The 132848-nt window shown below is 41.6% G+C and overlaps 13 protein-coding genes and 2 non-coding genes across 15 annotated transcripts; 8 read left to right on the forward strand and 7 right to left on the reverse strand.

The window, feature by feature from the left end:
• The first annotated feature begins 7439 nt into the window (after positions 1–7439).
• LOC132098427 (zona pellucida sperm-binding protein 4-like) lies at positions 7440–9633 on the forward strand. Its single transcript, XM_059504543.1, has 8 exons — positions 7440–8166; positions 8243–8430; positions 8503–8600; positions 8672–8829; positions 8903–9095; positions 9166–9313; positions 9393–9465; positions 9544–9633. Exons 1-8 carry the CDS (start codon positions 7440–7442, stop codon positions 9618–9620), a joined length of 1662 nt encoding a protein of 553 aa, XP_059360526.1. The 3' UTR covers positions 9621–9633.
• Positions 9634–12145: 2512 nt separating this feature from the next.
• On the reverse strand, positions 12146–14180 carry LOC132098428 (zona pellucida sperm-binding protein 3-like). The gene is made up of 8 exons (XM_059504545.1): positions 13643–14180; positions 13282–13400; positions 13098–13201; positions 12849–13026; positions 12636–12753; positions 12472–12554; positions 12316–12407; positions 12146–12244 (listed from the first exon to the last, which is right to left on the reverse strand). Exons 1-8 carry the CDS (start codon positions 14174–14176, stop codon positions 12165–12167), a joined length of 1308 nt encoding a protein of 435 aa, XP_059360528.1. The 5' UTR covers positions 14177–14180; the 3' UTR covers positions 12146–12164.
• An 18314-nt stretch (positions 14181–32494) lies between these two features.
• On the forward strand, positions 32495–34772 carry LOC132098429 (zona pellucida sperm-binding protein 4-like). The gene is made up of 8 exons (XM_059504546.1): positions 32495–33305; positions 33382–33569; positions 33642–33739; positions 33811–33968; positions 34042–34234; positions 34305–34452; positions 34532–34604; positions 34683–34772. The coding sequence occupies exons 1-8, from the start codon at positions 32495–32497 to the stop codon at positions 34757–34759; spliced, it is 1746 nt and encodes a 581-aa protein (XP_059360529.1). The 3' UTR covers positions 34760–34772.
• A 2623-nt stretch (positions 34773–37395) lies between these two features.
• On the reverse strand, positions 37396–38333 carry LOC132098594 (zona pellucida sperm-binding protein 3-like). Its single transcript, XM_059504654.1, has 5 exons — positions 38325–38333; positions 37989–38218; positions 37776–37893; positions 37612–37694; positions 37396–37549 (listed from the first exon to the last, which is right to left on the reverse strand). The coding sequence occupies exons 1-5, from the start codon at positions 38331–38333 to the stop codon at positions 37411–37413; spliced, it is 579 nt and encodes a 192-aa protein (XP_059360637.1). The 3' UTR covers positions 37396–37410.
• A 4295-nt stretch (positions 38334–42628) lies between these two features.
• On the forward strand, positions 42629–44819 carry LOC132098430 (zona pellucida sperm-binding protein 4-like). The gene is made up of 8 exons (XM_059504547.1): positions 42629–43355; positions 43429–43616; positions 43689–43786; positions 43858–44015; positions 44089–44281; positions 44352–44499; positions 44579–44651; positions 44730–44819. Exons 1-8 carry the CDS (start codon positions 42629–42631, stop codon positions 44804–44806), a joined length of 1662 nt encoding a protein of 553 aa, XP_059360530.1. The 3' UTR covers positions 44807–44819.
• Positions 44820–47335: 2516 nt separating this feature from the next.
• Positions 47336–49367, reverse strand: LOC132098431 (zona pellucida sperm-binding protein 3-like). The gene is made up of 8 exons (XM_059504548.1): positions 48834–49367; positions 48473–48591; positions 48289–48392; positions 48040–48217; positions 47827–47944; positions 47663–47745; positions 47509–47600; positions 47336–47434 (listed from the first exon to the last, which is right to left on the reverse strand). The coding sequence occupies exons 1-8, from the start codon at positions 49365–49367 to the stop codon at positions 47355–47357; spliced, it is 1308 nt and encodes a 435-aa protein (XP_059360531.1). The 3' UTR covers positions 47336–47354.
• Positions 49368–60917: 11550 nt separating this feature from the next.
• LOC132098595 (uncharacterized) lies at positions 60918–61688 on the forward strand. The gene is made up of 2 exons (XM_059504655.1): positions 60918–61593; positions 61681–61688. Exons 1-2 carry the CDS (start codon positions 61008–61010, stop codon positions 61686–61688), a joined length of 594 nt encoding a protein of 197 aa, XP_059360638.1. The 5' UTR covers positions 60918–61007.
• Positions 61689–61854: 166 nt separating this feature from the next.
• LOC132098596 (zona pellucida sperm-binding protein 4-like) lies at positions 61855–63060 on the forward strand. The gene is made up of 7 exons (XM_059504656.1): positions 61855–61874; positions 61935–62027; positions 62099–62256; positions 62330–62522; positions 62593–62740; positions 62820–62892; positions 62971–63060. The coding sequence occupies exons 1-7, from the start codon at positions 61855–61857 to the stop codon at positions 63045–63047; spliced, it is 762 nt and encodes a 253-aa protein (XP_059360639.1). The 3' UTR covers positions 63048–63060.
• A 2513-nt stretch (positions 63061–65573) lies between these two features.
• On the reverse strand, positions 65574–67606 carry LOC132098432 (zona pellucida sperm-binding protein 3-like). Its single transcript, XM_059504549.1, has 8 exons — positions 67072–67606; positions 66711–66829; positions 66527–66630; positions 66278–66455; positions 66065–66182; positions 65901–65983; positions 65744–65835; positions 65574–65672 (listed from the first exon to the last, which is right to left on the reverse strand). The coding sequence occupies exons 1-8, from the start codon at positions 67603–67605 to the stop codon at positions 65593–65595; spliced, it is 1308 nt and encodes a 435-aa protein (XP_059360532.1). The 5' UTR covers position 67606; the 3' UTR covers positions 65574–65592.
• Positions 67607–72110: 4504 nt separating this feature from the next.
• LOC132098597 (zona pellucida sperm-binding protein 4-like) lies at positions 72111–91702 on the forward strand. The gene is made up of 5 exons (XM_059504657.1): positions 72111–72435; positions 90846–91033; positions 91106–91203; positions 91275–91432; positions 91506–91702. The coding sequence occupies exons 1-5, from the start codon at positions 72111–72113 to the stop codon at positions 91700–91702; spliced, it is 966 nt and encodes a 321-aa protein (XP_059360640.1).
• Positions 91703–94756: 3054 nt separating this feature from the next.
• LOC132098433 (zona pellucida sperm-binding protein 3-like) lies at positions 94757–96787 on the reverse strand. Its single transcript, XM_059504550.1, has 8 exons — positions 96254–96787; positions 95893–96011; positions 95709–95812; positions 95460–95637; positions 95247–95364; positions 95083–95165; positions 94927–95018; positions 94757–94855 (listed from the first exon to the last, which is right to left on the reverse strand). The coding sequence occupies exons 1-8, from the start codon at positions 96785–96787 to the stop codon at positions 94776–94778; spliced, it is 1308 nt and encodes a 435-aa protein (XP_059360533.1). The 3' UTR covers positions 94757–94775.
• A 12073-nt stretch (positions 96788–108860) lies between these two features.
• On the reverse strand, positions 108861–108943 carry trnal-cag (transfer RNA leucine (anticodon CAG)). The gene has a single exon. It is a non-coding gene; the product is annotated as a tRNA-Leu (tRNA).
• Positions 108944–109040: 97 nt separating this feature from the next.
• On the forward strand, positions 109041–109114 carry trnam-cau (transfer RNA methionine (anticodon CAU)). The gene has a single exon. It is a non-coding gene; the product is annotated as a tRNA-Met (tRNA).
• Positions 109115–113642: 4528 nt separating this feature from the next.
• Positions 113643–115833, forward strand: LOC132098434 (zona pellucida sperm-binding protein 4-like). Its single transcript, XM_059504551.1, has 8 exons — positions 113643–114369; positions 114443–114630; positions 114703–114800; positions 114872–115029; positions 115103–115295; positions 115366–115513; positions 115593–115665; positions 115744–115833. The coding sequence occupies exons 1-8, from the start codon at positions 113643–113645 to the stop codon at positions 115818–115820; spliced, it is 1662 nt and encodes a 553-aa protein (XP_059360534.1). The 3' UTR covers positions 115821–115833.
• A 2517-nt stretch (positions 115834–118350) lies between these two features.
• Positions 118351–120393, reverse strand: LOC132098436 (zona pellucida sperm-binding protein 3-like). Its single transcript, XM_059504552.1, has 8 exons — positions 119849–120393; positions 119488–119606; positions 119304–119407; positions 119055–119232; positions 118842–118959; positions 118678–118760; positions 118524–118615; positions 118351–118449 (listed from the first exon to the last, which is right to left on the reverse strand). The coding sequence occupies exons 1-8, from the start codon at positions 120380–120382 to the stop codon at positions 118370–118372; spliced, it is 1308 nt and encodes a 435-aa protein (XP_059360535.1). The 5' UTR covers positions 120383–120393; the 3' UTR covers positions 118351–118369.
• Between the last annotated feature and the right edge of the window lie 12455 nt (positions 120394–132848).

Consider the following 132848-nt stretch of genomic DNA (forward strand, 5'->3'; position numbering starts at 1 on the left):
TGAATCTCATCCAGCAACATTGCGTGTAGACCCGTGCCATCCTTTTATATACAATGAAGTGAAAATTCTGCATTCATGCTGGCTAACACTGCATGAAGGCAGTAATAGCATCCCTCTCATATTCATGTAACACATGGCCACGTCCTCCTGAGGTTTTGTGAAGTTTCAAAGGCAATATTGCTGCACTGGCCCGATCCTGCAGATTTGCCTTATACAACGTTCGGAAGATTAGACCCTTCCGATCAGAGCAGGCCACACAACTCCTTGTCCAAGCTCTTTGTTTTCTCCAGACTGGGCTACTGTTATGCTCCCTTGGCGGGTCTTCCGGCACGTACTATCAATCCTCTGCAACTGACCCAGGATGTAGCAGCGAGAGTGGTCTTCAACGAGAAAAAAAGAAAGCCCAAGTCACACCTCTCTTCGTAATTTTGCACTGGCTACCAATAGCTGTTCGCATTAGCTGTAACCCACGCCTCCAGTGGAGACTGCGACATGAACGCAGCGCCTTAGACCGCTCGGCAATCCTGACACACTTGCTTGGCTAGGGATGGCCTGTTGGAGCCACACTTGAATACAAGGACCTAGAAGCTACTTGTTCTCTGTTTGGGCGCGCTTTAGCCCACAAGCCTAGTCTCATAATCTGAAGGTTGTGAGTTCGAGCCTCACACAGGGCAGAGTTGTGCTTTTTTCTGATCACTGAGAGCGCTTAGACCAGGGGTATAAAACTAAATTCCTTTAGGGCCCGAGCACTGTAGAGTGTTGTTCCAACCCTTCTCAAACTCACAAGGCATGTAGTTTTCAAATGAGCCTGAAGGCAATGATTAGTTGGATCAGGTGTGTTCAATCAGGCTTGAATCTAAACTCTGCAGGTCTCCGGCCTTCCAGGGACTGAGTTTGACACCCGTGGCTTAGAAAGAAAGAGTGAGGTTCTCTGTCCCCTTCCGTGTGGGTTTCCCTGTGTCTCTTGGGGGCAAAAGGCCACAGCTCCTCTTCAGGGCAGGTGAAATGATGTTTTGTGGAAAACTGTGAGGTTCCAGGTAAATTTCCTGAATCTCATCCAGCAACATTGCGTGTAGACCCGTGCCATCCTTTTATATACAATGAAGTGAAAATTCTGCATTCATGCTGGCTAACACTGCATGAAGGCAGTAATAGCATCCCTCTCATATTCATGTAACACATGGCCACGTCCTCCTGAGGTTTTGTGAAGTTTCAAAGGCAATATTGCTGCACTGGCCCGATCCTGCAGATTTGCCTTATACAACGTTCGGAAGATTAGACCCTTCCGATCAGAGCAGGCCACACAACTCCTTGTCCAAGCTCTTTGTTTTCTCCAGACTGGGCTACTGTTATGCTCCCTTGGCCGGTCTTCCGGCACGTACTATTAAGCCTCTGCAACTGACCCAGGATGCAGCAGCGAGAGTGGTCTTCAACGAGAAAAAAAGAAAGCCCACGTCACACCTCTCTTCGTAATTTTGCACTGGCTACCAATAGCTGTTCGCATTAGCTGTAACCCACGCCTCCAGGGGAGACTGCGACATGAACGCAGCGCCTTAGACCGCTCGGCAATCCTGACACACTTGCTTGGCTAGGGATGGCCTGTTGGAGCCACACTTGAATGCAAGGACCTAGAAGCTACTTATTCTCTGTTTGGGCGCGCTTTAGCCCACAAGCCTAGTCTCATAATCTGAAGGTTGTGAGTTCGAGCCTCACACAGGGCAGAGTTGTGCTTTTTTCTGATCACTGAGAGCGCTTAGACCAGGGGTATAAAACTAAATTCCTTTAGGGCCCAAGCACTGTAGAGTGTTGTTCCAACCCTTCTCAAACACACAAGGCATGTAGTTTTCAAATGAGCCTGAAGGCAATGATTAGTTGGATCAGGTGTGTTCAATCAGGCTTGAATCTAAACTCTGCAGGTCTCCGGCCTTCCAGGGACTGAGTTTGACACCCGTGGCTTAGAAAGAAAGAGTGAGGTTCTCTGTCCCCTTCCGTGTGGGTTTCCCTGTGTCTCCTGGGGGCAAAAGGCCACAGCTCCTCTTCAGGGCAGGTGAAATGATGTTTTGTGGAAAACTGTGAGGTTCCAGGTTAATTTCCTGAATCTCATCCAGCCACATTGCGTGTAGACCCGTGCCATCCTTTTATATACAATGAAGTGAAAACTCTGCATTCATTCTGGCTAACACTGCATGAAGGCAGTAATAGCATCCCTCTCATATTCATGTAACACATGGCCACGTCCTCCTGAGGTTTTGTTAAGTTTCAAAGGCAATATTGCTGCACTGACCCGATCCTGCAGATTTGCCTTATACAACGTTCGGAAGATTAGACCCTTCCGATCAGAGCAGGCCACACAACTCCTTCTCCAAGCTCTTTGTTTTCTCCAGACTGGGCTACTGTTATGCTCCCTTGGCGGGTCTTCCGGCACATACTATCAAGCCTCTGCAACTGACCCAGGATGCAGCAGCGAGAGTGGTCTTCAACGAGCCAAAGAAAGCCCACGTCACACCTCTCTTCGTAATTTTGCACTGGCTACCAATAGCTGTTCGCATCAGATTCTAGATACTGATGTTTGCCTACAAGATAACCACTGGCTCTGCAGCAATATAACTAAAGTCGCTGGTTCAGTCCTATTCTTGCGTTCTGCAAGTGAACGACGCCTCGTGATGCCATCCCAAAGAGGCACAAAATCACTCTCATGGACCTTTTCCTGGACTGTTCCCAGCTGGTGGATCGGCTTGCCTATCTCAATTCGAGCAGCGGAGGCTTTAACCATTTTCAAAAAGTGTCTAAAAACTCATGCTTGTCTTCAACGCCTGCCCAATGAATACTTGCATTTGCCTAATGCTGTGTTTTGTCAAAGTTAACGCCCTGTTGGCTCAACGTAGCAGAAGACTGAAGTCTCTGTCTGCAGCCAAAGGATACATCTGTCAGAAGTGGGATTCGAACCCACGCCTCGAGGGGAGACTGCGACCTGAGCGCTAGCTGACGAAGGATAGTCTGACAATATTTCAGAAATGTTGAGCAATGTCGAACTGCGCAGCCAATCGCATCGAAGCGCTATGACATTTGGACCAATCGCGTCGAAGCGCCTTAACATTTCCGTTAAGGCATAAGGGACCCAAGTTGGCTTCAAGGCATTACCGCTGACATTTTGAAACCTGCCTTTCAAGTTACCAATTAAACGGGCTTCCGGTTCCACCACCGCAAGCAATGCCATGAGTCACAAAAGGTCACTTACCTTTGATAATGGCATTGAACACCAATAACTGCACCACCTGCACGGGTAATCGGAGTGCCAGCAAACGCCTCAGGAGTGTAGGTAAGGGCAAAGGTGTAGACAAGCTCATCCTTGGTCATCTATAGGAGACTGACGTTGTTACCAAGAGGATTCTCCCCAAACCCCAACCCATTCCAAAAGGCATCTTAGCAAGTCATGCCATAACACTTGGTTACCCGAGTAAGCAGTTATTAAGGGTTTTTCCCCCCACTATAAAAGAACCGTCCCATGGATGTTATAGATTCAGGGAGCCATCGATACCAAAACAAGGGCCCATTTTTAGTAGGGTTCAATAGATCTAGTAACACTTAACCGCTCTTACCATCAACACACTGTTGCAGTCCTGCAGTTCATTCTCAAAGAAGAGCACCTTGGAGCCTGGGACCAAACCGACAACAGGACATCCTCCCAAAGTCAGACCAGATGGCTGGATCAGTTCACCATTGCTAAACAAGTCCTGCTGTACCTCCACATGAACCCGGTTCTCACCGCATTGAATAGCTACACTACTGGGAGTCACAGGTTGCCTCAAATGGAAGTCGACCGCCATCTCACTCGGCACTTCTGGAACAATGGGAAACCTCCAGTCCAAAGGCTTCACTGGTCCCTGCAACACCTGCTTCTCCTGAAGACCAAGAGGCTCTTGTGCAAATCCTCTGTAGTCAAGACTCTGAGACGGAGAAGCCTCCTGCAAAGTGTTTCCGAGCACTAAGGATGGCTGAAGCGAAACAGTCGTTCCGAAGCTTTTCGAGATCCCGAAGCGCAGATGTGTCGAAACACTGATCCGAAGCGTGATTCGAAACACCCATGTCACGTGACTATGACCAAATGAAGCCTCGAAGTGTTTCACTAATTGTTTCATCAGGTGTGGTCCGCCGAATCAGCGTTTGATTGGAACGGTCGGGAACAGACCACACAATCGCACATCTGTATAAAAGTGAAATAAACGCATTTTGACCTCGTGGGTTTTTGTGAGAGGAGTTTGACTTTGAGATAGCGGATTTTTGGTGATATAGTGACATAGTGCGATTTGATTAGTTATAGGCAATTTAGACTTACATTTAAATTTACACAACACATTGACTGAGAGGCTAGAGACAGACAGAGTATACATATAGTGACACATTAATAGATACATAGATATAAATATATATAGACAGCTAGATTAATAGATAGATACATATATAGATAGATTACAGATACATATATAAATACATATATTATAGATAGATACATATATAGATAGATTATAGATACATATATAAATACATATATTATAGATAGATACATATATAGATACATAGATTATAGATACATATCTAGATACATAGATCGATTCATATATAGATAGATAGATTTGGATAGATAGATAAAATGGAAGCTCCCCAGAAGAGATGCCGTACATCTGTGGTGTGGGAGCATTTCCATTTAGAAACCCCAAATAAAGTGAGATGTGTGTATTGTGATCGGCAGCTAGCCTACTGCAACAATACATCATCCATGATGCGCCATTTGAGGAGCACTCATCATGCCATTTTGCAGGTTGCAGAGGATGGCATTCCCCCTGTACCTAGGCCTGCTACTGACACTGCTGGGCCATCTAAGCAAGGTATGCATTGTTTGGGATATAATTATAATTGAAATATAATTACAACCTTTTGGGACACTGTTTATAAAGTTTATAAGTTATATAAAGCACTGATTATAAACAGTGGAAGGTTTCCAAATAATGAACCAGTAGGCTATACTTTTAATAGATGTGCACTAATTGAAGCTGTATTTTTCCAATGTATTTGTCTGAAAGTATGTTTTGTCTTCTCTTTTAAAAGTCAGACAGAGGGAATTGGATGAGGCTCTTATAAACATGGTGGTGAAGGATCTGCAGCCCTTCACCATCGTGGACGATGAGGGATTCAGGGCATTTGTGAACAAGCTTGATCCAAGCTATGTCCTCCCATCCCGGAAGGTGCTTAAAATAATGGTCAGCGAAAAGTACAACAAAGCCAAGGAGAAGACAATGGAGGACCTACAAAAGGCCGAATTTGTTAGCCTTACAGCTGACATGTGGTCCTCCATTAATATGGATGGATATCTTGGTGTGACTTGCCATTACATAACACCAGAGGCAAAAATGGCAACTGTTGTACTGGGTGTAAGGAGGTTTTACCAAACCCACACAGCCCAGCATCTCATGGAGGCTAAAGCCTTGCTAATGGCTGAGTGGGGAATAATCTCCAAAGTTCAGTGCATGGTGACTGACAATGCATCTAACATGATCCTAAGTGCCCAGCTACTCCACCTTCGCCATGTCCCATGTTTTGCTCATACTTTAAATTTGATTGTGAAAAAGGCACTAGATCAAACACCAGTCATCAATGAAATACGCCAGAAGGCCAGAAAGATAGTGGGGTTGTTCAGATCCAGCTGCAAAGCAAAGGACAAGCTTGTGGAGATGCAGAGCTTGATGGGAAGACCAACTCTGAAACTGATACAGGAGGTTGACACGAGATGGAACAGCACATTTGACATGCTACAGCGCTTGTATGACCAACGTGAACCAGTGGCTGCTGCACTTTCCAACTTAAACAATGGTACTGCTCCCCTGACAAGTATTGATTATGACATTATTGAACAATCATTGTCAATACTGCAACCATTCAAACTCGCAACAACAGAGATGTCAGAGGAAAAGAGAGTGTCTGCTTCAAAGCTTATACCACTGTACAGGATGTTGCAGCACAAGCTTGCACAGAAAAAAGGAAATGCAACGCAGGAATCAACTGTTCAATTAGGTAGGCCACAATGACCATACTACCCATGTGATTGGCCATAACTGTCATATTATTGTCATTATTATAAATATGTGTTTCTCCAGTTTTGGCTCATAGGCTCACATCTGCAAGAAGGTCTGCACTCCAAATGTGGAGGTTATGAGAGTTTTAGAGCCTTGGCACTGGCTACACTGCTGGACCCAAGGTTCAAAAATGTGGCATTTGGAAATGCTGCCAAAGCCCAGGAAGCTGAAAAGCATATCACACTGGAGTGTGCTTCACTGATGCGTTCAAACACAAGTTGGTGAGCAGTTTCAGTCTGTGTTATGTTATGTAATCTGAATCATGTAATATAATATATCCTTCATATATGCCGTCAGTTTAGGATTTGTTACTAATTGCTGTTTTCATTTTTATTCAGACCCAGAAATGTCAACATCACACCCATCATCATCATCATCACCATCACCATCAACATCAACACCAGTAGAAACACAGGACAGTTTATGGGAACTTTTTGATACTCGCATCCATCAAACCAAGATGATACACAATGCTACAGCTGATGCCACAGTGGAAGTGAAAAAATACATCAACGATGCGTATTTGCCCAGAACTCATGATCCACTAACTTACTGGAAAGAGAGAGCAGTAATCTTTCCTCATTTGTATGTCCTTGCAAAAAAATATCTTTGTATGCCAGCAACAAGTGTCCCTTGTGAGAGGATTTTTTCAAAGGCTGGAGAAATTATCTGTAAAAAAAGAAGTAGGCTAAGTCCTTCCACAGCAGATAAATTAATATTTTTGAATAAAAATTTCTCAAAAAGTGAGACATTGTGGCTTGATTTCTTTTATTAATATTCATTTTTCATGACCAAAATAACATTATGCACAGTGAGGAGCCTATAGGTTACAAGCTTCACATATTAGAACATTATAATAATAAAAAAACAACACATTTTTTTAATGGCTCGTCAAGGTCGTTTGAGATCAACACCTGCAAGTGACCACTAGGTGTCACCGTTGAGACGGGTGTCGGATTGATTCGAAGCCTCGAAACAATATGGCACATTTGGTTCAACTGTTTCATTGGTTCACGAGGCCTCGATTTTGCCATCACTAGTTTGAGCCTGTATCAGACGAAGATAAAGATTTGGAAAGAATGTTTAGCGTCCGCGTGAACAAGGCTTGAGAGAGTTGTCAGTGAAGATGTGGACGCAGCCTCTGTGTTGCTTTTAAAGCGTTCTTTCAATAAGAATTGAATCTTGAGATCCAATGAGAATCACCCAGTAGTTAATGAAGAGGGAGGGACTATCGTTAATTAGCTGAAATCTGTAGAATACAAAAAGACCAAAGGGCAATATCTCCACTTGGTGTTTAGCTGTTGAACAATGGCTGGAAGTTGGTGTTTGGTTCAGATTTCGTTGGTCTGTGCGTTCTGTCATGCTGTTCCACAGTGGAGTAAGTCGCTTCAGGATGTTCAAGCTCTGATGATGCAGCAAACTGACCAGCAGTTTCAGCTCCAGAAGCCAGTTCAACAGCTAACTAACCAACAGTTTCCGCTTCGGAAGCCAGTTCAACAGCTAACTAAGCCGCAGTTTCCGCTTCAGAAGCCTGTTCAACAGCTAACTAACCAGCAGTTTCCACTTCAGAAACCAGTTCAACAGCTACCTACACCGCAGTTTCCACTTCAGAAGCCAGTTCAACAGCTACCTACACCGCAGTTTCCACTTCAGAAGCCAGTTCAACAGCTACCTACCCCGCAATTTCCACTTCAGAAGCCTGTTCAACAGTTAACTAAGCCGCAGTTTCCGCTTCAGAAGCCTGTTCAACAGCTAACTAACCAGCAGTTTCCGCTTCAGAAGCCAGTTCAACAGCTACCTACCCTGCAATTTCCACTTCAGAAGCCAGTTCAACAGATAACTAAGCCGCAGTTTCCGATTCAGAAGCCAGTTAAACAGCAGTTTCAGAAGCCAGTAGTGCAGGCAGAGCCCCTTGATAAATGTGCTGTAGCTGATTCTGAGCAGATCCAATGTGGTCTACCTGGGATCAGTGGTGCTGAGTGTGAAGCTATCAACTGCTGCTTTAACGGACAGCAGTGTTTCTATGGAAGGGCGGGTAAGTGTTCTCAATCTTATTCCGTTCGTGTCAAACTGATTCTCTGAATTTAATCTGCTCTTGTACCTTGTTCTAGTGACTGTCCAGTGTATTAGAGATGGTCAGTTTGTGGTAGTGGTGTCTAGAGACGTTACTCTGCCTCGACTGAGTCTGGATACGGTTCATCTACTGGGTGGAAATGACCCACCTTGTGCTCCTGTGGGGTCTACACCTTCCTTTGCTATATACCAGTTCCCTGTGACCGCATGTGGCACGAGCGTGATGGTGAGCAGCAGCTACTGGTTTTATTCTGCATTGCTTATGATGGACTGGATGCTGACACGTTCCTATTCACAGGAGGACAGCGGATATGTGGTGTATGAAAACCGAATGACCTCCTCGTATGAAGTGGGGATTGGACCATATGGTTCCATCACAAGGGACAGTCATTTTGAGTAGGTGATCCATGTCTTGGTGTGACCATTAATCCCTGATAAATGCTACAAGCTCGCTGTGTGTCGTCCAGGTTTCTCTTCCAGTGTAGATATTCGGGAACTTCTGTGGAAGCTCTGGTTGTGGAGGTCAACTCTGTTCCTCCACCTCCACCAGTAGCTGCTCCTGGACCTCTCAGGGTGGAGCTCAGACTGGCCAATGGCCAATGTGTCACCAAAGGCTGTGCTGAAGGTAAGGTCTTGTCCTGTGTCTGCCTAAAGCCTTTCAAACTGGAGTCTGGTTAAACCCCAGTGTTGTTCCTCAGGGGATGAGGCCTACACGTCCTATTACAGTGACGCTGATTATCCCATCACAAAAGTCCTGCGAGAGCCTGTGTATGTTGAGGTGCACATTATGGAGAGGACCGACCCCAACATTGTCCTGACGCTGGGACGTTGTTGGACGACTTCAACCCCCAGTCCACTCAGTCTCCCCCAGTGGGACCTTCTGATCGACGGGTGAGTGTACAGCCAATCTTTATCCAGTTGGTCTGCTGGGAGACCCTTTCTAACTTTCTCTTGTTTTCAGATGCCCTTACCAGGACGACCGCTATCTGACCACACTGGTTCCAGTGACTGGATCGTCTGGTCTTCAGTTCCCAACCCACTACAAGCGCTTTGTTGTGAAGATGTTCACATTTGTAGATCCAGCCTCACTGGCTGCTCTGAAGGAAACCGTATGCCCCCCTTTACTTGAACATCTGTATATTTACTACTTGTGGATTCTATGACTTGAGCCTCTTTCTTCCCTGTCAGATCTTCATCCACTGCAGTACAGAGGTGTGCCATCCATCATCTGGCTCTTGTGAGCAAAGCTGCACTAGGAAACGTGAGTTCTTGCTTTCTCTTGACAAGAGGAACGGAGCATTTTAGAAGTGCATTCTCACTTCGAACATTTCTCTTTCAGGAAGAGACACTCGTATCAAGGCTGTCTCTGGGGAGCAGACTGTGGTTTCTAGTGGAGAAGTTACTCTGGTCATGTAAATCTAGTGTTTTTTTTTTTTTTTAATAAACTTTGCAGAACCCTTAGGTGTCTTTGTCTATTGGCATTGTTTTGGTTCAGCAGAATGTGGGATTACATGCCTCTTCCCAGTGTTTTCCCCTCTCACTATTAAACCAAGGTTCCACAACCTTTTGTAAGGTTGTGCATTCCTTAATCCTTCCTCCAGTTGCTAACCTGGGGCCGCACAAGGCTCCCCTTATTCTTTTAATTTGTCTTCCAAACAGTAGTTTGGTTCCCGACATTCACAATATAGAAAGTAGTTATGTGGATTACTTGCGGCTTTTGTTTTAAATACAACTCAAATCGCTGAGCTCAAGTTTTAAGTGGAAATCAATTCTCGACTGTCTTGAAGCAAACACGAAACGGTGTCAATTGTCTGCAACTCAAAGTAGTGATATTAAAAGAATACTTCACCCCAAAATTGTGTCACTAATCCCTTACCCCCGTGTTGTTCCAAACCTGTAAAAACTTCATTCGTCTTCGTAACACAATTTAACCCCTTACTTGTCACCCCCCATTTTCAGCATGGAGACACAAATGACATACCCAAAATTAAAAGGTTGCTGCTTAGGAGTCTTTCTTACTAGATACATAATGTTCCCAAAGCTGACACTTCAAAGTTTACTGTTCATGAATCAGAATTACTCAGACTGTTATAATAGAGATAAGCTCAAACATGTCAATAAAAATATTTAAAACATACTGCAGTGTACTAAATGATGTAGGATATGATTTTAGATACATGATGAAGCTAAAGCCACAAGTCTACTAATACTTCACTTTATTTCAGAATCTGATCTCACAAAGTGTGAATTTTATTAAACCTTTTCTAAGACCATGTCATGTGTATTTTTAGAGAAGGCTCATAAAAGGCTAATAAAATTGATTTGACTCCTGGAATGCGATTATCTCTTGTTTGATTCTATTGTTCTTGCGAAACAAGCCTTTCACAGATCGGCCAGGTATGACACAATAATGATAAATGAGGATTTTCTTTTTTTTATTCCACTACTATTAGCCTTTGTTTTGGGTATTTCAAGGTTTACCAAGCCACATCGCTTCATTTCCAGTATACATTTACCCCACTATTATCAAAAGCCTTACTATAAAAATACAAAACATTTTCTTACAACCTTTGACAATACTACAAAATGCATTATGAAGAAGATCTGCACCTGCTATGTAGCTGCATTAGAGCTAACGTTAGCATCAAGCTACATGAGACTATTTATGAAATTATTAGTACACTTTTACTCAAAACTCACTTTAAACCCTGACTGAGTGTTTGTAATAACCTCCTTTTGGTCGTTTACGGTTGTAAAAATATGCTATTTATAGCCTTTTACGTCGCTGCACAAGTTAGCATTTCAGATGTACATTTTTAATATTGTTATAAAAACGCCCCAAATCTCAAGAAAATCACATACCAACTATTAACTAACGTAATCGTGTGTTTATTATTTGGATATTTCATGGGTACAGAGGTTTCTCTGTGTTGTTGTGGTCAGATATCAACACGGAAGTGTACAGGAAATGCATCATGGGCAGGACAGGGCGGGATATGATGCACCGTTATGATGGACAAGACACGGGCGAATCCGGTCTCTGTCAGCGCGCACACGGAAGACTATACACACAGAGACAGGGCTGGGAGCGGATCATTATCATCAGATCGCGTAAATCAGTGGAAAATGAATAGAAATTATGATTCTGTCTGAAGAAATATGAAGTAAACATCAGTAAATATATCTCTGTGTATATGCAACTTTTGACTATAAACCCTATTTGACACTTTTCAGTGAATCTATGAGAACACAAACCACTGCAGACGTGACTGAATATGAATGCTTGGTGAATTTCATCCACCAGTCCAAACATTAGTTCTCTTTGGGTGTCATTTCGGCAATGATTTCTCAGAATTATAACTGACCTGCTACTGCACAAAAAACCCCTTACGTCAGTACAGGTTCTGCAAGTTTGGCTCCCCAAATACTAAATTGAACTTAAGAGATGCCTGCCATTTTCCTAACACAATGGAAAAACCTATAAATAACCCATCTGAAGGTGGAAAATGTTGATACTGGGAGTGCGCTTTTATTGTACATGGATTTAAAAGCATTAGAGATGTCAACAAGGAGCATTAGGAAACAGATTTAACTGAGCAAACCTATTTGGGGATGCAAGGAGAAAATTAAACTGCTCATTTAAAGTTACCAACACAAAGAAATCAAGTTCACTGCATAAGAGGCACGCAAAATCTGCAGTGCTTCTAGGAAGTGGACGTTCACGCAGAACTCCCAGAATTCCCTTTACAGCATCATGGGCAATGTATTCCACCTTTACAGTCAAAAAGGGAGCTCACAGCAGGTCCCTTTAAAAGGGTTATTAACTTCCCTAACGTGAAAAGGGAGCCTTTCCTTCTGGCAAGAGAATAGGTACAGTAGGACTACCCGCTTCCTCGCTCAAATCAATTGGTTAAACTAGACAAGAAAAACCGAAGCAAGAATAAGTTTGCTCCCCCACATTTATTGAAGACCAGCCAAAGTCTTCTTGTGCTCTTGAACCACTACAGGACCGAGCGAGGCCTTCCCTTCCCACTGAAGGCCTAGAAAAAAAGCAGACACCAGAGTTAAGTGCTTGAAGGGTCAAAAACCAAGCTTAAAAGCACCTTCCTACCTCCAAAAGGAGAAGCAGCAGTTCCACCATCAGGACCACATGTGGAGTCACAGCAACCACAAACCTGGTGGTTCCCATCAGCAGCAAGCCACCTGCAATACGAAAAAAAAATCAGACATGGCACCTTTAATGTATTCGTACGTGGCATGAACATACCCATTGGCAAAGGAACAGGATTTGTGGAGCGCGTCACTAGGTGCAGAAGCAAGAGTGGCCTTCAGAACACACGTTATGTAGATCTGCAAGAGACACCACGGGTAAGGGGTCACAAACCAAAGCAAATGGGAGAGGTCGTTCTCCCCAACACTCGGAATACATACAGAAGGACTGGATCCCCCCTGGAACATGAAGGCCTCCAGCTGGAACCGGATTTTGTCTTCCTGGGATCGAGGCATGAAGCGCGAGCTGGAAGCTGTGACCTTGGCATCCACAAGACATCTAAGGAGTGAAAAGTAGTTGTCGGGGACAAAGTGGTTACAAGGAGCAAACGCGAGAACAACTCAACTCTGCAGCATCTGGTGACATGAACACACCCATGATTCTCAATGAACAAATATCTCGGAAGGGCGTTCACATCAGGTACTTGGGTGGCCACACAGCTGTCCACGAACACACGCAGAGGGACGTGGTTGTATACCTTCACGGATGCCTCAACTTTAATAACATCACCCAGGAAGTAAGAGTTTGAAGGCCTCTCATAGGACCAGTCATCTGCAAGAGGGAAGAACTGCTTAGGCACAGCCTCTTTCAGAAGGCAGGAGGTCTAGAGAAACTGCACAAACCCATCATGAGCTTCAGGGAGAACAGCAAGACTTCTTCACCAGCCTCCGTTGAGGCATAAGGGACCCAAGTTGGCTTCAAGGAATTACCGCTGACATTTTGAAACCTGCCGTTCAAGTTACCAATTAAACGGGCTTCCGGTTCCACCACCGCAAGCAATGCCATGAGTCACAAAAGGTCACTTACCTTTGATAATGGCATTGAACACCAATAACTGCACCACCTGCACGGGTAATCGGAGTGCCAGCAAACGCCTCAGGAGTGTAGGTAAGGGCAAAGGTGTAGACAAGCTCATCCTTGGTCATCTATAGGAGACTGACGTTGTTACCAAGAGGATTCTCCCCAAACCCCAACCCATTCCAAAAGGCATCTTAGCAAGTCATGCCATAACACTTGGTTACCCGAGTAAGCAGTTATTAAGGGTTTTTCCCCCCACTATAAAAGAACCGTCCCATGGATGTTATAGATTCAGGGAGCCATCGATACCAAAACAAGGGCCCATTTTTAGTAGGGTTCAATAGATCTAGTAACACTTAACCGCTCTTACCATCAACACACTGTTGCAGTCCTGCAGTTCATTCTCAAAGAAGAGCACCTTGGAGCCTGGGACCAAACCGACAACAGGACATCCTCCCAAAGTCAGACCAGATGGCTGGATCAGTTCACCATTGCTAAACAAGTCCTGCTGTACCTCCACATGAACCCGGTTCTCACCACATTGAATAGCTACACTACTGGGAGTCACAGGTTGCCTCAAATGGAAGTCCACCGCCATCTCACTCGGCACTTCTGGAACAATGGGGAACCTCCAGTCCAAAGGCTTCACTGGTCCCTGCAACACCTGCTTCTCCTGAAGACCAAGAGGCTCTTGTGCAAATCCTCTGTAGTCAAGACTCTGAGACGGAGAAGCCTTCTGCAAAGTGTTTCCGAGCACTTGAGAAGAAACAGGCACTCTGGAAGCTAGATATGATTGATGCTTCTTGCTTTTTGGACTTTGACTGGATCTCAAACTTCCAAAAGCATTCTTCAGATCAAACACCACAAGCACAACCAGCACTAACACATATTGCAAAAGACCCATCCTGACAAACGTTAACACAATACCCACCAGTCCTCGTCTTTGCCATTAAGTACAGCTTTGAATTTAAGCGGCTCCTCCCCTTTCAGCTTCACTGATTACCTTTGATTCTCCTCTGGACCTGTAATTAACAAATGAGAACGTTCTGGAATGTCACTAGCCAATGGAAGGCTTGATAAGACTTTATTAAAGAGTTTGGTGATTTTACATCTGAGTTAGTTCTGGCTGCATATAAAGTTTTAATAGTTGGTGATTTTAATATCCATGTTGATAATGAAAACGATGCATTGGGATCAGCATTTGTAGACATTCTGAACTCTATTGGTGTTAGACAACACGTTTCAGGACCTACTCATTGTCAAAATCATACTCTAGATTTAATACTGTCACATGGAATTGATGTTGATGGTGTTGAAATTATTCAGCCAAGTGATGATATCTCAGATCATTATTTAGTTCTTTGCAAAATTCATATAGCCAAAATTGTAAATTCTACTTCTTGTTACAAGTATGGAAGAACCATCACTTCTAACACAAAAGACTGCTTTTTAAGTTATCTTCCTGATGTATCCACATTCCTTAGCATATCCAAAACCTCAGAACAACTTGATTATGTAACAGAAACTATGGACTCTCTCTTTTCTAGCACTTTAAATAAAGTTGCTCCTTTACACTTAAGGAAGGTTAAGGAAAACAGTTTGACACCATGGTATAATGAGCATACTCGCACCCTAAAGAGAGCAGCCCGAAAAATGGAGCGCAGCTGGAGGAAAACAAAACTAGAGGTATTTCGTATTGCTTGGCGGGAAAGTAACATATCCTACAGAAAAGCATTAAAAACTGCTAGATCCGATTACTTTTCTTCTCTTTTAGAAGAAAACAAACATAACCCCAGGTATTTATTCAATACAGTGGCTAAATTAACGAAAAATAAAGCCTCAACAAGTGTTGACATTTCCCAACACCACAGCAGTAATGAGTTTATGAACTACTTTACTTCTAAAATCGATACTATTAGAGATAAAATTGCAACCATTCAGCCGTCAGCTACAGTATCACATCAGACAGTGCACTATAGACCCCCTGAGGAACAGTTCCACTCATTCTCTACCATAGGAGAGGAATAATTGTATAAACTTGTTAAATCATCTAAACCAACAACATGTATGTTAGACCCTATACCATCTAAGCTCCTGAAAGAGGTGCTTACAGAAGTCATAGATCCTCTTCTGACTATTATTAATTCCTCATTGTCATTAGGACATGTCCCCAAAACCTTCAAACTGGCTGTTATTAAGCCTCTCATCAAAAAACCACAACTTGACCCCAAGGAACTAGTTAATTATAGACCAATCTCGAATCTCCCTTTTCTGTCCAAGATACTAGAAAAGGTGGTATCCACACAATTATATTCCTTCTTAGAGAAAAATGGTATATGTGAGGATTTCCAGTCAGGATTTAGACCGTATCATGGTACTGAGACTGCTCTTCTTAGAGTTACAAATGATCTGCTCTTATCATCTGATCGTGGGTGTATCTCTCTATTAGTTTTATTGGACCTTAGTGCTGCGTTTGACACAATTGACCACAACATTCTTTTGCATAGACTTGAATACTTTGTTGGCATCAGTGGAAGTGCATTAGCATGGTTTAAATCGTACTTATATGACCGCCATCAGTTCGTAGCAGTGAATGAAGATGTATCCTATCGATCACAAGTGCAGTATGGAGTACCTCAAGGCTCAGTACTAGGGCCGCTACTCATCACGCTTTATATGTTACCCTTGGGAGATATCATCAGGAAACATGGTGTTAGCTTTCACTGTTATGCTGATGATACTCAGCTCTATATTTCTTCGCAGCCCGGTGAAACACACCAATTTGAAAAACTAATGGATTGCATAGTCGATATAAAAAACTGGATGACGAGTAATTTCTTACTGCTAAATTCTGAAAAAACAGAGGTGTTAATTATAGGACCTAAAAACACTGCTTGTAATAACCTAGAACACTGTCTAAGACTTGATGGTTGCTCTGTCAATTCTTCGTCATCAGTTAGGAACCTAGGTGTGCTACTTGATCGCAATCTTTCCTTAGAAAGCCACGTTTCTAGCATTTGTAAAACTGCATTTTTCCATCTCAAAAATATATCTAAATTACGGCCTATGCTCTCAATGTCAAATGCAGAAATGTTAATCCATGCATTTATGACCTCAAGGTTAGATTATTGTAATGCTTTATTGGGTGGTTGTTCTGCACGCTTAGTAAACAAACTACAGCTAGTCCAAAATGCAGCAGCAAGAGTTCTTACTAGAACCAGGAAGTATGACCATATTAGCCCGGTCCTGTCAACACTGCACTGGCTCCCTATCAAGCATCGCATAGATTTTAAAATATTGCTTATTACTTATAAAGCCCTGAATGGTTTAGCACCTCAGTATTTGAATGAGGTCCTTTTACATTATAATCCTCTACGTCCGCTACGTTCTCAAAACTCAGGCAATTTGATAATACCTAGAATATCAAAATCAACTGCAGGCGGCAGATCCTTTTCCTATTTGGCGCCCAAACTCTGGAATAACCTACCTAACATTGTTCGGGAGGCAGACACACTCTTGCAGTTTAAATCTAGATTAAAGACCCATCTCTTTAACCTGGCATACACATAACATACTAATATGATTTTATTATCCAAATCCGTTAAAGGATTTTTTGGCTGCATTAATTAGGTAAACCGGAACCGGAAACACTTCCCATAACAACCTATGTACTTGCTACATCATTAGAAGAATGGCATCTACGCTAATATTTGTCTGTTTCTCTCTTGTTCCGAGGTCACCGTGGCCACCAGATCCAGTCTGTGTCCAGATCAGAGGGTCACTGCAGTCACCCGGATCCAGTACGTATCCAGACCAGATGCTGGATCAGCACCTAGAAAGGACCTCTACATCCCTGAAAGACAGCGGAGACCAGGACAACTAGAGCCCCAGATACAGATCCCCTGTAAAGACCTTGTCTCAGAGGAGCACCAGGACAAGACCACAGGAAACAGATGATTCTTCTGCACAATCTGACTTTGCTGCAGCCTGGAATTGAACTACTGGTTTCGTCTGGTCAGAGGAGAACTGGCCCCCCAACTGAGCCTGGTTTCTCCCAAGGTTTTTTTCTCCATTCTGTCACCGATGGAGTTTCTGTTCCTTGCCGCTGTTGCCTCTGGCTTGCTTAGTTGGCGACACTTCATCTACAGCGATATCGTTGACTTGATTGCAAATAAATGCACAGACACTATTTAACTGAACAGAGATGACATAACTGAATCCAATGATGAACTGCCTTTAACTATCATTTTTGCATTATTGACACTGTTTTCCTAATGAATGTTGTTCAGTTGCTTTGACGCAATGTATTTTGTTTAAAGCGCTATATAAATAAAGGTGACATTGACATTGACATTGACATAAGGATCTGAGATTTTCATCTACACTTATTTACAATTTTTCAGTTAAAGTTTGACAGTGTGTCTATGATAGACAATGAATGTCATTAAAAAAGCCCCTGATATGACTCAAATAATAGAGAATATTCATAAAAATCTCTCTTTTTTTTAAAAGAGTTTTTAGTTTATCATTGGAAAAGATTTGGAAAAATGTAGAATTACATCACTTGCTCCCCAATGAATGGGTGGCATCAGAACGAAAGTACAAAGAGCTGATATAAATATAAAAATAATCCACAAGTAATTCACATCAATTACTGTCTTTTGAAGGGAAAGGCTGTGTGTTTCTAAGAAACAAATCCATCGTTAAGAAATTCAAACTATTCTTTCCGGCCAAAATATGAGTTCATAATCCCAGTTATGGTATCAAGGTGCCATAGAATGCATTGATACAATAATTTAAATGATATCTACATAAAAGGTACGTGGCTTGGGTATGGGCAAAAATTCTCCAGAACGGTTTTACATGTCCATTTACAACCCTGGGATTTGTCCCTAGAATTATTTGGAAGGGTCATGAACAATAATGTCGAGCTCTGCTCTGATTGGCGGTTTCACAGCTCGGATCTCTTCTTTCCAGCGTGAAAGATGGAGAGATTAGGCTTCCAACCTGATATGTTTGAGCCTGTATCGGACGAAGATAAAGATTTGGAAAGAATGTTTAGCGTCCGCGTGAACAAGGCTTGAGAGAGTTGTCAGTGAAGATGTGGATGCAGCCTCTGTGTTGCTTTTAAAGCGTTCTTTCAATAAGAATTGAATCTTGAGATCCAATGAGAATCACCCAGTAGTTAATGAAGAGGGAGGGCCTATCGTTAATTAGCTGAAATCTGTAGAATACAAAAAGACCAAAGGGCAATATCTCCACTTGGTGGTGGGGGGGTTGGAAGTTTGGTGACTGGAGACTTATCCTTTGGAAAGTTTACGCAGGAGGAAAAGTTGAAGAAGCGATGATAAAAGTTCTTCGAGTTGCTGTCACCTAATGAAGAGAAGACAAGGAACTTTATTGGAAGAAATGGGGAAACGTGACAAAGGAGTGAAAACGATGTCGGGTAGGCAAAGCTGTGCTGGAAATGGGCCAGAATGGGCTAACTCGGATGACACTAAGAATGAAGATCATATGGAGTTTAGTCAGGAGAGAGATAGAATAAGAGAGAAACGGGGTGGTGAAAGTGGAAAAGACGGGTCAAAGAAATTCAAAGGGATGATGACTAAAGTGGATGGAAAGGATGATAATTTGAAGATAGATGATGAGTGCAAAGTAATACTTAGATTTGAGGAAGAAAATGGAGTGCTTTGTATGAATCCAGTGAAGTTGACTACGATATTAAAAAACCAAGTGGGAGATGTCAAAATGGCCAAAGTTTTGAGGGATGGAAACCTTTTAATAATATGCAAAAATGAAGATCAAAGAGAAAGGGCCTGTAGAATGAAGGAGATAGGAAGGTTTAAAGTAAGTAGCGTTAGTCGCGTGGAGAAGAGAAACATGTGGAATAGGGGGGTGATTTGGGGGATCCCTGTTGATGTAAATGTGGATGAAATAAAAGCAAACTTAAAAGGAGGGAAAGTGAAAGATGCCCGAAGATTGACCAGCTTTAAGAATGGGGTGAGACAAGTAAGTGAAAGTGTGTTGTTGGAATTTGAGGATGAAATGCTTCCTAACCGAGTATCCCTAGGATATATGATGTATAATGTGAGAGAATACGTTCCTAAACCTTTGAGATGTTTTAAATGCCAGAGGTTTGGTCACACAGCCATGAATTGCAAAGGGAAAAGAAGGTGTGCTAGATGTGGTGAGGACCATGATTATGAGAAATGTAGAAGGGATGTGCAACTGAAATGCTGTAACTGTGGAGGAAATCACAGTGTGGCATATGGGGGATGTGAAGTAATGAAAAGGCAGGTTGAGATTCAGCAGGTCAGAGTGAAAAATAAAATATCATATCATAAATATCATATGTTGGACTGGTGAATCACAGGGATGAAAGAGTAGTAAATGAGACAAGTGAATAATGAATCTGAATAATGATCAACATGAACAGATAAAAGGGGGTAAAGTTCTGGTTGATTTAAGGAAATTAGTCATCTTTATAGCAGGGGTCATCAATGCTACCACTGAGGCAAAGTCAAAAACGGAGCAGTGAACCATCTTAGCCTGAATGATTTGTCCTGGGAAGAGGTGAGGAATGAGTTAAGTGCTCAGGCCAGTCAGGAAGCTTCATCTGTTGGCTGATATTATGGTTCTTATTCTTCAATGGAATGCAAGAAGCTTGGTGGCAAATGGGCAAGAATTTAAGTATTTTATCAGTTCGTTACCAACTACACCTGATGTAATCTGTATACAAGAAACATGGTTATCACAGAAATTAGATTTTAGTATATATAATTATGTTAGTGTAAGGAATGATAGGGAAGATGGTGTAGGGGGTGGGTGTGCTACATTTATCAAGAAGAATATTCCATATCAAGTTATATCAAAAGGAAGGGCGGAAGAGTATATTATTGTTAAAATATGGACTAAGCAAGAGAAGTTTTCTGTGGTAAATTATTATAATCCATGTAGAAGATTAGATGGTAATAAATTAAATCAGATTGTTGAACTAGCAAGTGACCGCATTGTTTTATGTGGAGATTTTAATGCCCATAGTTCATTATGGGGAGGGGGGAGAACTGATTTAAATGGGCTAATAGTAGAACAGTTGTTGGATGAGTTTGATTTGGTATGCATTAATGATGGGAGAAGCACAAGAATAGATGTTCACACGGGTAAAAGTTCAGCACTTGATTTAACACTAGTGTCAAAAGAGGTGGCAGGTATTTGTGAGTGGGAGTTATGGGAGGAATCAACTATGGGTAGTGATCATTTTCCTGTTGTATGTAAGTTAGGTGTGAGAAAGGATGAGAGGGAAGAAGGAAGAGAGGATAAATGGATATTAAATAAGGCTATGTGGGGTAAATTTGAATATCTATGTGAGGAGGCGAGTAGTGAAATTGATTTAAGCCAGGATATAGATGAAATTGAAGAAAAGTTTAAAGAAGTACTGATTAGAGTGGCTAACTTATGTATTCCAAAAAGCAAAGGAAAAATGAATAGGAAACCAGTTCCATGGTGGACGGAAGAGTGTGGGAAAAGCATTAAAGTAAGAAATAAGGCATTTAAAATGCTGAAGAGTAATCTTAACTTCCAAAGATTGATAGAATACAAAAAGGCCCAGGCTCAAGTTAGGAAAGTAGTAAAGAAGGCAAAAAGAGACAGTTGGAGAGAATATTGTAATAAAATAGGTAGAACGACTCCATTAGGAAATGTGTGGGGAATGATAAGGAAAATGAGGGGAATTAGAAAGGACTGGCAGTTTCCAGTTTTAAAAGCAGGTGAAACCATAGCAGTAACAAATAGGGAAAAAGCTGATATCATAGCTAAGGCCTTGGTTGAAATTCATAGTTCTAGTAATCTGTCAGAGGCTGGGAAAAGAGGAAGAGAAGTGGCTAGAGATGCATACCCAGAGGCACTAATAAGAAAGGAAAGTACAGAGGATGCTATGGATTCCCCTTTTACATTAAGTGAAATGAAACGGGCAATAGATAAAGCTAAGGTAACTGCTCCAGGAAAAGATCAGATTAGTTATAGTATGTTGAAACAGTTTGGAATTTTAATGCAAATGAAACTTTTAGGTATATATAATAAGAGCTGGGAAGAAGGGAGATTACCAATAAGTTGGAAAGAGGCTATTATTATACCTATAGCAAAACCAGGTAAGGATTCAACGAATCCAGCAAATTACAGGCCCATTGCCCTTACGTCGCATGTTGGGAAAATTATGGAACGGATGATTGTAGAAAGAATGACATTTTATATAGAAAGTAAATCTCTTTTATCCCCTTATCAAAGTGGGTTTAGGAAAGGACGGGGAACAATGGACCCTGTGGTTTGCTTGGAAACAGAAGTTAGAAAAGCTATGATAAATAAGGAATCGGTTATGGCAGTTTTCTTGGATGTGGAAAAAGCTTATGATATGGTATGGAAAGAGGGGCTAATGATTAAATTAGATAAAATGGGTATTAAGGGAAGAGTTTTTAATTGGGTCAAAAGTTTTCTATCTGAAAGGTATATTCAGGTTAAAATTGGTGCTTCAGTGTCTAATAAATTCAAAGTGGATAATTGCACCCCCGCAGGGTAGTGTGATAAGCCCATTACTTTTCTCTATTATGATTAATGATGTTTTTAGTAAAATAAGGTATGATATTGGGAAATCATTATTTGCTGATGACGCTGCCCTTTGGAAAAATGGTAAGAGCTTTTTGTTAGTTCAAGAGAAGATACAGGAAGCTGTAGGTTTAATTGAAGAATGGTCTTATTCATGGGGTTTTAAATTTTCAGTGGAAAAGACAAAGATGATGGTTTTTACTCAAAAGAGGGATAGGGTGGCTAAGGTGTTATTGTATGGGAATCAAATTGAGCAGGTAAATTACTTTCGGTTTTTAGGGGTAACGTTTGACTCTAAACTAACTCGGACAGAGCAGGTAAGGATAGTAGAGGAAAAGTGTAAGAAGATTTTAAATATAATGAGGTGCTTAACTGGGATAGAGTGGGGTTCTAGTAAGGGAGCCTTAAGAGGGATATATGTGGCTTTAGTAAGACCAGTGATTGAATATGGAAGTATAGTGTTTAGATCTGCATCGAAAACATCATTAAAGAGACTGGAAGTTATACAAAATCAAGCACTACGAATTTGTTGTGGAGCCATAAGGTCCTCTCCAGCTTGTGCATTACAAGTTGAGGTGGGCGAGCTTCCATTAAGTTTAAGATTTGAGCAACTGATGATGAACTATTGGACTAATCTAAAAGGTCATAATGAAAGATGGCATCCTACAGTTAAGTGTCTTATTCCTTGTTGGGAAAGTGGGAAAGCTAAGATAGAATGTTTTGCTTGGGCATCTAGTAAAATAGCAATTGAAATGAAATTGCTGGAGAATAAGTTCAGTCCTACTGTTCCTTTTTCAAGTACGCCACCTTGGTTGTTTTCGCCACTAATTATAGACTTCAATATTCAAGGAGAAATAAAAAGACTTAATGGGAAAGGAAACTGGGTAGAAAAAGTGGAGGACAGAATAAGGTCTATATATAATTCATTTATAGCTGCATTTACGGATGGTTCAAAAGATCCTAAGAGTGGTGTTACTGGTTTTGCATTCACTATTCCAGAATTAAAGATTAATGTTAAGGAAAGAACCTCTGATCATTTGACAGTATTTACTGTGGAAATGTTAGCTATTTTAAGGGTATTACAGTGGGTAGAGGAAAACAAAATTACCAAGGTTCTAATTTGCTCGGATAGTTTATCATCATTAATGTCTCTTCAGTCTTTATCATCTAATAGTAGACTTGATATTGTGTACGAAATTTATGAGACTGTATATAGACTGCAACATATTAATGTAGCAGTCAGATTTTTGTGGATTCCAGCTCATAGGGGGATTGAGGGAAATGAGACAGCAGATATGTTGGCTAAGCAAGCTTTGAAACTCGACAGAATTACAAAAGTGGCACTAAGTAAAGCTGAAGTTAAAGTAAAAATAAAGGAAAATATTATGAAGACATGGCAGAGACAATGGGATGAAGGGAAGAAAGGGCGACATTTGTACAATATTGTGCAAGAAGTAGGGAAAAGGAAATCTATAGATCGATGTACTAGAGAAAGTAGCATTATGTCGAGGTTGAAATTAGGACATACTGGATTAAATAAAACTATGTATTTATTGAAAAAGCACCCTTCAGGTTTGTGTGATTGTGGAGGGGGAGAGGAATCAGCTGAACATGTGATTAGTGAATGTGTTAAATATGGAAATCAAAGGATAAAATTAAAAGAGGAATTACTGAAATTTGGGGAAAATGTGTTGAACCTTAAAAATCTTTTTAAAATTGGAGAGCAGGTAATGGGAGCTTTGTTTAACTTTTTGAAAGAAACTGGTTTAATGAAAAGGATTTAATTGATTGGTGAAGTTATTATAAAGGTAGAAAGGTAAAGTGAGTGTTTTTTTTTTGTTTTTTTTTTGTCGCTTGTGATGCTTACATTTCTGGCCCACACTCCAGCACAGTAGGTGGCGGTTATGCACCTTAAATGTCGGTTGCCACCCGCCAATAAAAAGAAAGAAGAAGAAGAAGTGTCCGGCCTTCCAGGGACTGAGTTTGACACACGTGGCTTAGAAAGAAAGAGTGAGGCTCTCTGTCCCCTTCCGTGTGGGTTTCCCTGTGTCTCCTGGGGCCAAAAGGCCACAGCTCCTCTTCAGGGCAGGTGAAATGATGTTTTGTGGAAAACTGTGAGGTTCCAGGTAAATTTCCTGAATCTCATCCAGCGACATTGCGTGTAGACCCTTGCCATCCTTTTATATACAATGAAGTGAAAATTCTGCATTCATGCTGGCTAACACTGCATGAAGGCAGTAATAGCATCCCTCTCATATTCATGTAACACATGGCCACGTCCTCCTGAGGTTTTGTGAAGTTTCAAAGGCAATATTGCTGCACTGGCCCAATCCTGCAGATTTGCTTTATACAACGTTCGGAAGATTAGACCCTTCCGATCAGAGCAGGCCACACAACTCCTTGTCCAAGCTCTTTGTTTTCTCCAGACTGGGCTACTGTTATGCTCCCTTGGCGGGTCTTCCGGCACGTACTATCAAGCCTCTGCAACTGACCCAGGATGCGGCAGCGAGAGTGGTCTTCAACGAGAAAAAAAGAAAGCCCACGTCACACCTCTCTTCGTAATTTTGCACTGGCTACCAATAGCTGTTCGCATCAGATTCAAGATACTGATGTTTGCCTACAAGATAACCACTGGCTCTGCAGCAATATACCTAAAGTCGCTGGTTCAGTCCTATGCTTGCGTTCTGCAAGTGAACGACGCCTCGTGATGCCATCCCAAAGAGGCACAAAATCACTCTCATGGACCTTTTCCTGGACTGTTCCCAGCTGGTGGTTCGGCTTGCCTATCTCAATTCGAGCAGCGGAGGCTTTAACCATTTTCAAAAAGTGTCTAAAAACTCATGCTTGTCTTCAACGCCTGCCCAATGAATACTTGCATTTGCCTAATGCTGTGTTTTGTCAAAGTTAACGCCATGCTGGCTCAACGTAGCAGAAGACTGAAGTCTCTGTCTGCAGCCAAAGAATACATCTGTCAGAAGTGAGATTCAGACCCACGCCTCCAGGGGAGAGTGAGACCTGAACGCAGCGCCTTAGACCGCTCAGCCATCCTGACACACTTGCTTGGCAAGGGATGGCCTGTTGGAGCCACACCTGAATGCAAGGACCTAGAAGCTACTTATTCTCTGTTTGGGCGCCCTTTAGCCCCAAGCCTCGTTGGCGCAGTGTCAGTCTCATAATCTGAAGGTCGTGAGTGCGAGCCTCACACGGGGCAAAGTGGTGCTTTTTCTGATCACTGAGGGCGCTTAGACCAAGGGAATCAAACTAAATTCCTTTAGGGCCCGAGCCCTGTAGAGTGTTGTTCCAACCCTTCTCAAACACACAAGGCATGTAGTTTTCAAATGAGCCTGAAGGCCATGATTAGTTGGATCAGGTGTGTTCAATCAGGCTTGAATCTAAACTCTGCAGGTCTCCGGCCTTCCAGGGACTGAGTTTGACACTCGTGGCTTAGAAAGAAAAAGTGAGGTTCTCTGTCCCCTTCCGTGTGGGTTTCCCTGTGTCTCCTGGGGGCAAAAGGCCACAGCTCCTCTTCAGGGCAGGTGAAATGATGTTTTGTGGAAAACTGTGAGGTTCCAGGTAAATTTCCTGAATCTCATCCAGCCACATTGCGTGTAGACCCGTGCCATCCTTTTATATACAATGAAGTGAAAATTCTGCATTCATGCTGGCTAACACTGCATGAAGGCAGTAATAGCATCCCTCTCATATTCATGTAACACATGGCCATGTCCTCCTGAGGTTTTGTGAAGTTTCAAAGGCAATATTGCTGCACTGGCCCGATCCTGCAGATTTGCCTTATACAACGTTCGGAAGATTAGACCCTTCCGATCAGAGCAGGCCACACAACTCCTTGTCCAAGCTCTTTGTTTTCTCCAGACTGGGCTACTGTTATGCTCCCTTGGCGGGTCTTCCGGCACGTACTATCAAGCCTCTGCAACTGACCCAGGATGCAGCAGCGAGAGTGGTCTTCAACGAGCCAAAGAAAGCCCACGTCACACCTCTCTTCGTAATGTTGCACTGGCTACCAATAGCTGTTCGCATCAGATTCAAGATACTGATGTTTGCCTACAAGATAACCACTGGCTCTGCAGCAATATACTTAAAGTCGCTGGTTCAGTCCTATGCTTGCGTTCTGCAAGTGAACGACGCCTCGTGATGCCATCCCAAAGAGGCACAAAATCACTCTCATGGACCTTTTCCTGGACTGTTCCCAGCTGGTGGATCGGCTTTAACCATTTTCAAAAAGTGTCTAAAAACTCATGCTTGTCTTCAACGCCTGCCCAATGAATACTTGCATTTGCCTAATGCTGTGTTTTGTCAAAGTTAACGCCCTGTTGGCTCAACGTAGCAGAAGACTGAAGTCTCTGTCTGCAGCCAAAGGATACATCTGTCAGAAGTGGGATTCGAACCCACGCCTCCAGGGGAGACTGCGACCTGAACACTGCACCTTAGACCGCTCAACCATCCTGACACACTTTGCTTGGCTAGGGATGGCCTGTTGGAGCCACACCTGAATGCAAGGACCTAGAAGCTACTTATTCTCTGTTTGGGCGCCCTTTAGCCCACAAGCCTCGTTGGCGCAGTTAGGCAGCGCGTCAGTCTCATAATCTGAAGATCATGAGTTTGAGCCTCACACGGGGCAAAGTGGTGCTTTTTCTGATCACTGAGGGCGCTTAGACCAAGGGAATCAAACTAAATTCCTTTAGGGCCCGAGCCCTGTAGAGTGTTGTTCCAACCCTTCTCAAACACACAAGGCATGTAGTTTTCAAATGAGCCTGAAGGCCATGATTAGTTGGATCAGGTGTGTTCAATCAGGCTTGAATCTAAACTCTGCAGTTCTCCGGCCTTCCAGGGACTGAGTTTGACACTCGTGGCTTAGAAAGAAAAAGTTAGGTTCTCTGTCCCCTTTTGTGTGGGTTTCCCTGTGTCTCCTGGGGGCAAAAGGCCACAGCTCCTCTTCAGGGCAGGTGAAATGATGTTTTGTGGAAAACTGTGAGGTTCCAGGTAAATTTCCTGAATGTCATCCAGCCACATTGCGTGTAGACCCGTGCCATCCTTTTATATACAATGAAGTGAAAATTCTGCATTCATGCTGGCTAACACTGCATTAAGGCAGTAATAGCATCCCTCTCATATTCATGTAACACATGGCCACGTCCTCCTGAGGTTTCGTGAAGTTTCAAAGGAAATATTGCTGCACTGGCCCGATCCTGCAGATTTGCCTTATACAACGTTCAGAAGATTAGACCCTTCCGATCAGAGCAGGCCACACAACTCCTTGTCCAAGCTCTTTGTTTTCTCCAGACTGGGCTACTGTTATGCTCCCTTGGCGGTTCTTCCGGCACATACTATCAAGCCTCTGCAACTGACCCAGGATGCAGCAACGAGAGTGGTCTTCAACGAGCCAAAGAAAGCCCACGTCACACCTCTCTTCGTAATTTTGCACTGGCTACCAATAGCTGTTCGCATCAGATTCAAGATACTGATGTTTGCCTACAAGATAACCACTGGCTCTGCAGCAATATACCTAAAGTCGCTGGTTCAGTCCTATGCTTGCGTTCTGCAAGTGAACGACGCCTCGTGATGCCATCCCAAAGAGGCACAAAATCACTCTCATGGACCTTTTCCTGGACTGTTCCCAGCTGGTGGATCGGCTTGCCTATCTCAATTCGAGCAGCGGAGGCTTTAACCATTTTCAAAAAGTGTCTAAAAACTCATGCTTGTCTTCAACGCCTGCCCAATGAATACTTGCATTTGCCTAATGCTGTGTTTTGTCAAAGTTAAAGCCCTGTTGGCTCAACGTAGCAGAAGACTGAAGTCTCTGTCTGCAGCCAAAGGATACATCTGTCAGAAGTGGGATTCGAACCCATGCCTCCAGGGGAGACTGCGACCTGAACACTGCACCTTAGACTGCTCGACAATCCTGACACACTTTGCTTGGCTAGGGATGGCCTGTTGGAGCCACACCTGAATGCAAGGACCTAGAAGCTACTTATTCTCTGTTTGGGCGCCCTTTAGCCCACAAGCCTCATCGGCGCAGTTAGGCAGCGCGTCAGTCTCATAATCTGAAGGTCATGAGTTCGAGCCTCACACGGGGCAAAGTAGTGCTTTTTCTGATCACTGAGGGTGCTTAGACCAGGGGAATCAAACTAAATTCCTTTAGGGCCCGAGCCCTGTAGAGTGTTGTTCCAACCCTTCTCAAACACACAAGGCATGTAGTTTTCAAATGAGCCTGAAGGCCATGATTAGTTGGATCAGGTGTGTTCAATCAGGCTTGAATCTAAACTCTGCAGGTGTCCAGCCTTCCAGGGACTGAGTTTGACACCCGTGGCTTAGAAAGAAAAAGTGAGGTTCTCTGTCCCCTTCCGTGTGGGTTTCCTGTGTCTCTTGGGGGCAAAAGGCCACAGCTCCTCTTCAGGGCAGGTGAAATGATGTTTTGTGGAAAACTGTGAGGTTCCAGGTAAATTTCCTGAATCTCATCCAGCAACATTGCGTGTAGACCCGTGCCATCCTTTTATATACAATGAAGTGAAAATTCTGCATTCATGCTGGCTAACACTGCATGAAGGCAGTAATAGCATCCCTCTCATATTCATGTAACACATGGCCACGTCCTCCTGAGGTTTTGTGAAGTTTCAAAGGCAATATTGCTGCACTGGCCCGATCCTGCAGATTTGCCTTATACAACATTCGGAAGATCAGACCCTTCCGATCAGAGCAGGCCACACAACTCCTTGTCCAAGCTCTTTGTTTTCTCCAGACTGGGCTACTGTTATGCTCCCTTGGCGGGTCTTCCGGCACGTACTATCAAGCCTCTGCAACTGACCCAGGATGCAGCAGCGAGAGTGGTCTTCAACGAGAAAAAAAGAAAGCCCACGTCACACCTCTCTTCGTAATTTTGCACTGGCTACCAATAGCTGTTCGCATTAGCTGTAACCCACGCCTCCAGGGGAGACTGCGACATGAACGCAGCGCCTTAGACCGCTCGGCAATCCTGACACACTTGCTTGGCTAGGGATGGCCTGTTGGAGCCACACTTGAATGCAAGGACCTAGAAGCTACTTATTCTCTGTTTGGGCACGCTTTAGCCCACAAGCCTAGTCTCATAATCTGAAGGTTGTGAGTTCGAGCCTCACACAGGGCAGAGTTGTGCTTTTTTCTGATCACTGAGAGCGCTTAGACCAGGGGTATAAAACTAAATTCCTTTAGGGCCCGAGCACTGTAGAGTGTTGTTCCAACCCTTCTCAAACACACAAGGCATGTAGTTTTCAAATGAGCCTGAAGGCAATGATTAGTTGGATCAGGTGTGTTCAATCAGGCTTGAATCTAAACTCTGCAGGTCTCCGGCCTTCCAGGGACTGAGTTTGACACCCGTGGCTTAGAAAGAAAGAGTGAGGTTCTCTGTCCCCTTCCGTGTGGGTTTCCCTGTGTCTCCTGGGGGCAAAAGGCCACAGCTCCTATTCAGGGCAGGTGAAATGATGTTTTGTGGAAAACTGTGAGGTTCCAGGTTAATTTCCTGAATCTCATCCAGCCACATTGCGTGTAGACCCGTGCCATCCTTTTATATACAATGAAGTGAAAATTCTGCATTCATTCTGGCTAAAACTGCATGAAGGCAGTAATAGCATCCCTCTCATATTCATGTAACACATGACCACGTCCTCCTGAGGTTTTGTGAAGTTTCAAAGGCAATATTGCTGCACTGGCCCGATCTTGCAGATTTGCCTTATACAACGTTCGGAAGATTAGACCCTTCCGATCAGAGCAGGCCACACAACTCCTTGTCCAAGCTCTTTGTTTTCTCCAGACTGGGCTACTGTTATGCTCCCTTGGCGGGTCTTCCGGCATGTACTATCAAGCCTCTGCAACTGACCCAGGATGCAGCAGCGAGAGTGGTCTTCAACAAGCCAAAGAAAGCCCACGTCACACCTCTCTTCGTAATTTTGCACTGGCTACCAATAGCTGTTCGCATCAGATTCTAGATACTGATGTTTGCCTACAAGATAACCACTGGCTCTGCAGCAATATAACTAAAGTCGCTGGTTCAGTCCTATTCTTGCGTTCTGCAAGTTAACGACGCCTCGTGATGCCATCCCAAAGAGGCACAAAATCACTCTCATGGACCTTTTCCTGGACTGTTCCCAGCTGGTGGATCGCCTTGCCTATCTCAATTCGAGCAGCGGAGGCTTTAACCATTTTCAAAAAGTGTCTAAAAACTCATGCTTGTCTTCAACGCCTGCCCAATGAATACTTGCATTTGCCTAATGCTGTGTTTTGTCTAAGTTAACGCCCTGTTGGCTCAACGTAGCAGAAGACTGAAGTCTCTGTCTGCAGCCAAAGGATACATCTGTCAGAAGTGGGATTCGAACCCACGCCTCCAGGGGAGACTGCGACCTGAGCGCTAGCTGACGAAGGATAGTCTGACAATATTTCAGAAATGTTGAGCAATGTCGAACTGCGCAGCCAATCGCATCGAAGCGCTATGACATTTGGACCAATCGCGTCGAAGCGCCTTAACATTTCCGTTGAGGCATAAAGGACCCAAGTTGGCTTCAAGGCATTACCGCTGACATTTTGAAACCTGCCGTTCAAGTTACCAATTAAACGGGCTTCCGGTTCCACCACCGCAAGCAATGCCATGAGTCACAAAAGGTCACTTACCTTTGATAATGGCATTGAACACCAATAACTGCACCACCTGCACGGGTAATCGGAGTGCCAGCAAACGCCTCAGGAGTGTAGGTAAGGGCAAAGGTGTAGACAAGCTCATCCTTGGTCATCTATAGGAGACTGACGTTGTTACCAAGAGGATTCTCCCCAAACCCCAACCTATTCCAAAAGGCATCTTAGCAAGTCATGCCATAACACTTGGTTACCCGAGTAAGCAGTTATTAAGGGTTTTTCCCCCCACTATAAAAGAACCGTCCCATGGATGTTATAGATTCAGGGAGCCATCGATACCAAAACAAGGGCCCATTTTTAGTAGGGTTCAATAGATCTAGTAACACTTAACCGCTCTTACCATCAACACACTGTTGCAGTCCTGCAGTTCATTCTCAAAGAAGAGCACTTTGGAGCCTGGGACCAAACCGACAACAGGACATCCTCCCAAAGTCAGACCAGATGGCTGGATCAGTTCACCATTGCTAAACAAGTCCTGCTGTACCTCCACATGAACCCGGTTCTTAACGCATTGAATAGCTACACTACTGGGAGTCACAGGTTGCCTCAAATGGAAGTCCACCGCCATCTCACTTGGCACTTCTGGAACAATGGGAAACCTCCAGTCCAAAGGCTTCACTGGTCCCTGCAACACCTGCTTCTCCTGAAGACCAAGAGGCTCTTGTGCAAATCCTCTGTAGTCAAGACTCTGAGACGGAGAAGCCTTCTGCAAAGTGTTTCCGAGCACTTGAGAAGAAACGGGCACTCTGGAAGCTGGATATGATTGATGCTTCTTGCTTTTTGGACTTTGACTGGATCTCAAACTTCCAAAAGCATTCTTCAGATCAAACACCACAAGCACAACCAGCACTAACACATATTGCAAAAGACCAATCCTGACAAACGTTAACACAATACCCACCAGTCCTCGTCTTTGCCATTAAGTACAGCTTTGAATTTAAGCGGCTCCTCCCCTTTCAGCTTGACTGATTACCTTTGATTCTCCTCTGGACCTGTAATTAACAAATGAGAACGTTCTGGAATGTCACTAGCCAATGGAAGGCTTGATAAGGATCTGAGATTTTCATCTACACTTATTTACAATTTTTCAGTTAAAGTTTGACAGTGTGTCTATGATAGACAATGAATGTCATTAAAAAAGCCCCTGATATGACTCAAATAATAGAGAACTTTTAATAAAAATCTCTCTTTTTTTAAAAGAGTTTTTAGTTTATCATTGGAAAAGATTTGGAAAAATGTAGAATTACATCACTTGCTCCCCAATGAATGGGTGGCATCAGAACGAAAGTACAAAGAGCTGATATAAATATAAAAATAATCCACAAGTAATTCACATCAATTACTGTCTTTTGAAGGGAAAGGCTGTGTGTTTCTAAGAAACAAATCCATCGTTAAGAAATTCAAACTATAAGAGTTTATAATCCCAGTTAAAGGTGCCATAGAATGCATTGATACAATATTTTAAATATCTACATAAAAGGTACGTGGCTTGGGTATGGGCAAAAATTCTCCAGAACGGTTTTACATGTCCATTTACAGCCCTGGGATTTGTCCCTAGAATTATTTGGAAGGGTCATGAACAATAATGTCAAGCTCTGCTCTTATCGGCGGTTTCACAGCTCGGATCTCTTCTTTCCAGCGTGAAAGATGGAGAGATTAGGCTTCCAACCTGATATGTTTGAGCCTGTATCAGACGAAGATAAACATTTGGAAAGAATGTTTAGCGTTCGCGTGAACAAGGCTTGAGAGAGTTGTCAGTGAAGATGTGGACGCAGCCTCTGTGTTGCTTTTAAAGCGTTCTTTCAATAAGAATTGAATCTTGAGATCCAATGAGAATCACCCAGTAGTTAATGAAGAGGGAGGGACTATCGTTAATTAGCTGAAATCTGTAGAATATAAAAAGACCAAAGGGCAATATCTCCACTTGGTGTTTAGCTGTTGAACAATGGCTGGAAGTTGGTGTTTGGTTCAGATTTCGTTGGTCTGTGCATTCTGTCATGCTGTTCCACAGTGGAGTAAGTCGCTTCAGGATGTTCAAGCTCTGATGATGCAGCAAACTGACCAGCAGTTTCAGCTCCAGAAGACAGTTCAACAGCTAACTAACCAACAGTTTCCGCTTCGGAAGCCAGTTCAACAGCTAACTAAGCCGCAGTTTCCGCTTCAGAAGCCTGTTCAACAGCTAACTAACCAGCAGTTTCCACTTCAGAAACCAGTTCAACAGCTTCCTACACCTCAGTTTCCACTTCAGAAGCCAGTTCAACAGCTACCTACCCCGCAATTTCCACTTCAGAAGCCAGTTCAACAGCTACCTACCCCCCAATTTCCACTTCAGAAGCCTGTTCAACAGCTAACTAACCAGCAGTTTCCGCTTCAGAAGCCAGTTCAACAGCTACCTACCCCGCAATTTCCACTTCAGAAGCCAGTTCAACAGCTACCTACCCCCCAATTTCCACTTCAGAAGCCTGTTCAACAGCTAACTAACCAGCAGTTTCCGCTTCAGAAGCCAGTTCAACAGCTACCTACCCCGCAATTTCCACTTCAGAAGCCAGTTCAACAGATAACTAAGCCGCAGTTTCCGATTCAGAAGCCAGTTAAACAGCAGTTTCAGAAGCCAGTAGTGCAGGCAGAGCCCCTTGATAAATGTGCTGTAGCTGATTCTGAGCAGATCCAATGTGGTCTACCTGGGATCAGTGGTGCTGAGTGTGAAGCTATCAACTGCTGCTTTAACGGACAGCAGTGTTTCTATGGAAGGGCGGGTAAGTGTTCTCAATCTTATTCCGTTCGTGTCAAACTGATTCTCAGAATTTAACCTGCTCTTGTACCTTGTTCTAGTGACTGTCCAGTGTATTAGAGATGGTCAGTTTGTGGTAGTGGTGTCTAGAGACGTTACTCTGCCTCGACTGAGTCTGGATACGGTTCATCTACTGGGTGGAAATGACCCACCTTGTGCTCCTGTGGGGTCTACACCTTCCTTTGCTATATACCAGTTCCCTGTGACCGCATGTGGCACGAGCGTGATGGTGAGCAGCAGCTACTGGTTTTATTCTGCATTGCTTATGATGGACTGGATGCTGACACGTTCCTATTCACAGGAGGACAGCGGATATGTGGTGTATGAAAACCGAATGACCTCCTCGTATGAAGTGGGGATTGGACCATATGGTTCCATCACAAGGGACAGTCATTTTGAGTAGGTGATCCATGTCTTGGTGTGACCATTAATCCCTGATAAATGCTACAAGCTCGCTGTGTGTCGTCCAGGTTTCTCTTCCAGTGTAGATATTCGGGAACTTCTGTGGAAGCTCTGGTTGTGGAGGTCAACTCTGTTCCTCCACCTCCACCAGTAGCTGCTCCTGGACCTCTCAGGGTGGAGCTCAGACTGGCCAATGGCCAATGTGTCACCAAAGGCTGTGCTGAAGGTAAGGTCTTGTCCTGTGTCTGCCTAAAGCCTTTCAAACTGGAGTCTGGTTAAACCCCAGTGTTGTTCCTCAGGGGATGAGGCCTACACGTCCTATTACAGTGACGCTGATTATCCCATCACAAAAGTCCTGCGAGAGCCTGTGTATGTTGAGGTGCACATTATGGAGAGGACCGACCCCAACATTGTCCTGACGCTGGGACGTTGTTGGACGACTTCAACCCCCAGTCCACTCAGTCTCCCCCAGTGGGACCTTCTGATCGACGGGTGAGTGTACAGCCAATCTTTATCCAGTTGGTCTGCTGGGAGACCCTTTCTAACTTTCTCTTGTTTTCAGATGCCCTTACCAGGACGACCGCTATCTGACCACACTGGTTCCAGTGACTGGATCGTCTGGTCTTCAGTTCCCAACCCACTACAAGCGCTTTGTTGTGAAGATGTTCACATTTGTAGATCCAGCCTCACTGGCTGCTCTGAAGGAAACCGTATGCCCCCCTTTACTTGAACATCTGTATATTTACTACTTGTGGATTCTATGACTTGAGCCTCTTTCTTCCCTGTCAGATCTTCATCCACTGCAGTACAGAGGTGTGCCATCCATCATCTGGCTCTTGTGAGCAAAGCTGCACTAGGAAACGTGAGTTCTTGCTTTCTCTTGACAAGAGGAACGGAGCATTTTAGAAGTGCATTCTCACTTCGAACATTTCTCTTTCAGGAAGAGACACTCGTATCAAGGCTGTCTCTGGGGAGCAGACTGTGGTTTCTAGTGGAGAAGTTACTCTGGTCATGTAAATCTAGTGTTTTTTTTTTTTTTTAATAAACTTTGCAGAACCCTTAGGTGTCTTTGTCTATTGGCATTGTTTTGGTTCAGCAGAATGTGGGATTACATGCCTCTTCCCAGTGTTTTCCCCTCTCACTATTAAACCAAGGTTCCACAACCTTTTGTAAGGTTGTGCATTCCTTAATCCTTCCTCCAGTTGCTAACCTGGGGCCGCACAAGGCTCCCCTTATTCTTTTAATTTGTCTTCCAAACAGTAGTTTGGTTCCCGACATTCACAATATAGAAAGTAGTTATGTGGATTACTTGCGGCTTTTGTTTTAAATACAACTCAAATCGCTGAGCTCAAGTTTTAAGTGGAAATCAATTCTCGACTGTCTTGAAGCAAACACGAAACGGTGTCAATTGTCTGCAACTCAAAGTAGTGATATTAAAAGAATACTTCACCCCAAAATTGTGTCACTAATCCCTTACCCCCGTGTTGTTCCAAACCTGTAAAAACTTCATTCGTCTTCGTAACACAATTTAACCCCTTACTTGTCACCCCCCATTTTCAGCATGGAGACACAAATGACATACCCAAAATTAAAAGGTTGCTGCTTAGGAGTCTTTCTTACTAGATACATAATGTTCCCAAAGCTGACACTTCAAAGTTTACTGTTCATGAATCAGAATTACTCAGACTGTTATAATAGAGATAAGCTCAAACATGTCAATAAAAATATTTAAAACATACTGCAGTGTACTAAATGATGTAGGATATGATTTTAGATACATGATGAAGCTAAAGCCACAAGTCTACTAATACTTCACTTTATTTCAGAATCTGATCTCACAAAGTGTGAATTTTATTAAACCTTTTCTAAGACCATGTCATGTGTATTTTTAGAGAAGGCTCATAAAAGGCTAATAAAATTGATTTGACTCCTGGAATGCGATTATCTCTTGTTTGATTCTATTGTTCTTGCGAAACAAGCCTTTCACAGATCGGCCAGGTATGACACAATAATGATAAATGAGGATTTTCTTTTTTTTATTCCACTACTATTAGCCTTTGTTTTGGGTATTTCAAGGTTTACCAAGCCACATCGCTTCATTTCCAGTATACATTTACCCCACTATTATCAAAAGCCTTACTATAAAAATACAAAACATTTTCTTACAACCTTTGACAATACTACAAAATGCATTATGAAGAAGATCTGCACCTGCTATGTAGCTGCATTAGAGCTAACGTTAGCATCAAGCTACATGAGACTATTTATGAAATTATTAGTACACTTTTACTCAAAACTCACTTTAAACCCTGACTGAGTGTTTGTAATAACCTCCTTTTGGTCGTTTACGGTTGTAAAAATATGCTATTTATAGCCTTTTACGTCGCTGCACAAGTTAGCATTTCAGATGTACATTTTTAATATTGTTATAAAAACGCCCCAAATCTCAAGAAAATCACATACCAACTATTAACTAACGTAATCGTGTGTTTATTATTTGGATATTTCATGGGTACAGAGGTTTCTCTGTGTTGTTGTGGTCAGATATCAACACGGAAGTGTACAGGAAATGCATCATGGGCAGGACAGGGCGGGATATGATGCACCGTTATGATGGACAAGACACGGGCGAATCCGGTCTCTGTCAGCGCGCACACGGAAGACTATACACACAGAGACAGGGCTGGGAGCGGATCATTATCATCAGATCGCGTAAATCAGTGGAAAATGAATAGAAATTATGATTCTGTCTGAAGAAATATGAAGTAAACATCAGTAAATATATCTCTGTGTATATGCAACTTTTGACTATAAACCCTATTTGACACTTTTCAGTGAATCTATGAGAACACAAACCACTGCAGACGTGACTGAATATGAATGCTTGGTGAATTTCATCCACCAGTCCAAACATTAGTTCTCTTTGGGTGTCATTTCGGCAATGATTTCTCAGAATTATAACTGACCTGCTACTGCACAAAAAACCCCTTACGTCAGTACAGGTTCTGCAAGTTTGGCTCCCCAAATACTAAATTGAACTTAAGAGATGCCTGCCATTTTCCTAACACAATGGAAAAACCTATAAATAACCCATCTGAAGGTGGAAAATGTTGATACTGGGAGTGCGCTTTTATTGTACATGGATTTAAAAGCATTAGAGATGTCAACAAGGAGCATTAGGAAACAGATTTAACTGAGCAAACCTATTTGGGGATGCAAGGAGAAAATTAAACTGCTCATTTGAAGTTACCAACACAAAGAAATCAAGTTCACTGCATAAGAGGCACGCAAAATCTGCAGTGCTTCTAGGAAGTGGACGTTCACGCAGAACTCCCAGAATTCCCTTTACAGCATCATGGGCAATGTATTCCACCTTTACAGTACTCATCAAAAGGGAGCTCACAGCAGGTCCCTTTAAAAGGGTTATTAACTTCCCTAACGTGAAAAGGGAGCCTTTCCTTCTGGCAAGAGAATAGGTACAGTAGGACTACCCGCTTCCTCGCTCAAATCAATTGGTTAAACTAGACAAGAAAAACCGAAGCAAGAATAAGTTTGCTCCCCCACATTTATTGAAGACCAGCCAAAGTCTTCTTGTGCTCTTGAACCACTACAGGACCGAGCGAGGCCTTCCCTTCACACTGAAGGCCTAGAAAAAGCAGACACCAGAGTTAAGTGCTTGAAGGGCCAAAAACCAAGCTTAAAAGCACCTTCCTACCTCCAAAAGGAGAAGCAGCAGTTCCACCATCAGGACCACATGTGGAGTCACAGCAACCACAAACCTGGTGGTTCCCATCAGCAGCAAGCCACCTGCAATACGAAAAAAATCAGACATGGCACCTTTAATGTATTCGTACGTGGCATGAACATACCCATTGGCAAAGGAACAGGATTTGTGGAGCGCGTCACTAGGTGCAGAAGCAAGAGTGGCCTTCAGAACACACGTTATGTAGATCTGCAAGAGACACCACGGGTAAGGGGTCACAAACCAAAGCAAATGGGAGAGGTCGTTCTCCCCAACACTCGGAATACATACAGAAGGACTGGATCCCCCCTGGAACATGAAGGCCTCCAGCTGGAACCGGATTTTGTCTTCCTGGGATCGAGGCATGAAGCGCGAGCTGGAAGCTGTGACCTTGGCATCCACAAGACATCTAAGGAGTGAAAAGTAGTTGTCGGGGACAAAGTGGTTACAAGGAGCAAACGCGAGAACAACTCAACTCTGCAGCATCTGGTGACATGAACACACCCATGATTCTCAATGAACAAATATCTCGGAAGGGCGTTCACATCAGGTACTTGGGTGGCCACACAGCTGTCCACAAACACACGCAGAGGGACGTGGTTGTATACCTTCACGGATGCCTCAACTTTAATAACGTCACCCAGGAAGTAAGAGTTTGAAGGCCTCTCATAGGACCAGTTATCTGCAAGAGGGAAGAACTGCTTAGGCACAGCCTCGTTCAGAAGGCAGGAGGTCTAGAGAAACTGCACAAACCCATCATGAGCTTCAGGGAGAACAGCAAGACTTCTTCACCAGCCTCCGTTGAGGCATAAGGGACCCAAGTTGGCTTCAAGGCATTACCGCTGACATTTTGAAACCTGCCGTTCAAGTTACCTATTAAACGGGCTTCCGGTTCCACCACCGCAAGCAATGCCATGAGTCACAAAAGGTCACTTACCTTTGATAATGGCATTGAACACCAATAACTGCACCACCTGCACGGGTAATCGGAGTGCCAGCAAACGCCTCAGGAGTGTAGGTAAGGGCAAAGGTGTAGACAAGCTCATCCTTGGTCATCTATAGGAGACTGACGTTGTTACCAAGAGGATTCTCCCCAAACCCCAACCCATTCCAAAAGGCATCTTAGCAAGTCATGCCATAACACTTGGTTACCCGAGTAAGCAGTTATTAAGGGTTTTTCCCCCCACTATAAAAGAACCGTCCCATGGATGTTATAGATTCAGGGAGCCATCGATACCAAAACAATGGCCCATTTTTAGTAGGGTTCAATAGATCTAGTAACACTTAACCGCTCTTACCATCAACACACTGTTGCAGTCCTGCAGTTCGTTCTCAAAGAAGAGCACCTTGGAGCCTGGGACCAAACCGACAACAGGACATCCTCCCAAAGTCAGACCAGATGGCTGGATCAGTTCACCATTGCTAAACAAGTCCTGCTGTACCTCCACATGAACCCGGTTCTCACCGCATTGAATAGCTACACTACTGGGAGTCACAGGTTGCCTCAAATGGAAGTCCACCGCCATCTCACTCGGCACTTCTGGAACAATGGGAAACCTCCAGTCCAAAGGCTTCACTGGTCCCTGCAACACCTGCTTCTCCTGAAGACCAAGAGGCTCTTGTGCAAATCCTCTGTAGTCAAGACTCTGAGACGGAGAAGCCTTCTGCAAAGTGTTTCCGAGCACTAAGGATGGCTGAAGCGAAACAGTCGTTCCGAAGCTTTGCGAGATCCCGAAGCGCAGATGTGTCGAAACACTGATCCGAAGCGTGATTCGAAACACCCATGTCACGTGACTATGACCAAATGAAGCCTCGAAGTGTTTCACTAATTGTTTCATCAGGTGTGGTCCGCCGAATCAGCGTTTGATTGGAACGGTCGGGAACAGACCACACAATCGCACATCTGTATAAAAGTGAAATAAACGCATTTTGACCTCGTGGGTTTTTGTGAGAGGAGTTTGACTTTGAGATAGCGGATTTTTGGTGATATAGTGACATTTGCGATTTGATTAGTTATAGGCAATTTAGACTTACATTTAAATTTACACAACACATTGACTGAGAGGCTAGAGACAGACAGAGTATACATATAGTGACACATTAATAGATACATAGATATAAATATATATAGACAGCTAGATTAATAGATAGATACATATATAGATAGATTACAGATACATATATAAATACATATATTATAGATAGATACATATATAGATAGATTATAGATACATATATAAATACATATATTATAGATAGATACATATATAGATACATAGATTATAGATACATATCTAGATACATAGATCGATTCATATATAGATAGATAGATAGATTTGGATAGATAGATAAAATGGAAGCTCCCCAGAAGAGATGCCGTACATCTGTGGTGTGGGAGCATTTCCATTTAGAAACCCCAAATAAAGTGAGATGTGTGTATTGTGATCGGCAGCTAGCCTACTGCAACAATACATCATCCATGATGCGCCATTTGAGGAGCACTCATCATGCCATTTTGCAGGGTGCAGAGGATGGCATTCCCCCTGTACCTAGGCCTGCTACTGACACTGCTGGGCCATCTAAGCAAGGTATGCATTGTTTGGGATATAATTATAATTGAAATATAATTACAACCTTTTGGGACACTGTTTATAAAGTTTATAAGTTATATAAAGCACTGATTATAAACAGTGGAAGGTTTCCAAATAATGAACCAGTAGGCTATACTTTTAATAGATGTGCACTAATTGAAGCTGTATTTTTCCAATGTATTTGTCTGAAAGTATGTTTTGTCTTCTCTTTTAAAAGTCAGACAGAGGGAATTGGATGAGGCTCTTATAAACATGGTGGTGAAGGATCTGCAGCCCTTCACCATCGTGGACGATGAGGGATTCAGGGCATTTGTGAACAAGCTTGATCCAAGCTATGTCCTCCCATCCCGGAAGGTGCTTAAAATAATGGTCAGCGAAAAGTACAACAAAGCCAAGGAGAAGACAATGGAGGACCTACAAAAGGCCGAATTTGTTAGCCTTACAGCTGACATGTGGTCCTCCATTAATATGGATGGATATCTTGGTGTGACTTGCCATTACATAACACCAGAGGCAAAAATGGCAACTGTTGTACTGGGTGTAAGGAGGTTTTACCAAACCCACACAGCCCAGCATCTCATGGAGGCTAAAGCCTTGCTAATGGCTGAGTGGGGAATAATCTCCAAAGTTCAGTGCATGGTGACTGACAATGCATCTAACATGATCCTAAGTGCCCAGCTACTCCACCTTCGCCATGTCCCATGTTTTGCTCATACTTTAAATTTGATTGTGAAAAAGGCACTAGATCAAACACCAGTCATCAATGAAATACGCCAGAAGGCCAGAAAGATAGTGGGGTTGTTCAGATCCAGCTGCAAAGCAAAGGACAAGCTTGTGGAGATGCAGAGCTTGATGGGAAGACCAACTCTGAAACTGATACAGGAGGTTGACACGAGATGGAACAGCACATTTGACATGCTACAGCGCTTGTATGACCAACGTGAACCAGTGGCTGCTGCACTTTCCAACTTAAACAATGGTACTGCTCCCCTGACAAGTATTGATTATGACATTATTGAACAATCATTGTCAATACTGCAACCATTCAAACTCGCAACAACAGAGATGTCAGAGGAAAAGAGAGTGTCTGCTTCAAAGCTTATACCACTGTACAGGATGTTGCAGCACAAGCTTGCACAGAAAAAAGGAAATGCAACGCAGGAATCAACTGTTCAATTAGGTAGGCCACAATGACCATACTACCCATGTGATTGGCCATAACTGTCATATTATTGTCATTATTATAAATATGTGTTTCTCCAGTTTTGGCTCATAGGCTCACATCTGCAAGAAGGTCTGCACTCCAGATGTGGAGGTTATGAGAGTTTTAGAGCCTTGGCACTGGCTACACTGCTGGACCCAAGGTTCAAAAATGTGGCATTTGGAAATGCTGCCAAAGCCCAGGAAGCTGAAAAGCATATCACACTGGAGTGTGCTTCACTGATGCGTTCAAACACAAGTTGGTGAGCAGTTTCAGTCTGTGTTATGTTATGTAATCTGAATCATGTAATATAATATATCCTTCATATATGCCGTCAGTTTAGGATTTGTTACTAATTGCTGTTTTCATTTTTATTCAGACCCAGAAATGTCAACATCACACCCATCATCATCATCATCATCACCATCACCATCAACATCAACACCAGTAGAAACACAGGACAGTTTATGGGAACTTTTTGATACTCGCATCCATCAAACCAAGATGATACACAATGCTACAGCTGATGCCACAGTGGAAGTGAAAAAATACATCAACGATGCGTATTTGCCCAGAACTCATGATCCACTAACTTACTGGAAAGAGAGAGCAGTAATCTTTCCTCATTTGTATGTCCTTGCAAAAAAATATCTTTGTATGCCAGCAACAAGTGTCCCTTGTGAGAGGATTTTTTCAAAGGCTGGAGAAATTATCTGTAAAAAAAGAAGTAGGCTAAGTCCTTCCACAGCAGATAAATTAATATTTTTGAATAAAAATCTCTAAAAAAGTGAGACATTGTGGCTTGATTTCTTTTATTAATATTCATTTTTCATGACCAAAATAACATTATGCACAGTGAGGAGCCTATAGGTTACAAGCTTCACATATTAGAACATTATAATAATAAAAAAACAACACATTTTTTTAATGGCTCGTCAAGGTCGTTTGAGATCAACACCTGCAAGTGACCACTAGGTGTCACCGTTGAGACGGGTGTCGGATTGATTCGAAGCCTCGAAACAATATGGCACATTTGGTTCAACTGTTTCATTGGTTCACGAGGCCTCGATTTTGCCATCACTAGTTTAAGCCTGTATCAGACGAAGATAAAGATTTGGAAAGAATGTTTAGCGTCCGCGTGAACAAGGCTTGAGAGAGTTGTCAGTGAAGATGTGGACGCAGCCTCTGTGTTGCTTTTAAAGCGTTCTTTCAATAAGAATTGAATCTTGAGATCCAATGAGAATCACCCAGTAGTTAATGAAGAGGGAGGGACTATCGTTAATTAGCTGAAATCTGTAGAATACAAAAAGACCAAAGGGCAATATCTCCACTTGGTGTTTAGCTGTTGAACAATGGCTGGAAGTTGGTGTTTGGTTCAGATTTCGTTGGTCTGTGCGTTCTGTCATGCTGTTCCACAGTGGAGTAAGTCGCTTCAGGATGTTCAAGCTCTGATGATGCAGCAAACTGACCAGCAGTTTCAGCTCCAGAAGCCAGTTCAACAGCTAACTAACCAACAGTTTCCGCTTCGGAAGCCAGTTCAACAGCTAACTAAGCCGCAGTTTCCGCTTCAGAAGCCTGTTCAACAGCTAACTAACCAGCAGTTTCCACTTCAGAAACCAGTTCAACAGCTACCTACACCGCAGTTTCCACTTCAGAAGCCAGTTCAACAGCTACCTACACCGCAGTTTCCACTTCAGAAGCCAGTTCAACAGCTACCTACCCCGCAATTTCCACTTCAGAAGCCTGTTCAACAGTTAACTAAGCCGCAGTTTCCGCTTCAGAAGCCTGTTCAACAGCTAACTAACCAGCAATTTCCGCTTCAGAAGCCAGTTCAACAGCTACCTACCCCGCAATTTCCACTTCAGAAGCCAGTTCAACAGATAACTAAGCCGCAGTTTCCGATTCAGAAGCCAGTTAAACAGCAGTTTCAGAAGCCAGTAGTGCAGGCAGAGCCCCTTGATAAATGTGCTGTAGCTGATTCTGAGCAGATCCAATGTGGTCTACCTGGGATCAGTGGTGCTGAGTGTGAAGCTATCAACTGCTGCTTTAACGGACAGCAGTGTTTCTATGGAAGGGCGGGTAAGTGTTCTCAATCTTTCGTTCGTGTCAAACTGATTCTCTGAATTTAACCTGCTCTTGTACCTTGTTCTAGTGACTGTCCAGTGTATTAGAGATGGTCAGTTTGTGGTAGTGGTGTCTAGAGACGTTACTCTGCCTCGACTGAGTCTGGATACGGTTCATCTACTGGGTGGAAATGACCCACCTTGTGCTCCTGTGGGGTCTACACCTTCCTTTGCTATATACCAGTTCCCTGTGACCGCATGTGGCACGAGCGTGATGGTGAGCAGCAGCTACTGGTTTTATTCTGCATTGCTTATGATGGACTGGATGCTGACACGTTCCTATTCACAGGAGGACAGCGGATATGTGGTGTATGAAAACCGAATGACCTCCTCGTATGAAGTGGGGATTGGACCATATGGTTCCATCACAAGGGACAGTCATTTTGAGTAGGTGATCCATGTCTTGGTGTGACCATTAATCCCTGATAAATGCTACAAGCTCGCTGTGTGTCGTCCAGGTTTCTCTTCCAGTGTAGATATTCGGGAACTTCCGTGGAAGCTCTGGTTGTGGAGGTCAACTCTGTTCCTCCACCTCCACCAGTAGCTGCTCCTGGACCTCTCAGGGTGGAGCTCAGACTGGCCAATGGCCAATGTGTCACCAAAGGCTGTGCTGAAGGTAAGGTCTTGTCCTGTGTCTGCCTAAAGCCTTTCAAACTGGAGTCTGGTTAAACCCCAGTGTTGTTCCTCAGGGGATGAGGCCTACACGTCCTATTACAGTGACGCTGATTATCCCATCACAAAAGTCCTGCGAGAGCCTGTGTATGTTGAGGTGCACATTATGGAGAGGACCGACCCCAACATTGTCCTGACGCTGGGACGTTGTTGGACGACTTCAACCCCCAGTCCACTCAGTCTCCCCCAGTGGGACCTTCTGATCGACGGGTGAGTGTACAGCCAATCTTTATCCAGTTGGTCTGCTGGGAGACCCTTTCTAACTTTCTCTTGTTTTCAGATGCCCTTACCAGGACGACCGCTATCTGACCACACTGGTTCCAGTGACTGGATCGTCTGGTCTTCAGTTCCCAACCCACTACAAGCGCTTTGTTGTGAAGATGTTCACATTTGTAGATCCAGCCTCACTGGCTGCTCTGAAGGAAACCGTATGCCCCCCTTTACTTGAACATCTGTATATTTACTACTTGTGGATTCTATGACTTGAGCCTCTTTCTTCCCTGTCAGATCTTCATCCACTGCAGTACAGAGGTGTGCCATCCATCATCTGGCTCTTGTGAGCAAAGCTGCACTAGGAAACGTGAGTTCTTGCTTTCTCTTGACAAGAGGAACGGAGCATTTTAGAAGTGCATTCTCACTTCGAACATTTCTCTTTCAGGAAGAGACACTCGTATCAAGGCTGTCTCTGGGGAGCAGACTGTGGTTTCTAGTGGAGAAGTTACTCTGGTCATGTAAATCTAGTGTTTTTTTTTTTTTAATAAACTTTGCAGAACCCTTAGGTGTCTTTGTCTATTGGCATTGTTTTGGTTCAGCAGAATGTGGGATTACATGCCTCTTCCCAGTGTTTTCCCCTCTCACTATTAAACCAAGGTTCCACAACCTTTTGTAAGGTTGTGCATTCCTTAATCCTTCCTCCAGTTGCTAACCTGGGGCCGCACAAGGCTCCCCTTATTCTTTTAATTTGTCTTCCAAACAGTAGTTTGGTTCCCGACATTCACAATATAGAAAGTAGTTATGTGGATTACTTGCGGCTTTTGTTTTAAATACAACTCAAATCGCTGAGCTCAAGTTTTAAGTGGAAATCAGTTCTCGACTGTCTTGAAGCAAACACGAAACGGTGTCAATTGTCTGCAACTCAAAGTAGTGATATTAAAGGAATACTTCACCCCAAAATTGTGTCACTAATCCCTTACCCCCGTGTTGTTCCAAACCTGTAAAAACTTCATTCGTCTTCGTAACACAATTTAACCCCTTACTTGTCACCCCCCATTTTCAGCATGGAGACACAAATGACATACCCAAAATTAAAAGGTTGCTGCTTAGGAGTCTTTCTTACTAGATACATAATGTTCCCAAAGCTGACACTTCAAAGTTTACTGTTCATGAATCAGAATTACTCAGACTGTTATAATAGAGATAAGCTCAAACATGTCAATAAAAATATTTAAAACATACTGAAGTGTACTAAATGATGTAGGATATGATTTTAGATACATGATGAAGCTAAAGCCACAAGTCTACTAATACTTCACTTTGATATTTCAGAATCTGATCTCACAAAGTGTGAATTTTATTAAACCTTTTCTAAGACCATGTCATGTGTATTTTTAGAGAAGGCTCATAAAAGGCTAATAAAATTGATTTGACTCCTGGAATGCGATTATCTCTTGTTTGATTCTATTGTTCTTGCGAAACAAGCCTTTCACACATCGGCCAGGTATGACACAATAATGATAAATGAGGATTTTCTTTTTTTTATTCCGCTACTATTAGCCTTTGTTTTGGGTATTTCAAGGTTTACCAAGCCACATCGCTTCATTTCCAGTATACATTTACCCCACTATTATCAAAAGCCTTACTATAAAAATACAAAACATTTTCTTACAACCTTTGACAATACTACAAAATGCATTATGAAGAAGATCTGCACCTGCTATGTAGCTGCATTAGAGCTAACGTTAGCATCAAGCTACATGAGACTATTTATGAAATTATTAGTACACTTTTACTCAAAACTCACTTTAAACCCTGACTGAGTGTTTGTAATAACCTCCTTTTGGTCGTTTACGGTTGTAAATATATGCTATTTATAGCCTTTTACGTCGCTGCACAAGTTAGCATTTCAGATGTACATTTTTAATATTGTTATAAAAACGCCCCAAATCTCAAGAAAATCACATACCAACTATTAACTAACGTAATCGTGTGTTTATTATTTGGATATTTCATGGGTACAGAGGTTTCTCTGTGTTGTTGTGGTCAGATATCAACACGGAAGTGTACAGGAAATGCATCATGGGCAGGACAGGGCGGGATATGATGCACAAGACACGGGCGAATCCGGTCTCTGTCAGCGCGCACACGGAAGACTATACACACAGAGACAGGGCTGGGAGCGGATCATTATCATCAGATCGCGTAAATCAGTGGAAAATGAATAGATATTATGATTCTGTCTGAAGAAATATGAAGTAAACATCAGTAAATATATCTCTGTGTATATGCAACTTTTGACTATAAACCCTATTTGACACTTTTCAGTGAATCTATGAGAACACAAACCACTGCAGACGTGACTGAATATGAATGCTTGGTGAATTTCATCCACCAGTCCAAACATTAGTTCTCTTTGGGTGTCATTTCGGCAATGATTTCTCAGAATTATAACTGACCTGCTACTGCACAAAAAACCCCTTACGTCAGTACAGGTTCTGCAAGTTTGGCTCCCCAAATACTAAATTGAACTTAAGAGATGCCTGCCATTTTCCTAACACAATGGAAAAACCTATAAATAACCCATCTGAAGGTGGAAAATGTTGTGCCAGTGTTGATACTGGGAGTGCGCTTTTATTGTACATGGATTTAAAAGCATTAGAGATGTCAACAAGGAGCATTAGGAAACAGATTTAACTGAGCAAACCTATTTGGGGATGCAAGGAGAAAATTAAACTGCTCATTTGAAGTTACCAACACGAAGAAATCAAGTTCACTGCATAAGAGGCACGCAAAATCTGCAGTGCTTCTAGGAAGTGGACGTTCACGCAGAACTCCCAGAATTCCCTTTACAGCATCATGGGCAATGTATTCCACCTTTACAGTACTCATCAAAAGGGAGCTCACAGCAGGTCCCTTTAAAAGGGTTATTAACTTCCCTAACGTGAAAAGGGAGCCTTTCCTTCTGGCAAGAGAATAGGTACAGTAGGACTACCCGCTTCCTCGCTCAAATCAATTGGTTAAACTAGACAAGAAAAACCGAAGCAAGAATAAGTTTGCTCCCCCACATTTATTGAAGACCAGCCAAAGTCTTCTTGTGCTCTTGAACCACTACAGGACCGAGCGAGGCCTTCCCTTCCCACTGAAGGCCTAGAAAAAAAAAAGCAGACACCAGAGTTAAGTGCTTGAAGGGTCAAAAACCAAGCTTAAAAGCACCTTCCTACCTCCAAAAGGAGAAGCAGCAGTTCCACCATCAGGACCACATGTGGAGTCACAGCAACCACAAACCTGGTGGTTCCCATCAGCAGCAAGCCACCTGCAATACGAAAAAAATCAGACATGGCACCTTTAATGTATTCGTACGTGGCATGAACATACCCATTGGCAAAGGAACAGGATTTGTGGAGCGCGTCACTAGGTGCAGAAGCAAGAGTGGCCTTCAGAACACACGTTATGTAGATCTGCAAGAGACACCACGGGTAAGGGGTCACAAACCAAAGCAAATGGGAGAGGTCGTTCTCCCCAACACTCGGAATACATACAGAAGGACTGGATCCCCCCTGGAACATGAAGGCCTCCAGCTGGAACCGGATTTTGTCTTCCTGGGATCGAGGCATGAAGCGCGAGCTGGAAGCTGTGACCTTGGCATCCACAAGACATCTAAGGAGTGAAAAGTAGTTGTCGGGGACAAAGTGGTTACAAGGAGCAAATGCGAGAACAACTCAACTCTGCAGCATCTGGTGACATGAACACACCCATGATTCTCAATGAACAAATATCTCGGAAGGGCGTTCACATCAGGTACTTGGGTGGCCACACAGCTGTCCACAAACACACGCAGAGGGACGTGGTTGTATACCTTCACGGATGCCTCAACATTAATAACGTCACCCAGGAAGTAAGAGTTTGAAGGCCTCTCATAGGACCAGTCATCTGCAAGAGGGAAGAACTGCTTAGGCACAGCCTCGTTCAGAAGGCAGGAGGTCTAGAGAAACTGCACAAACCCATCATGAGCTTCAGGGAGAACAGCAAGACTTCTTCACCAGCCTCCGTTGAGGCATAAGGGACCCAAGTTGGCTTCAAGGCATTACCGCTGACATTTTGAAACCTGCCGTTCAAGTTACCAATTAAACGGGCTTCCGGTTCCACCACCGCAAGCAATGCCATGAGTCACAAAAGGTCACTTACCTTTGATAATGGCATTGAACACCAATAACTGCACCACCTGCACGGGTAATCGGAGTGCCAGCAAACGCCTCAGGAGTGTAGGTAAGGGCAAAGGTGTAGACAAGCTCATCCTTGGTCATCTATAGTAGACTGACGTTGTTACCAAGAGGATTCTCCCCAAACCCCAACCCATTCCAAAAGGCATCTTAGCAAGTCATGCCATAACACTTGGTTACCCGAGTAAGCAGTTATTAAGGGTTTTTCCCCCCACTATAAAAGAACCGTCCCATGGATGTTATAGATTCAGGGAGCCATCGATACCAAAACAAGGGCCCATTTTTAGTAGGGTTCAATAGATCTAGTAACACTTAACCGCTCTTACCATCAACACACTGTTGCAGTCCTGCAGTTCGTTCTCAAAGAAGAGCACCTTGGAGCCTGGGACCAAACCGACAACAGGACATCCTCCCAAAGTCAGACCAGATGGCTGGATCAGTTCACCATTGCTAAACAAGTCCTGCTGTACCTCCACATGAACCCGGTTCTCACCGCATTGAATAGCTACACTACTGGGAGTCACAGGTTGCCTCAAATGGAAGTCCACCGCCATCTCACTCGGCACTTCTGGAACAATGGGAAACCTCCAGTCCAAAGGCTTCACTGGACCCTGCAACACCTGCTTCTCCTGAAGACCAAGAGGCTCTTGTGCAAATCCTCTGTAGTCAAGACTCTGAGACGGAGAAGCCTTCTGCAAAGTGTCTCCGAGCACTTGAGAAGAAACAGGCACTCTGGAAGCTGGATATGATTGCTGCTTCTTGCTTTTTGGACTTTGACTGGATCTCAAACTTCCAAAAGCATTCTTCAGATCAAACACCACAAGCACAACCAGCACTAACACATATTGCAAAAGACCCATCCTGACAAACGTTAACACAATACCCACCAGTCCTCGTCTTTGCCATTAAGTACAGCTTTGAATTTAAGCGGCTCCTCCCCTTTCAGCTTGACTGATTACCTTTGATTCTCCTCTGGACCTGTAATTAACAAATGAGAACGTTCTGGAATGTCACTAGCCAATGGAAGGCTTGATAAGGATCTGAGATTTTCATCTACACTTATTTACAATTTTTCAGTTAAAGTTTGACAGTGTGTCTATGATAGACAATGAATGTCATTAAAAAAGCCCCTGATATGACTCAAATAATAGAGAATATTCATAAAAATCTCTCTTTTTTTAAAAAGAGTTTTTAGTTTATCATTGGAAAAGAATTGGAAAAATGTAGAATTACATCACTTGCTCCCCAATGAATGGGTGGCATCAGAACGAAAGTACAAAGAGCTGATATAAATATAAAAATAATCCACAAGTAATTCACATCAATTACTGTCTTTTGGAGGGAAAGGCTGTGTGTTTCTAAGAAACAAATCCATCGTTAAGAAATTCAAACTATTCTTTCCGGCCAAAATATGAGTTCATAATCCCAGTTATGGTATCAAGGTGCCATAGAATGCATTGATACAATATTTTAAATGATATCTACATAAAAGGTACGTGGCTTGGGTATGGGCAAAAATTCTCCAGAACGGTTTTACATGTCCATTTACAACCCTGGGATTTGTCCCTAGAATTATTTGGAAGGGTCATGAACAATAATGTCGAGCTCTGCTCTGATTGGCGGTTTCACAGCTCGGATCTCTTCTTTCCAGCGTGAAAGATGGAGAGATTAGGCTTCCAACCTGATATGTTTGAGCCTGTATCAGACGAAGATAAAGATTTGGAAAGAATGTTTAGCGTCCGCGTGAACAAGGCTTGAGAGAGTTGTCAGTGAAGATGTGGACGCAGCCTCTGTGTTGCTTTTAAAGCGTTCTTTCAATAAGAATTGAATCTTGAGATCCAATGAGAATCACCCAGTAGTTAATGAAGAGGGAGGGACTATCGTTAATTAGCTGAAATCTGTAGAATACAAAAAGACCAAAGGGCAATATCTCCACTTGGTGGTGGGTGAGACTACGGTGGTGGCAGGTGGAGGTGTGGAGTGATGATGGAAGGAAGTAGCGTAGATTCCGGAAGTGATCCGGAAATGGAGGATGTGGATAGTGGAGGCGGCGAGAATGGAAGTAGTAAGTGGAGTGTAGTAGAAAATCGGAAAAGAAAGAAACAATCTTCAGAATCGGGTAGTGAGAAAGGAAATCTCCAGACTAGAAGAAGGAAAGAGGAATATAAGGTATTGTTGAAGTTTGTTGACTCTGTAAATGCGATTAATCCGTTGAAGCTGACGAAAACATTGAAAGAAATGATAGGGACAGTTGAAAGCATTACGACTTTGAGGGATGGCAATCTGTTGTTGTTTTGTAAAGACAGTAGGCAGCAAAAATCAGCTCTGGGTATAAAATCGATGATTGGACATAAGGTGTTGTGCTCGATACCGGAAGAAAAGAATTGGGTTAGAGGTGTTGTAACAGGGATTCCGACAGATGTCACGGAGGAGAAGATTAAAAGAAATATCACGGGAGCAGCAGTAAAGTTTGTTAAACGGCTCAAGTGTGTTAGAAATAACGAGAAGATGGATAGCCTCTCAGTAATGATAAACTTTGATGAAAATAAAATGCCAGAGAAAGTTTATTTAGGATTTGTAAGATATGCAGTAAGACCATACGTTCCTCCGCCGCTAAGATGTTATAAGTGTCAAAAATTCGGTCATGTAGCGGCAGTATGCAGAGGTAAGCAGAGATGTGCGCGGTGTGGAGGTGAACATGAGTACGGCAAATGTGGGCAAGGTGTAAATCCTAAATGCTGCAACTGTGGTGGGGATCATAGTGCAGGATACGGTGGTTGTCAGGTACGGAAAAAGGCAGTCAAGGTTCAAAATGTTAGAACGACAGAAGGAATAACATACGCTGAGGCATTGAAGAAAGTAAACCAGATTCCTAAAACAAATGAAAATATGAATGAAGAAATTCATTCAAAACAACAGAGTAAAGAACAAAGAGATGAAAAGGTAGTAGTGGATGATAAAGTGGCATTTGTAACATTTATCGCTGAAGTAGTGAACTGTTCAGCTCAAACTGAAAGCAGGACTGAAAGAATTAAAATCATTATCAGAGCTGCAGAAAAGTACTTGGATCTGGGGAATGTTACTGTTGACATGATAAATGAAAGGCTCAAGATTCCAACATTAAATAGTCAAGCAGTAAATAGTCAGACAACATGTGGTGGATCTTAATGGTGTTATATATTTTGCAATGGAATGCAAGAAGTTTGATTGCAAATGGACAGGAGTTTAAGAAATTTATAGCAGACCAAGAGAAAGGCCCAGATATTATATGTATACAGGAAACTTGGCTTAAGTCACAATATAACTTTCTAATACATGGATATACTACTATTCGGAGGGATAGACAACAAGGGAATGGAGGTGGAGTAGCTACTTTTATAAAGCAAGGAATCGGGTATAAAACAGTTGAGGTAGATGGGGAAGTAGAAGTTGTGGTGGTGGAAATATGGGAAGGATCAAGGTGTATTAGAGTAATTAATTTTTACAATCCATGTGATAGGTTAAGCAAGGATATTCTAGAAAGTATAGGAGGAAATGAAAGTCAAAAAATGGTGTGGTGTGGTGATTTTAACGCTCATAGTTCAATATGGGGAAGCGCAAAAACAGATTATAATGGTAAGATCATTGAAGATATGCTAGATTGGGGAAGATTAGTGTGCATTAATGATGGAAGTCATACTAGAATTGATTTGAATAAGGGAAGGCATTCGGTATTAGACTTGACAATAGTATCTGAAAGTTTAGCGAGTAAATGTGAATGGAAAGTACTAAAACAAAGTACTGTAGGAAGTGATCATTTTCCTATTTGCAGTAAAGTTGGAGTAGATATAGAACAAAGAGTGGGGGAAAGAATGCCTAGGTGGAGGTTCAAGTCAGCGGATTGGGATAAGTATAAGGAGTTATGTGGAAGCAAAATGAAGGACATTAGTAAATGTATAGAAGATGTTGATGTTTTTAATGATGAAATATGCAAGGTTCTTCAGAGTACAGCAGTAGAAGTAATAGGTAAGAGGAAGGCAGGCAGCAGGAAGAAAGTTATGCCATGGTGGAACGAGGAGTGTAGTGAGGCAACAAAAAGGAGAAATAAAGCACTCAAGAAGGTAAGAAGGTCACTTAATTATAATGATTTAATAAGTTATAAAAGGGCACAAGCTATAGTGAGAAGAGTCATTCGGACATCTAAAAGAAATTATTGGAGGGAATTTTGTAATAGAATAGGGGAAGACATTGAAATAAGTGAGTTATGGAATATGATACGAAAGATGGGAGGGATACAAAGAGGTTACAACATACCTGTATTAGAATATAATAATAGACAAATTATATCTGAAAGCGGTAAAGCAGAGGTATTTGCAGAAACATTCGTTAAAATTCATAGTAATTCGAATTTATCAGAGGATGCGAGGAAAACTAGGGACCAGATACTAAGTAAATATCCTCATTTATTGGAGGAAAAGGGACTTTCAGGAAGTACAATGGATTCAGAGTTTAATTTGTACGAATTGAAAAAAGCGCTTGCAGGGGTTAAGCAAACATCTCCAGGCAGAGATGACATTTGTTATGAGATGGTAAAACATTTATCAGAGACAGCATTAGAGACAATTTTGAGGCTTTTTAATAAGGTTTGGGAGTTAGGAAAGTTACCAAATGACTGGAAGCATGGTGTCATAGTGCCAATTCCAAAACCAGGCAAAGATCATACACAGCCAAATAATTATAGACCTATAGCTTTAACGTCTAATCTATGCAAAATAATGGAGCGTATGGTCATGAGTAGATTAGTATATGTCATTGAAAGGGATAATATTTTATCACCTTATCAAAGTGGATTTAGGAAAGGACGTAATACAATGGACTCAGTACTGTGCCTGGAATCTGAAATAAGAAAGGCTCAGGTAAATAAGGAAGCTTTAGTTGGGGTATTTTTTGATGTTGAAAAAGCTTATGACATGATGTGGAAAGAGGGACTTTTAATTAAGTTAGAAAAAATGGAAATTAAAGGAAGAATGTATAACTGGATCAGGGATTTCCTGTTTAACAGAACTATACAAGTAAGAGTAAGTACTGCTTTTTCTCAGATACACACAATAGAGAATGGAACACCTCAGGGAAGCGTTAGTAGTCCAATTCTGTTTAATATTATGATTAACGACATCTTTACAAAGGTTGATAGGGGCATTGGAAGATCTTTATATGCGGATGATGGAGCACTGTGGAAAAGAGGGCGTAATGTAAAGAATGTGGAAAGATGTTTGCAGAATGCCGTTAAAATGGTAGAAAATTGGGCAAATGAATGGGGATTTCGGTTTTCAGTAGATAAAACGCAGGTAATTTGTTTTGCAAAAAGGAAAAGTAACCCTACCATTAACATCAGATTGTATGGACAAGAAGTGAAGCAAACAGCAGTTGTGAGGTTTCTGGGTATATGGATGGATTTGAAATTGAATTTTAGTATGCATATCCAGAAACTGGTTGACAAATGCAAAAAAGCATTAAATATCATGAGGTGTTTAGCAGGAGTTGATTGGGGAGCATGTCGCCAGTCTCTTAAAATAATATATTGTGCTCTAATAAGATCAGCAATAGATTATGGCAGTATGGTATATTGCACTGCATCCAAAACACAACTCGTAAAAATAGAGGCAATTCAGTCACAAGCTTTGCGAGTTTGTTGTGGAGCGTTTAGATCCTCTCCAATAACAGCAGTGCAAGTAGAGATGGGTGTAATGCCTCAAGTAATTCGTAGGCTCAAGTTAAAGATGAGGTATTTTATAAGTATAAAGGGACACTTGGACAGTCACCCAGTTAAAATGGTGTTGGAGGATTGTTGGGAATATGGACATAAAAAGTTATCAAGTTTTGGATGGAAGGCCAGTGAGGAAGCCCGGAGAATGGGATTAAGTGACTTCAATGTTGCTCCTACTGTGGCTAGGTCAGCAATTCCTCCTTGGTTTTTCCCAATGCCTTTGATTGATACTCAATTGCTTAAAGAAAAGCATAACAATACAAATGGATTAGGAAATTTTAATATACAGCAATACATTGATCAAAGTTATTATAGTGCAGTTCAAATATACACTGATGGTTCAAAAGATCCAGAATCTGGGAAAACAGCAGTAGCGGTATATATTCCACTTTTTAACATTAGAATAGCAAAAAGAATATCAGATTATCTTTCAGTATTCTCTGCAGAAATTATTGCAATATGTCTAGCGCTTCAGTGGATAGAAGAAATCCAACCAACAAGGGTAGTGATATGTACAGATTCTTTATCCGCACTAAATAGCTTGGAAAGTGGAACATCATCAGCAAGGCAAGACATGATAAATGAAGTAATGCAGAGTCTTTACAGAACAAGACAGTATGGACTTCTGGTGAATCTTGTATGGGTTCCATCGCATATGGATGTGAAAGGAAATGAGGAGGCTGATAATCAGGCTAAACAGGCATTAAATCATTCACAAATTGACATTGAAGTGGCATTAAGTAAAACAGAAATTAAAGTGATAATAGCTAAACAAATACAGGAAATTTGGCAGAAAGAATGGAATGAAGGAAAGAAAGGTAGACATTTTTACTGCATTCAAGGAAAAGTTGGGTCAGAGAGAAGAAGATTCGGAAACCGGAAAGAGGATGTTTTAATAACAAGAATGCGTATTGGACATTGTTTATTAAATCAAAGCTTACAAAGAATTGGTAAACATGAGAATGGAAATTGTGACAAATGTGGGTTAGTTGAAAATATAGAGCATGTCCTTTTAGAATGCGAAGCTTATGAAAGAGAGCGGTCCCAGTTAAGACATGCTTTAAGAAGTGTAGGAATCAATGAGTTGACACTTCAGGTTCTCCTAGGACAAGGTGCTAAACAATCAAGAGTTTATCATGAGTTATTTATATTTTTAAAGGAAACAGGATTATTTAATAGGATTTAAAACTCCATTATGTGTAAATTTTATATGGATATATATATATAATTTTTTTTTTTTTTTTTTTTTTTTTTTTTTTTTTTTTTTTTTTTTTTTTTTTTTAAAGAGTAGATCTAGTTTAAACTTCCTTTCCAAATATGCGCTTCACACTCCATATCAGTAGGTGGCGGGAATGCACCTTTTAAGTTGGTTTGCCAACCGCCATTAAATCCTAGAAGAAGAAGAAGAAGAATCTCCACTTGGTGGTGGGTGAGACTACGGTGGTGGCAGGTGGAGGTGTGGAGTGATGATGGAAGGAAGTAGCGTAGATTCCGGAAGTGATCCGGAAATGGAGGATGTGGATAGTGGAGGCGGCGAGAATGGAAGTAGTAAGTGGAGTGTAGTAGAAAATCGGAAAAGAAAGAAACAATCTTCAGAATCGGGTAGTGAGAAAGGAAATCTCCAGACTAGAAGAAGGAAAGAGGAATATAAGGTATTGTTGAAGTTTGTTGACTCTGTAAATGCGATTAATCCGTTGAAGCTGACGAAAACATTGAAAGAAATGATAGGGACAGTTGAAAGCATTACGACTTTGAGGGATGGCAATCTGTTGTTGTTTTGTAAAGACAGTAGGCAGCAAAAATCAGCTCTGGGTATAAAATCGATGATTGGACATAAGGTGTTGTGCTCGATACCGGAAGAAAAGAATTGGGTTAGAGGTGTTGTAACAGGGATTCCGACAGATGTCACGGAGGAGAAGATTAAAAGAAATATCACGGGAGCAGCAGTAAAGTTTGTTAAACGGCTCAAGTGTGTTAGAAATAACGAGAAGATGGATAGCCTCTCAGTAATGATAAACTTTGATGAAAATAAAATGCCAGAGAAAGTTTATTTAGGATTTGTAAGATATGCAGTAAGACCATACGTTCCTCCGCCGCTAAGATGTTATAAGTGTCAAAAATTCGGTCATGTAGCGGCAGTATGCAGAGGTAAGCAGAGATGTGCGCGGTGTGGAGGTGAACATGAGTACGGCAAATGTGGGCAAGGTGTAAATCCTAAATGCTGCAACTGTGGTGGGGATCATAGTGCAGGATACGGTGGTTGTCAGGTACGGAAAAAGGCAGTCAAGGTTCAAAATGTTAGAACGACAGAAGGAATAACATACGCTGAGGCATTGAAGAAAGTAAACCAGATTCCTAAAACAAATGAAAATATGAATGAAGAAATTCATTCAAAACAACAGAGTAAAGAACAAAGAGATGAAAAGGTAGTAGTGGATGATAAAGTGGCATTTGTAACATTTATCGCTGAAGTAGTGAACTGTTCAGCTCAAACTGAAAGCAGGACTGAAAGAATTAAAATCATTATCAGAGCTGCAGAAAAGTACTTGGATCTGGGGAATGTTACTGTTGACATGATAAATGAAAGGCTCAAGATTCCAACATTAAATAGTCAAGCAGTAAATAGTCAGACAACATGTGGTGGATCTTAATGGTGTTATATATTTTGCAATGGAATGCAAGAAGTTTGATTGCAAATGGACAGGAGTTTAAGAAATTTATAGCAGACCAAGAGAAAGGCCCAGATATTATATGTATACAGGAAACTTGGCTTAAGTCACAATATAACTTTCTAATACATGGATATACTACTATTCGGAGGGATAGACAACAAGGGAATGGAGGTGGAGTAGCTACTTTTATAAAGCAAGGAATCGGGTATAAAACAGTTGAGGTAGATGGGGAAGTAGAAGTTGTGGTGGTGGAAATATGGGAAGGATCAAGGTGTATTAGAGTAATTAATTTTTACAATCCATGTGATAGGTTAAGCAAGGATATTCTAGAAAGTATAGGAGGAAATGAAAGTCAAAAAATGGTGTGGTGTGGTGATTTTAACGCTCATAGTTCAATATGGGGAAGCGCAAAAACAGATTATAATGGTAAGATCATTGAAGATATGCTAGATTGGGGAAGATTAGTGTGCATTAATGATGGAAGTCATACTAGAATTGATTTGAATAAGGGAAGGCATTCGGTATTAGACTTGACAATAGTATCTGAAAGTTTAGCGAGTAAATGTGAATGGAAAGTACTAAAACAAAGTACTGTAGGAAGTGATCATTTTCCTATTTGCAGTAAAGTTGGAGTAGATATAGAACAAAGAGTGGGGGAAAGAATGCCTAGGTGGAGGTTCAAGTCAGCGGATTGGGATAAGTATAAGGAGTTATGTGGAAGCAAAATGAAGGACATTAGTAAATGTATAGAAGATGTTGATGTTTTTAATGATGAAATATGCAAGGTTCTTCAGAGTACAGCAGTAGAAGTAATAGGTAAGAGGAAGGCAGGCAGCAGGAAGAAAGTTATGCCATGGTGGAACGAGGAGTGTAGTGAGGCAACAAAAAGGAGAAATAAAGCACTCAAGAAGGTAAGAAGGTCACTTAATTATAATGATTTAATAAGTTATAAAAGGGCACAAGCTATAGTGAGAAGAGTCATTCGGACATCTAAAAGAAATTATTGGAGGGAATTTTGTAATAGAATAGGGGAAGACATTGAAATAAGTGAGTTATGGAATATGATACGAAAGATGGGAGGGATACAAAGAGGTTACAACATACCTGTATTAGAATATAATAATAGACAAATTATATCTGAAAGCGGTAAAGCAGAGGTATTTGCAGAAACATTCGTTAAAATTCATAGTAATTCGAATTTATCAGAGGATGCGAGGAAAACTAGGGACCAGATACTAAGTAAATATCCTCATTTATTGGAGGAAAAGGGACTTTCAGGAAGTACAATGGATTCAGAGTTTAATTTGTACGAATTGAAAAAAGCGCTTGCAGGGGTTAAGCAAACATCTCCAGGCAGAGATGACATTTGTTATGAGATGGTAAAACATTTATCAGAGACAGCATTAGAGACAATTTTGAGGCTTTTTAATAAGGTTTGGGAGTTAGGAAAGTTACCAAATGACTGGAAGCATGGTGTCATAGTGCCAATTCCAAAACCAGGCAAAGATCATACACAGCCAAATAATTATAGACCTATAGCTTTAACGTCTAATCTATGCAAAATAATGGAGCGTATGGTCATGAGTAGATTAGTATATGTCATTGAAAGGGATAATATTTTATCACCTTATCAAAGTGGATTTAGGAAAGGACGTAATACAATGGACTCAGTACTGTGCCTGGAATCTGAAATAAGAAAGGCTCAGGTAAATAAGGAAGCTTTAGTTGGGGTATTTTTTGATGTTGAAAAAGCTTATGACATGATGTGGAAAGAGGGACTTTTAATTAAGTTAGAAAAAATGGAAATTAAAGGAAGAATGTATAACTGGATCAGGGATTTCCTGTTTAACAGAACTATACAAGTAAGAGTAAGTACTGCTTTTTCTCAGATACACACAATAGAGAATGGAACACCTCAGGGAAGCGTTAGTAGTCCAATTCTGTTTAATATTATGATTAACGACATCTTTACAAAGGTTGATAGGGGCATTGGAAGATCTTTATATGCGGATGATGGAGCACTGTGGAAAAGAGGGCGTAATGTAAAGAATGTGGAAAGATGTTTGCAGAATGCCGTTAAAATGGTAGAAAATTGGGCAAATGAATGGGGATTTCGGTTTTCAGTAGATAAAACGCAGGTAATTTGTTTTGCAAAAAGGAAAAGTAACCCTACCATTAACATCAGATTGTATGGACAAGAAGTGAAGCAAACAGCAGTTGTGAGGTTTCTGGGTATATGGATGGATTTGAAATTGAATTTTAGTATGCATATCCAGAAACTGGTTGACAAATGCAAAAAAGCATTAAATATCATGAGGTGTTTAGCAGGAGTTGATTGGGGAGCATGTCGCCAGTCTCTTAAAATAATATATTGTGCTCTAATAAGATCAGCAATAGATTATGGCAGTATGGTATATTGCACTGCATCCAAAACACAACTCGTAAAAATAGAGGCAATTCAGTCACAAGCTTTGCGAGTTTGTTGTGGAGCGTTTAGATCCTCTCCAATAACAGCAGTGCAAGTAGAGATGGGTGTAATGCCTCAAGTAATTCGTAGGCTCAAGTTAAAGATGAGGTATTTTATAAGTATAAAGGGACACTTGGACAGTCACCCAGTTAAAATGGTGTTGGAGGATTGTTGGGAATATGGACATAAAAAGTTATCAAGTTTTGGATGGAAGGCCAGTGAGGAAGCCCGGAGAATGGGATTAAGTGACTTCAATGTTGCTCCTACTGTGGCTAGGTCAGCAATTCCTCCTTGGTTTTTCCCAATGCCTTTGATTGATACTCAATTGCTTAAAGAAAAGCATAACAATACAAATGGATTAGGAAATTTTAATATACAGCAATACATTGATCAAAGTTATTATAGTGCAGTTCAAATATACACTGATGGTTCAAAAGATCCAGAATCTGGGAAAACAGCAGTAGCGGTATATATTCCACTTTTTAACATTAGAATAGCAAAAAGAATATCAGATTATCTTTCAGTATTCTCTGCAGAAATTATTGCAATATGTCTAGCGCTTCAGTGGATAGAAGAAATCCAACCAACAAGGGTAGTGATATGTACAGATTCTTTATCCGCACTAAATAGCTTGGAAAGTGGAACATCATCAGCAAGGCAAGACATGATAAATGAAGTAATGCAGAGTCTTTACAGAACAAGACAGTATGGACTTCTGGTGAATCTTGTATGGGTTCCATCGCATATGGGTGTGAAAGGAAATGAGGAGGCTGATAATCAGGCTAAACAGGCATTAAATCATTCACAAATTGACATTGAAGTGGCATTAAGTAAAACAGAAATTAAAGTGATAATAGCTAAACAAATACAGGAAATTTGGCAGAAAGAATGGAATGAAGGAAAGAAAGGTAGACATTTTTACTGCATTCAAGGAAAAGTTGGGTCAGAGAGAAGAAGATTCGGAAACCGGAAAGAGGATGTTTTAATAACAAGAATGCGTATTGGACATTGTTTATTAAATCAAAGCTTACAAAGAATTGGTAAACATGAGAATGGAAATTGTGACAAATGTGGGTTAGTTGAAAATATAGAGCATGTCCTTTTAGAATGCGAAGCTTATGAAAGAGAGCGGTCCCAGTTAAGACATGCTTTAAGAAGTGTAGGAATCAATGAGTTGACACTTCAGGTTCTCCTAGGACAAGGTGCTAAACAATCAAGAGTTTATCATGAGTTATTTATATTTTTAAAGGAAACAGGATTATTTAATAGGATTTAAAACTCCATTATGTGTAAATTTTATATGGATATATATATATAATTTTTTTTTTTTTTTTTTTTTTTTTTTTTTTTTTTTTAAAGAGTAGATCTAGTTTAAACTTCCTTTCCAAATATGCGCTTCACACTCCATATCAGTAGGTGGCGGGAATGCACCTTTTAAGTTGGTTTGCCAACCGCCATTAAATCCTAGAAGAAGAAGAAGAAGAAGAATCTCCACTTGGTGTTTAGCTGTTGAACAATGGCTGGAAGTTGGTGTTTGGTTCAGATTTCGTTGGTCTGTGCGTTCTGTCATGCTGTTCCACAGTGGAGTAAGTCGCTTCAGGATGTTCAAGCTCTGATGATGCAGCAAACTGACCAGCAGTTTCAGCTCCAGAAGCCAGTTCAACAGCTAACTAACCAACAGTTTCCGCTTCGGAAGCCAGTTCAACAGCTAACTAAGCCGCAGTTTCCGCTTCAGAAGCCTGTTCAACAGCTAACTAACCAGCAGTTTCCACTTCAGAAACCAGTTCAACAGCTACCTACACCGCAGTTTCCACTTCAGAAGCCAGTTCAACAGCTACCTACCCCGCAATTTCCACTTCAGAAGCCTGTTCAACAGTTAACTAAGCCGCAGTTTCCGCTTCAGAAGCCTGTTCAACAGCTAACTAACCAGCAGTTTCCGCTTCAGAAGCCAGTTCAACAGCTACCTACCCCGCAATTTCCACTTCAGAAGCCAGTTCAACAGATAACTAAGCCGCAGTTTCCGATTCAGAAGCCAGTTAAACAGCAGTTTCAGAAGCCAGTAGTGCAGGCAGAGCCCCTTGATAAATGTGCTGTAGCTGATTCTGAGCAGATCCAATGTGGTCTACCTGGGATCAGTGGTGCTGAGTGTGAAGCTATCAACTGCTGCTTTAACGGACAGCAGTGTTTCTATGGAAGGGCGGGTAAGTGTTCTCAATCTTATTCCGTTCGTGTCAAACTGATTCTCTGAATTTAATCTGCTCTTGTACCTTGTTCTAGTGACTGTCCAGTGTATTAGAGATGGTCAGTTTGTGGTAGTGGTGTCTAGAGACGTTACTCTGCCTCGACTGAGTCTGGATACGGTTCATCTACTGGGTGGAAATGACCCACCTTGTGCTCCTGTGGGGTCTACACCTTCCTTTGCTATATACCAGTTCCCTGTGACCGCATGTGGCACGAGCGTGATGGTGAGCAGCAGCTACTGGTTTTATTCTGCATTGCTTATGATGGACTGGATGCTGACACGTTCCTATTCACAGGAGGACAGCGGATATGTGGTGTATGAAAACCGAATGACCTCCTCGTATGAAGTGGGGATTGGACCATATGGTTCCATCACAAGGGACAGTCATTTTGAGTAGGTGATCCATGTCTTGGTGTGACCATTAATCCCTGATAAATGCTACAAGCTCGCTGTGTGTCGTCCAGGTTTCTCTTCCAGTGTAGATATTCGGGAACTTCTGTGGAAGCTCTGGTTGTGGAGGTCAACTCTGTTCCTCCACCTCCACCAGTAGCTGCTCCTGGACCTCTCAGGGTGGAGCTCAGACTGGCCAATGGCCAATGTGTCACCAAAGGCTGTGCTGAAGGTAAGGTCTTGTCCTGTGTCTGCCTAAAGCCTTTCAAACTGGAGTCTGGTTAAACCCCAGTGTTGTTCCTCAGGGGATGAGGCCTACACGTCCTATTACAGTGACGCTGATTATCCCATCACAAAAGTCCTGCGAGAGCCTGTGTATGTTGAGGTGCACATTATGGAGAGGACCGACCCCAACATTGTCCTGACGCTGGGACGTTGTTGGACGACTTCAACCCCCAGTCCACTCAGTCTCCCCCAGTGGGACCTTCTGATCGACGGGTGAGTGTACAGCCAATCTTTATCCAGTTGGTCTGCTGGGAGACCCTTTCTAACTTTCTCTTGTTTTCAGATGCCCTTACCAGGACGACCGCTATCTGACCACACTGGTTCCAGTGACTGGATCGTCTGGTCTTCAGTTCCCAACCCACTACAAGCGCTTTGTTGTGAAGATGTTCACATTTGTAGATCCAGCCTCACTGGCTGCTCTGAAGGAAACCGTATGCCCCCCTTTACTTGAACATCTGTATATTTACTACTTGTGGATTCTATGACTTGAGCCTCTTTCTTCCCTGTCAGATCTTCATCCACTGCAGTACAGAGGTGTGCCATCCATCATCTGGCTCTTGTGAGCAAAGCTGCACTAGGAAACGTGAGTTCTTGCTTTCTCTTGACAAGAGGAACGGAGCATTTTAGAAGTGCATTCTCACTTCGAACATTTCTCTTTCAGGAAGAGACACTCGTATCAAGGCTGTCTCTGGGGAGCAGACTGTGGTTTCTAGTGGAGAAGTTACTCTGGTCATGTAAATCTAGTGTTTTTTTTTTTTTTTAAATAAACTTTGCAGAACCCTTAGGTGTCTTTGTCTATTGGCATTGTTTTGGTTCAGCAGAATGTGGGATTACATGCCTCTTCCCAGTGTTTTCCCCTCTCACTATTAAACCAAGGTTCCACAACCTTTTGTAAGGTTGTGCATTCCTTAATCCTTCCTCCAGTTGCTAACCTGGGGCAGCACAAGGCTCCCCTTATTCTTTTAATTTGTCTTCCAAACAGTAGTTTGGTTCCCGACATTCACAATATAGAAAGTAGTTATGTGGATTACTTGCGGCTTTTGTTTTAAATACAACTCAAATCGCTGAGCTCAAGTTTTAAGTGGAAATCAATTCTCGACTGTCTTGAAGCAAACACGAAACGGTGTCAATTGTCTGCAACTCAAAGTAGTGATATTAAAAGAATACTTCACCCCAAAATTGTGTCACTAATCCCTTACCCCCGTGTTGTTCCAAACCTGTAAAAACTTCATTCGTCTTCGTAACACAATTTAACCCCTTACTTGTCACCCCCCATTTTCAGCATGGAGACACAAATGACATACCCAAAATTAAAAGGTTGCTGCTTAGGAGTCTTTCTTACTAGATACATAATGTTCCCAAAGCTGACACTTCAAAGTTTACTGTTCATGAATCAGAATTACTCAGACTGTTATAATAGAGATAAGCTCAAACATGTCAATAAAAATATTTAAAACATACTGCAGTGTACTAAATGATGTAGGATATAATTTTAGATACATGATGAAGCTAAAGCCACAAGTCTACTAATACTTCACTTTATTTCAGAATCTGATCTCACAAAGTGTGAATTTTATTAAACCTTTTCTAAGACCATGTCATGTGTATTTTTAGAGAAGGCTCATAAAAGGCTAATAAAATTGATTTGACTCCTGGAATGCGATTATCTCTTGTTTGATTCTATTGTTCTTGCGAAACAAGCCTTTCACAGATCGGCCAGGTATGACACAATAATGATAAATGAGGATTTTCTTTTTTTTATTCCACTACTATTAGCCTTTGTTTTGGGTATTTCAAGGTTTACCAAGCCACATCGCTTCATTTCCAGTATACATTTACCCCACTATTATCAAAAGCCTTACTATAAAAATACAAAACATTTTCTTACAACCTTTGACAATACTACAAAATGCATTATGAAGAAGATCTGCACCTGCTATGTAGCTGCATTAGAGCTAACGTTAGCATCAAGCTACATGAGACTATTTATGAAATTATTAGTACACTTTTACTCAAAACTCACTTTAAACCCTGACTGAGTGTTTGTAATAACCTCCTTTTGGTCGTTTACGGTTGTAAAAATATGCTATTTATAGCCTTTTACGTCGCTGCACAAGTTAGCATTTCAGATGTACATTTTTAATATTGTTATAAAAACGCCCCAAATCTCAAGAAAATCACATACCAACTATTAACTAACGTAATCGTGTGTTTATTATTTGGATATTTCATGGGTACAGAGGTTTCTCTGTGTTGTTGTGGTCAGATATCAACACGGAAGTGTACAGGAAATGCATCATGGGCAGGACAGGGCGGGATATGATGCACCGTTATGATGGACAAGACACGGGCGAATCCGGTCTCTGTCAGCGCGCACACGGAAGACTATACACACAGAGACAGGGCTGGGAGCGGATCATTATCATCAGATCGCGTAAATCAGTGGAAAATGAATAGAAATTATGATTCTGTCTGAAGAAATATGAAGTAAACATCAGTAAATATATCTCTGTGTATATGCAACTTTTGACTATAAACCCTATTTGACACTTTTCAGTGAATCTATGAGAACACAAACCACTGCAGACGTGACTGAATATGAATGCTTGGTGAATTTCATCCACCAGTCCAAACATTAGTTCTCTTTGGGTGTCATTTCGGCAATGATTTCTCAGAATTATAACTGACCTGCTACTGCACAAAAAACCCCTTACGTCAGTACAGGTTCTGCAAGTTTGGCTCCCCAAATACTAAATTGAACTTAAGAGATGCCTGCCATTTTCCTAACACAATGGAAAAACCTATAAATAACCCATCTGAAGGTGGAAAATGTTGATACTGGGAGTGCGCTTTTATTGTACATGGATTTAAAAGCATTAGAGATGTCAACAAGGAGCATTAGGAAACAGATTTAACTGAGCAAACCTATTTGGGGATGCAAGGAGAAAATTAAACTGCTCATTTAAAGTTACCAACACAAAGAAATCAAGTTCACTGCATAAGAGGCACGCAAAATCTGCAGTGCTTCTAGGAAGTGGACGTTCACGCAGAACTCCCAGAATTCCCTTTACAGCATCATGGGCAATGTATTCCACCTTTACAGTCAAAAAGGGAGCTCACAGCAGGTCCCTTTAAAAGGGTTATTAACTTCCCTAACGTGAAAAGGGAGCCTTTCCTTCTGGCAAGAGAATAGGTACAGTAGGACTACCCGCTTCCTCGCTCAAATCAATTGGTTAAACTAGACAAGAAAAACCGAAGCAAGAATAAGTTTGCTCCCCCACATTTATTGAAGACCAGCCAAAGTCTTCTTGTGCTCTTGAACCACTACAGGACCGAGCGAGGCCTTCCCTTCCCACTGAAGGCCTAGAAAAAAAGCAGACACCAGAGTTAAGTGCTTGAAGGGTCAAAAACCAAGCTTAAAAGCACCTTCCTACCTCCAAAAGGAGAAGCAGCAGTTCCACCATCAGGACCACATGTGGAGTCACAGCAACCACAAACCTGGTGGTTCCCATCAGCAGCAAGCCACCTGCAATACGAAAAAAAAAATCAGACATGGCACCTTTAATGTATTCGTACGTGGCATGAACATACCCATTGGCAAAGGAACAGGATTTGTGGAGCGCGTCACTAGGTGCAGAAGCAAGAGTGGCCTTCAGAACACACGTTATGTAGATCTGCAAGAGACACCACGGGTAAGGGGTCACAAACCAAAGCAAATGGGAGAGGTCGTTCTCCCCAACACTCGGAATACATACAGAAGGACTGGATCCCCCCTGGAACATGAAGGCCTCCAGCTGGAACCGGATTTTGTCTTCCTGGGATCGAGGCATGAAGCGCGAGCTGGAAGCTGTGACCTTGGCATCCACAAGACATCTAAGGAGTGAAAAGTAGTTGTCGGGGACAAAGTGGTTACAAGGAGCAAACGCGAGAACAACTCAACTCTGCAGCATCTGGTGACATGAACACACCCATGATTCTCAATGAACAAATATCTCGGAAGGGCGTTCACATCAGGTACTTGGGTGGCCACACAGCTGTCCACGAACACACGCAGAGGGACGTGGTTGTATACCTTCACGGATGCCTCAACTTTAATAACATCACCCAGGAAGTAAGAGTTTGAAGGCCTCTCATAGGACCAGTCATCTGCAAGAGGGAAGAACTGCTTAGGCACAGCCTCTTTCAGAAGGCAGGAGGTCTAGAGAAACTGCACAAACCCATCATGAGCTTCAGGGAGAACAGCAAGACTTCTTCACCAGCCTCCGTTGAGGCATAAGGGACCCAAGTTGGCTTCAAGGCATTACCGCTGACATTTTGAAACCTGCCGTTCAAGTTACCAATTAAACGGGCTTCCGGTTCCACCACCGCAAGCAATGCCATGAGTCACAAAAGGTCACTTACCTTTGATAATGGCATTGAACACCAATAACTGCACCACCTGCACGGGTAATCGGAGTGCCAGCAAACGCCTCAGGAGTGTAGGTAAGGGCAAAGGTGTAGACAAGCTCATCCTTGGTCATCTATAGGAGACTGACGTTGTTACCAAGAGGATTCTCCCCAAACCCCAACCCATTCCAAAAGGCATCTTAGCAAGTCATGCCATAACACTTGGTTACCCGAGTAAGCAGTTATTAAGGGTTTTTCCCCCCACTATAAAAGAACCGTCCCATGGATGTTATAGATTCAGGGAGCCATCGATACCAAAACAAGGGCCCATTTTTAGTAGGGTTCAATAGATCTAGTAACACTTAACCGCTCTTACCATCAACACACTGTTGCAGTCCTGCAGTTCATTCTCAAAGAAGAGCACCTTGGAGCCTGGGACCAAACCGACAACAGGACATCCTCCCAAAGTCAGACCAGATGGCTGGATCAGTTCACCATTGCTAAACAAGTCCTGCTGTACCTCCACATGAACCCGGTTCTCACCACATTGAATAGCTACACTACTGGGAGTCACAGGTTGCCTCAAATGGAAGTCCACCGCCATCTCACTCGGCACTTCTGGAACAATGGGGAACCTCCAGTCCAAAGGCTTCACTGGTCCCTGCAACACCTGCTTCTCCTGAAGACCAAGAGGCTCTTGTGCAAATCCTCTGTAGTCAAGACTCTGAGACGGAGAAGCCTTCTGCAAAGTGTTTCCGAGCACTTGAGAAGAAACAGGCACTCTGGAAGCTAGATATGATTGATGCTTCTTGCTTTTTGGACTTTGACTGGATCTCAAACTTCCAAAAGCATTCTTCAGATCAAACACCACAAGCACAACCAGCACTAACACATATTGCAAAAGACCCATCCTGACAAACGTTAACACAATACCCACCAGTCCTCGTCTTTGCCATTAAGTACAGCTTTGAATTTAAGCGGCTCCTCCCCTTTCAGCTTCACTGATTACCTTTGATTCTCCTCTGGACCTGTAATTAACAAATGAGAACGTTCTGGAATGTCACTAGCCAATGGAAGGCTTGATAAGACTTTATTAAAGAGTTTGGTGATTTTACATCTGAGTTAGTTCTGGCTGCATATAAAGTTTTAATAGTTGGTGATTTTAATATCCATGTTGATAATGAAAACGATGCATTGGGATCAGCATTTGTAGACATTCTGAACTCTATTGGTGTTAGACAACACGTTTCAGGACCTACTCATTGTCAAAATCATACTCTAGATTTAATACTGTCACATGGAATTGATGTTGATGGTGTTGAAATTATTCAGCCAAGTGATGATATCTCAGATCATTATTTAGTTCTTTGCAAAATTCATATAGCCAAAATTGTAAATTCTACTTCTTGTTACAAGTATGGAAGAACCATCACTTCTAACACAAAAGACTGCTTTTTAAGTTATCTTCCTGATGTATCCAAATTCCTTAGCATATCCAAAACCTCAGAACAACTTGATTATGTAACAGAAACTATGGACTCTCTCTTTTCTAGCACTTTAAATAAAGTTGCTCCTTTACACTTAAGGAAGGTTAAGGAAAACAGTTTGACACCATGGTATAATGAGCATACTCGCACCCTAAAGAGAGCAGCCCGAAAAATGGAGCGCAGCTGGAGGAAAACAAAACTAGAGGTATTTCGTATTGCTTGGCGGGAAAGTAACATATCCTACAGAAAAGCATTAAAAACTGCTAGATCCGATTACTTTTCTTCTCTTTTAGAAGAAAACAAACATAACCCCAGGTATTTATTCAATACAGTGGCTAAATTAACGAAAAATAAAGCCTCAACAAGTGTTGACATTTCCCAACACCACAGCAGTAATGAGTTTATGAACTACTTTACTTCTAAAATCGATACTATTAGAGATAAAATTGCAACCATTCAGCCGTCAGCTACAGTATCACATCAGACAGTGCACTATAGACCCCCTGAGGAACAGTTCCACTCATTCTCTACCATAGGAGAGGAATAATTGTATAAACTTGTTAAATCATCTAAACCAACAACATGTATGTTAGACCCTATACCATCTAAGCTCCTGAAAGAGGTGCTTACAGAAGTCATAGATCCTCTTCTGACTATTATTAATTCCTCATTGTCATTAGGACATGTCCCCAAAACCTTCAAACTGGCTGTTATTAAGCCTCTCATCAAAAAACCACAACTTGACCCCAAGGAACTAGTTAATTATAGACCAATCTCGAATCTCCCTTTTCTGTCCAAGATACTAGAAAAGGTGGTATCCACACAATTATATTCCTTCTTAGAGAAAAATGGTATATGTGAGGATTTCCAGTCAGGATTTAGACCGTATCATGGTACTGAGACTGCTCTTCTTAGAGTTACAAATGATCTGCTCTTATCATCTGATCGTGGGTGTATCTCTCTATTAGTTTTATTGGACCTTAGTGCTGCGTTTGACACAATTGACCACAACATTCTTTTGCATAGACTTGAATACTTTGTTGGCATCAGTGGAAGTGCATTAGCATGGTTTAAATCGTACTTATATGACCGCCATCAGTTCGTAGCAGTGAATGAAGATGTATCCTATCGATCACAAGTGCAGTATGGAGTACCTCAAGGCTCAGTACTAGGGCCGCTACTCATCACGCTTTATATGTTACCCTTGGGAGATATCATCAGGAAACATGGTGTTAGCTTTCACTGTTATGCTGATGATACTCAGCTCTATATTTCTTCGCAGCCCGGTGAAACACACCAATTTGAAAAACTAATGGATTGCATAGTCGATATAAAAAACTGGATGACGAGTAATTTCTTACTGCTAAATTCTGAAAAAACAGAGGTGTTAATTATAGGACCTAAAAACACTGCTTGTAATAACCTAGAACACTGTCTAAGACTTGATGGTTGCTCTGTCAATTCTTCGTCATCAGTTAGGAACCTAGGTGTGCTACTTGATCGCAATCTTTCCTTAGAAAGCCACGTTTCTAGCATTTGTAAAACTGCATTTTTCCATCTCAAAAATATATCTAAATTACGGCCTATGCTCTCAATGTCAAATGCAGAAATGTTAATCCATGCATTTATGACCTCAAGGTTAGATTATTGTAATGCTTTATTGGGTGGTTGTTCTGCACGCTTAGTAAACAAACTACAGCTAGTCCAAAATGCAGCAGCAAGAGTTCTTACTAGAACCAGGAAGTATGACCATATTAGCCCGGTCCTGTCAACACTGCACTGGCTCCCTATCAAGCATCGCATAGATTTTAAAATATTGCTTATTACTTATAAAGCCCTGAATGGTTTAGCACCTCAGTATTTGAATGAGGTCCTTTTACATTATAATCCTCTACGTCCGCTACGTTCTCAAAACTCAGGCAATTTGATAATACCTAGAATATCAAAATCAACTGCAGGCGGCAGATCCTTTTCCTATTTGGCGCCCAAACTCTGGAATAACCTACCTAACATTGTTCGGGAGGCAGACACACTCTTGCAGTTTAAATCTAGATTAAAGACCCATCTCTTTAACCTGGCATACACATAACATACTAATATGATTTTATTATCCAAATCCGTTAAAGGATTTTTTGGCTGCATTAATTAGGTAAACCGGAACCGGAAACACTTCCCATAACAACCTATGTACTTGCTACATCATTAGAAGAATGGCATCTACGCTAATATTTGTCTGTTTCTCTCTTGTTCCGAGGTCACCGTGGCCACCAGATCCAGTCTGTGTCCAGATCAGAGGGTCACTGCAGTCACCCGGATCCAGTACGTATCCAGACCAGATGCTGGATCAGCACCTAGAAAGGACCTCTACATCCCTGAAAGACAGCGGAGACCAGGACAACTAGAGCCCCAGATACAGATCCCCTGTAAAGACCTTGTCTCAGAGGAGCACCAGGACAAGACCACAGGAAACAGATGATTCTTCTGCACAATCTGACTTTGCTGCAGCCTGGAATTGAACTACTGGTTTCGTCTGGTCAGAGGAGAACTGGCCCCCCAACTGAGCCTGGTTTCTCCCAAGGTTTTTTTCTCCATTCTGTCACCGATGGAGTTTCTGTTCCTTGCCGCTGTTGCCTCTGGCTTGCTTAGTTGGCGACACTTCATCTACAGCGATATCGTTGACTTGATTGCAAATAAATGCACAGACACTATTTAACTGAACAGAGATGACATAACTGAATCCAATGATGAACTGCCTTTAACTATCATTTTTGCATTATTGACACTGTTTTCCTAATGAATGTTGTTCAGTTGCTTTGACGCAATGTATTTTGTTTAAAGCGCTATATAAATAAAGGTGACATTGACATTGACATTGACATAAGGATCTGAGATTTTCATCTACACTTATTTACAATTTTTCAGTTAAAGTTTGACAGTGTGTCTATGATAGACAATGAATGTCATTAAAAAAGCCCCTGATATGACTCAAATAATAGAGAATATTCATAAAAATCTCTCTTTTTTTTAAAAGAGTTTTTAGTTTATCATTGGAAAAGATTTGGAAAAATGTAGAATTACATCACTTGCTCCCCAATGAATGGGTGGCATCAGAACGAAAGTACAAAGAGCTGATATAAATATAAAAATAATCCACAAGTAATTCACATCAATTACTGTCTTTTGAAGGGAAAGGCTGTGTGTTTCTAAGAAACAAATCCATCGTTAAGAAATTCAAACTATTCTTTCCGGCCAAAATATGAGTTCATAATCCCAGTTATGGTATCAAGGTGCCATAGAATGCATTGATACAATAATTTAAATGATATCTACATAAAAGGTACGTGGCTTGGGTATGGGCAAAAATTCTCCAGAACGGTTTTACATGTCCATTTACAACCCTGGGATTTGTCCCTAGAATTATTTGGAAGGGTCATGAACAATAATGTCGAGCTCTGCTCTGATTGGCGGTTTCACAGCTCGGATCTCTTCTTTCCAGCGTGAAAGATGGAGAGATTAGGCTTCCAACCTGATATGTTTGAGCCTGTATCGGACGAAGATAAAGATTTGGAAAGAATGTTTAGCGTCCGCGTGAACAAGGCTTGAGAGAGTTGTCAGTGAAGATGTGGATGCAGCCTCTGTGTTGCTTTTAAAGCGTTCTTTCAATAAGAATTGAATCTTGAGATCCAATGAGAATCACCCAGTAGTTAATGAAGAGGGAGGGCCTATCGTTAATTAGCTGAAATCTGTAGAATACAAAAAGACCAAAGGGCAATATCTCCACTTGGTGGTGGGGGGGTTGGAAGTTTGGTGACTGGAGACTTATCCTTTGGAAAGTTTACGCAGGAGGAAAAGTTGAAGAAGCGATGATAAAAGTTCTTCGAGTTGCTGTCACCTAATGAAGAGAAGACAAGGAACTTTATTGGAAGAAATGGGGAAACGTGACAAAGGAGTGAAAACGATGTCGGGTAGGCAAAGCTGTGCTGGAAATGGGCCAGAATGGGCTAACTCGGATGACACTAAGAATGAAGATCATATGGAGTTTAGTCAGGAGAGAGATAGAATAAGAGAGAAACGGGGTGGTGAAAGTGGAAAAGAGGGGTCAAAGAAATTCAAAGGGATGATGACTAAAGTGGATGGAAAGGATGATAATTTGAAGATAGATGATGAGTGCAAAGTAATACTTAGATTTGAGGAAGAAAATGGAGTGCATTCGTATGAATCCAGTGAAGTTGACTACGATATTAAAAAACCAAGTGGGAGATGTCAAAATGGCCAAAGTTTTGAGGGATGGAAACCTTTTAATAATATGCAAAAATGAAGATCAAAGAGAAAGGGCCTGTAGAATGAAGGAGATAGGAAGGTTTAAAGTAAGTAGCGTTAGTCGCGTGGAGAAGAGAAACATGTGGAATAGGGGGGTGATTTGGGGGATCCCTGTTGATGTAAATGTGGATGAAATAAAAGCAAACTTAAAAGGAGGGAAAGTGAAAGATGCCCGAAGATTGACCAGCTTTAAGAATGGGGTGAGACAAGTAAGTGAAAGTGTGTTGTTGGAATTTGAGGATGAAATGCTTCCTAACCGAGTATCCCTAGGATATATGATGTATAATGTGAGAGAATACGTTCCTAAACCTTTGAGATGTTTTAAATGCCAGAGGTTTGGTCACACAGCCATGAATTGCAAAGGGAAAAGAAGGTGTGCTAGATGTGGTGAGGACCATGATTATGAGAAATGTAGAAGGGATGTGCAACTGAAATGCTGTAACTGTGGAGGAAATCACAGTGTGGCATATGGGGGATGTGAAGTAATGAAAAGGCAGGTTGAGATTCAGCAGGTCAGAGTGAAAAATAAAATATCATATCATAAATATCATATGTTGGACTGGTGAATCACAGGGATGAAAGAGTAGTAAATGAGACAAGTGAATAATGAATCTGAATAATGATCAACATGAACAGATAAAAGGGGGTAAAGTTCTGGTTGATTTAAGGAAATTAGTCATCTTTATAGCAGGGGTCATCAATGCTACCACTGAGGCAAAGTCAAAAACGGAGCAGTGAACCATCTTAGCCTGAATGATTTGTCCTGGGAAGAGGTGAGGAATGAGTTAAGTGCTCAGGCCAGTCAGGAAGCTTCATCTGTTGGCTGATATTATGGTTCTTATTCTTCAATGGAATGCAAGAAGCTTGGTGGCAAATGGGCAAGAATTTAAGTATTTTATCAGTTCGTTACCAACTACACCTGATGTAATCTGTATACAAGAAACATGGTTATCACAGAAATTAGATTTTAGTATATATAATTATGTTAGTGTAAGGAATGATAGGGAAGATGGTGTAGGGGGTGGGTGTGCTACATTTATCAAGAAGAATATTCCATATCAAGTTATATCAAAAGGAAGGGCGGAAGAGTATATTATTGTTAAAATATGGACTAAGCAAGAGAAGTTTTCTGTGGTAAATTATTATAATCCATGTAGAAGATTAGATGGTAATAAATTAAATCAGATTGTTGAACTAGCAAGTGACCGCATTGTTTTATGTGGAGATTTTAATGCCCATAGTTCATTATGGGGAGGGGGGAGAACTGATTTAAATGGGCTAATAGTAGAACAGTTGTTGGATGAGTTTGATTTGGTATGCATTAATGATGGGAGAAGCACAAGAATAGATGTTCACACGGGTAAAAGTTCAGCACTTGATTTAACACTAGTGTCAAAAGAGGTGGCAGGTATTTGTGAGTGGGAGTTATGGGAGGAATCAACTATGGGTAGTGATCATTTTCCTGTTGTATGTAAGTTAGGTGTGAGAAAGGATGAGAGGGAAGAAGGAAGAGAGGATAAATGGATATTAAATAAGGCTATGTGGGGTAAATTTGAATATCTATGTGAGGAGGCGAGTAGTGAAATTGATTTAAGCCAGGATATAGATGAAATTGAAGAAAAGTTTAAAGAAGTACTGATTAGAGTGGCTAACTTATGTATTCCAAAAAGCAAAGGAAAAATGAATAGGAAACCAGTTCCATGGTGGACGGAAGAGTGTGGGAAAAGCATTAAAGTAAGAAATAAGGCATTTAAAATGCTGAAGAGTAATCTTAACTTCCAAAGATTGATAGAATACAAAAAGGCCCAGGCTCAAGTTAGGAAAGTAGTAAAGAAGGCAAAAAGAGACAGTTGGAGAGAATATTGTAATAAAATAGGTAGAACGACTCCATTAGGAAATGTGTGGGGAATGATAAGGAAAATGAGGGGAATTAGAAAGGACTGGCAGTTTCCAGTTTTAAAAGCAGGTGAAACCATAGCAGTAACAAATAGGGAAAAAGCTGATATCATAGCTAAGGCCTTGGTTGAAATTCATAGTTCTAGTAATCTGTCAGAGGCTGGGAAAAGAGGAAGAGAAGTGGCTAGAGATGCATACCCAGAGGCACTAATAAGAAAGGAAAGTACAGAGGATGCTATGGATTCCCCTTTTACATTAAGTGAAATGAAACGGGCAATAGATAAAGCTAAGGTAACTGCTCCAGGAAAAGATCAGATTAGTTATAGTATGTTGAAACAGTTTGGAATTTTAATGCAAATGAAACTTTTAGGTATATATAATAAGAGCTGGGAAGAAGGGAGATTACCAATAAGTTGGAAAGAGGCTATTATTATACCTATAGCAAAACCAGGTAAGGATTCAACGAATCCAGCAAATTACAGGCCCATTGCCCTTACGTCGCATGTTGGGAAAATTATGGAACGGATGATTGTAGAAAGAATGACATTTTATATAGAAAGTAAATCTCTTTTATCCCCTTATCAAAGTGGGTTTAGGAAAGGACGGGGAACAATGGACCCTGTGGTTTGCTTGGAAACAGAAGTTAGAAAAGCTATGATAAATAAGGAATCGGTTATGGCAGTTTTCTTGGATGTGGAAAAAGCTTATGATATGGTATGGAAAGAGGGGCTAATGATTAAATTAGATAAAATGGGTATTAAGGGAAGAGTTTTTAATTGGGTCAAAAGTTTTCTATCTGAAAGGTATATTCAGGTTAAAATTGGTGCTTCAGTGTCTAATAAATTCAAAGTGGATAATTGCACCCCCGCAGGGTAGTGTGATAAGCCCATTACTTTTCTCTATTATGATTAATGATGTTTTTAGTAAAATAAGGTATGATATTGGGAAATCATTATTTGCTGATGACGCTGCCCTTTGGAAAAATGGTAAGAGCTTTTTGTTAGTTCAAGAGAAGATACAGGAAGCTGTAGGTTTAATTGAAGAATGGTCTTATTCATGGGGTTTTAAATTTTCAGTGGAAAAGACAAAGATGATGGTTTTTACTCAAAAGAGGGATAGGGTGGCTAAGGTGTTATTGTATGGGAATCAAATTGAGCAGGTAAATTACTTTCGGTTTTTAGGGGTAACGTTTGACTCTAAACTAACTCGGACAGAGCAGGTAAGGATAGTAGAGGAAAAGTGTAAGAAGATTTTAAATATAATGAGGTGCTTAACTGGGATAGAGTGGGGTTCTAGTAAGGGAGCCTTAAGAGGGATATATGTGGCTTTAGTAAGACCAGTGATTGAATATGGAAGTATAGTGTTTAGATCTGCATCGAAAACATCATTAAAGAGACTGGAAGTTATACAAAATCAAGCACTACGAATTTGTTGTGGAGCCATAAGGTCCTCTCCAGCTTGTGCATTACAAGTTGAGGTGGGCGAGCTTCCATTAAGTTTAAGATTTGAGCAACTGATGATGAACTATTGGACTAATCTAAAAGGTCATAATGAAAGATGGCATCCTACAGTTAAGTGTCTTATTCCTTGTTGGGAAAGTGGGAAAGCTAAGATAGAATGTTTTGCTTGGGCATCTAGTAAAATAGCAATTGAAATGAAATTGCTGGAGAATAAGTTCAGTCCTACTGTTCCTTTTTCAAGTACGCCACCTTGGTTGTTTTCGCCACTAATTATAGACTTCAATATTCAAGGAGAAATAAAAAGACTTAATGGGAAAGGAAACTGGGTAGAAAAAGTGGAGGACAGAATAAGGTCTATATATAATTCATTTATAGCTGCATTTACGGATGGTTCAAAAGATCCTAAGAGTGGTGTTACTGGTTTTGCATTCACTATTCCAGAATTAAAGATTAATGTTAAGGAAAGAACCTCTGATCATTTGACAGTATTTACTGTGGAAATGTTAGCTATTTTAAGGGTATTACAGTGGGTAGAGGAAAACAAAATTACCAAGGTTCTAATTTGCTCGGATAGTTTATCATCATTAATGTCTCTTCAGTCTTTATCATCTAATAGTAGACTTGATATTGTGTACGAAATTTATGAGACTGTATATAGACTGCAACATATTAATGTAGCAGTCAGATTTTTGTGGATTCCAGCTCATAGGGGGATTGAGGGAAATGAGACAGCAGATATGTTGGCTAAGCAAGCTTTGAAACTCGACAGAATTACAAAAGTGGCACTAAGTAAAGCTGAAGTTAAAGTAAAAATAAAGGAAAATATTATGAAGACATGGCAGAGACAATGGGATGAAGGGAAGAAAGGGCGACATTTGTACAATATTGTGCAAGAAGTAGGGAAAAGGAAATCTATAGATCGATGTACTAGAGAAAGTAGCATTATGTCGAGGTTGAAATTAGGACATACTGGATTAAATAAAACTATGTATTTATTGAAAAAGCACCCTTCAGGTTTGTGTGATTGTGGAGGGGGAGAGGAATCAGCTGAACATGTGATTAGTGAATGTGTTAAATATGGAAATCAAAGGATAAAATTAAAAGAGGAATTACTGAAATTTGGGGAAAATGTGTTGAACCTTAAAAATCTTTTTAAAATTGGAGAGCAGGTAATGGGAGCTTTGTTTAACTTTTTGAAAGAAACTGGTTTAATGAAAAGGATTTAATTGATTGGTGAAGTTATTATAAAGGTAGAAAGGTAAAGTGAGTGTTTTTTTTTTGTTTTTTTTTTGTCGCTTGTGATGCTTACATTTCTGGCCCACACTCCAGCACAGTAGGTGGCGGTTATGCACCTTAAATGTCGGTTGCCACCCGCCAATAAAAAGAAAGAAGAAGAAGAAGTGTCCGGCCTTCCAGGGACTGAGTTTGACACACGTGGCTTAGAAAGAAAGAGTGAGGCTCTCTGTCCCCTTCCGTGTGGGTTTCCCTGTGTCTCCTGGGGCCAAAAGGCCACAGCTCCTCTTCAGGGCAGGTGAAATGATGTTTTGTGGAAAACTGTGAGGTTCCAGGTAAATTTCCTGAATCTCATCCAGCGACATTGCGTGTAGACCCTTGCCATCCTTTTATATACAATGAAGTGAAAATTCTGCATTCATGCTGGCTAACACTGCATGAAGGCAGTAATAGCATCCCTCTCATATTCATGTAACACATGGCCACGTCCTCCTGAGGTTTTGTGAAGTTTCAAAGGCAATATTGCTGCACTGGCCCAATCCTGCAGATTTGCTTTATACAACGTTCGGAAGATTAGACCCTTCCGATCAGAGCAGGCCACACAACTCCTTGTCCAAGCTCTTTGTTTTCTCCAGACTGGGCTACTGTTATGCTCCCTTGGCGGGTCTTCCGGCACGTACTATCAAGCCTCTGCAACTGACCCAGGATGCGGCAGCGAGAGTGGTCTTCAACGAGAAAAAAAGAAAGCCCACGTCACACCTCTCTTCGTAATTTTGCACTGGCTACCAATAGCTGTTCGCATCAGATTCAAGATACTGATGTTTGCCTACAAGATAACCACTGGCTCTGCAGCAATATACCTAAAGTCGCTGGTTCAGTCCTATGCTTGCGTTCTGCAAGTGAACGACGCCTCGTGATGCCATCCCAAAGAGGCACAAAATCACTCTCATGGACCTTTTCCTGGACTGTTCCCAGCTGGTGGTTCGGCTTGCCTATCTCAATTCGAGCAGCGGAGGCTTTAACCATTTTCAAAAAGTGTCTAAAAACTCATGCTTGTCTTCAACGCCTGCCCAATGAATACTTGCATTTGCCTAATGCTGTGTTTTGTCAAAGTTAACGCCATGCTGGCTCAACGTAGCAGAAGACTGAAGTCTCTGTCTGCAGCCAAAGAATACATCTGTCAGAAGTGAGATTCAGACCCACGCCTCCAGGGGAGAGTGAGACCTGAACGCAGCGCCTTAGACCGCTCAGCCATCCTGACACACTTGCTTGGCAAGGGATGGCCTGTTGGAGCCACACCTGAATGCAAGGACCTAGAAGCTACTTATTCTCTGTTTGGGCGCCCTTTAGCCCCAAGCCTCGTTGGCGCAGTGTCAGTCTCATAATCTGAAGGTCGTGAGTGCGAGCCTCACACGGGGCAAAGTGGTGCTTTTTCTGATCACTGAGGGCGCTTAGACCAAGGGAATCAAACTAAATTCCTTTAGGGCCCGAGCCCTGTAGAGTGTTGTTCCAACCCTTCTCAAACACACAAGGCATGTAGTTTTCAAATGAGCCTGAAGGCCATGATTAGTTGGATCAGGTGTGTTCAATCAGGCTTGAATCTAAACTCTGCAGGTCTCCGGCCTTCCAGGGACTGAGTTTGACACTCGTGGCTTAGAAAGAAAAAGTGAGGTTCTCTGTCCCCTTCCGTGTGGGTTTCCCTGTGTCTCCTGGGGGCAAAAGGCCACAGCTCCTCTTCAGGGCAGGTGAAATGATGTTTTGTGGAAAACTGTGAGGTTCCAGGTAAATTTCCTGAATCTCATCCAGCCACATTGCGTGTAGACCCGTGCCATCCTTTTATATACAATGAAGTGAAAATTCTGCATTCATGCTGGCTAACACTGCATGAAGGCAGTAATAGCATCCCTCTCATATTCATGTAACACATGGCCATGTCCTCCTGAGGTTTTGTGAAGTTTCAAAGGCAATATTGCTGCACTGGCCCGATCCTGCAGATTTGCCTTATACAACGTTCGGAAGATTAGACCCTTCCGATCAGAGCAGGCCACACAACTCCTTGTCCAAGCTCTTTGTTTTCTCCAGACTGGGCTACTGTTATGCTCCCTTGGCGGGTCTTCCGGCACGTACTATCAAGCCTCTGCAACTGACCCAGGATGCAGCAGCGAGAGTGGTCTTCAACGAGCCAAAGAAAGCCCACGTCACACCTCTCTTCGTAATGTTGCACTGGCTACCAATAGCTGTTCGCATCAGATTCAAGATACTGATGTTTGCCTACAAGATAACCACTGGCTCTGCAGCAATATACTTAAAGTCGCTGGTTCAGTCCTATGCTTGCGTTCTGCAAGTGAACGACGCCTCGTGATGCCATCCCAAAGAGGCACAAAATCACTCTCATGGACCTTTTCCTGGACTGTTCCCAGCTGGTGGATCGGCTTTAACCATTTTCAAAAAGTGTCTAAAAACTCATGCTTGTCTTCAACGCCTGCCCAATGAATACTTGCATTTGCCTAATGCTGTGTTTTGTCAAAGTTAACGCCCTGTTGGCTCAACGTAGCAGAAGACTGAAGTCTCTGTCTGCAGCCAAAGGATACATCTGTCAGAAGTGGGATTCGAACCCACGCCTCCAGGGGAGACTGCGACCTGAACACTGCACCTTAGACCGCTCAACCATCCTGACACACTTTGCTTGGCTAGGGATGGCCTGTTGGAGCCACACCTGAATGCAAGGACCTAGAAGCTACTTATTCTCTGTTTGGGCGCCCTTTAGCCCACAAGCCTCGTTGGCGCAGTTAGGCAGCGCGTCAGTCTCATAATCTGAAGATCATGAGTTTGAGCCTCACACGGGGCAAAGTGGTGCTTTTTCTGATCACTGAGGGCGCTTAGACCAAGGGAATCAAACTAAATTCCTTTAGGGCCCGAGCCCTGTAGAGTGTTGTTCCAACCCTTCTCAAACACACAAGGCATGTAGTTTTCAAATGAGCCTGAAGGCCATGATTAGTTGGATCAGGTGTGTTCAATCAGGCTTGAATCTAAACTCTGCAGTTCTCCGGCCTTCCAGGGACTGAGTTTGACACTCGTGGCTTAGAAAGAAAAAGTTAGGTTCTCTGTCCCCTTTTGTGTGGGTTTCCCTGTGTCTCCTGGGGGCAAAAGGCCACAGCTCCTCTTCAGGGCAGGTGAAATGATGTTTTGTGGAAAACTGTGAGGTTCCAGGTAAATTTCCTGAATGTCATCCAGCCACATTGCGTGTAGACCCGTGCCATCCTTTTATATACAATGAAGTGAAAATTCTGCATTCATGCTGGCTAACACTGCATTAAGGCAGTAATAGCATCCCTCTCATATTCATGTAACACATGGCCACGTCCTCCTGAGGTTTCGTGAAGTTTCAAAGGAAATATTGCTGCACTGGCCCGATCCTGCAGATTTGCCTTATACAACGTTCAGAAGATTAGACCCTTCCGATCAGAGCAGGCCACACAACTCCTTGTCCAAGCTCTTTGTTTTCTCCAGACTGGGCTACTGTTATGCTCCCTTGGCGGTTCTTCCGGCACATACTATCAAGCCTCTGCAACTGACCCAGGATGCAGCAACGAGAGTGGTCTTCAACGAGCCAAAGAAAGCCCACGTCACACCTCTCTTCGTAATTTTGCACTGGCTACCAATAGCTGTTCGCATCAGATTCAAGATACTGATGTTTGCCTACAAGATAACCACTGGCTCTGCAGCAATATACCTAAAGTCGCTGGTTCAGTCCTATGCTTGCGTTCTGCAAGTGAACGACGCCTCGTGATGCCATCCCAAAGAGGCACAAAATCACTCTCATGGACCTTTTCCTGGACTGTTCCCAGCTGGTGGATCGGCTTGCCTATCTCAATTCGAGCAGCGGAGGCTTTAACCATTTTCAAAAAGTGTCTAAAAACTCATGCTTGTCTTCAACGCCTGCCCAATGAATACTTGCATTTGCCTAATGCTGTGTTTTGTCAAAGTTAAAGCCCTGTTGGCTCAACGTAGCAGAAGACTGAAGTCTCTGTCTGCAGCCAAAGGATACATCTGTCAGAAGTGGGATTCGAACCCATGCCTCCAGGGGAGACTGCGACCTGAACACTGCACCTTAGACTGCTCGACAATCCTGACACACTTTGCTTGGCTAGGGATGGCCTGTTGGAGCCACACCTGAATGCAAGGACCTAGAAGCTACTTATTCTCTGTTTGGGCGCCCTTTAGCCCACAAGCCTCATCGGCGCAGTTAGGCAGCGCGTCAGTCTCATAATCTGAAGGTCATGAGTTCGAGCCTCACACGGGGCAAAGTAGTGCTTTTTCTGATCACTGAGGGTGCTTAGACCAGGGGAATCAAACTAAATTCCTTTAGGGCCCGAGCCCTGTAGAGTGTTGTTCCAACCCTTCTCAAACACACAAGGCATGTAGTTTTCAAATGAGCCTGAAGGCCATGATTAGTTGGATCAGGTGTGTTCAATCAGGCTTGAATCTAAACTCTGCAGGTGTCCAGCCTTCCAGGGACTGAGTTTGACACCCGTGGCTTAGAAAGAAAGAGTGAGGTTCTCTGTCCCCTTCCGTGTGGGTTTCCTGTGTCTCTTGGGGGCAAAAGGCCACAGCTCCTCTTCAGGGCAGGTGAAATGATGTTTTGTGGAAAACTGTGAGGTTCCAGGTAAATTTCCTGAATCTCATCCAGCAACATTGCGTGTAGACCCGTGCCATCCTTTTATATACAATGAAGTGAAAATTCTGCATTCATGCTGGCTAACACTGCATGAAGGCAGTAATAGCATCCCTCTCATATTCATGTAACACATGGCCACGTCCTCCTGAGGTTTTGTGAAGTTTCAAAGGCAATATTGCTGCACTGGCCCGATCTTGCAGATTTGCCTTATACAACGTTCGGAAGATTAGACCCTTCCGATCAGAGCAGGCCACACAACTCCTTGTCCAAGCTCTTTGTTTTCTCCAGACTGGGCTACTGTTATGCTCCCTTGGCGGGTCTTCCGGCATGTACTATCAAGCCTCTGCAACTGACCCAGGATGCAGCAGCGAGAGTGGTCTTCAACAAGCCAAAGAAAGCCCACGTCACACCTCTCTTCGTAATTTTGCACTGGCTACCAATAGCTGTTCGCATCAGATTCTAGATACTGATGTTTGCCTACAAGATAACCACTGGCTCTGCAGCAATATAACTAAAGTCGCTGGTTCAGTCCTATTCTTGCGTTCTGCAAGTTAACGACGCCTCGTGATGCCATCCCAAAGAGGCACAAAATCACTCTCATGGACCTTTTCCTGGACTGTTCCCAGCTGGTGGATCGCCTTGCCTATCTCAATTCGAGCAGCGGAGGCTTTAACCATTTTCAAAAAGTGTCTAAAAACTCATGCTTGTCTTCAACGCCTGCCCAATGAATACTTGCATTTGCCTAATGCTGTGTTTTGTCTAAGTTAACGCCCTGTTGGCTCAACGTAGCAGAAGACTGAAGTCTCTGTCTGCAGCCAAAGGATACATCTGTCAGAAGTGGGATTCGAACCCACGCCTCCAGGGGAGTCTGCGACCTGAGCGCTAGCTGACGAAGGATAGTCTGACAATATTTCAGAAATGTTGAGCAATGTCGAACTGCGCAGCCAATCGCATCGAAGCGCTATGACATTTGGACCAATCGCGTCGAAGCGCCTTAACATTTCCGTTGAGGCATAAAGGACCCAAGTTTGCTTCAAGGCATTACCGCTGACATTTTGAAACCTGCCGTTCAAGTTACCAATTAAACGGGCTTCCGGTTCCACCACCGCAAGCAATGCCATGAGTCACAAAAGGTCACTTACCTTTGATAATGGCATTGAACACCAATAACTGCACCACCTGCACGGGTAATCGGAGTGCCAGCAAACGCCTCAGGAGTGTAGGTAAGGGCAAAGGTGTAGACAAGCTCATCCTTGGTCATCTATAGGAGACTGACGTTGTTACCAAGAGGATTCTCCCCAAACCCCAACCTATTCCAAAAGGCATCTTAGCAAGTCATGCCATAACACTTGGTTACCCGAGTAAGCAGTTATTAAGGGTTTTTCCCCCCACTATAAAAGAACCGTCCCATGGATGTTATAGATTCAGGGAGCCATCGATACCAAAACAAGGGCCCATTTTTAGTAGGGTTCAATAGATCTAGTAACACTTAACCGCTCTTACCATCAACACACTGTTGCAGTCCTGCAGTTCATTCTCAAAGAAGAGCACTTTGGAGCCTGGGACCAAACCGACAACAGGACATCCTCCCAAAGTCAGACCAGATGGCTGGATCAGTTCACCATTGCTAAACAAGTCCTGCTGTACCTCCACATGAACCCGGTTCTTAACGCATTGAATAGCTACACTACTGGGAGTCACAGGTTGCCTCAAATGGAAGTCCACCGCCATCTCACTTGGCACTTCTGGAACAATGGGAAACCTCCAGTCCAAAGGCTTCACTGGTCCCTGCAACACCTGCTTCTCCTGAAGACCAAGAGGCTCTTGTGCAAATCCTCTGTAGTCAAGACTCTGAGACGGAGAAGCCTTCTGCAAAGTGTTTCCGAGCACTTGAGAAGAAACGGGCACTCTGGAAGCTGGATATGATTGATGCTTCTTGCTTTTTGGACTTTGACTGGATCTCAAACTTCCAAAAGCATTCTTCAGATCAAACACCACAAGCACAACCAGCACTAACACATATTGCAAAAGACCAATCCTGACAAACGTTAACACAATACCCACCAGTCCTCGTCTTTGCCATTAAGTACAGCTTTGAATTTAAGCGGCTCCTCCCCTTTCAGCTTGACTGATTACCTTTGATTCTCCTCTGGACCTGTAATTAACAAATGAGAACGTTCTGGAATGTCACTAGCCAATGGAAGGCTTGATAAGGATCTGAGATTTTCATCTACACTTATTTACAATTTTTCAGTTAAAGTTTGACAGTGTGTCTATGATAGACAATGAATGTCATTAAAAAAGCCCCTGATATGACTCAAATAATAGAGAACTTTTAATAAAAATCTCTCTTTTTTTAAAAGAGTTTTTAGTTTATCATTGGAAAAGATTTGGAAAAATGTAGAATTACATCACTTGCTCCCCAATGAATGGGTGGCATCAGAACGAAAGTACAAAGAGCTGATATAAATATAAAAATAATCCACAAGTAATTCACATCAATTACTGTCTTTTGAAGGGAAAGGCTGTGTGTTTCTAAGAAACAAATCCATCGTTAAGAAATTCAAACTATAAGAGTTTATAATCCCAGTTAAAGGTGCCATAGAATGCATTGATACAATATTTTAAATATCTACATAAAAGGTACGTGGCTTGGGTATGGGCAAAAATTCTCCAGAACGGTTTTACATGTCCATTTACAGCCCTGGGATTTGTCCCTAGAATTATTTGGAAGGGTCATGAACAATAATGTCAAGCTCTGCTCTTATCGGCGGTTTCACAGCTCGGATCTCTTCTTTCCAGCTTGAAAGATGGAGAGATTAGGCTTCCAACCTGATATGTTTGAGCCTGTATCAGACGAAGATAAACATTTGGAAAGAATGTTTAGCGTTCGCGTGAACAAGGCTTGAGAGAGTTGTCAGTGAAGATGTGGACGCAGCCTCTGTGTTGCTTTTAAAGCGTTCTTTCAATAAGAATTGAATCTTGAGATCCAATGAGAATCACCCAGTAGTTAATGAAGAGGGAGGGACTATCGTTAATTAGCTGAAATCTGTAGAATATAAAAAGACCAAAGGGCAATATCTCCACTTGGTGGATCGAGTTGGCAGGGTGGTGGGCTGGCGGAAGACAGCTGATCTGTGACTGGAGTGTGCATGGTAGGAAGTGGAGTAGAATCCGGTAGCGATCCGGAAATGGAGGATGAAAATTTTGGCGCGGAAGGTGGAGATAGTGAATGGAGTACAGTAGGAAATCGGAAAAGGAAGAAAAATAGAAGAAATGAATCGGAAACTGAAAGTGAGAATGGATTACACGTGACAAGGGGAAGGAAAGAAGAGTTTAAGGTATTGTTGAAATTAGATGCTGGATCTTTCAGTGTCATTAATCCACTGAAATTATCTAAAGTGATTAAGGAAAAAATAGGACTGGTTGAAAGTGTGAAGAAGTTGAGGGATGGTAGATTGATTATATATTGTAAGGACAGTAGACAACAGAAAAAGGCTCTAGAAATTAAAACGATCATGGGACAGGGTGTGAATTGTTCAGTTCAAGAAGAAAAGAAATGGGTTAAAGGAGTAATTACAGGGATCCCTACTGATGTAACAGAGGAAAAGATTAAGAAAGGTCTTACGGGAGGCGCAGTAATTGGTGTGAAAAGACTTAAATGTAATAGAAACAATGAAAGGGGAGATAGTCTATCAGTGATGATTCAGTTTGATGAGGATAAGCTGCCAAGTAAAGTCTTTTTAGGATTTATGAGTTTCTCGGTTAGGCTTTACGTACCCCCTCCACTAAGATGCTACAAATGCCAAAAGTTTGGACATGTAGCGGCTGTATGCAGAGGTAAACAAAGGTGTGCGAGATGCGGTGGAGAGCATGAATATGGCAAATGCGAGCAAGGAGTTGATCCCAAGTGTTGTAATTGCGGAGGGGAGCATAGTGCGGGGTATGGAGGATGTGAGGTGAGGAAAAATGCAGCTCAAGTGCAAAATGTAAGAATAAAGGAAGGATTGTCATATTCGGAGGCGGTGAAGAAAGTAGGAAATACTTTGGAATCAGGGGATAAAGGTAAAGGAATTCCTCAACAAAAGATGGAAACGGCTCAGGGAAAAACTAAAGAGAGCTTTGGGATTAAGAATAATGTGGCATTTGTAACCTTTATAGCTGAAGTGGTGAATTGTTCTGCGCAAACAGAAAGCCGGACTGAAAGAATCAGAATAATAATAAAAGCAGCTGAAAAATATCTAGAGATTGAGGGGATTTCTGTGGAAATGATTAATGAAAAATTAAAGATGCAGTTAACAAATACGCAAGCAGGATGTGGTGGTTCATAATGGTGCTTTTAATATTCCAGTGGAATGCGAGAAGCTTAATTGCTAATGGACAAGAGTTTAAAAAATTCATCTCTGATCTGGATAAAAGACCAGATATTATATGTATACAGGAGACATGGTTTAAACCTCAGTTAAATTTTGTTTTGCAAGGGTATCAACTAATTAGGAAAGATAGGAAAAACTGTAATGGAGGTGGGGTAGCAATATTTATAAAACAAGGGGTGGGATACAGGAATGTAGAAGTGAGTGAGGATCAAGAGGCGTTGATGATGGAAGTATGGGAAGGGAATCAAAGTATAAAAATAATTAATTTTTATAATCCATGTGAAAAGCTATGTAAGAATGCAGTGGAAAAAATAAGAGGTAATACTAGTCAGAAGGTAGTATGGTGTGGTGATTTTAACGCACATAATACATTATGGGGGAGTGTTAAAACAGATTATAATGGGTTAATAGTGGAAGAAATGCTAGATTGGGGACGGTTAGTATGTATTAATAATGGAAGTATAACAAGAATAGATGTGAGTAATGGGCGTAATTCAGCATTAGATATTACTCTGGTTTCAGAAGATCTAGCTAGAAAATGTGAATGGAGTGTAAGCAAGCAAAGTTCAATGGGAAGTGATCACTATCCAATATGGTGTCAAATTGGTGTGGATATTGTACAAACTGTGGTGGAGAGAATGCCAAGATGGAAATTTAAGGGAGCTAATTGGGAGCTTTTTAAAGAACTGTGTAATAACAATATGAACGAAATGGGAGAAATTGAAGAAATAGAAGAGTTAAGTATGAAAGTAATTAAAGTGTTAAGAAATACGGCAGAGGAAGTAATAGGAAAAACGAAAACTATAAGTAGAAGAAAAGCAGTCCCGTGGTGGAATGAAAAATGTAGTAAGGCAGTGAGGGAAAGAAATAAAGCAATGAAGAAAGCCAGAAAATCTGTATTGTTTACTGATTACATTATTTTTAAGAGAGCTCAGGCTATGGTTAGGAGAGAAATAAGAATAGCAAAAAGAATGTTCTGGAGAGAATATTGCAATAGAATAGGGGAAGACATTGAAATAAATGAAGTTTGGAACATGATTAGGAAGATGGGAGGGATTCAGAGAAATATTAATATTCCAGTTTTAGTAGGACATGGGAAAATAGCGATAAAAGATAGTGATAAAGCAGAGATGTTAGTGGAAGCATTTGTAAAGGTGCATAGTAATGATAATATTACAGATAATATGAAGAAGTATAGGGAACAGAAAGTGAAAGAGAATGAGCATATATATGAAAAGAAGATTCCGTCAGGAAGTAGGTTAGACTCAACATTTACTTTATATGAGTTAAAGAGAGCACTTGTAGGGGTTAAACATACTTCCCCAGGAAAGGATGAAATCTGTTATGAGATGATTAAGCAATTGTCAGATGGATCATTGAATATAATTTTAAGACTTTTTAATAAAATTTGGGATTCAGGGAAGATTCCTGTGAGTTGGAAACATGGAGTAATAGTGCCAATCGCTAAACCTGGAAAAGACCATTACCAGCCAGTTAGTTATAGACCAATTGCATTGACATCCAATTTATGCAAACTTATGGAACGGATGGTTATGAATAGGTTGACGTATGAAATGGAGAGTAAAGGTATGCTGTCAGCATGTCAAAGCGGATTTAGAAAAGGGCGAAATACGATGGATTCAATTCTGAGTTTGGAGGCGGAAATTCGAAAAGCTCAAGTTAATAAAGAAATGTTGGTGGGAGTCTTTTTCGATGTTGAAAAGGCTTATGATATGTTGTGGAAAGAAGGGCTGTTAATGAAATTGGAAAGTTTGGGAATTGAGGGAAAAATGTATAACTGGATTTCAAGTTTTTTGTTTGGAAGAACGATTCAAGTTAGAGTAGGGTCTGCATAATCTAGGATTCTCTCAATTGAGAATGGAACTCCCCAGGGAAGTGTGAGCAGCCCTATTCTTTTCAACTTAATGATTAGTGATATATTTAGAAATATTGAGACTGGAATAGGAAGATCATTGTATGCAGACGACGGGGCATTGTGGAAAAGGGGGCGTAATAGGCTGCTTGTAGAGAATAAAATGCAAAAAGCAGTGAAGGAGGTGGAGAAATGGTCAAATAGTTGGGGTTTTCGATTTTCTGTGGTAAAAACACAAGTAATTTGTTTTTCAAATAAGAAAAATAATCCTATGTTAAATATTAAAATGTATGGTAATCAGCTGGAACAAGTCAATGTAGTGAGATTTCTGGGTATGTGGATGGATTATAAATTAAACTTTGGAGTTCATATTCAGAAATTGATAGAAAAGTGTAAAAAAGGAATAAATGTCTTAAGATGCTTGTCAGGTGCGGACTGGGGAGCAAGTTGCCAGTCACTGAAAAGAATTTATTATGCAGTGATCAGGTCAAATATAGACTATGGAAGTATGGTATATAGTTCTGCGAATAAAACTTTACTTAAAAAAATACAAGTAATACAAAATCAGGCATTGCGAATTTGTTGTGGAGCATTTAGATCTTCTCCGGTAGTATCATTACAAGTTGAATTAGGAGAATTATCATTGGAACAACGCAGACTTCAATTGAGGATGAGATACTGGTCTGGTGTATGTGGACATCTGGAAAGTCATCCAGTAAAAATACTTTTGAAGGAATGTTGGGAGTATGAATACAAAGAAATAGAAAGCTTTGGTTGGGTAGTAGGGAAGGAGGCAAATAGCTTGGGATTGAAAGAATATTTAATAGCCCCTTCTGTTCCTATACCAGCAATTCCCCCTTGGATGTATCCTATGCCATTAATTGACTTACAAATACATAAAGAAATAAATAATCAAATAAGCATACCAACTAAGTTAGTAGTTGAACAGTATGTAAATCGAGAATATTATTCAGTATTACAGGTATTTACAGATGGGTCAAAGGATCCAGAGTCTTGTAGAACAGCAGCAGCAGTATTCATTCCTACATTTAATATAAAAATTGCAAAAAGAGTATCGGATCATGTGTCAGTATTTACTACTGAATTACTAGCTATCATATTAGCAATACAGTGGATTGAAGAAGTGCAACCATCAAGAATTGTGATATGTACGGATTCAATGGCTGCTCTCACTAGTCTTATGAGTGGAAAATCGGAATCTCGACAAGATTTAATATTTGAAGTTTTGCAAGGTTTATTTAGAGCAAGGCAGTTAGGGGTATTGGTATTCTTCCTCTGGGTGCCAGCACATGTGGGTGTGGATGGTAATGAGGAGGTAGATAAGTTGGCAAAGAAAGCATTAAAGCATCCACAAATAGAAATTAAGGTATCATTAAGTAAATCAGAAATCAAGAGGTTAATAGCAATTGAAATTAGTAAAAAATGGCAAAAGATATGGAATAATGACTCAAAAGGAAGACATCTTTATCAAATTCAGGAACGGGTTGGAAATGAGAGGAAAAGATATGGAAATAGGAAAAAAGATGTCATTATTACAAGGTTAAGAATTGGTCACACTGCATTAAATTATAGTCTTTATAAAATAGGGAAGCATGATACAGGAAAATGTGACAATTGCGGGGAGTTAGAAACAGTGCAGCATATTCTTTTAGAATGTGCTGCATATGAAAGGGAGAGACAACAGTTAAGTCAAGAGTTAGGAAGGATGGGAGTTGATACAATTTCAATTAAAGTATTACTAGGAAATGGAATAAGACAATCAAGAATTCATGAATTATTATTTAAATATCTAAATAAAACAGGAATAGTAAATAGAATTTAATTTTTTTTTTTTTTTTTTTTTTTTTTTTTTTTTTTTTTTTTTAAATTTTTTTTTTTTTTTTTTTTTTTTTTTTTTTTTCTTTATCTCTCTTCCAAAGCCAAGTACACTCCACACTCCAGATCAGTAGGTGGCGGAAATGCACCATTTATGTTGGTCTGCCAAACCGCCATTAAACACTAGTAGTAGTAGTAGTAATCTCCACTTGGTGTTTAGCTGTTGAACAATGGCTGGAAGTTGGTGTTTGGTTCAGATTTCGTTGGTCTGTGCATTCTGTCATGCTGTTCCACAGTGGAGTAAGTCGCTTCAGGATGTTCAAGCTCTGATGATGCAGCAAACTGACCAGCAGTTTCAGCTCCAGAAGACAGTTCAACAGCTAACTAACCAACAGTTTCCGCTTCGGAAGCCAGTTCAACAGCTAACTAAGCCGCAGTTTCCGCTTCAGAAGCCTGTTCAACAGCTAACTAACCAGCAGTTTCCACTTCAGAAACCAGTTCAACAGCTTCCTACACCTCAGTTTCCACTTCAGAAGCCAGTTCAACAGCTACCTACCCCGCAATTTCCACTTCAGAAGCCAGTTCAACAGCTACCTACCCCCCAATTTCCACTTCAGAAGCCTGTTCAACAGCTAACTAACCAGCAGTTTCCGCTTCAGAAGCCAGTTCAACAGCTACCTACCCCGCAATTTCCACTTCAGAAGCCAGTTCAACAGATAACTAAGCCGCAGTTTCCGATTCAGAAGCCAGTTAAACAGCAGTTTCAGAAGCCAGTAGTGCAGGCAGAGCCCCTTGATAAATGTGCTGTAGCTGATTCTGAGCAGATCCAATGTGGTCTACCTGGGATCAGTGGTGCTGAGTGTGAAGCTATCAACTGCTGCTTTAACGGACAGCAGTGTTTCTATGGAAGGGCGGGTAAGTGTTCTCAATCTTATTCCGTTCGTGTCAAACTGATTCTCTGAATTTAATCTGCTCTTGTACCTTGTTCTAGTGACTGTCCAGTGTATTAGAGATGGTCAGTTTGTGGTAGTGGTGTCTAGAGACGTTACTCTGCCTCGACTGAGTCTGGATACGGTTCATCTACTGGGTGGAAATGACCCACCTTGTGCTCCTGTGGGGTCTACACCTTCCTTTGCTATATACCAGTTCCCTGTGACCGCATGTGGCACGAGCGTGATGGTGAGCAGCAGCTACTGGTTTTATTCTGCATTGCTTATGATGGACTGGATGCTGACACGTTCCTATTCACAGGAGGACAGCGGATATGTGGTGTATGAAAACAGAATGACCTCCTCGTATGAAGTGGGGATTGGACCATATGGTTCCATCACAAGGGACAGTCATTTTGAGTAGGTGATCCATGTCTTGGTGTGACCATTAATCCCTGATAAATGCTACAAGCTCGCTGTGTGTCGTCCAGGTTTCTCTTCCAGTGTAGATATTCGGGAACTTCTGTGGAAGCTCTGGTTGTGGAGGTCAACTCTGTTCCTCCACCTCCACCAGTAGCTGCTCCTGGACCTCTCAGGGTGGAGCTCAGACTGGCCAATGGCCAATGTGTCACCAAAGGCTGTGCTGAAGGTAAGGTCTTGTCCTGTGTCTGCCTAAAGCCTTTCAAACTGGAGTCTGGTTAAACCCCAGTGTTGTTCCCCAGGGGATGAGGCCTACACGTCCTATTACAGTGACGCTGATTATCCCATCACAAAAGTCCTGCGAGAGCCTGTGTATGTTGAGGTGCACATTATGGAGAGGACCGACCCCAACATTGTCCTGACGCTGGGACGTTGTTGGACGACTTCAACCCCCAGTCCACTCAGTCTCCCCCAGTGGGACCTTCTGATCGACGGGTGAGTGTACAGCCAATCTTTATCCAGTTGGTCTGCTGGGAGACCCTTTCTAACTTTCTCTTGTTTTCAGATGCCCTTACCAGGACGACCGCTATCTGACCACACTGGTTCCAGTGACTGGATCGTCTGGTCTTCAGTTCCCAACCCACTACAAGCGCTTTGTTGTGAAGATGTTCACATTTGTAGATCCAGCCTCACTGGCTGCTCTGAAGGAAACCGTATGCCCCCCTTTACTTGAACATCTGTATATTTACTACTTGTGGATTCTATGACTTGAGCCTCTTTCTTCCCTGTCAGATCTTCATCCACTGCAGTACAGAGGTGTGCCATCCATCATCTGGCTCTTGTGAGCAAAGCTGCACTAGGAAACGTGAGTTCTTGCTTTCTCTTGACAAGAGGAACGGAGCATTTTAGAAGTGCATTCTCACTTCGAACATTTCTCTTTCAGGAAGAGACACTCGTATCAAGGCTGTCTCTGGGGAGCAGACTGTGGTTTCTAGTGGAGAAGTTACTCTGGTCATGTAAATCTAGTGGTTTTTTTTTTTTTTTTTTTTTTTTAAACTTTGCAGAACCCTTAGGTGTCTTTTGTCTATTGGCATTGTTTTGGTTCAGCAGAATGTGGGATTACATGCCTCTTCCCAGTGTTTTCCCCTCTCACTATTAAACCAAGGTTCCACAACCTTTTGTAAGGTTGTGCATTCCTTAATCCTTCCTCCAGTTGCTAACCTGGGGCAGCACAAGGCTCCCCTTATTCTTTTAATTTGTCTTCCAAACAGTAGTTTGGTTCCCGACATTCACAATATAGAAAGTAGTTATGTGGATTACTTGCGGCTTTTGTTTTAAATACAACTCAAATCGCTGAGCTCAAGTTTTAAGTGGAAATCAATTCTCGACTGTCTTGAAGCAAACACGAAACGGTGTCAATTGTCTGCAACTCAAAGTAGTGATATTAAAAGAATACTTCACCCCAAAATTGTGTCACTAATCCCTTACCCCCGTGTTGTTCCAAACCTGTAAAAACTTCATTCGTCTTCGTAACACAATTTAACCCCTTACTTGTCACCCCCCATTTTCAGCATGGAGACACAAATGACATACCCAAAATTAAAAGGTTGCTGCTTAGGAGTCTTTCTTACTAGATACATAATGTTCCCAAAGCTGACACTTCAAAGTTTACTGTTCATGAATCAGAATTACTCAGACTGTTATAATAGAGATAAGCTCAAACATGTCAATAAAAATATTTAAAACATACTGCAGTGTACTAAATTATGTAGGATATGATTTTAGATACATGATGAAGCTAAAGCCACAAGTCTACTAATACTTCACTTTATTTCAGAATCTGATCTCACAAAGTGTGAATTTTATTAAACCTTTTCTAAGACCATGTCATGTGTATTTTTAGAGAAGGCTCATAAAAGGCTAATAAAATTGATTTGACTCCTGGAATGCGATTATCTCTTGTTTGATTCTATTGTTCTTGCGAAACAAGCCTTTCACAGATCGGCCAGGTATGACACAATAATGATAAATGAGGATTTTCTTTTTTTTATTCCACTACTATTAGCCTTTGTTTTGGGTATTTCAAGGTTTACCAAGCCACATCGCTTCATTTCCAGTATACATTTACCCCACTATTATCAAAAGCCTTACTATAAAAATACAAAACATTTTCTTACAACCTTTGACAATACTACAAAATGCATTATGAAGAAGATCTGCACCTGCTATGTAGCTGCATTAGAGCTAACGTTAGCATCAAGCTACATGAGACTATTTATGAAATTATTAGTACACTTTTACTCAAAACTCACTTTAAACCCTGACTGAGTGTTTGTAATAACCTCCTTTTGGTCGTTTACGGTTGTAAAAATATGCTATTTATAGCCTTTTACGTCGCTGCACAAGTTAGCATTTCAGATGTACATTTTTAATATTGTTATAAAAACGCCCCAAATCTCAAGAAAATCACATACCAACTATTAACTAACGTAATCGTGTGTTTATTATTTGGATATTTCATGGGTACAGAGGTTTCTCTGTGTTGTTGTGGTCAGATATCAACACGGAAGTGTACAGGAAATGCATCATGGGCAGGACAGGGCGGGATATGATGCACCGTTATGATGGACAAGACACGGGCGAATCCGGTCTCTGTCAGCGCGCACACGGAAGACTATACACACAGAGACAGGGCTGGGAGCGGATCATTATCATCAGATCGCGTAAATCAGTGGAAAATGAATAGAAATTATGATTCTGTCTGAAGAAATATGAAGTAAACATCAGTAAATATATCTCTGTGTATATGCAACTTTTGACTATAAACCCTATTTGACACTTTTCAGTGAATCTATGAGAACACAAACCACTGCAGACGTGACTGAATATGAATGCTTGGTGAATTTCATCCACCAGTCCAAACATTAGTTCTCTTTGGGTGTCATTTCGGCAATGATTTCTCAGAATTATAACTGACCTGCTACTGCACAAAAAACCCCTTACGTCAGTACAGGTTCTGCAAGTTTGGCTCCCCAAATACTAAATTGAACTTAAGAGATGCCTGCCATTTTCCTAACACAATGGAAAAACCTATAAATAACCCATCTGAAGGTGGAAAATGTTGATACTGGGAGTGCGCTTTTATTGTACATGGATTTAAAAGCATTAGAGATGTCAACAAGGAGCATTAGGAAACAGATTTAACTGAGCAAACCTATTTGGGGATGCAAGGAGAAAATTAAACTGCTCATTTAAAGTTACCAACACAAAGAAATCAAGTTCACTGCATAAGAGGCACGCAAAATCTGCAGTGCTTCTAGGAAGTGGACGTTCACGCAGAACTCCCAGAATTCCCTTTACAGCATCATGGGCAATGTATTCCACCTTTACAGTCAAAAAGGGAGCTCACAGCAGGTCCCTTTAAAAGGGTTATTAACTTCCCTAACGTGAAAAGGGAGCCTTTCCTTCTGGCAAGAGAATAGGTACAGTAGGACTACCCGCTTCCTCGCTCAAATCAATTGGTTAAACTAGACAAGAAAAACCGAAGCAAGAATAAGTTTGCTCCCCCACATTTATTGAAGACCAGCCAAAGTCTTCTTGTGCTCTTGAACCACTACAGGACCGAGCGAGGCCTTCCCTTCCCACTGAAGGCCTAGAAAAAAAGCAGACACCAGAGTTAAGTGCTTGAAGGGTCAAAAACCAAGCTTAAAAGCACCTTCCTACCTCCAAAAGGAGAAGCAGCAGTTCCACCATCAGGACCACATGTGGAGTCACAGCAACCACAAACCTGGTGGTTCCCATCAGCAGCAAGCCACCTGCAATACGAAAAAAAAATCAGACATGGCACCTTTAATGTATTCGTACGTGGCATGAACATACCCATTGGCAAAGGAACAGGATTTGTGGAGCGCGTCACTAGGTGCAGAAGCAAGAGTGGCCTTCAGAACACACGTTATGTAGATCTGCAAGAGACACCACGGGTAAGGGGTCACAAACCAAAGCAAATGGGAGAGGTCGTTCTCCCCAACACTCGGAATACATACAGAAGGACTGGATCCCCCCTGGAACATGAAGGCCTCCAGCTGGAACCGGATTTTGTCTTCCTGGGATCGAGGCATGAAGCGCGAGCTGGAAGCTGTGACCTTGGCATCCACAAGACATCTAAGGAGTGAAAAGTAGTTGTCGGGGACAAAGTGGTTACAAGGAGCAAACGCGAGAACAACTCAACTCTGCAGCATCTGGTGACATGAACACACCCATGATTCTCAATGAACAAATATCTCGGAAGGGCGTTCACATCAGGTACTTGGGTGGCCACACAGCGGTCCACGAACACACGCAGAGGGACGTGGTTGTATACCTTCACGGATGCCTCAACTTTAATAACATCACCCAGGAAGTAAGAGTTTGAAGGCCTCTCATAGGACCAGTCATCTGCAAGAGGGAAGAACTGCTTAGGCACAGCCTCTTTCAGAAGGCAGGAGGTCTAGAGAAACTGCACAAACCCATCATGAGCTTCAGGGAGAACAGCAAGACTTCTTCACCAGCCTCCGTTGAGGCATAAGGGACCCAAGTTGGCTTCAAGGCATTACCGCTGACATTTTGAAACCTGCCGTTCAAGTTACCAATTAAACGGGCTTCCGGTTCCACCACCGCAAGCAATGCCATGAGTCACAAAAGGTCACTTACCTTTGATAATGGCATTGAACACCAATAACTGCACCACCTGCACGGGTAATCGGAGTGCCAGCAAACGCCTCAGGAGTGTAGGTAAGGGCAAAGGTGTAGACAAGCTCATCCTTGGTCATCTATAGGAGACTGACGTTGTTACCAAGAGGATTCTCCCCAAACCCCAACCCATTCCAAAAGGCATCTTAGCAAGTCATGCCATAACACTTGGTTACCCGATTAAGCAGTTATTAAGGGTTTTTCCCCCCACTATAAAAGAACCGTCCCATGGATGTTATAGATTCAGGGAGCCATCGATACCAAAACAAGGGCCCATTTTTAGTAGGGTTCAATAGATCTAGTAACACTTAACCGCTCTTACCATCAACACACTGTTGCAGTCCTGCAGTTCATTCTCAAAGAAGAGCACCTTGGAGCCTGGGACCAAACCGACAACAGGACATCCTCCCAAAGTCAGACCAGATGGCTGGATCAGTTCACCATTGCTAAACAAGTCCTGCTGTACCTCCACATGAACCCGGTTCTCACCACATTGAATAGCTACACTACTGGGAGTCACAGGTTGCCTCAAATGGAAGTCCACCGCCATCTCACTCGGCACTTCTGGAACAATGGGGAACCTCCAGTCCAAAGGCTTCACTGGTCCCTGCAACACCTGCTTCTCCTGAAGACCAAGAGGCTCTTGTGCAAATCCTCTGTAGTCAAGACTCTGAGACGGAGAAGCCTTCTGCAAAGTGTTTCCGAGCACTTGAGAAGAAACAGGCACTCTGGAAGCTAGATATGATTGATGCTTCTTGCTTTTTGGACTTTGACTGGATCTCAAACTTCCAAAAGCATTCTTCAGATCAAACACCACAAGCACAACCAGCACTAACACATATTGCAAAAGACCCATCCTGACAAACGTTAACACAATACCCACCAGTCCTCGTCTTTGCCATTAAGTACAGCTTTGAATTTAAGCGGCTCCTCCCCTTTCAGCTTGACTGATTACCTTTGATTCTCCTCTGGACCTGTAATTAACAAATGAGAACGTTCTGGAATGTCACTAGCCAATGGAAGGCTTGATAAGACTTTATTAAAGAGTTTGGTGATTTTACATCTGAGTTAGTTCTGGCTGCATATAAAGTTTTAATAGTTGGTGATTTTAATATCCATGTTGATAATGAAAACGATGCATTGGGATCAGCATTTGTAGACATTCTGAACTCTATTGGTGTTAGACAACACGTTTCAGGACCTACTCATTGTCAAAATCATACTCTAGATTTAATACTGTCACATGGAATTGATGTTGATGGTGTTGAAATTATTCAGCCAAGTGATGATATCTCAGATCATTATTTAGTTCTTTGCAAAATTCATATAGCCAAAATTGTAAATTCTACTTCTTGTTACAAGTATGGAAGAACCATCACTTCTAACACAAAAGACTGCTTTTTAAGTTATCTTCCTGATGTATCCAAATTCCTTAGCATATCCAAAACCTCAGAACAACTTGATTATGTAACAGAAACTATGGACTCTCTCTTTTCTAGCACTTTAAATAAAGTTGCTCCTTTACACTTAAGGAAGGTTAAGGAAAACAGTTTGACACCATGGTATAATGAGCATACTCGCACCCTAAAGAGAGCAGCCCGAAAAATGGAGCGCAGCTGGAGGAAAACAAAACTAGAGGTATTTCGTATTGCTTGGCGGGAAAGTAACATATCCTACAGAAAAGCATTAAAAACTGCTAGATCCGATTACTTTTCTTCTCTTTTAGAAGAAAACAAACATAACCCCAGGTATTTATTCAATACAGTGGCTAAATTAACGAAAAATAAAGCCTCAACAAGTGTTGACATTTCCCAACACCACAGCAGTAATGAGTTTATGAACTACTTTACTTCTAAAATCGATACTATTAGAGATAAAATTGCAACCATTCAGCCGTCAGCTACAGTATCACATCAGACAGTGCACTATAGACCCCCTGAGGAACAGTTCCACTCATTCTCTACCATAGGAGAGGAATAATTGTATAAACTTGTTAAATCATCTAAACCAACAACATGTATGTTAGACCCTATACCATCTAAGCTCCTGAAAGAGGTGCTTACAGAAGTCATAGATCCTCTTCTGACTATTATTAATTCCTCATTGTCATTAGGACATGTCCCCAAAACCTTCAAACTGGCTGTTATTAAGCCTCTCATCAAAAAACCACAACTTGACCCCAAGGAACTAGTTAATTATAGACCAATCTCGAATCTCCCTTTTCTGTCCAAGATACTAGAAAAGGTGGTATCCACACAATTATATTCCTTCTTAGAGAAAAATGGTATATGTGAGGATTTCCAGTCAGGATTTAGACCGTATCATGGTACTGAGACTGCTCTTCTTAGAGTTACAAATGATCTGCTCTTATCATCTGATCGTGGGTGTATCTCTCTATTAGTTTTATTGGACCTTAGTGCTGCGTTTGACACAATTGACCACAACATTCTTTTGCATAGACTTGAATACTTTGTTGGCATCAGTGGAAGTGCATTAGCATGGTTTAAATCGTACTTATATGACCGCCATCAGTTCGTAGCAGTGAATGAAGATGTATCCTATCGATCACAAGTGCAGTATGGAGTACCTCAAGGCTCAGTACTAGGGCCGCTACTCATCACGCTTTATATGTTACCCTTGGGAGATATCATCAGGAAACATGGTGTTAGCTTTCACTGTTATGCTGATGATACTCAGCTCTATATTTCTTCGCAGCCCGGTGAAACACACCAATTTGAAAAACTAATGGATTGCATAGTCGATATAAAAAACTGGATGACGAGTAATTTCTTACTGCTAAATTCTGAAAAAACAGAGGTGTTAATTATAGGACCTAAAAACACTGCTTGTAATAACCTAGAACACTGTCTAAGACTTGATGGTTGCTCTGTCAATTCTTCGTCATCAGTTAGGAACCTAGGTGTGCTACTTGATCGCAATCTTTCCTTAGAAAGCCACGTTTCTAGCATTTGTAAAACTGCATTTTTCCATCTCAAAAATATATCTAAATTACGGCCTATGCTCTCAATGTCAAATGCAGAAATGTTAATCCATGCATTTATGACCTCAAGGTTAGATTATTGTAATGCTTTATTGGGTGGTTGTTCTGCACGCTTAGTAAACAAACTACAGCTAGTCCAAAATGCAGCAGCAAGAGTTCTTACTAGAACCAGGAAGTATGACCATATTAGCCCGGTCCTGTCAACACTGCACTGGCTCCCTATCAAGCATCGCATAGATTTTAAAATATTGCTTATTACTTATAAAGCCCTGAATGGTTTAGCACCTCAGTATTTGAATGAGGTCCTTTTACATTATAATCCTCTACGTCCGCTACGTTCTCAAAACTTAGGCAATTTGATAATACCTAGAATATCAAAATCAACTGCAGGCGGCAGATCCTTTTCCTATTTGGCGCCCAAACTCTGGAATAACCTACCTAACATTGTTCGGGAGGCAGACACACTCTTGCAGTTTAAATCTAGATTAAAGACCCATCTCTTTAACCTGGCATACACATAACATACTAATATGATTTTATTATCCAAATCCGTTAAAGGATTTTTTGGCTGCATTAATTAGGTAAACCGGAACCGGAAACACTTCCCATAACAACCTATGTACTTGCTACATCATTAGAAGAATGGCATCTACGCTAATATTTGTCTGTTTCTCTCTTGTTCCGAGGTCACCGTGGCCACCAGATCCAGTCTGTGTCCAGATCAGAGGGTCACTGCAGTCACCCGGATCCAGTACGTATCCAGACCAGATGCTGGATCAGCACCTAGAAAGGACCTCTACATCCCTGAAAGACAGCGGAGACCAGGACAACTAGAGCCCCAGATACAGATCCCCTGTAAAGACCTTGTCTCAGAGGAGCACCAGGACAAGACCACAGGAAACAGATGATTCTTCTGCACAATCTGACTTTGCTGCAGCCTGGAATTGAACTACTGGTTTCGTCTGGTCAGAGGAGAACTGGCCCCCCAACTGAGCCTGGTTTCTCCCAAGGTTTTTTTCTCCATTCTGTCACCGATGGAGTTTCTGTTCCTTGCCGCTGTTGCCTCTGGCTTGCTTAGTTGGCGACACTTCATCTACAGCGATATCGTTGACTTGATTGCAAATAAATGCACAGACACTATTTAACTGAACAGAGATGACATAACTGAATCCAATGATGAACTGCCTTTAACTATCATTTTTGCATTATTGACACTGTTTTCCTAATGAATGTTGTTCAGTTGCTTTGACGCAATGTATTTTGTTTAAAGCGCTATATAAATAAAGGTGACATTGACATTGACATTGACATAAGGATCTGAGATTTTCATCTACACTTATTTACAATTTTTCAGTTAAAGTTTGACAGTGTGTCTATGATAGACAATGAATGTCATTAAAAAAGCCCCTGATATGACTCAAATAATAGAGAATATTCATAAAAATCTCTCTTTTTTTTAAAAGAGTTTTTAGTTTATCATTGGAAAAGATTTGGAAAAATGTAGAATTACATCACTTGCTCCCCAATGAATGGGTGGCATCAGAACGAAAGTACAAAGAGCTGATATAAATATAAAAATAATCCACAAGTAATTCACATCAATTACTGTCTTTTGAAGGGAAAGGCTGTGTGTTTCTAAGAAACAAATCCATCGTTAAGAAATTCAAACTATTCTTTCCGGCCAAAATATGAGTTCATAATCCCAGTTATGGTATCAAGGTGCCATAGAATGCATTGATACAATAATTTAAATGATATCTACATAAAAGGTACGTGGCTTGGGTATGGGCAAAAATTCTCCAGAACGGTTTTACATGTCCATTTACAACCCTGGGATTTGTCCCTAGAATTATTTGGAAGGGTCATGAACAATAATGTCGAGCTCTGCTCTGATTGGCGGTTTCACAGCTCGGATCTCTTCTTTCCAGCGTGAAAGATGGAGAGATTAGGCTTCCAACCTGATATGTTTGAGCCTGTATCGGACGAAGATAAAGATTTGGAAAGAATGTTTAGCGTCCGCGTGAACAAGGCTTGAGAGAGTTGTCAGTGAAGATGTGGATGCAGCCTCTGTGTTGCTTTTAAAGCGTTCTTTCAATAAGAATTGAATCTTGAGATCCAATGAGAATCACCCAGTAGTTAATGAAGAGGGAGGGCCTATCGTTAATTAGCTGAAATCTGTAGAATACAAAAAGACCAAAGGGCAATATCTCCACTTGGTGGTGGGGGGGTTGGAAGTTTGGTGACTGGAGACTTATCCTTTGGAAAGTTTACGCAGGAGGAAAAGTTGAAGAAGCGATGATAAAAGTTCTTCGAGTTGCTGTCACCTAATGAAGAGAAGACAAGGAACTTTATTGGAAGAAATGGGGAAACGTGACAAAGGAGTGAAAACGATGTCGGGTAGGCAAAGCTGTGCTGGAAATGGGCCAGAATGGGCTAACTCGGATGACACTAAGAATGAAGATCATATGGAGTTTAGTCAGGAGAGAGATAGAATAAGAGAGAAACGGGGTGGTGAAAGTGGAAAAGAGGGGTCAAAGAAATTCAAAGGGATGATGACTAAAGTGGATGGAAAGGATGATAATTTGAAGATAGATGATGAGTGCAAAGTAATACTTAGATTTGAGGAAGAAAATGGAGTGCTTTGTATGAATCCAGTGAAGTTGACTACGATATTAAAAAACCAAGTGGGAGATGTCAAAATGGCCAAAGTTTTGAGGGATGGAAACCTTTTAATAATATGCAAAAATGAAGATCAAAGAGAAAGGGCCTGTAGAATGAAGGAGATAGGAAGGTTTAAAGTAAGTAGCGTTAGTCGCGTGGAGAAGAGAAACATGTGGAATAGGGGGGTGATTTGGGGGATCCCTGTTGATGTAAATGTGGATGAAATAAAAGCAAACTTAAAAGGAGGGAAAGTGAAAGATGCCCGAAGATTGACCAGCTTTAAGAATGGGGTGAGACAAGTAAGTGAAAGTGTGTTGTTGGAATTTGAGGATGAAATGCTTCCTAACCGAGTATCCCTAGGATATATGATGTATAATGTGAGAGAATACGTTCCTAAACCTTTGAGATGTTTTAAATGCCAGAGGTTTGGTCACACAGCCATGAATTGCAAAGGGAAAAGAAGGTGTGCTAGATGTGGTGAGGACCATGATTATGAGAAATGTAGAAGGGATGTGCAACTGAAATGCTGTAACTGTGGAGGAAATCACAGTGTGGCATATGGGGGATGTGAAGTAATGAAAAGGCAGGTTGAGATTCAGCAGGTCAGAGTGAAAAATAAAATATCATATCATAAATATCATATGTTGGACTGGTGAATCACAGGGATGAAAGAGTAGTAAATGAGACAAGTGAATAATGAATCTGAATAATGATCAACATGAACAGATAAAAGGGGGTAAAGTTCTGGTTGATTTAAGGAAATTAGTCATCTTTATAGCAGGGGTCATCAATGCTACCACTGAGGCAAAGTCAAAAACGGAGCAGTGAACCATCTTAGCCTGAATGATTTGTCCTGGGAAGAGGTGAGGAATGAGTTAAGTGCTCAGGCCAGTCAGGAAGCTTCATCTGTTGGCTGATATTATGGTTCTTATTCTTCAATGGAATGCAAGAAGCTTGGTGGCAAATGGGCAAGAATTTAAGTATTTTATCAGTTCGTTACCAACTACACCTGATGTAATCTGTATACAAGAAACATGGTTATCACAGAAATTAGATTTTAGTATATATAATTATGTTAGTGTAAGGAATGATAGGGAAGATGGTGTAGGGGGTGGGTGTGCTACATTTATCAAGAAGAATATTCCATATCAAGTTATATCAAAAGGAAGGGCGGAAGAGTATATTATTGTTAAAATATGGACTAAGCAAGAGAAGTTTTCTGTGGTAAATTATTATAATCCATGTAGAAGATTAGATGGTAATAAATTAAATCAGATTGTTGAACTAGCAAGTGACCGCATTGTTTTATGTGGAGATTTTAATGCCCATAGTTCATTATGGGGAGGGGGGAGAACTGATTTAAATGGGCTAATAGTAGAACAGTTGTTGGATGAGTTTGATTTGGTATGCATTAATGATGGGAGAAGCACAAGAATAGATGTTCACACGGGTAAAAGTTCAGCACTTGATTTAACACTAGTGTCAAAAGAGGTGGCAGGTATTTGTGAGTGGGAGTTATGGGAGGAATCAACTATGGGTAGTGATCATTTTCCTGTTGTATGTAAGTTAGGTGTGAGAAAGGATGAGAGGGAAGAAGGAAGAGAGGATAAATGGATATTAAATAAGGCTATGTGGGGTAAATTTGAATATCTATGTGAGGAGGCGAGTAGTGAAATTGATTTAAGCCAGGATATAGATGAAATTGAAGAAAAGTTTAAAGAAGTACTGATTAGAGTGGCTAACTTATGTATTCCAAAAAGCAAAGGAAAAATGAATAGGAAACCAGTTCCATGGTGGACGGAAGAGTGTGGGAAAAGCATTAAAGTAAGAAATAAGGCATTTAAAATGCTGAAGAGTAATCTTAACTTCCAAAGATTGATAGAATACAAAAAGGCCCAGGCTCAAGTTAGGAAAGTAGTAAAGAAGGCAAAAAGAGACAGTTGGAGAGAATATTGTAATAAAATAGGTAGAACGACTCCATTAGGAAATGTGTGGGGAATGATAAGGAAAATGAGGGGAATTAGAAAGGACTGGCAGTTTCCAGTTTTAAAAGCAGGTGAAACCATAGCAGTAACAAATAGGGAAAAAGCTGATATCATAGCTAAGGCCTTGGTTGAAATTCATAGTTCTAGTAATCTGTCAGAGGCTGGGAAAAGAGGAAGAGAAGTGGCTAGAGATGCATACCCAGAGGCACTAATAAGAAAGGAAAGTACAGAGGATGCTATGGATTCCCCTTTTACATTAAGTGAAATGAAACGGGCAATAGATAAAGCTAAGGTAACTGCTCCAGGAAAAGATCAGATTAGTTATAGTATGTTGAAACAGTTTGGAATTTTAATGCAAATGAAACTTTTAGGTATATATAATAAGAGCTGGGAAGAAGGGAGATTACCAATAAGTTGGAAAGAGGCTATTATTATACCTATAGCAAAACCAGGTAAGGATTCAACGAATCCAGCAAATTACAGGCCCATTGCCCTTACGTCGCATGTTGGGAAAATTATGGAACGGATGATTGTAGAAAGAATGACATTTTATATAGAAAGTAAATATCTTTTATCCCCTTATCAAAGTGGGTTTAGGAAAGGACGGGGAACAATGGACCCTGTGGTTTGCTTGGAAACAGAAGTTAGAAAAGCTATGATAAATAAGGAATCGGTTATGGCAGTTTTCTTGGATGTGGAAAAAGCTTATGATATGGTATGGAAAGAGGGGCTAATGATTAAATTAGATAAAATGGGTATTAAGGGAAGAGTTTTTAATTGGGTCAAAAGTTTTCTATCTGAAAGGTATATTCAGGTTAAAATTGGTGCTTCAGTGTCTAATAAATTCAAAGTGGATAATTGCACCCCCGCAGGGTAGTGTGATAAGCCCATTACTTTTCTCTATTATGATTAATGATGTTTTTAGTAAAATAAGGTATGATATTGGGAAATCATTATTTGCTGATGACGCTGCCCTTTGGAAAAATGGTAAGAGCTTGTTGTTAGTTCAAGAGAAGATACAGGAAGCTGTAGGTTTAATTGAAGAATGGTCTTATTCATGGGGTTTTAAATTTTCAGTGGAAAAGACAAAGATGATGGTTTTTACTCAAAAGAGGGATAGGGTGGCTAAGGTGTTATTGTATGGGAATCAAATTGAGCAGGTAAATTACTTTCGGTTTTTAGGGGTAACGTTTGACTCTAAACTAACTTGGACAGAGCAGGTAAGGATAGTAGAGGAAAAGTGTAAGAAGATTTTAAATATAATGAGGTGCTTAACTGGGATAGAGTGGGGTTCTAGTAAGGGAGCCTTAAGAGGGATATATGTGGCTTTAGTAAGACCAGTGATTGAATATGGAAGTATAGTGTTTAGATCTGCATCGAAAACATCATTAAAGAGACTGGAAGTTATACAAAATCAAGCACTACGAATTTGTTGTGGAGCCATAAGGTCCTCTCCAGCTTGTGCATTACAAGTTGAGGTGGGCGAGCTTCCATTAAGTTTAAGATTTGAGCAACTGATGATGAACTATTGGACTAATCTAAAAGGTCATAATGAAAGATGGCATCCTACAGTTAAGTGTCTTATTCCTTGTTGGGAAAGTGGGAAAGCTAAGATAGAATGTTTTGCTTGGGCATCTAGTAAAATAGCAATTGAAATGAAATTGCTGGAGAATAAGTTCAGTCCTACTGTTCCTTTTTCAAGTACGCCACCTTGGTTGTTTTCGCCACTAATTATAGACTTCAATATTCAAGGAGAAATAAAAAGACTTAATGGGAAAGGAAACTGGGTAGAAAAAGTGGAGGACAGAATAAGGTCTATATATAATTCATTTATAGCTGCATTTACGGATGGTTCAAAAGATCCTAAGAGTGGTGTTACTGGTTTTGCATTCACTATTCCAGAATTAAAGATTAATGTTAAGGAAAGAACCTCTGATCATTTGACAGTATTTACTGTGGAAATGTTAGCTATTTTAAGGGTATTACAGTGGGTAGAGGAAAACAAAATTACCAAGGTTCTAATTTGCTCGGATAGTTTATCATCATTAATGTCTCTTCAGTCTTTATCATCTAATAGTAGACTTGATATTGTGTACGAAATTTATGAGACTGTATATAGACTGCAACATATTAATGTAGCGGTCAGATTTTTGTGGATTCCAGCTCATAGGGGGATTGAGGGAAATGAGACAGCAGATATGTTGGCTAAGCAAGCTTTGAAACTCGACAGAATAACAAAAGTGGCACTAAGTAAAGCTGAAGTTAAAGTAAAAATAAAGGAAAATATTATGAAGACATGGCAGAGACAATGGGATGAAGGGAAGAAAGGGCGACATTTGTACAATATTGTGCAAGAAGTAGGGAAAAGGAAATCTATAGATCGATGTACTAGAGAAAGTAGCATTATGTCGAGGTTGAAATTAGGACATACTGGATTAAATAAAACTATGTATTTATTGAAAAAGCACCCTTCAGGTTTGTGTGATTGTGGAGGGGGAGAGGAATCAGCTGAACATGTGATTAGTGAATGTGTTAAATATGGAAATCAAAGGATAAAATTAAAAGAGGAATTACTGAAATTTGGGGAAAATGTGTTGAACCTTAAAAATCTTTTTAAAATTGGAGAGCAGGTAATGGGAGCTTTGTTTAACTTTTTGAAAGAAACTGGTTTAATGAAAAGGATTTAATTGATTGGTGAAGTTATTATAAAGGTAGGAAGAAGGTAAAGTGAGTGTTTTTTTTTTGTCGCTTGTGATGCTTACATTTCTGGCCCACACTCCAGCACAGTAGGTGGCGGTTATGCACCTTAAATGTCGGTTGCCACCCGCCAATAAAAAGAAAGAAGAAGAAGAAGTGTCCGGCCTTCCAGGGACTGAGTTTGACACACGTGGCTTAGAAAGAAAGAGTGAGGTTCTCTGTCCCCTTCCGTGTGGGTTTCCCTGTGTCTCCTGGGGCCAAAAGGCCACAGCTCCTCTTCAGGGCAGGTGAAATGATGTTTTGTGGAAAACTGTGAGGTTCCAGGTAAATTTCCTGAATCTCATCCAGCGACATTGCGTGTAGACCCTTGCCATCCTTTTATATACAATGAAGTGAAAATTCTGCATTCATGCTGGATAACACTGCATGAAGGCAGTAATAGCATGCCTCTCATATTCATGTAACACATGGCCACGTCCTCCTGAGGTTTTGTGAAGTTTCAAAGGCAATATTGCTGCACTGGCCCGATCCTGCAGATTTGCTTTATACAACGTTCGGAAGATTAGACCCTTCCGATCAGAGCAGGCCACACAACTCCTTGTCCAAGCTCTTTGTTTTCTCCAGACTGGGCTACTGTTATGCTCCCTTGGCGGGTCTTCCGGCACGTACTATCAAGCCTCTGCAACTGACCCAGGATGCGGCAGCGAGAGTGGTCTTCAACGAGAAAAAAAGAAAGCCCACGTCACACCTCTCTTCGTAATTTTGCACTGGCTACCAATAGCTGTTCGCATCAGATTCAAGATACTGATGTTTGCCTACAAGATAACCACTGGCTCTGCAGCAATATACCTAAAGTCGCTGGTTCAGTCCTATGCTTGCGTTCTGCAAGTGAACGACGCCTCGTGATGCCATCCCAAAGAGGCACAAAATCACTCTCATGGACCTTTTCCTGGACTGTTCCCAGCTGGTGGTTCGGCTTGCCTATCTCAATTCGAGCAGCGGAGGCTTTAACCATTTTCAAAAAGTGTCTAAAAACTCATGCTTGTCTTCAACGCCTGCCCAATGAATACTTGCATTTGCCTAATGCTGTGTTTTGTCAAAGTTAACGCCATGCTGGCTCAACGTAGCAGAAGACTGAAGTCTCTGTCTGCAGCCAAAGAATACATCTGTCAGAAGTGAGATTCAGACCCACGCCTCCAGGGGAGAGTGAGACCTGAACGCAGCGCCTTAGACCGCTCAGCCATCCTGACACACTTGCTTGGCTAGGGATGGCCTGTTGGAGCCACACCTGAATGCAAGGACCTAGAAGCTACTTATTCTCTGTTTGGGCGCCCTTTAGCCCCAAGCCTCGTTGGCGCAGTGTCAGTCTCATAATCTGAAGGTCGTGAGTGCGAGCCTCACACGGGGCAAAGTGGTGCTTTTTCTGATCACTGAGGGCGCTTAGACCAAGGGAATCAAACTAAATTCCTTTAGGGCCCGAGCCCTGTAGAGTGTTGTTCCAACCCTTCTCAAACACACAAGGCATGTAGTTTTTCAAATGAGCCTGAAGGCCATGATTAGTTGGATCAGGTGTGTTCAATCAGGCTTGAATCTAAACTCTGCAGGTCTCCGGCCTTCCAGGGACTGAGTTTGACACTCGTGGCTTAGAAAGAAAAAGTGAGGTTCTCTGTCCCCTTCCGTGTGGGTTTCCCTGTGTCTCCTGGGGGCAAAAGGCCACAGCTCCTCTTCAGGGCAGGTGAAATGATGTTTTGTGGAAAACTGTGAGGTTCCAGGTAAATTTCCTGAATCTCATCCAGCCACATTGCGTGTAGACCCGTGCCATCCTTTTATATACAATGAAGTGAAAATTCTGCATTCATGCTGGCTAACACTGCATGAAGGCAGTAATAGCATCCCTCTCATATTCATGTAACACATGGCCACGTCCTCCTGAGGTTTTGTGAAGTTTCAAAGGCAATATTGCTGCACTGGCCCGATCCTGCAGATTTGCCTTATACAACGTTCGGAAGATTAGACCCTTCCGATCAGAGCAGGCCACACAACTCCTTGTCCAAGCTCTTTGTTTTCTCCAGACTGGGCTACTGTTATGCTCCCTTGGCGGGTCTTCCGGCACGTACTATCAAGCCTCTGCAACTGACCCAGGATGCAGCAGCGAGAGTGGTCTTCAACGAGCCAAAGAAAGCCCACGTCACACCTCTCTTCGTAATGTTGCACTGGCTACCAATAGCTGTTCGCAATCAGATTCAAGATACTGATGTTTGCCTACAAGATAACCACTGGCTCTGCAGCAATATACCTAAAGTCGCTGGTTCAGTCCTATGCTTGCGTTCTGCAAGTGAACGACGCCTCGTGATGCCATCCCAAAGAGGCACAAAATCACTCTCATGGACCTTTTCCTGGACTTTTCCCAGCTGGTGGATCGGCTTTAACCATTTTCAAAAAGTGTCTAAAAACTCATGCTTGTCTTCAACGCCTGCCCAATGAATACTTGCATTTGCTTAATGCTGTGTTTTGTCAAAGTTAATGCCCTGCTGGCTCAACGTAGCAGTAGACTGAAGTCTCTGTCTGCAGCCAAAGGATACATCTGTCAGAAGTGGGATTCGAACCCACGCCTCCAGGGGAGACTGCGACCTGAACACTGCGCCTTAGACCGCTCGACCATCCTGACACACTTTGCTTGGCTAGGGATGGCCTGTTGGAGCCACACCTGAATGCAAGGACCTAGAAGCTACTTATTCTCTGTTTGGGCGCCCTTTAGCCCACAAGCCTCGTTGGCGCAGTTAGGCAGCGCGTCAGTCTCATAATCTGAAGGTCGTGAGTTCGAGCCTCACACGGGGCAAAGTGGTGCTTTTTCTGATCACTGAGGGCGCTTAGACCAGGGGAATCAAACTAAATTCCTTTAGGGCCCGAGCCCTGTAGAGTGTTGTTCCAACCCTTCTCAAACACAAAAGGCATGTAGTTTTCAAATGAGCCTGAAAGCCATGATTAGTTGGATCAGGTGTGTTCAATCAGGCTTGAATCTAAACTCTGCAGGTGTCCGGCCTTCCAGGGACTGAGTTTGACACCCATGGCTTAGAAAGAAAGAGTGAGGTTCTCTGTCCCCTTCCGTGTGGGTTTCCCTGTGTCTCCTGGGGGCAAAAGGCCACAGCTCCTCTTCAGGGCAGGTGAAATGATGTTTTGTGGAAAACTGTGAGGTTCCAGGTAAATTTCCTGAATCTCATCCAGCGACATTGCGTGTAGACCCGTGCCATCCTTTTATATACAATGAAGTGAAAATTCTGCATTCATGCTGGCTAACACTGCATGAAGGCAGTAATAGCATCCCTCTCATATTCATGTAACACATGGCCACGTCCTCCTGAGGTTTTGTGAAGTTTCAAAGGCAATATTGCTGCACTGGCCCGATCCTGCAGATTTGCCTTATACAACGTTCGGAAGATTAGACCCTTCCGATCAGAGCAGGCCACACAACTCCTTGTCCAAGCTCTTTGTTTTCTCCAGACTGGGCTACTGTTATGCTCCCTTGGCGGGTCTTCCGGCACGTACTATCAAGCCTCTGCAACTGACCCAGGATGTAGCAGCGAGAGTGGTCTTCAGCGAGAAAAAAAGAAAGCCCACGTCACACCTCTCTTCGTAATTTTGCACTGGCTATCAATAGCTGTTCGCATTAGCTGTAACCCAAGCCTCCAAGGGAGACTGCGACCTGAACGCAGCGCCTTAGACCGCTCGGCAATCCTGACACACTTGCTTGGCTAGGGATGGCCTGTTGGAGCCACACTTGAATGCAAGGACCTAGAAGCTACTTATTCTCTGTTTGGGCGCGCTTTAGCCCACAAGCCTAGTCTCATAATCTGAAGGTTGTGAGTTTGAGCCTCACACGGGGCAGAGTTGTGCTTTTTTCTGATCACTGAGAGCGCTTAGACCAGGGGTATAAAACTAAATTCTTTTAGGGCCCAAGCACTGTAGAGTGTTGTTCCAACCCTTCTCAAACACACAAGGCATGTAGTTTTCAAATGAGCCTGAAGGCAATGATTAGTTGGATCAGGTGTGTTCAATCAGGCTTGAATCTACACTCTGCAGGTCTCCGGCCTTCCAGGGACTGAGTTTGACACCCGTGGCTTAGAAAGAAAGAGTGAGGTTCTCTGTCCCCTTCCGTGTGGGTTTCCCTGTGTCTCCTGGGGGCAAAAGGCCACAGCTCCTATTCAGGGCAGGTGAAATGATGTTTTGTGGAAAACTGTGAGGTTCCAGGTTAATTTCCTGAATCTCATCCAGCCACATTGCGTGTAGACCCTTGCCATCCTTTTATATACAATGAAGTGAAAATTCTGCATTCATTCTGGCTAACACTGCATGAAGGCAGTAATAGCATCCCTCTCATATTCATGTAACACATGACTATGTCCTCCTGAGGTTTTGTGAAGTTTCAAAGGCAATATTGCTGCACTGGCCCGATCTTGCAGATTTGCCTTATACAACGTTCGGAAGATTAGACCCTTCCGATCAGAGCAGGCCACACAACTCCTTGTCCAAGCTCTTTGTTTTTTCCAGACTGGGCTACTGTTATGCTCCCTTGGCGGGTCTTCCGGCATGTACTATCAAGCCTCTGCAACTGACCCAGGATGCAGCAGCGAGAGTGGTCTTCAACAAGCCAAAGAAAGCCCACGTCACACCTCTCTTCGTAATTTTGCACTGGCTACCAATAGCTGTTCGCATCAGATTCTAGATACTGATGTTTGCCTACAAGATAACCACTGGCTCTGCAGCAATATAACTAAAGTCGCTGGTTCAGTCCTATTCTTGCGTTCTGCAAGTGAACGACGCCTCGTGATGCCATCCCAAAGAGGCACAAAATCACTCTCATGGACCTTTTCCTGGACTGTTCCCAGCTGGTGGTTCGGCTTGCCTATCTCAATTCGAGCAGCGGAGGCTTTAACCATTTTCAAAAAGTGTCTAAAAACTCATGCTTGTCTTCAACGCCGGCCCAATGAATACTTGCATTTGCCTAATGCTGTGTTTTGTCAAAGTTAACGCCCTGTTGGCTCAACGTAGCAGAAGACTGAAGTCTCTGTCTGCAGCCAAAGGATACATCTGTCAGAAGTGGGACTCGAACCCACGCCTCCAGGGGAGACTGCGACCTGAGCGCTAGCTGACGAAGGATAGTCTGACAATATTTCAGAAATGTTGAGCAATGTCGAACTGCGCAGCCAATCGCATCGAAGCGCTATGACATTTGGACCAATCGCGTCGAAGCGCCTTAACATTTCCGTTGAGGCATAAAGGACCCAAGTTGGCTTCAAGGCATTACCGCTGACATTTTGAAACCTGCCGTTCAAGTTACCAATTAAACGGGCTTCCGGTTCCACCACCGCAAGCAATGCCATGAGTCACAAAAGGTCACTTACCTTTGATAATGGCATTGAACACCAATAACTGCACCACCTGCACGGGTAATCGGAGTGCCAGCAAACGCCTCAGGAGTGTAGGTAAGGGCAAAGGTGTAGACAAGCTCATCCTTGGTCATCTATAGGAGACTGACGTTGTTACCAAGAGGATTCTCCCCAAACCCCAACCTATTCCAAAAGGCATCTTAGCAAGTCATGCCATAACACTTGGTTACCCGAGTAAGCAGTTATTAAGGGTTTTTCCCCCCACTATAAAAGAACCGTCCCATGGATGTTATAGATTCAGGGAGCCATCGATACCAAAACAAGGGCCCATTTTTAGTAGGGTTCAATAGATCTAGTAACACTTAACCGCTCTTACCATCAACACACTGTTGCAGTCCTGCAGTTCATTCTCAAAGAAGAGCACTTTGGAGCCTGGGACCAAACCGACAACAGGACATCCTCCCAAAGTCAGACCAGATGGCTGGATCAGTTCACCATTGCTAAACAAGTCCTGCTGTACCTCCACATGAACCCGGTTCTCAACGCATTGAATAGCTACACTACTGGGAGTCACAGGTTGCCTCAAATGGAAGTCCACCGCCATCTCACTTGGCACTTCTGGAACAATGGGAAACCTCCAGTCCAAAGGCTTCACTGGTCCCTGCAACACCTGCTTCTCCTGAAGACCAAGAGGCTCTTGTGCAAATCCTCTGTAGTCAAGACTCTGAGACGGAGAAGCCTTCTGCAAAGTGTTTCCGAGCACTTGAGAAGAAACGGGCACTCTGGAAGCTGGATATGATTGATGCTTCTTACTTTTTGGACTTTGACTGGATCTCAAACTTCCAAAAGCATTCTTCAGATCAAACACCACAAGCACAACCAGCACTAACACATATTGCAAAAGACCAATCCTGACAAACGTTAACACAATACCCACCAGTCCTCGTCTTTGCCATTAAGTACAGCTTTGAATTTAAGCGGCTCCTCCCCTTTCAGCTTGACTGATTACCTTTGATTCTCCTCTGGACCTGTAATTAACAAATGAGAACGTTCTGGAATGTCACTAGCCAATGGAAGGCTTGATAAGGATCTGAGATTTTCATCTACACTTATTTACAATTTTTCAGTTAAAGTTTGACAGTGTGTCTATGATAGACAATGAATGTCATTAAAAAGCCCCTGATATGACTCAAATAATAGAGAACTTTTAATAAAAATCTCTCTTTTTTTAAAAGAGTTTTTAGTTTATCATTGGAAAAGATTTGGAAAAATGTAGAATTACATCACTTGCTCCCCAATGAATGGGTGGCATCAGAACGAAAGTACAAAGAGCTGATATAAATATAAAAATAATCCACAAGTAATTCACATCAATTACTGTCTTTTGAAGGGAAAGGCTGTGTGTTTCTAAGAAACAAATCCATCGTTAAGAAATTCAAACTATAAGAGTTTATAATCCCAGTTAAAAGTGCCATAGAATGCATTGATACAATATTTTAAATATCTACATAAAAGGTACGTGGCTTGGGTATGGGCAAAAATTCTCCATAACGGTTTTACATGTCCATTTACAACCCTGGGATTTGTCCCTAGAATTATTTGGAAGGGTCATGAACAATAATGTCAAGCTCTGCTCTTATCGGCGGTTTCACAGCTCGGATCTCTTCTTTCCAGCGTGAAAGATGGAGAGATTAGGCTTCCAACCTGATATGTTTGAGCCTGTATCAGACGAAGATAAAGATTTGGAAAGAATGTTTAGCGTCCGCGTGAACAAGGCTTGAGAGAGTTGTCAGTGAAGATGTGGACGCAGCCTCTGTGTTGCTTTTAAAGCGTTCTTTCAATAAGAATTGAATCTTGAGATCCAATGAGAATCACCCAGTAGTTAATGAAGAGGGAGGGACTATCGTTAATTAGCTGAAATCTGTAGAATACAAAAAGACCAAAGGGCAATATCTCCACTTGGTGTTTAGCTGTTGAACAATGGCTGGAAGTTGGTGTTTGGTTCAGATTTCGTTGGTCTGTGCGTTCTGTCATGCTGTTCCACAGTGGAGTAAGTCGCTTCAGGATGTTCAAGCTCTGATGATGCAGCAAACTGACCAGCAGTTTCAGCTCCAGAAGCCAGTTCAACAGCTAACTAACCAACAGTTTCCGCTTCGGAAGCCAGTTCAACAGCTAACTAAGCTGCAGTTTCCGCTTCAGAAGCCTGTTCAACAGCTAACTAACCAGCAGTTTCCACTTCAGAAACCAGTTCAACAGCTACCTACACCGCAGTTTCCACTTCAGAAGCCAGTTCAACAGCTACCTACCCCCCAATTTCCACTTCAGAAGCCAGTTCAACAGCTACCTACCCCGCAATTTCCACTTCAGAAGCCTGTTCAACAGTTAACTAAGCCGCAGTTTCCGCTTCAGAAGCCTGTTCAACAGCTAACTAACCAGCAATTTCCGCTTCAGAAGCCAGTTCAACAGCTACCTACCCCGCAATTTCCACTTCAGAAGCCAGTTCAACAGATAACTAAGCCGCAGTTTCCGATTCAGAAGCCAGTTAAACAGCAGTTTCAGAAGCCAGTAGTGCAGGCAGAGCCCCTTGATAAATGTGCTGTAGCTGATTCTGAGCAGATCCAATGTGGTCTACCTGGGATCAGTGGTGCTGAGTGTGAAGCTATCAACTGCTGCTTTAACGGACAGCAGTGTTTCTATGGAAGGGCGGGTAAGTGTTCTCAATCTTTCGTTCGTGTCAAACTGATTCTCTGAATTTAACCTGCTCTTGTACCTTGTTCTAGTGACTGTCCAGTGTATTAGAGATGGTCAGTTTGTGGTAGTGGTGTCTAGAGACGTTACTCTGCCTCGACTGAGTCTGGATACGGTTCATCTACTGGGTGGAAATGACCCACCTTGTGCTCCTGTGGGGTCTACACCTTCCTTTGCTATATACCAGTTCCCTGTGACCGCATGTGGCACGAGCGTGATGGTGAGCAGCAGCTACTGGTTTTATTCTGCATTGCTTATGATGGACTGGATGCTGACACGTTCCTATTCACAGGAGGACAGCGGATATGTGGTGTATGAAAACCGAATGACCTCCTCGTATGAAGTGGGGATTGGACCATATGGTTCCATCACAAGGGACAGTCATTTTGAGTAGGTGATCCATGTCTTGGTGTGACCATTAATCCCTGATAAATGCTACAAGCTCGCTGTGTGTCGTCCAGGTTTCTCTTCCAGTGTAGATATTCGGGAACTTCCGTGGAAGCTCTGGTTGTGGAGGTCAACTCTGTTCCTCCACCTCCACCAGTAGCTGCTCCTGGACCTCTCAGGGTGGAGCTCAGACTGGCCAATGGCCAATGTGTCACCAAAGGCTGTGCTGAAGGTAAGGTCTTGTCCTGTGTCTGCCTAAAGCCTTTCAAACTGGAGTCTGGTTAAACCCCAGTGTTGTTCCTCAGGGGATGAGGCCTACACGTCCTATTACAGTGACGCTGATTATCCCATCACAAAAGTCCTGCGAGAGCCTGTGTATGTTGAGGTGCACATTATGGAGAGGACCGACCCCAACATTGTCCTGACGCTGGGACGTTGTTGGACGACTTCAACCCCCAGTCCACTCAGTCTCCCCCAGTGGGACCTTCTGATCGACGGGTGAGTGTACAGCCAATCTTTATCCAGTTGGTCTGCTGGGAGACCCTTTCTAACTTTCTCTTGTTTTCAGATGCCCTTACCAGGACGACCGCTATCTGACCACACTGGTTCCAGTGACTGGATCGTCTGGTCTTCAGTTCCCAACCCACTACAAGCGCTTTGTTGTGAAGATGTTCACATTTGTAGATCCAGCCTCACTGGCTGCTCTGAAGGAAACCGTATGCCCCCCTTTACTTGAACATCTGTATATTTACTACTTGTGGATTCTATGACTTGAGCCTCTTTCTTCCCTGTCAGATCTTCATCCACTGCAGTACAGAGGTGTGCCATCCATCATCTGGCTCTTGTGAGCAAAGCTGCACTAGGAAACGTGAGTTCTTGCTTTCTCTTGACAAGAGGAACGGAGCATTTTAGAAGTGCATTCTCACTTCGAACATTTCTCTTTCAGGAAGAGACACTCGTATCAAGGCTGTCTCTGGGGAGCAGACTGTGGTTTCTAGTGGAGAAGTTACTCTGGTCATGTAAATCTAGTGTTTTTTTTTTTTTTAATAAACTTTGCAGAACCCTTAGGTGTCTTTGTCTATTGGCATTGTTTTGGTTCAGCAGAATGTGGGATTACATGCCTCTTCCCAGTGTTTTCCCCTCTCACTATTAAACCAAGGTTCCACAACCTTTTGTAAGGTTGTGCATTCCTTAATCCTTCCTCCAGTTGCTAACCTGGGGCCGCACAAGGCTCCCCTTATTCTTTTAATTTGTCTTCCAAACAGTAGTTTGGTTCCCGACATTCACAATATAGAAAGTAGTTATGTGGATTACTTGCGGCTTTTGTTTTAAATACAACTCAAATCGCTGAGCTCAAGTTTTAAGTGGAAATCAGTTCTCGACTGTCTTGAAGCAAACACGAAACGGTGTCAATTGTCTGCAACTCAAAGTAGTGATATTAAAGGAATACTTCACCCCAAAATTGTGTCACTAATCCCTTACCCCCGTGTTGTTCCAAACCTGTAAAAACTTCATTCGTCTTCGTAACACAATTTAACCCCTTACTTGTCACCCCCCATTTTCAGCATGGAGACACAAATGACATACCCAAAATTAAAAGGTTGCTGCTTAGGAGTCTTTCTTACTAGATACATAATGTTCCCAAAGCTGACACTTCAAAGTTTACTGTTCATGAATCAGAATTACTCAGACTGTTATAATAGAGATAAGCTCAAACATGTCAATAAAAATATTTAAAACATACTGAAGTGTACTAAATGATGTAGGATATGATTTTAGATACATGATGAAGCTAAAGCCACAAGTCTACTAATACTTCACTTTGATATTTCAGAATCTGATCTCACAAAGTGTGAATTTTATTAAACCTTTTCTAAGACCATGTCATGTGTATTTTTAGAGAAGGCTCATAAAAGGCTAATAAAATTGATTTGACTCCTGGAATGCGATTATCTCTTGTTTGATTCTATTGTTCTTGCGAAACAAGCCTTTCACACATCGGCCAGGTATGACACAATAATGATAAATGAGGATTTTCTTTTTTTTATTCCGCTACTATTAGCCTTTGTTTTGGGTATTTCAAGGTTTACCAAGCCACATCGCTTCATTTCCAGTATACATTTACCCCACTATTATCAAAAGCCTTACTATAAAAATACAAAACATTTTCTTACAACCTTTGACAATACTACAAAATGCATTATGAAGAAGATCTGCACCTGCTATGTAGCTGCATTAGAGCTAACGTTAGCATCAAGCTACATGAGACTATTTATGAAATTATTAGTACACTTTTACTCAAAACTCACTTTAAACCCTGACTGAGTGTTTGTAATAACCTCCTTTTGGTCGTTTACGGTTGTAAATATATGCTATTTATAGCCTTTTACGTCGCTGCACAAGTTAGCATTTCAGATGTACATTTTTAATATTGTTATAAAAACGCCCCAAATCTCAAGAAAATCACATACCAACTATTAACTAACGTAATCGTGTGTTTATTATTTGGATATTTCATGGGTACAGAGGTTTCTCTGTGTTGTTGTGGTCAGATATCAACACGGAAGTGTACAGGAAATGCATCATGGGCAGGACAGGGCGGGATATGATGCACAAGACACGGGCGAATCCGGTCTCTGTCAGCGCGCACACGGAAGACTATACACACAGAGACAGGGCTGGGAGCGGATCATTATCATCAGATCGCGTAAATCAGTGGAAAATGAATAGATATTATGATTCTGTCTGAAGAAATATGAAGTAAACATCAGTAAATATATCTCTGTGTATATGCAACTTTTGACTATAAACCCTATTTGACACTTTTCAGTGAATCTATGAGAACACAAACCACTGCAGACGTGACTGAATATGAATGCTTGGTGAATTTCATCCACCAGTCCAAACATTAGTTCTCTTTGGGTGTCATTTCGGCAATGATTTCTCAGAATTATAACTGACCTGCTACTGCACAAAAAACCCCTTACGTCAGTACAGGTTCTGCAAGTTTGGCTCCCCAAATACTAAATTGAACTTAAGAGATGCCTGCCATTTTCCTAACACAATGGAAAAACCTATAAATAACCCATCTGAAGGTGGAAAATGTTGTGCCAGTGTTGATACTGGGAGTGCGCTTTTATTGTACATGGATTTAAAAGCATTAGAGATGTCAACAAGGAGCATTAGGAAACAGATTTAACTGAGCAAACCTATTTGGGGATGCAAGGAGAAAATTAAACTGCTCATTTGAAGTTACCAACACGAAGAAATCAAGTTCACTGCATAAGAGGCACGCAAAATCTGCAGTGCTTCTAGGAAGTGGACGTTCACGCAGAACTCCCAGAATTCCCTTTACAGCATCATGGGCAATGTATTCCACCTTTACAGTACTCATCAAAAGGGAGCTCACAGCAGGTCCCTTTAAAAGGGTTATTAACTTCCCTAACGTGAAAAGGGAGCCTTTCCTTCTGGCAAGAGAATAGGTACAGTAGGACTACCCGCTTCCTCGCTCAAATCAATTGGTTAAACTAGACAAGAAAAACCGAAGCAAGAATAAGTTTGCTCCCCCACATTTATTGAAGACCAGCCAAAGTCTTCTTGTGCTCTTGAACCACTACAGGACCGAGCGAGGCCTTCCCTTCCCACTGAAGGCCTAGAAAAAAAAAAGCAGACACCAGAGTTAAGTGCTTGAAGGGTCAAAAACCAAGCTTAAAAGCACCTTCCTACCTCCAAAAGGAGAAGCAGCAGTTCCACCATCAGGACCACATGTGGAGTCACAGCAACCACAAACCTGGTGGTTCCCATCAGCAGCAAGCCACCTGCAATACGAAAAAAATCAGACATGGCACCTTTAATGTATTCGTACGTGGCATGAACATACCCATTGGCAAAGGAACAGGATTTGTGGAGCGCGTCACTAGGTGCAGAAGCAAGAGTGGCCTTCAGAACACATGTTATGTAGATCTGCAAGAGACACCACGGGTAAGGGGTCACAAACCAAAGCAAATGGGAGAGGTCGTTCTCCCCAACACTCGGAATACATACAGAAGGACTGGATCCCCCCTGGAACATGAAGGCCTCCAGCTGGAACCGGATTTTGTCTTCCTGGGATCGAGGCATGAAGCGCGAGCTGGAAGCTGTGACCTTGGCATCCACAAGACATCTAAGGAGTGAAAAGTAGTTGTCGGGGACAAAGTGGTTACAAGGAGCAAACGCGAGAACAACTCAACTCTGCAGCATCTGGTGACATGAACACACCCATGATTCTCAATGAACAAATATCTCGGAAGGGCGTTCACATCAGGTACTTGGGTGGCCACACAGCTGTCCACAAACACACGCAGAGGGACGTGGTTGTATACCTTCACGGATGCCTCAACATTAATAACGTCACCCAGGAAGTAAGAGTTTGAAGGCCTCTCATAGGACCAGTCATCTGCAAGAGGGAAGAACTGCTTAGGCACAGCCTCGTTCAGAAGGCAGGAGGTCTAGAGAAACTGCACAAACCCATCATGAGCTTCAGGGAGAACAGCAAGACTTCTTCACCAGCCTCCGTTGAGGCATAAGGGACCCAAGTTGGCTTCAAGGCATTACCGCTGACATTTTGAAACCTGCCGTTCAAGTTACCAATTAAACGGGCTTCCGGTTCCACCACCGCAAGCAATGCCATGAGTCACAAAAGGTCACTTACCTTTGATAATGGCATTGAACACCAATAACTGCACCACCTGCACGGGTAATCGGAGTGCCAGCAAACGCCTCAGGAGTGTAGGTAAGGGCAAAGGTGTAGACAAGCTCATCCTTGGTCATCTATAGGAGACTGACGTTGTTACCAAGAGGATTCTCCCCAAACCCCAACCCATTCCAAAAGGCATCTTAGCAAGTCATGCCATAACACTTGGTTACCCGAGTAAGCAGTTATTAAGGGTTTTTCCCCCCACTATAAAAGAACCGTCCCATGGATGTTATAGATTCAGGGAGCCATCGATACCAAAACAAGGGCCCATTTTTAGTAGGGTTCAATAGATCTAGTAACACTTAACCGCTCTTACCATCAACACACTGTTGCAGTCCTGCAGTTCGTTCTCAAAGAAGAGCACCTTGGAGCCTGGGACCAAACCGACAACAGGACATCCTCCCAAAGTCAGACCAGATGGCTGGATCAGTTCACCATTGCTAAACAAGTCCTGCTGTACCTCCACATGAACCCGGTTCTCACCGCATTGAATAGCTACACTACTGGGAGTCACAGGTTGCCTCAAATGGAAGTCCACCGCCATCTCACTCGGCACTTCTGGAACAATGGGAAACCTCCAGTCCAAAGGCTTCACTGGACCCTGCAACACCTGCTTCTCCTGAAGACCAAGAGGCTCTTGTGCAAATCCTCTGTAGTCAAGACTCTGAGACGGAGAAGCCTTCTGCAAAGTGTCTCCGAGCACTTGAGAAGAAACAGGCACTCTGGAAGCTGGATATGATTGATGCTTCTTGCTTTTTGGACTTTGACTGGATCTCAAACTTCCAAAAGCATTCTTCAGATCAAACACCACAAGCACAACCAGCACTAACACATATTGCAAAAGACCCATCCTGACAAACGTTAACACAATACCCACCAGTCCTCGTCTTTGCCATTAAGTACAGCTTTGAATTTAAGCGGCTCCTCCCCTTTCAGCTTGACTGATTACCTTTGATTCTCCTCTGGACCTGTAATTAACAAATGAGAACGTTCTGGAATGTCACTAGCCAATGGAAGGCTTGATAAGGATCTGAGATTTTCATCTACACTTATTTACAATTTTTCAGTTAAAGTTTGACAGTGTGTCTATGATAGACAATGAATGTCATTAAAAAAGCCCCTGATATGACTCAAATAATAGAGAATATTCATAAAAATCTCTCTTTTTTTTAAAAGAGTTTTTAGTTTATCATTGGAAAAGAATTGGAAAAATGTAGAATTACATCACTTGCTCCCCAATGAATGGGTGGCATCAGAACGAAAGTACAAAGAGCTGATATAAATATAAAAATAATCCACAAGTAATTCACATCAATTACTGTCTTTTGGAGGGAAAGGCTGTGTGTTTCTAAGAAACAAATCCATCGTTAAGAAATTCAAACTATTCTTTCCGGCCAAAATAGGAGTTCATAATCCCAGTTAAAGGTGCCATAGAATGCATTGATACAATATTTTAAATGATATCTACATAAAAGGTACGTGGCTTGGGTATGGGCAAAAATTCTCCAGAACGGTTTTACATGTCCATTTACAACCCTGGGATTTGTCCCTAGAATTATTTGGAAGGGTCATGAACAATAATGTCGAGCTCTGCTCTGATTGGCGGTTTCACAGCTCGGATCTCTTCTTTCCAGCGTGAAAGATGGAGAGATTAGGCTTCCAACCTGATATGTTTGAGCCTGTATCAGACGAAGATAAAGATTTGGAAAGAATGTTTAGCGTCCGCGTGAACAAGGCTTGAGAGAGTTGTCAGTGAAGATGTGGACGCAGCCTCTGTGTTGCTTTTAAAGCGTTCTTTCAATAAGAATTGAATCTTGAGATCCAATGAGAATCACCCAGTAGTTAATGAAGAGGGAGGGACTATCGTTAATTAGCTGAAATCTGTAGAATACAAAAAGACCAAAGGGCAATATCTCCACTTGGTGGTGGGTGAGACTACGGTGGTGGCAGGTGGAGGTGTGGAGTGATGATGGAAGGAAGTAGCGTAGATTCCGGAAGTGATCCGGAAATGGAGGATGTGGATAGTGGAGGCGGCGAGAATGGAAGTAGTAAGTGGAGTGTAGTAGAAAATCGGAAAAGAAAGAAACAATCTTCAGAATCGGGTAGTGAGAAAGGAAATCTCCAGACTAGAAGAAGGAAAGAGGAATATAAGGTATTGTTGAAGTTTGTTGACTCTGTAAATGCGATTAATCCGTTGAAGCTGACGAAAACATTGAAAGAAATGATAGGGACAGTTGAAAGCATTACGACTTTGAGGGATGGCAATCTGTTGTTGTTTTGTAAAGACAGTAGGCAGCAAAAATCAGCTCTGGGTATAAAATCGATGATTGGACATAAGGTGTTGTGCTCGATACCGGAAGAAAAGAATTGGGTTAGAGGTGTTGTAACAGGGATTCCGACAGATGTCACGGAGGAGAAGATTAAAAGAAATATCACGGGAGCAGCAGTAAAGTTTGTTAAACGGCTCAAGTGTGTTAGAAATAACGAGAAGATGGATAGCCTCTCAGTAATGATAAACTTTGATGAAAATAAAATGCCAGAGAAAGTTTATTTAGGATTTGTAAGATATGCAGTAAGACCATACGTTCCTCCGCCGCTAAGATGTTATAAGTGTCAAAAATTCGGTCATGTAGCGGCAGTATGCAGAGGTAAGCAGAGATGTGCGCGGTGTGGAGGTGAACATGAGTACGGCAAATGTGGGCAAGGTGTAAATCCTAAATGCTGCAACTGTGGTGGGGATCATAGTGCAGGATACGGTGGTTGTCAGGTACGGAAAAAGGCAGTCAAGGTTCAAAATGTTAGAACGACAGAAGGAATAACATACGCTGAGGCATTGAAGAAAGTAAACCAGATTCCTAAAACAAATGAAAATATGAATGAAGAAATTCATTCAAAACAACAGAGTAAAGAACAAAGAGATGAAAAGGTAGTAGTGGATGATAAAGTGGCATTTGTAACATTTATCGCTGAAGTAGTGAACTGTTCAGCTCAAACTGAAAGCAGGACTGAAAGAATTAAAATCATTATCAGAGCTGCAGAAAAGTACTTGGATCTGGGGAATGTTACTGTTGACATGATAAATGAAAGGCTCAAGATTCCAACATTAAATAGTCAAGCAGTAAATAGTCAGACAACATGTGGTGGATCTTAATGGTGTTATATATTTTGCAATGGAATGCAAGAAGTTTGATTGCAAATGGACAGGAGTTTAAGAAATTTATAGCAGACCAAGAGAAAGGCCCAGATATTATATGTATACAGGAAACTTGGCTTAAGTCACAATATAACTTTCTAATACATGGATATACTACTATTCGGAGGGATAGACAACAAGGGAATGGAGGTGGAGTAGCTACTTTTATAAAGCAAGGAATCGGGTATAAAACAGTTGAGGTAGATGGGGAAGTAGAAGTTGTGGTGGTGGAAATATGGGAAGGATCAAGGTGTATTAGAGTAATTAATTTTTACAATCCATGTGATAGGTTAAGCAAGGATATTCTAGAAAGTATAGGAGGAAATGAAAGTCAAAAAATGGTGTGGTGTGGTGATTTTAACGCTCATAGTTCAATATGGGGAAGCGCAAAAACAGATTATAATGGTAAGATCATTGAAGATATGCTAGATTGGGGAAGATTAGTGTGCATTAATGATGGAAGTCATACTAGAATTGATTTGAATAAGGGAAGGCATTCGGTATTAGACTTGACAATAGTATCTGAAAGTTTAGCGAGTAAATGTGAATGGAAAGTACTAAAACAAAGTACTGTAGGAAGTGATCATTTTCCTATTTGCAGTAAAGTTGGAGTAGATATAGAACAAAGAGTGGGGGAAAGAATGCCTAGGTGGAGGTTCAAGTCAGCGGATTGGGATAAGTATAAGGAGTTATGTGGAAGCAAAATGAAGGACATTAGTAAATGTATAGAAGATGTTGATGTTTTTAATGATGAAATATGCAAGGTTCTTCAGAGTACAGCAGTAGAAGTAATAGGTAAGAGGAAGGCAGGCAGCAGGAAGAAAGTTATGCCATGGTGGAACGAGGAGTGTAGTGAGGCAACAAAAAGGAGAAATAAAGCACTCAAGAAGGTAAGAAGGTCACTTAATTATAATGATTTAATAAGTTATAAAAGGGCACAAGCTATAGTGAGAAGAGTCATTCGGACATCTAAAAGAAATTATTGGAGGGAATTTTGTAATAGAATAGGGGAAGACATTGAAATAAGTGAGTTATGGAATATGATACGAAAGATGGGAGGGATACAAAGAGGTTACAACATACCTGTATTAGAATATAATAATAGACAAATTATATCTGAAAGCGGTAAAGCAGAGGTATTTGCAGAAACATTCGTTAAAATTCATAGTAATTCGAATTTATCAGAGGATGCGAGGAAAACTAGGGACCAGATACTAAGTAAATATCCTCATTTATTGGAGGAAAAGGGACTTTCAGGAAGTACAATGGATTCAGAGTTTAATTTGTACGAATTGAAAAAAGCGCTTGCAGGGGTTAAGCAAACATCTCCAGGCAGAGATGACATTTGTTATGAGATGGTAAAACATTTATCAGAGACAGCATTAGAGACAATTTTGAGGCTTTTTAATAAGGTTTGGGAGTTAGGAAAGTTACCAAATGACTGGAAGCATGGTGTCATAGTGCCAATTCCAAAACCAGGCAAAGATCATACACAGCCAAATAATTATAGACCTATAGCTTTAACGTCTAATCTATGCAAAATAATGGAGCGTATGGTCATGAGTAGATTAGTATATGTCATTGAAAGGGATAATATTTTATCACCTTATCAAAGTGGATTTAGGAAAGGACGTAATACAATGGACTCAGTACTGTGCCTGGAATCTGAAATAAGAAAGGCTCAGGTAAATAAGGAAGCTTTAGTTGGGGTATTTTTTGATGTTGAAAAAGCTTATGACATGATGTGGAAAGAGGGACTTTTAATTAAGTTAGAAAAAATGGAAATTAAAGGAAGAATGTATAACTGGATCAGGGATTTCCTGTTTAACAGAACTATACAAGTAAGAGTAAGTACTGCTTTTTCTCAGATACACACAATAGAGAATGGAACACCTCAGGGAAGCGTTAGTAGTCCAATTCTGTTTAATATTATGATTAACGACATCTTTACAAAGGTTGATAGGGGCATTGGAAGATCTTTATATGCGGATGATGGAGCACTGTGGAAAAGAGGGCGTAATGTAAAGAATGTGGAAAGATGTTTGCAGAATGCCGTTAAAATGGTAGAAAATTGGGCAAATGAATGGGGATTTCGGTTTTCAGTAGATAAAACGCAGGTAATTTGTTTTGCAAAAAGGAAAAGTAACCCTACCATTAACATCAGATTGTATGGACAAGAAGTGAAGCAAACAGCAGTTGTGAGGTTTCTGGGTATATGGATGGATTTGAAATTGAATTTTAGTATGCATATCCAGAAACTGGTTGACAAATGCAAAAAAGCATTAAATATCATGAGGTGTTTAGCAGGAGTTGATTGGGGAGCATGTCGCCAGTCTCTTAAAATAATATATTGTGCTCTAATAAGATCAGCAATAGATTATGGCAGTATGGTATATTGCACTGCATCCAAAACACAACTCGTAAAAATAGAGGCAATTCAGTCACAAGCTTTGCGAGTTTGTTGTGGAGCGTTTAGATCCTCTCCAATAACAGCAGTGCAAGTAGAGATGGGTGTAATGCCTCAAGTAATTCGTAGGCTCAAGTTAAAGATGAGGTATTTTATAAGTATAAAGGGACACTTGGACAGTCACCCAGTTAAAATGGTGTTGGAGGATTGTTGGGAATATGGACATAAAAAGTTATCAAGTTTTGGATGGAAGGCCAGTGAGGAAGCCCGGAGAATGGGATTAAGTGACTTCAATGTTGCTCCTACTGTGGCTAGGTCAGCAATTCCTCCTTGGTTTTTCCCAATGCCTTTGATTGATACTCAATTGCTTAAAGAAAAGCATAACAATACAAATGGATTAGGAAATTTTAATATACAGCAATACATTGATCAAAGTTATTATAGTGCAGTTCAAATATACACTGATGGTTCAAAAGATCCAGAATCTGGGAAAACAGCAGTAGCGGTATATATTCCACTTTTTAACATTAGAATAGCAAAAAGAATATCAGATTATCTTTCAGTATTCTCTGCAGAAATTATTGCAATATGTCTAGCGCTTCAGTGGATAGAAGAAATCCAACCAACAAGGGTAGTGATATGTACAGATTCTTTATCCGCACTAAATAGCTTGGAAAGTGGAACATCATCAGCAAGGCAAGACATGATAAATGAAGTAATGCAGAGTCTTTACAGAACAAGACAGTATGGACTTCTGGTGAATCTTGTATGGGTTCCATCGCATATGGGTGTGAAAGGAAATGAGGAGGCTGATAATCAGGCTAAACAGGCATTAAATCATTCACAAATTGACATTGAAGTGGCATTAAGTAAAACAGAAATTAAAGTGATAATAGCTAAACAAATACAGGAAATTTGGCAGAAAGAATGGAATGAAGGAAAGAAAGGTAGACATTTTTACTGCATTCAAGGAAAAGTTGGGTCAGAGAGAAGAAGATTCGGAAACCGGAAAGAGGATGTTTTAATAACAAGAATGCGTATTGGACATTGTTTATTAAATCAAAGCTTACAAAGAATTGGTAAACATGAGAATGGAAATTGTGACAAATGTGGGTTAGTTGAAAATATAGAGCATGTCCTTTTAGAATGCGAAGCTTATGAAAGAGAGCGGTCCCAGTTAAGACATGCTTTAAGAAGTGTAGGAATCAATGAGTTGACACTTCAGGTTCTCCTAGGACAAGGTGCTAAACAATCAAGAGTTTATCATGAGTTATTTATATTTTTAAAGGAAACAGGATTATTTAATAGGATTTAAAACTCCATTATGTGTAAATTTTATATGGATATATATATATAATTTTTTTTTTTTTTTTTTTTTTTTTTTTTTTTTTTTTTTTTTTTAAAAGAGTAGATCTAGTTTAAACTTCCTTTCCAAATATGCGCTTCACACTCCATATCAGTAGGTGGCGGGAATGCACCTTTTAAGTTGGTTTGCCAACCGCCATTAAATCCTAGAAGAAGAAGAAGAAGATCTCCACTTGGTGGTGGGTGAGACTACGGTGGTGGCAGGTGGAGGTGTGGAGTGATGATGGAAGGAAGTAGCGTAGATTCCGGAAGTGATCCGGAAATGGAGGATGTGGATAGTGGAGGCGGCGAGAATGGAAGTAGTAAGTGGAGTGTAGTAGAAAATCGGAAAAGAAAGAAACAATCTTCAGAATCGGGTAGTGAGAAAGGAAATCTCCAGACTAGAAGAAGGAAAGAGGAATATAAGGTATTGTTGAAGTTTGTTGACTCTGTAAATGCGATTAATCCGTTGAAGCTGACGAAAACATTGAAAGAAATGATAGGGACAGTTGAAAGCATTACGACTTTGAGGGATGGCAATCTGTTGTTGTTTTGTAAAGACAGTAGGCAGCAAAAATCAGCTCTGGGTATAAAATCGATGATTGGACATAAGGTGTTGTGCTCGATACCGGAAGAAAAGAATTGGGTTAGAGGTGTTGTAACAGGGATTCCGACAGATGTCACGGAGGAGAAGATTAAAAGAAATATCACGGGAGCAGCAGTAAAGTTTGTTAAACGGCTCAAGTGTGTTAGAAATAACGAGAAGATGGATAGCCTCTCAGTAATGATAAACTTTGATGAAAATAAAATGCCAGAGAAAGTTTATTTAGGATTTGTAAGATATGCAGTAAGACCATACGTTCCTCCGCCGCTAAGATGTTATAAGTGTCAAAAATTCGGTCATGTAGCGGCAGTATGCAGAGGTAAGCAGAGATGTGCGCGGTGTGGAGGTGAACATGAGTACGGCAAATGTGGGCAAGGTGTAAATCCTAAATGCTGCAACTGTGGTGGGGATCATAGTGCAGGATACGGTGGTTGTCAGGTACGGAAAAAGGCAGTCAAGGTTCAAAATGTTAGAACGACAGAAGGAATAACATACGCTGAGGCATTGAAGAAAGTAAACCAGATTCCTAAAACAAATGAAAATATGAATGAAGAAATTCATTCAAAACAACAGAGTAAAGAACAAAGAGATGAAAAGGTAGTAGTGGATGATAAAGTGGCATTTGTAACATTTATCGCTGAAGTAGTGAACTGTTCAGCTCAAACTGAAAGCAGGACTGAAAGAATTAAAATCATTATCAGAGCTGCAGAAAAGTACTTGGATCTGGGGAATGTTACTGTTGACATGATAAATGAAAGGCTCAAGATTCCAACATTAAATAGTCAAGCAGTAAATAGTCAGACAACATGTGGTGGATCTTAATGGTGTTATATATTTTGCAATGGAATGCAAGAAGTTTGATTGCAAATGGACAGGAGTTTAAGAAATTTATAGCAGACCAAGAGAAAGGCCCAGATATTATATGTATACAGGAAACTTGGCTTAAGTCACAATATAACTTTCTAATACATGGATATACTACTATTCGGAGGGATAGACAACAAGGGAATGGAGGTGGAGTAGCTACTTTTATAAAGCAAGGAATCGGGTATAAAACAGTTGAGGTAGATGGGGAAGTAGAAGTTGTGGTGGTGGAAATATGGGAAGGATCAAGGTGTATTAGAGTAATTAATTTTTACAATCCATGTGATAGGTTAAGCAAGGATATTCTAGAAAGTATAGGAGGAAATGAAAGTCAAAAAATGGTGTGGTGTGGTGATTTTAACGCTCATAGTTCAATATGGGGAAGCGCAAAAACAGATTATAATGGTAAGATCATTGAAGATATGCTAGATTGGGGAAGATTAGTGTGCATTAATGATGGAAGTCATACTAGAATTGATTTGAATAAGGGAAGGCATTCGGTATTAGACTTGACAATAGTATCTGAAAGTTTAGCGAGTAAATGTGAATGGAAAGTACTAAAACAAAGTACTGTAGGAAGTGATCATTTTCCTATTTGCAGTAAAGTTGGAGTAGATATAGAACAAAGAGTGGGGGAAAGAATGCCTAGGTGGAGGTTCAAGTCAGCGGATTGGGATAAGTATAAGGAGTTATGTGGAAGCAAAATGAAGGACATTAGTAAATGTATAGAAGATGTTGATGTTTTTAATGATGAAATATGCAAGGTTCTTCAGAGTACAGCAGTAGAAGTAATAGGTAAGAGGAAGGCAGGCAGCAGGAAGAAAGTTATGCCATGGTGGAACGAGGAGTGTAGTGAGGCAACAAAAAGGAGAAATAAAGCACTCAAGAAGGTAAGAAGGTCACTTAATTATAATGATTTAATAAGTTATAAAAGGGCACAAGCTATAGTGAGAAGAGTCATTCGGACATCTAAAAGAAATTATTGGAGGGAATTTTGTAATAGAATAGGGGAAGACATTGAAATAAGTGAGTTATGGAATATGATACGAAAGATGGGAGGGATACAAAGAGGTTACAACATACCTGTATTAGAATATAATAATAGACAAATTATATCTGAAAGCGGTAAAGCAGAGGTATTTGCAGAAACATTCGTTAAAATTCATAGTAATTCGAATTTATCAGAGGATGCGAGGAAAACTAGGGACCAGATACTAAGTAAATATCCTCATTTATTGGAGGAAAAGGGACTTTCAGGAAGTACAATGGATTCAGAGTTTAATTTGTACGAATTGAAAAAAGCGCTTGCAGGGGTTAAGCAAACATCTCCAGGCAGAGATGACATTTGTTATGAGATGGTAAAACATTTATCAGAGACAGCATTAGAGACAATTTTGAGGCTTTTTAATAAGGTTTGGGAGTTAGGAAAGTTACCAAATGACTGGAAGCATGGTGTCATAGTGCCAATTCCAAAACCAGGCAAAGATCATACACAGCCAAATAATTATAGACCTATAGCTTTAACGTCTAATCTATGCAAAATAATGGAGCGTATGGTCATGAGTAGATTAGTATATGTCATTGAAAGGGATAATATTTTATCACCTTATCAAAGTGGATTTAGGAAAGGACGTAATACAATGGACTCAGTACTGTGCCTGGAATCTGAAATAAGAAAGGCTCAGGTAAATAAGGAAGCTTTAGTTGGGGTATTTTTTGATGTTGAAAAAGCTTATGACATGATGTGGAAAGAGGGACTTTTAATTAAGTTAGAAAAAATGGAAATTAAAGGAAGAATGTATAACTGGATCAGGGATTTCCTGTTTAACAGAACTATACAAGTAAGAGTAAGTACTGCTTTTTCTCAGATACACACAATAGAGAATGGAACACCTCAGGGAAGCGTTAGTAGTCCAATTCTGTTTAATATTATGATTAACGACATCTTTACAAAGGTTGATAGGGGCATTGGAAGATCTTTATATGCGGATGATGGAGCACTGTGGAAAAGAGGGCGTAATGTAAAGAATGTGGAAAGATGTTTGCAGAATGCCGTTAAAATGGTAGAAAATTGGGCAAATGAATGGGGATTTCGGTTTTCAGTAGATAAAACGCAGGTAATTTGTTTTGCAAAAAGGAAAAGTAACCCTACCATTAACATCAGATTGTATGGACAAGAAGTGAAGCAAACAGCAGTTGTGAGGTTTCTGGGTATATGGATGGATTTGAAATTGAATTTTAGTATGCATATCCAGAAACTGGTTGACAAATGCAAAAAAGCATTAAATATCATGAGGTGTTTAGCAGGAGTTGATTGGGGAGCATGTCGCCAGTCTCTTAAAATAATATATTGTGCTCTAATAAGATCAGCAATAGATTATGGCAGTATGGTATATTGCACTGCATCCAAAACACAACTCGTAAAAATAGAGGCAATTCAGTCACAAGCTTTGCGAGTTTGTTGTGGAGCGTTTAGATCCTCTCCAATAACAGCAGTGCAAGTAGAGATGGGTGTAATGCCTCAAGTAATTCGTAGGCTCAAGTTAAAGATGAGGTATTTTATAAGTATAAAGGGACACTTGGACAGTCACCCAGTTAAAATGGTGTTGGAGGATTGTTGGGAATATGGACATAAAAAGTTATCAAGTTTTGGATGGAAGGCCAGTGAGGAAGCCCGGAGAATGGGATTAAGTGACTTCAATGTTGCTCCTACTGTGGCTAGGTCAGCAATTCCTCCTTGGTTTTTCCCAATGCCTTTGATTGATACTCAATTGCTTAAAGAAAAGCATAACAATACAAATGGATTAGGAAATTTTAATATACAGCAATACATTGATCAAAGTTATTATAGTGCAGTTCAAATATACACTGATGGTTCAAAAGATCCAGAATCTGGGAAAACAGCAGTAGCGGTATATATTCCACTTTTTAACATTAGAATAGCAAAAAGAATATCAGATTATCTTTCAGTATTCTCTGCAGAAATTATTGCAATATGTCTAGCGCTTCAGTGGATAGAAGAAATCCAACCAACAAGGGTAGTGATATGTACAGATTCTTTATCCGCACTAAATAGCTTGGAAAGTGGAACATCATCAGCAAGGCAAGACATGATAAATGAAGTAATGCAGAGTCTTTACAGAACAAGACAGTATGGACTTCTGGTGAATCTTGTATGGGTTCCATCGCATATGGGTGTGAAAGGAAATGAGGAGGCTGATAATCAGGCTAAACAGGCATTAAATCATTCACAAATTGACATTGAAGTGGCATTAAGTAAAACAGAAATTAAAGTGATAATAGCTAAACAAATACAGGAAATTTGGCAGAAAGAATGGAATGAAGGAAAGAAAGGTAGACATTTTTACTGCATTCAAGGAAAAGTTGGGTCAGAGAGAAGAAGATTCGGAAACCGGAAAGAGGATGTTTTAATAACAAGAATGCGTATTGGACATTGTTTATTAAATCAAAGCTTACAAAGAATTGGTAAACATGAGAATGGAAATTGTGACAAATGTGGGTTAGTTGAAAATATAGAGCATGTCCTTTTAGAATGCGAAGCTTATGAAAGAGAGCGGTCCCAGTTAAGACATGCTTTAAGAAGTGTAGGAATCAATGAGTTGACACTTCAGGTTCTCCTAGGACAAGGTGCTAAACAATCAAGAGTTTATCATGAGTTATTTATATTTTTAAAGGAAACAGGATTATTTAATAGGATTTAAAACTCCATTATGTGTAAATTTTATATGGATATATATATAATTTTTTTTTTTTTTTTTTTTTTTTTTTTTTTTTTTTTTTTTTTTTTAAAGAGTAGATCTAGTTTAAACTTCCTTTCCAAATATGCGCTTCACACTCCATATCAGTAGGTGGCGGGAATGCACCTTTTAAGTTGGTTTGCCAACCGCCATTAAATCCTAGAAGAAGAAGAAGATCTCCACTTGGTGGTGGGTGAGACTACGGTGGTGGCAGGTGGAGGTGTGGAGTGATGATGGAAGGAAGTAGCGTAGATTCCGGAAGTGATCCGGAAATGGAGGATGTGGATAGTGGAGGCGGCGAGAATGGAAGTAGTAAGTGGAGTGTAGTAGAAAATCGGAAAAGAAAGAAACAATCTTCAGAATCGGGTAGTGAGAAAGGAAATCTCCAGACTAGAAGAAGGAAAGAGGAATATAAGGTATTGTTGAAGTTTGTTGATTCGGTAAATGCGATTAATCCGTTGAAGCTGACGAAAACATTGAAAGAAATGATAGGGACAGTTGAAAGCATTACGACTTTGAGGGATGGCAATCTGTTGTTGTTTTGTAAAGACAGTAGGCAGCAAAAATCAGCTCTGGGTATAAAATCGATGATTGGACATAAGGTGTTGTGCTCGATACCGGAAGAAAAGAATTGGGTTAGAGGTGTTGTAACAGGGATTCCGACAGATGTCACGGAGGAGAAGATTAAAAGAAATATCACGGGAGCCTCTCAGTAATGATAAACTTTGATGAAAATAAAATGCCAGAGAAAGTTTATTTAGGATTTGTAAGATATGCAGTAAGACCATACGTTCCTCCGCCGCTAAGATGTTATAAGTGTCAAAAATTCGGTCATGTAGCGGCAGTATGCAGAGGTAAGCAGAGATGTGCGCGGTGTGGAGGTGAACATGAGTACGGCAAATGTGGGCAAGGTGTAAATCCTAAATGCTGCAACTGTGGTGGGGATCATAGTGCAGGATACGGTGGTTGTCAGGTACGGAAAAAGGCAGTCAAGGTTCAAAATGTTAGAACGACAGAAGGAATAACATACGCTGAGGCTAAACAAATGAAAATATGAATGAAGAAATTCATTCAAAACAACAGAGTAAAGAACAAAGAGATGAAAAGGTAGTAGTGGATGATAAAGTGGCATTTGTAACATTTATC

This window comes from Carassius carassius, chromosome 22 (assembly GCF_963082965.1).
Source record: "Carassius carassius chromosome 22, fCarCar2.1, whole genome shotgun sequence".
In the NCBI taxonomy this organism is placed as follows: Eukaryota; Metazoa; Chordata; class Actinopteri; order Cypriniformes; family Cyprinidae; genus Carassius; species Carassius carassius.

What these genes read in the sequence shown, in the direction of transcription:
- LOC132098436 (XM_059504552.1), bottom strand. Translation starts at nt 120,382, where the DNA reads ATGGGTCTTTTGCAATATGTGTTAGTGCTGGTTGTGCTTGTGGTGTTT. An exon ending in ACTGCAACAGTGTGTTGATG is followed by an intron (nt 119,607 to 119,848) that starts GTAAGAGCGGTT and finishes AGTCTCCTATAG; the next exon opens with ATGACCAAGGATGAGCTTGT. An exon ending in TCCTGTTCCTTTGCCAATGG is followed by an intron (nt 118,616 to 118,677) that starts GTATGTTCATGC and finishes TTCGTATTGCAG; the next exon opens with GTGGCTTGCTGCTGATGGGA.
- LOC132098430 (XM_059504547.1), top strand. Translation starts at nt 42,629, where the DNA reads ATGGCTGGAAGTTGGTGTTTGGTTCAGATTTCGTTGGTCTGTGCGTTC. An exon ending in CATGTGGCACGAGCGTGATG is followed by an intron (nt 43,617 to 43,688) that starts GTGAGCAGCAGC and finishes TCCTATTCACAG; the next exon opens with GAGGACAGCGGATATGTGGT. An exon ending in CACCAAAGGCTGTGCTGAAG is followed by an intron (nt 44,016 to 44,088) that starts GTAAGGTCTTGT and finishes GTTGTTCCTCAG; the next exon opens with GGGATGAGGCCTACACGTCC.
- LOC132098597 (XM_059504657.1), top strand. Translation starts at nt 72,111, where the DNA reads ATGGGGAAACGTGACAAAGGAGTGAAAACGATGTCGGGTAGGCAAAGC. An exon ending in CTACGATATTAAAAAACCAA is followed by an intron (nt 72,436 to 90,845) that starts GTGGGAGATGTC and finishes ACCTTGTTCTAG; the next exon opens with TGACTGTCCAGTGTATTAGA. An exon ending in CATGTGGCACGAGCGTGATG is followed by an intron (nt 91,034 to 91,105) that starts GTGAGCAGCAGC and finishes TCCTATTCACAG; the next exon opens with GAGGACAGCGGATATGTGGT.
- LOC132098594 (XM_059504654.1), bottom strand. An exon ending in AGGGGGGATCCAGTCCTTCT is followed by an intron (nt 37,695 to 37,775) that starts GTATGTATTCCG and finishes TGTCTCTTGCAG; the next exon opens with ATCTACATAACGTGTGTTCT. An exon ending in TCCTGTTCCTTTGCCAATGG is followed by an intron (nt 37,550 to 37,611) that starts GTATGTTCATGC and finishes TTCGTATTGCAG; the next exon opens with GTGGCTTGCTGCTGATGGGA.
- LOC132098433 (XM_059504550.1), bottom strand. Translation starts at nt 96,787, where the DNA reads ATGGGTCTTTTGCAATATGTGTTAGTGCTGGTTGTGCTTGTGGTGTTT. An exon ending in TCCTGTTCCTTTGCCAATGG is followed by an intron (nt 95,019 to 95,082) that starts GTATGTTCATGC and finishes TTCGTATTGCAG; the next exon opens with GTGGCTTGCTGCTGATGGGA. An exon ending in TGCTGCTTCTCCTTTTGGAG is followed by an intron (nt 94,856 to 94,926) that starts GTAGGAAGGTGC and finishes CTTTTTTTCTAG; the next exon opens with GCCTTCAGTGGGAAGGGAAG.
- LOC132098432 (XM_059504549.1), bottom strand. Translation starts at nt 67,605, where the DNA reads ATGGGTCTTTTGCAATATGTGTTAGTGCTGGTTGTGCTTGTGGTGTTT. An exon ending in ACTGCAACAGTGTGTTGATG is followed by an intron (nt 66,830 to 67,071) that starts GTAAGAGCGGTT and finishes AGTCTCCTATAG; the next exon opens with ATGACCAAGGATGAGCTTGT. An exon ending in AGGGGGGATCCAGTCCTTCT is followed by an intron (nt 65,984 to 66,064) that starts GTATGTATTCCG and finishes TGTCTCTTGCAG; the next exon opens with ATCTACATAACGTGTGTTCT.
- LOC132098429 (XM_059504546.1), top strand. Translation starts at nt 32,495, where the DNA reads ATGGCTGGAAGTTGGTGTTTGGTTCAGATTTCGTTGGTCTGTGCATTC. An exon ending in ACAAGGGACAGTCATTTTGA is followed by an intron (nt 33,740 to 33,810) that starts GTAGGTGATCCA and finishes TGTGTCGTCCAG; the next exon opens with GTTTCTCTTCCAGTGTAGAT. An exon ending in GCAAAGCTGCACTAGGAAAC is followed by an intron (nt 34,605 to 34,682) that starts GTGAGTTCTTGC and finishes TTTCTCTTTCAG; the next exon opens with GAAGAGACACTCGTATCAAG.
- LOC132098428 (XM_059504545.1), bottom strand. Translation starts at nt 14,176, where the DNA reads ATGGGTCTTTTGCAATATGTGTTAGTGCTGGTTGTGCTTGTGGTGTTT. An exon ending in CTCCCTGAAGCTCATGATGG is followed by an intron (nt 13,027 to 13,097) that starts GTTTGTGCAGTT and finishes TCCCTCTTGCAG; the next exon opens with ATGACTGGTCCTATGAGAGG. An exon ending in TGCTGCTTCTCCTTTTGGAG is followed by an intron (nt 12,245 to 12,315) that starts GTAGGAAGGTGC and finishes CTTTTTTTCTAG; the next exon opens with GCCTTCAGTGGGAAGGGAAG.
- LOC132098596 (XM_059504656.1), top strand. Translation starts at nt 61,855, where the DNA reads ATGGTGAGCAGCAGCTACTG. An exon ending in TGGCTGCTCTGAAGGAAACC is followed by an intron (nt 62,741 to 62,819) that starts GTATGCCCCCCT and finishes CTTCCCTGTCAG; the next exon opens with ATCTTCATCCACTGCAGTAC. An exon ending in GCAAAGCTGCACTAGGAAAC is followed by an intron (nt 62,893 to 62,970) that starts GTGAGTTCTTGC and finishes TTTCTCTTTCAG; the next exon opens with GAAGAGACACTCGTATCAAG.
- LOC132098431 (XM_059504548.1), bottom strand. Translation starts at nt 49,367, where the DNA reads ATGGGTCTTTTGCAATATGTGTTAGTGCTGGTTGTGCTTGTGGTGTTT. An exon ending in GTTCAATGCCATTATCAAAG is followed by an intron (nt 48,393 to 48,472) that starts GTAAGTGACCTT and finishes CTTGAACGGCAG; the next exon opens with GTTTCAAAATGTCAGCGGTA. An exon ending in CTCCCTGAAGCTCATGATGG is followed by an intron (nt 48,218 to 48,288) that starts GTTTGTGCAGTT and finishes TCCCTCTTGCAG; the next exon opens with ATGACTGGTCCTATGAGAGG.
- LOC132098427 (XM_059504543.1), top strand. Translation starts at nt 7,440, where the DNA reads ATGGCTGGAAGTTGGTGTTTGGTTCAGATTTCGTTGGTCTGTGCGTTC. An exon ending in CATGTGGCACGAGCGTGATG is followed by an intron (nt 8,431 to 8,502) that starts GTGAGCAGCAGC and finishes TCCTATTCACAG; the next exon opens with GAGGACAGCGGATATGTGGT. An exon ending in TGGGACCTTCTGATCGACGG is followed by an intron (nt 9,096 to 9,165) that starts GTGAGTGTACAG and finishes TCTTGTTTTCAG; the next exon opens with ATGCCCTTACCAGGACGACC.
- LOC132098595 (XM_059504655.1), top strand. Translation starts at nt 61,008, where the DNA reads ATGATGCAGCAAACTGACCAGCAGTTTCAGCTCCAGAAGCCAGTTCAA.
- LOC132098434 (XM_059504551.1), top strand. Translation starts at nt 113,643, where the DNA reads ATGGCTGGAAGTTGGTGTTTGGTTCAGATTTCGTTGGTCTGTGCGTTC. An exon ending in ACAAGGGACAGTCATTTTGA is followed by an intron (nt 114,801 to 114,871) that starts GTAGGTGATCCA and finishes TGTGTCGTCCAG; the next exon opens with GTTTCTCTTCCAGTGTAGAT. An exon ending in TGGGACCTTCTGATCGACGG is followed by an intron (nt 115,296 to 115,365) that starts GTGAGTGTACAG and finishes TCTTGTTTTCAG; the next exon opens with ATGCCCTTACCAGGACGACC.